Source organism: Pleuronectes platessa, chromosome 3 (genome assembly GCF_947347685.1).
Source record: "Pleuronectes platessa chromosome 3, fPlePla1.1, whole genome shotgun sequence".
Classification (NCBI taxonomy): domain Eukaryota; kingdom Metazoa; phylum Chordata; class Actinopteri; order Pleuronectiformes; family Pleuronectidae; genus Pleuronectes; species Pleuronectes platessa.
The window spans coordinates 25,099,328-25,243,506 of record NC_070628.1 but is presented as its reverse complement, the minus strand read 5'-3'; the positions used below and the strand labels follow the sequence as shown (position 1 = coordinate 25,243,506).

Sequence of the window (144,179 nt, the reverse complement as noted above, 5' to 3'; positions counted from 1 at the left end):
TTTTATTTGTTGCAACACGGTGGATGATTGAAGATGTAAAGGTAGGTGTTAAGGAGAATAGGGCTAGCTGCAGTTGGAAGAAGTTAGCTAACTAGAAGGTTAGCTCTTGGGGCTATGACTTTCTAAAAAAGGCTGTGGAGCAAATTACTCCTTAGATTAGGATACGAATAGGCCTACTGCAAGTGCAGGAAGGTATTACTAAGGAAGGAGTGAGTCTTTAAAAAGACTGTTTATAAAGCAATGAATATCTGAATAATAGAGGAAACAAGAGCAATCGCACAAACTCTGCAGGGTGTCGTCTCAGTGAGGGTGAGCGCTGACCATGCCTGCAGTTACTTTTATACTCGGAAGCTCACGTGCAACTCGGGTTCAAATGATAACACTCCTCTTTTGATTGGTGGATCAGGAACGAAACAGTTTTTGATTTGTTTGTGTCAGTCCAGCCCCTTGCATTTCGCCACTGAGGGAGCTTTCACTAACCAGTGACAGGTTGTCTGTCTTTTTTTTTAACTTTTTTTTTGTCTGTGACATTGCGCCCCCCCTGGAGAGTGTCCGCACCCCCCTCAGTGGTTCTCAAAGCCCCCTATATTGAGAACCACTGATTTAGACAACCGGACCGATTCCCTCACATCAGTGAATCCTTGCCTCCACTCTGGGATATTATTTGGAAAGTTTCTTTATTTCTTGTAAGTGATCTCCTGTGCGCTCTGTGCTCTGTGCGCTCTGTGCTCTGTGCAGATTGGAGATTGGAGATTTGATAAGTTCCTGTAGATTCATGCTGTACAACATCAGGAGAATACGCCCCCTTCTCAATCAGAAGGCGGTGCAGGTACTGGTCCAGGCTCTGGTCATCTCACGCCTAGACTATTGTAACTCCCTCCTGGCAGGTCTACCTGCTAGTGCCATCCGACCTCTGCAGCTTATTCAGAATGCAGCAGCTTGACTGGTTTTTAACCAACCTAAATTCACTCACACTACTCAGCTCCTCCGCTCCCTTCACCTGTTACCAGTGGCTGCCCGCATCCGTTTCAAAACATTGGTACTTACGTACCGTGCTGTGACGGATCAGGTCCAGGCCACATCCAAGACATGGTCAAACATTACACCCCAGACCGTTCACTCTGCTCTACTTCGGCTAATCGGCCTGTTGCTCCTTCACTGCGAGCTAAACACTCATCAAAATCATGACTGTTTGCTGTCCTGGCTCCTAAATGGTGGAATGAGCCTCATCGACATCCGGACATCAGAAAGTTTACACATCTGCCGCCGCAAACTAAAAACACACCTCTTCTGACTATACCTTGAATGAAATGTTGCAACTAACAATTTGGTAGCACTTAAATGTCACTTACTTATAGCACTTTGTATCTTGCTTTTTTTTGAAGAAATTGTTCTTTCTTGATTCTTGTTGTTCTGGGTTTGTACCCTCATGGTTGAATGCACCCATTTGCGTATAGTATTTCACTTTGGATAAAAGTGTCAGCTAAATGAAATGTAATAAAACTATTTGCATAAGTTTCTAAATACACAGTATATTACCATGTATGTGCATTTGTCTTACATTTTCGAATTTGAGCTCAGTGTTATAACTGATTAAATTAATTCTATGTAAATATAATTTTATATTTCAAAAAGAAGAGAAATTCCCCGAAGACGGTTAAAAGCAAAACCAGCACAGAAAACAATATTATAATTTAACTCCAAATTCTGTTTCTTAACTTTCCTTAGACTCACCTTCCTCCTGACTGCTCACATTATTTAAACCCTTCAGCTCAGGTTGCACATTAGGGATGTCAAAAGTTTCTGTGAAAAGTGCACTCAAGGGCAAAAACCTGATCTGGTGTTAAACAGTGTCACTTCAAAGAAGTAAATTATTTGAAAACGAATCTCACTTGCATAGTTTTGCCAATATTCAAAAAGCCCTGCAGTTTTTTTTGTTGTTGTAATGAGCAGCTTATATTCTGGTGTGGCTCTTCTTCAGATCTGAACTGACTGTGAGAAACAAGTGCTGGAATGAGATAAGGGAACAGTGTAAGGGATGATCAGCTCTGTCAGGACTCCTCACTTCCTATTACTCTGACATAAGATGACTTGCTCAGAGGTTACCAAGAGTTGTTGCTCTCAGCAGTAGTGGGAAAGTGTCATCCTCTGTCTTGTTACACTGTAGTTTGTATTTTATGTGGGGTGAAGACTGCATTTTGAGGATACAAAAACTAAACATGAATGTTTGCTGTGGAGGTGAGAGGGGGCTGGGACTTTCACCTGCATCACAGAGGATCAATCAGAACATGTGAGAGCTGTTAGCTGATTGGTCCTCACGCTTAGAAAGGCAGCAACTAAGCTGCCTCAGGTGACACGTTTGTTGAAGTGTGTTTGAGTTAATAAAATGTTAAAACCTGCTGTGGTGAGAGCCCAGTGGCATGATCAACTGCCACATTTGCATATTGAGACATCTATTACATTAACTTACTGCTATAACCAATAGTGAACCTCTTGTTTTTATCGTACTTGTTTCTGGAACTAAACATGAAATGTATGCTGCAGCGAAACTTGGAGTGATCTAAGTGAGGGCAATGAAAACTGCCTATTCAGCATATTTGTGCTATCTCAAATCTGTTCTTCCTTAAAACCTTTGTATGTTAATCATTTTGTGGAATCGGCAAACTGCTGCTTTTGTGTCGAGCTTTCATACAAGTGAGTTTCATTCCTTTATTACCCATGATCTCAAAGAAAGTGTTTCCCAATAACCAGAGGTGTAAAGTAACGAATTACATTTACTCACGTTACTGTAATTGAGTCGTTTTTTGTGTACTTTGTAATTTTTTAAGTATTTTTTAAATGGGTTATTTTACTTTTACTTAAGTAGATTTTGACTGAAGTATTGTACTTCGCTACATTGGAAATTACATCCGTTACTGAGTAAAAAAAAAACATAGTTCACGGTGCAAGGCAATTCTCACTGCAGTGGTAGATGCTGCATAGAGTGGATGAGGTTCCCTCACGTGCAAGCTCAACATATGAAAACTGATCGTAAAGTTCACTGCTCGCGAAAAATATGCGCGACATGCACAACACTGCACAGGGAGCCACTGCAGAGCGGGTTGCCGACCCCTTGCTCCGGCGAAAGAGCGATTTGTTTACTGCTCCGCTGTTAAAGAGATCCGGACGTCAAAACATTAGTTCGGCTAATGCGGCTATAATGTTAGTTCCGCCTCGCATTTTCCCCTCCCGGTCGCACGCACCACCTGTTAAGGGCACACCACACAGTTTGAGAATCACTGCGCTACACAGGGCCGGCCCTAACACATTTGGCGCTCTATGCAAGCTTCACTCCTGGCGCCCCCTGAAACTCAACACTGGCCTACCTGCCTCGACGCCTACGAGCAACTCTTCAGCTGTGTTGCTGTTCACTGCAAAGCGAGCCCGGATGAGCTCTACTCACCTTGAAAATCAGCTGCTGCTCAAACTCAACAAGAAGTTTGTAGACTAGTGCTCAAAAGGTCGACCAAAGTTTAACCAAAAGTTTAAATATACAGTGGGACAGCGGCATTTAAACTTTTTCTTTTAGCTGTCATGTGGTTCATGTCTGGACATGTCCTCCCAAAAGTTCTTCAATGTTGTGTTGATTTTTTATGTTTGACATGTTTAATGTCATTGCACTTATATTTGTAAAGATTCTACTTTAATTAAAAATAACTGTTTTTGGATTGGATTTATGACCCCTTGTCCTTTTTTGCACTGTATAGGAGCGGCCCCCATCAAGTTGTTGGAAGTAACTAAGTAACTTTTACTTAAAGTACATTTTAAATGATCTACTTTTTACTTTTACTTGAGTAGATTTTTAGATGGGTACTTTTACTTGTACTTAAGTCAAATTTCATCAAAGTAAAGGTACTTTTACTTGAGTACAATATTTCAGTACTTTTTACACCTCTGCCAATAACCTACGTGCCACTGCGGCCTTAAAAGCGGCCTGTGTTTATTCCCTCGCAAGTTTTATTCCAATTAATCAAACAGAGAAATCAGATTTCGCAAAATCGGCATTAACTAAGTTGTGAGGTTCTCGCTCCGCCTTTTAACCAGCCCTTAATTTCTGTGAAGGGGAACACATGCAGTTTTATAAAGTGCAGTGCGAAGTTACACGAAAGCAGAAGGTTTGGTTTTAGTTTTTGAGACTTCTCAAAACCAAATTACTCAACTTTACAATTCTTTGACTGTTATCATCTCTCCAAACACAGGTGAGTTTTATTTGTTTCTTTTATAGTCTTGAAGTGTCATTTAAATATTATCCTACTTTTTCTAGAATCAAGAAATGGAAATGTAAACTCACTGGAGGCCACAATATAGAAAATAAATGAAGGGACGCTTCTTTTATAGGAATAATGCTGAAAACTGAGCGATTTCAGAATCTAACGCAACTCTTTATTTTTTCTGGTAAGACTCCGTTGCAAAGATGAGTGTCCAGTACCATGCTTCGACTGGTACAAACATGGACATTGAAGAAAGTCAAATTGGCTCTAAGCAGTTTCTCTGGGATGGCAGCAGCTGGCACAATTCAGGTAATGAAATAAGAGCTTTTTTTTTTTACCAACATGATGATGTATACCACGATCGAGTCAAATTGAATGTATTCTTTTTTGCAATTTTAAAATCCTTTCAAACCTCTGCTAAATTTGCATAATAGAAAGTAATATATCTTTTGTTGTATTAGGTTAATGGGCAGTATTGCAAATCACAGAGCAGCATTTATAGAATAGTTTCATTCATGGAATTAAGTGTTATGTGTTTTCTGATATTTAACTTCCAGGACTAACCACTCCTGTCTACTTATTTACTTATTCAATTTCAGAATCATTCAAAATAAAAAAAATATAAAATATTTTGCCTATGAGAAATGATTCAATCACCCAGCTCAAGTTATAGCCATTATTCTCTTGACAGATCATCTACTTGTCTTCATGTTGTACAAATTATACAGTATAAAGGTATTATGTCAATATAATATTGTGTTTGTAGATTAATTCGATCAATTATCAATAATGACATATTATGATGTCTTTTTCTTAAATAATATTTTACTTACAACGATTTTGTTTATGAATTTAGCTGGAAATGTGTTTTATGGACAGTATTTTGCAATCCCAGTCAGATTCAAACCAGATGAAACACAAAACCAAAAGTTCCCTAGATCACTTAAATTCAAGTTTCTGTTTCCGCTCTCACTCAGACATTGTGTTGAGGAACAGTTCCTACAGGGTGGCCACAGTTTGCCTCGGGCTCCTCTGTGTTCTCATGCTGGCCGGTATCATAGGTCAGAGCATCCAATGTGAGTACACATTTTTGTGTATGTTTAAAAAGTTGCCAAAATGTGTTGGTGAATCTACTGTATGGATTGACAACATACAATCTCTCCTCTCTGGCAGATCAAAAAGTCGAAAAAGAAAACCAAGACAATGTAAAAGTCATCGACAAAGAGAAAGAGAACCTGCAGGACAGCCTGAAGTCAGTGCAAAAAGAGAAAGAGGATATTGAAGCTAAACGGATTCAGTTACAGAGAGATACCAATGTTTTATCTCAAAAGAGAGACCAAATACAGACAAACAACAATTTGCTGAGCGAAGAAATGGACAAACTAAAGCTCAGCCAAAGCCAGTTAGAGACCACTAACAAGGCTTTGAACAAAAACATTGAACAGCTGAGAGCCAGTAAAAGCCGATTGGATACGAATTACAATGTCTTGTCTGCAGCCAAAGAGCTGTTACAAATACAATATGACACAGTGGTCAAACGTAAAGATGAGTTACAGGGCAGTCATGACTCGGTGACCAGGGAAAGGGACAATTTACATAACCAATTCAATAATGTCACCAGATCTAAAGAGAAACTGCAGATGAGTTACAATGACTTGATTAAAGACATAGAACATTTACAGGAGAGATACAACGCATCTACCGGTGAAAAGGACACGCTAGCAAACACTCACCAAAACCTAACGACAGAAATAAACACTCTTCAGGAAAATTTCAACTCTCTAAAAAAAGCAGCAGACACATTGCGGGTTAATTACGTGTCGTTGGCTCGGGAAAAAAAAGAGCTTCAAAGCAACTTAAATAATGTGACTGCAGAGGGAGAACTGCTGATGGTGAAAATCCGCAACCTGACTGCCGAGAGAGATAATCTCCAGGGTCTAGTTGACAAAATGAACAAGACAATGCAAGGTACGTAGAAAGAACTGACCAAAAATCCTATATGTTGAAGTTTCATCTCAGCGCTTTTACACTTTTGTCTAACTGCTTGACTATTGTTGAATCAATATCTCACATGTACAGATAGGATTTGTGTCACTGGCTGGCAGAAGTTCGAGTGCAGCTGCTACTACACTTCCTATGGCAACAGAACCTGGCAGAAAAGCAGAGAATACTGTCAAAGCAAAGGAGCAGACCTGGCAATCATCACAAGCCAAAATGAAATGGTGCGTTTTTCCGTGAGCGTCAGCGATCAATCAATCAAATTTAATTTGTATAGTCCATATTCACAAATCTGTTTGCCTCATAGGATTTAACTAGATGCAACATCACCTTCCCTTAAAAGTTCAGCGTGTAGAATTTAGTGACATCTACTGGTGAAGTTTCATGTTGCAGCTGAATACCCTTCACCTCACCCTCCCCTTCCAAACATGAAAGAGAACCTATGGTAGAATTCAGTTATCATAAAACTCAGTGTTTAGTTTGTCCAGTTTGGGCTACTGAAAAAAAATGGCGGCCTCCATAGAGAGGACCTGCTCCAGGTGTAAATAAAAAGTAATGAAATATAAAATTCTAGGGTAGGGAAAACAACAATTCCTACAATTTAGATGCAACATCACCAGAATTATTTTACAGTCAATTTCTGACAAAGTTAGGAGAGACTACAAAAAATGACCCATTCTTTTACATCATATATCTGACAGAGGAAGGGAACAGGAATGACTATTGGAATGATGGAGGGATTGTCATATCACTTTTTTTTTTAAATATTTTATTTTCAGTTTTATATGTAATGTGTACAAACAAACATATCAGTATACAAACAGTATAGAGACATAACAAAGGACAACAAAGGACAAAGTGCCCCCGCCCCCCTTAAAAAAAAAAAAAAAGTCAGTGTTCAAGGTCAATACAAACAACTACATTAAGTCATTAAGTATTTGGTGTAAGAGATGTACCAATATGGTCTAAATATGGCTGCCAAATTTTTAAAAAGGTGTAATATCGTTTTCTGAGACAATAAGTGATTTTTTCCAGGGGGATGCAACTATTCATCTCAACAGACCACCTGTCAATAAGAAGAGGGGAGTCAGATTTCCATGACAGGGCAATGCACTTCTTAGCCACAGATAGAGCAACTTCAATGAATTTGAGTTGTGCATTGGTTAGAGAACGGCGAATACTTGTTAAGTTCCCCAATAAACAAAGTTCAGGGTCCACTGGAATATTTACTCCCGTGATCCTGTTTAAAGTGGAGCAGATATCATGCCAGAAAGGCCTAACTTTCATACACAGCCAGGTACAATGCAAAAAGGAACCAACTTCAGTATCACATCTAAAGCACATTTCTGACAGGTTAGATTTGAATGAGTGTAATTTTTCTGGGGTAAAATATAATTGATGTAGAATATTATAGTTAATCAATCTGTAACGGGCATTGATAATAGTTGACAAGCTGTTTTGACATAGTTCTGTCCAAAGTTGTTCGTCAATTGTAACATTGAGATCTGACTCCCACTTCATTCTAGACTTATGCACACCTGGTTTTGGGCCTTCATTCAACAATAGGCGATACATTTTAGAAATAAATTTATGTGTGTTCCCATCACAAAGAAATCTTTCAACATCATTCATAACAGGCAGAGTAATTTCAGGACCCAAATTAGCCCTCAAAAAGGATCTTAATTGGAGATAACAGAAAAAGGTCTGATTGGACAAACTATATTTCCTCTTCAGGTGTTCAAATGGCATGAAAAGTCTTTTGTCGAAGCAATCTTCCCAGTGTTGGATTCCCTTATGGTGCCATCTGTCCAGAATCGTATTATCAAGAGTCATGGGTATAAGTTCATTTTGCTTTAAAGGTGTTTTAGGTGACAGCCCCACCCTCAATCCAAGACCTTTGTGAACCTCATACCACATTTTTATCAGATGCCTCAATATAGGGTTATCTGTTGTTTACAGTTCTAGAATTGTGCTTATAAAAGAAGTCACTGCGGACCTTTTCATTCAGGGGGTGCAATCCGATTTGTGTCCAAGAAGGGCACCTCAGTTGAGCTGCCAGGTAGTAGTTTTTAAAACTTGGCAGTCGAAGTCCCCCCGAGCCATAGTCCCATGTTAGCTTCTCCATAGATATCCGGGGTGTTTTACAATTCCATAAAAATTGCCTGACGTATCTATTGAGAGCTTTGAAGAATGATTTTGGCAATGGAATGGGTAGGGATTGAAACAGATTTTGCAATCTCGGTTGTACATTCATTTTAATACAATTCACTCTTCCAATCAAAGTGAGAGGCAAGCCCATCCATCTACGTAAATCATCTTCAATCCTACTGAGCAGTGGGAGGTAATTCAGTTTGTACAGGTTTTTGAGGTTGTTGTCTACAAATATACCAAGGTATTTTATACCATCCATAGGCCATCTAAATTGACTTGTTCGCTGGAGTTCGGAGTGATCAAAATTTGTCAATGGAATAATTTCACTTTTTTCCAAATTCACCTTATAGTCTGAAACACTACTATAAGTATTTAATACAGTTTGTAATTTGGAAAGAGAGTTATCAGGGTCTTTTAAGTACAGAATAACATAATCTGCAAACAAATTAATTTTATGAACTGCCTGACCCACCCGAAAGCCTTTTATATCAGGATCTTCTCTAATTGCTTCAGCCAAAGGCTCAATTGCTAAGACAAAAAGTGCTGGAGACAAAGGGCATCCCTGTCGACTTGATCTGCTTAAAGGGAATGTAGATGAAATCTGTCCATTGGTGCTGATTTTTGCCTGGGGTTTATGATATAGAGTTTGAACCCAGCTAATAAATAATTGACCGAACCCAAACTTGGCCAACACTTTAAATAAGTATGGCCACTCTAGCCTATCAAAGGCCTTCTCAGCATCTAAAGCCACAGCTATACTGGGTTCCTTTTCAGATTTTGTTAAGTGAATAATATTAAAAAGCCTACACAGGTTATTAGCTGAGGAACGCTTTGAAATAAAGCCACACTGGTCTGGATTTATTAGTTGTGGCAGGTATTTGCCGAGTCTGTTAGCCAGGGCCTTGGAAATTAATTTATAATCTGTATTTAACAATGAAATCGGCCGATATGAAGAGCATTTCAAAGGATCTCTATTTTTTTTGTGAATAACAGTAATTATGGCTGTAGAGAATGACTCAGGGAGTGTTCGAGTCTTAGAGGCCAAGTTGATGACATCCATGAGAAGTGGGAGGAGTAAGTCCTTAAATTCCCTGTAAAATTCTGGAGGGAACCCATCTTCTCCTGGCGATTTGTTTGCTTGTAATGAGCCCAGAGCTTTTTCAATTTCTTTTTGTGTAAAGGGCAGGTCAAGACTATTTTTATCTTCTTGGCCAAGTTTGGGCAGCTCAATCATGGACAAAAATGTATCAATGTTACACAGATTCTCTGGTGGTTCTGATGTGTATAAATGTGTGTAAAATTGTTTGAATGCATCATTAATTTCAGTCGGATTATGTGATACAGTACCTGTTTCAGTTTGGATTGAATTAATCGTCCTAGAGGTTTCTTCTTTTTTCAGTTGCAAAGACAGAATTTTGTGCGCCTTCTCTCCCAATTCATAGTATCTCTGCTTGCTTCTTAGAATGTTTTTTTCAATTTTGTAAGTATCCAAAGTATTGTATCTAAGCTTTTTATTTACCAAAGACTGGTGTACATCTTTAGATCTTGATTGTTGAAACTCTTTTTCCAGTTTCAAAATGTCTGCTTCCAATTCTTCTATTTCTGCCATGTATTTCTTTTTGATACCTTTGGTGTAAGAGATTATTTGTCCCCTTAAAAAGGCTTTTAGTGTGTCCCATAATATAAAACTATTGGGAGAAGAAGCACAATTTGTCTCACAGAATAGCCCAATCTGATCTCTTATAAATTTGCAGAAATCTGGCTTTTGAAGGAGAGTAGGGTTCAGACGCCACCTATACACATTAGTAGTTTTCTCAGGCATATAAATGGACAGGGTCAGAGGTGAGTGATCTGATAATGTTCTAGACAAGTACTCAGATTCTACTGCTCTGTGAATCATATGTGTCAACAACAGGAAAAGATCAATCCGAGTAAAAGAGTTGTGGCGACCAGAGTAAAAAGAATAATCTCGGGTTTGAGGGTGCATTTGTCTCCACACATCAGTTAAGTTTAGTTCCTTCATGAATTCTACTGTGATTTTGGCTGCTTTAGATTTGGATACCGATAGAGCTGACTTATCTAGAACAGGATCCAGGTAGAAATTAAAGTCACCCCCTATTAGAATGTTTTGCCGTCCTGCCGACACCTTCAGGAATATATCCTGTACAAATGACTCATCGTCATAATTGGGTGCATAAAAATTTAAGAGGTTCCAGGGTTCTGAGTAGATCTGACAATTCACTAAAACATATCTCCCCAATGTATCAACAATGGTTTCTCCTATTGTTACAGGTGTGTTCTTATTTATCAAGATGGCCACTCTCCTGGCTTTAGAGTTGAAGGATGATGATATTACATGCCCTATCCAATCCCTTTTCAATTTTCTATGTTCCAGGGGCGTCAGATGGGTTTCCTGTATAAAGGCAATGTCTTTTTTCAAATGTGTTAGTACCCTCTTCCGTTTAATAGGTGCGTTTAACCCATTCACATTGAAGCTCACAAATTTCACCACCCTGTTCAACAATAGCAAATGGTTCTACAGGGATATTGCCCCTTACATAAGACAAATGTGTCCCCTACGACTAAATAGTGTAAAGTAAAGCACTGACCATATGAAAAACAGTAAAAGACAAAAAAAAAGAGAACGGTAACATCCCAAACCCTCCCGCCCCGCCTTGTGCCTCCCCGAACCTGGCACATAGCATCCCGTGTTCATCTCAAAGGGAGCTACTGGGCAAGTAACTAGAATATGTTACCACTAGCCCCCTCCCCGCGACAATATAGTAACATTAATTATATGATACCGCGATATAAAGCAATTAAAGCCGTGAACGTATAAACAGTATCAGCACCTCAAGTTGTGCAAACATGGCAGCAGTTCAAAGTGGACCATTGCAGTATAGTGTATGACAATATGCAAAAAGTCCCAATGCTGTGAGCAGCTGGTCAGCTGCTTTGAACAAATAGTCGCCTCACCTCGGCGCAACTTTGAATTAAATGAAGAATGTCAGTGTATGGATCTACTCCCCTTCTCATACATTATTCCTTTCCAGGGACTTCGCCGCCTCCTTCGGGTCCGCGAAGATCTTGGGCGCTCCGCCATCCCGGGGGTAAACATAAAGCTTGGCCGGGTATCGCAGAGTGTGTTTTATTCCATCGTTGCGCAGAACCTGTTGCACTTCTCTGAAGGCGCGGCGCTGAGCCATGACCTCGCTGGTGTAATTCGGGAAGACAAGGATCTTGTCTCCCTTGTACTCCATGGACTGTTGTCTGCCGAGGCGAAGAATCAACTCCTTCTCCTGAAAGTGATGGATGCGCGCTACGATGGTACGCGGTCTGGCGCCGGCAGCCGGCTTCGGTTGGAGGGAGCGGTGCGCCCGGTCGACTTTTACTGGATGCGGAAAGTGTTCGGCGCCGAGTAGTTTAGGGATTAATCTGGAGACAAATTCCGTGGGTCTACCATCCTCCTCACCCTCTTGGATCCCCACAATTTTGATGCTGTGCCTCCGAGAGCGGGCCTCCAGGTCAAGCACCTTGGTGTGAAGCTGAGTATTGCGTCCCGTCAGCTCAGTGCATTTAGCCTCAAGTGCTAGCATGCGGATGTCAAGGTCGCTAGTAGCCTGCTCCTGGCTAGCTACACATGCTTGCAGTTCGGCCTGCGAGGCTGCGAGTGACTGAGACTTAGCCTCAAAGGCATCGAAACGTTCATTAATGCAGCGCAGGACTGACTCTGATACTTCTTTGCACAGCTCCTTACACATTTCATAAATTTTATCTGGAGGCATGTCCGACCTGGTGGGAGAATCGCCAGCAAGGTTGCAGCTATCGGCGGCCCTAGCTCCAGCTCCGGCAGCTTGACTGCAGGTGGATTTGGCTTTGCTGGAGATGTTTGGCTTCGGCATTTTGGATTTTCAGTTTGATAGAGTTCTTAGGGAGATATACACACACACACACTTGTGGTCTATGGGTAAAAAAGACACGGTATAAAGATGATTTTGTAAGTCGCGGAGTGGAGCGCAAACTAAACACGTCTACATCCTTTGCATGCGCACTAGCGCCCCCTCATATCACATTGACAGTAACATATAAATGTGCATATTGTATGTCAAAGCAATCTAGTTGTTATCATAATCCATGATGTGGATCGTCTGCACTGCCACGTGCTAAAATGTCTCCATATTCATTTAAGAGTATTTTACATTGTTACAGCTCATTTTCAAATGGGAGTATGTAAAAGAGTTTGCTCATACGATGAATCCACAGGTAGCATATACCTCCTGAGTACCACAGTCCAACCACATTTCACACAATTTTGGTTATCAATCCCCTTAATGTGAATTAATCATTTTAATTCTATAGTAATTGAATATTTGACACTATTTTCCACACAATAGTACAATATTATCTAAGCTTTACATTTGATAGAAAATAACCTGTTTAGTTATTTACTTCCGTAATAGGTTTAATTTGATCAGCTGATAGAATGGAATACGAGACAAACTTGGGGCTGCTCTGCATAACTTAATGAATGGCATGATAGTAAAATATTGTCTGTTTTTTTTTTATATTGGTGGATCTTCATTTGTGGAATAAATAAAGACGTCAATAACTTTTAATTGCACGATGTTTCCCACATAGAACTTCATCAATGGCTTGTTTGAAGAGGAAAAACAAAGCTGGATTGGATTGACTGATGAAGGAGTAGAGGGCGTGTGGAAATGGGTGGACGGGACACCACTGACCTTAGCGTAAGGAAGTCAATGCACATCTCTTAATATACAAAACTAAAAGTAGGTAATGTTGACTTCTTGTAGCCAATGACAGGGCAGCATTAATTATTTTTGTGGATGTCTCCCCTTGTCCTACAGGTTCTGGGCTGCAGACCAGCCTAACAGCTATAAAGGGACGGACCAGGACTGTGTGGATTTCTGGCACCGTGCGCCAGGGAAAGGCGTATGGAATGACCAGATCTGTACTGCAGAACAAAACTTTATCTGTGAAATGTAGTGTTTTTTCCTGTATGGGCAGTGCTTTGGTTACTGTTGGCTACGTGCCTGACACTAATAACTATAATCTTGATAATCACTCTGTTTAGTGTTGATAGATTAAACATTGGGGACTGCTGTCAGTACATTGTAAATAATGACAATATTAATCACAGCGACTAAATTTACATGGACACCAATATTCCAAATATTGAATTTATTCAGTATAAGACAATCATTCGATTATGGTGTTTAGATGAGTTGCCTTAAGAATATCAATACTACGTCATACATCTGACTTTCCGCAACCTTTTTGAATATATCCCCATTGCATTTGCAATCCAAACCCTTGATAATATCCATTCCTCTTAAAATGCATAGCATACTACTTTCTCCCTCCCTCTTCATAGTGGCAGCCATCCTGTGAACAGGACATGCATCTTCAAGCACCTGATAACTGTTGTATGTTAATTTCACAAAATGCTGGGAAACTCCTATTCATGTCTACATGATGTGACTAAGGTTGGAATCTACTCTCAATTTGACTGATGCTATGTCCTTTTGAACGACTTTATTCCAGAGTAATCAGAAAATGTTATTTACACGGCATTGTTTGAGTTAGACTGCTGTAATAATAAGGTTAATGTTGGAAATTGTATTCCCATGTAAACAAAGTCAGTGTTTGCCTAGAAATCTATATCGTGTGACCATCTTACACAAAGGTAAACAGCATTACTCACAGCTAAATCTTGAAATGGAGTGATGCGAAGTGAGTAATGTATTATTAAGTTGGATATAGCAGACCCAGCTGAGAAAAGTGGAGCAGACACAGGTTGATGTAAATTGTTTGGAACAGCTTCTTTAAAGGGGGACTGAGGTTTCCACAGATATGTACACACTGTGGAAACTGTTTCATAGTAATGAAGGGTAACAAGTATAGGGATGCACCGATATGGACATTTTTGGCCAATACCGACGTTTAAAACAACAATCTAGCCGATATCGATACAGATATTTGTTTATTTTGTTTTTGTTGTTATTCATTCACCATTTTGTAGCAGGAAAATAATTAAAATCATTAAATTTTTTCAGGCCTTTATCACTCTTATCTTTTAATGAGCACAAATTCATTCAGATTTATGAAACAAGCTTTAGTTTAACTAAACTTTATTTAAAGGAGACATATTATGCCCATTTTACCACAAGTTGATATGTTTCCTTGGGGTCTAAATGAAATGTCTGCATATTTTGGTCAAATTACCACAAGGATAATTTAAAACAGCCCTCTTTTTACCCTGTCTAAAACGGCCCTCCTCAGATTGACCTGTTTTGAGTGCCGTTTTACCTGCGACAGCACCATCGCCCCGGAGCAGTGGGAGCTGGCGCAGCAACCCTGATCGCACCGTGTCACCGCCTCTTCCCCCACCGCTGTTTCCGCGTGTTAACTCGCTGCTTACCTTTCATGTGCAATTCCTTGTTGCATTGGCATGTGGCCTTCTTGGTGTGTGAGTGCACCACCACCTAAAGATATAATCTGTATGCCAGATTGGCAGGCTGTTGAAAACATACCAATGAACATCGGCCAATGCCATCGGTGAAAGTCAAGTTTATTACCGATGCTCCAATGGCAGTAAACAAGGCGCATATCGGCCGCTACCGATGTACAGCCGATACATCGGTGCACAACTAGTAACAAGTAATTTATATCTCTGATGATTCGATATATAGTAAAATGATTCAATGCATGATGATTGATAGTTTACAGTTATCCATTTATAGAAAAATAAACTTCAGATTATATCAAGTTGATTTGATTGACATAATGCACTTATTGTAATCACCTGACTCTATGACTAATGAATGCATTTCCCATGTGCTGTACTCTTAAAGTGTTACTTCACTGATGTTGGCTATTTTGTACTCAGTTTTTGTTGCTTCTTGTGTGACCACTAGCACAAACTGCACATGTGGATAACACAGATTCAGGGACAAAAGCCTTAGTCATAAACGTAGACTATACTACTACTACTGCATCATTAGTATCCATTGAATTGGTGCTTTTACTATTGAGATGTACATGTGAAAAAAAGTCTGTGCTGTGCTTTCAATTCCTTCAGTAAACCATTTTGCATTCCAAATAAAAAATGGTTTGTACTTGTTTGTAGGAGGGTTTCCTCTGGCTTCCCCCCACAGCAGCAAGACATGCAGATTGGGGTGAGGTAAATTGAAAACTTAAATTGACGATAGGTATCAATTTGAGTGTTAAAAAGTTATTTGTCTATGTATGTCAGCCTTGCGATACACTAGTGACCTGTCCAGGATGAACCGACCGCCTGGAAGAGGGAGTCTATCGCACACACACACACACATGCATGTATGCATGCATGCACACATACAGGTACTTTCTTTCTATCTAGAATCTTCACTACCCTACCCAATCAAACAGGTAGGTGGAGAGATCTTAGTTTGGCCCACAGCCGCCATGGAGCAACTCACTCTTCACAAATGAAAGGCGCCCGGCATTACAGATACATCTTTGTGATTAATTAATTGCATGTGCAGTTTGTCCTTTAGGCCTGGCCCGTGTCCCGGCCAGTAACGTAGAGGAGGTGGGGTTTATGACCTATACCAGCCACCAGGGGGTGATCCAGATGATTTGGCTTCAGTTTTGGGGAGCAGTTATGTTGCCCATCTTTTATATACAGTAAATGGCTTATCACCTCTCAAATGACTCTCTCAAATTTGAGCTCTACAAACATTCATTCACCAGGTAAATCTTCCAGGCCAGAAATCTTTTATTATCATGACATTTTCATATTTCTCTCTGAGCCCTGACAATTTTGAATCAATACTTTATACAGTTTATTAGACTGATACTTAATACCAGCCAAACAATACAGGTTGTCTTTATATGCTGTGTTCGGGCCACAATTAAATTTGCCCAGTCCAAAACATTTTCCCAGTTGAAATTGTTCAATAGTGTATTTTTTCCCCAAAGGGAACACCATTCGTGTGCTCTACAAGTTCTAGTCAATCTTGTTACATGTTAATGGGAATATTGCAAAACCACAGATTATGTCCAATAACTGATCCTGTTATTGATCTTGAAAAATGTTGTCAGCAGCTGGAAGAACGTTCAAGAGATCCAGCTGTCTACAGAAGCGTTTTATTGATGCTCGTAAACACTTAATGTAGATCATAATCAAATCTGCTGGATCTTGATAAACTACTTTGCAGACCTGCACTTCAGCTCTGTACCTTTTCCAACACATTTCAGGCTGAATGTGAAGAGTCTTGTGCCTAAACTTCATGACAAAGATTCAACAGAAAAGTATTTTGGCCTTAAGGAGAAGATCAAAAGGTAAGAAAACATTCAAGGTCTTCAAGTGCAAAGATATTTACCATTTACCTGATCAAGAATTTTCTTTAAAGACAGGTGCATTTGAGATGATTCTATTATAAATTAAATTTTATTTTGCAGAACAAAGGTCAAATCTATCAAATGTGAGTTGTGCAGTATTGTACACTGCTGATATTACATATGGATACTTCCTTTTCACTATTTATCCTTTATTCTCTAGCATCTGCAGACCTTGACTGAACTGCCAAACCAGTCATTATTTATGACTGGAGATTTACTGGAGATTGATTTGAAACATCCCCAGGTTTCTCTTCAGCACTGTAGCCAGGCTGACAGAGATGTACACCTCCAGCGAACCCAGTATTCCTCGATCCCTAAATAACAATATCTTTATGACCTTTTTTAATGATAAAATTCTAACTATTAGAAATAAAATCAACCATCTCCTGCCCTCAATTGGCACTAATACCCTCCCAGCAACAGAGATCTAAGAAACGGCTGAGAATCCTTCCCATTACTTTGACAGCTTCTCTCTGATCACCCGTGATCAGTTTACCAAAAATAATCTCAGGTTCTAAACCAACAACCTTTAACTTAGATCCCATTCCTACAAAATTACTTAAAGAAATTCTGCCACTTATTGATAGTTAGTTACTTAACACAATCAATCTGTCATTATCATCAGGTTATGTACCACAGTCTTTTAAAATAGCAGTAATCAAACCCCTACTCAAAAAAACAACCCTAGACCCAGAGGTTTTAGCCAATTACAGACCAATATCTAATTTCCCCTTCATGTCTAAAATCTTAGAACAAGTTGTAGCCAATCAGCTGTGTGAGTTTCTCCAGGAAAATAATATATATGTAGACTTTCAGTTGGGGTTTAGAGCCAATCACAGTACAGAGACAGCCTTGGCAAAAGTCACTAATGACTTTCTAATAGCCTCCGATCAGGGATATGAGTCTGTCCTCGTTCTGTTAGATCTCATTGCAGCATTCGACACAATTGACCATCACATTTTATTACAAAGACTTAAACAGTTAATTAACATTAATGGAGCTGCCTTTAACTGGTTTAAATCCTTTTTTTCTGATCGCTCCCAATTCGTGCAAATTAATGATGAGTCATCTGTGCGCACCAAAGTTAACCATGTTGTTCTACAGGGCTCTGTGCTCGGCCAAATTTTATTCTCATTATATATGCTTCCACTAGGAAACATTATCAGGACACACTCGGTAAATTTCCACTGCTATCCGGATGTCACCCAGTTATACTTGTCAATAAAACCTGAACAAAGTAATCAATTAACTAAACTTCGAGCATGTCTCAAGGACATAAAAACCTGGATGACCTGCAATTTTCTCTTATTAAACTCAGATAAAACAGAGGTTATAATACTTGGCCCCAAACACCTTAGAGATACATTATCTAATGATATACACTACCGTTCAAGAGTTTGGGGTCACTTAGAAATTTCCTTATTTTTCAATGAAAAGCACTGTTTTTTTCAATGAAAATAACATTAAATTAATCAGAAATACACTCTATACATTGTTTATGTGGTTTATGACTATTCTAGGTGGAAACGTCTGGTTTTTAATGAAATATCTACATAGGTGTGTAGAGGCCCATTTCCAGCAACTATCACTCCAGTGTTCTAATGGTACATTGTGTTTGCTAATCGCCTTAGAAGACTAATAGATGATTAGAAAACCTTTGAAAACCCTTGTGCAGTTATGTTAGCAGAGCTGAAAACTGTTTAGCTGCTGAGAGAAGCTATAACACTGGCCTTCCTTTGAGCTAGTTGAGTAAATGGAGCATCACATTTGTGCGTTCGATTATACTCTCAAAATGGCCAAAAAATGAGAACTTTCATGTGAAACTTGCCAGTCTATTCTTGTTCTTAGAAATGAAGGCTATTCAATGCGAGAAATTGCGAAGAAACTGAACATTTTATAGAACGGTGTGTACTACTCCCTTCAGAGAACAGCACAAACGGGCTCTAAACAGAGTAGAAAGAGAAGTGGGAGGCCCCGGTGCACAACTCAGCAAGAAGACAAGTATATTAGGGTCCTAGTTTGAGAAATAGACACCTCACAGGTCCTCAACTGGCAGCTTCTTTCAATGGTACCTGCAAAACGCCAGTGTCAACAACTACAGTGAAGAGGCGACTCCGGGATGCTGGCCTTCTAGGCAGAGTGGCAAAGAATAAGCCATATCTGAGACTGGCCAATAAAAATAAAAGATTGATATGGTCAAGGAACACAGACATTGGACAGAGGAAGATTGGAAAAAAGTGTTATTGTAACCTTGTAGACAATTGGGCCCTGTTTATTATAATTATTATTTATAATCATTTACTATCATTATTTTATTTCCATATAATATATACCTTTTTCTCGATTTCCCCTTTCTGTACCATTCCCTGCATTCACATATCGTTTACCTCTTGGTTAATTAAGCTGTCCATTAGTGATTGAGTATACTGGAGTCTAATTGGCTGTATCTAAGGATGCAGACCTACGATTGGGTAGAGGGAAGTAAGCCCCGCCTTGTCACGTAGCTGTCGTCGATGCGCAGCCACACACGAGCAGACGAGAGACAAGCAGAGAAAACTAGTAGAAGTCGTAAAACTAGTATAACTGTAGAAACTGTGTTTATAAAACTATATAAAGCAGTGGAAGTGGAAGTTGAAGGAAACGGAACCGAAGTGAGACCGAATTGATGAGCGTCGGGAGTTTTATTATTTTCGGCGGAGTCTTGGTGAGTTCACAGCGCTAATGCTAACGCTAATCGCTAACCATGCCATGTCTTAACACGAGGCACTGTAGGAAGCATGTGAACCTGACTGTTGTGTATTTTACTTTTGTGGTGTTTTTTTTGTTTATCATTTGAGCATGTATGTTCTGTATGCACTTAATTTAATGTTCAGGTGTAGCCTGTAATATGTGTTTTATGTTAACAAATGGTTAAGAAGTGAAGTAATGAATAACTAAATATATAACTCATATTTAGTCAAACGATTACATTTAGAATACATTTAATATGGAAAAAAGCTGTGCAGTTAAAGAAGATAATTAATTCATATTACTACTATGTTTCGATATCTATAATGGCCATGAGAGTAATAGCCTGTTCTCATATAGGCTAGGTTTTTTGGAATCCCTTGAAACCGTTGAGAGATTGGATTGAATTCCCCTTGACGAAGGGGTGGCGAGCTAGTGATGAAAACACCTCCTTATCCCAAGGAGTGGATCGGATGACCTGTATGAGAAGCATCACCTCCCATCAGGTGAACAGGTTCTGAAGCGCACACGTGACCATTGACTAACTTTTTGACTTACGACCTGACATTTTGACTTGAAGTACATTGAACCAAAGAACACTTGCAAGGATTTTATTTTGTTTTTATTTTATTTTTCCTTATGGACATTCCGCAGCCATTTATTGGTGTTTAAAATAAATTGTTTTGAATTGTTCTAATGTTACCGGATATTGATTATTATTGAAAATTGAATATTACTGATTGCACTTGAATCTATTTTATTATTTTTCTAAAAGCCAATACAATTCATCTAAACGTAATCAGTGGCTCCAGTTGATCATTGTGTGTGTCCTTTTATTCTTCCCTCCGTACGAACCTGGTAACTAGCCCACATCTGAATATATTCTATTGCCCATTGGGTCTACAAAACTTGGCGAGCTAGCCAGGAGGGATTTATTTGTGACAACTGCACATTTGCAACCTTGACAATTAAGGTGAACCACATTTGAACAACTGGAGCAACCTAAGGTTAATTTGCCATTCATTTAATTTGAGTTTCACTTTTATTTTGGTGCATTATTCTTACAAAATGGAAGTTGTGAAATCACAAAATGTTAAGGTTCTGAACGCTGTTTTAGTCAGTGGACTTACTCACATCGAGACAGACAATGAAGTTTTTGACTTCCTGAAACAGTTTGGTCCTGTAGCTAGGCTGATTGATGTGCCTTCAGTTGGTAGAGAAGTAACTGTTATCGTTGAGTTCCAACATGAGGCTACAGTCAAAGAGCTTGAGAAACTGTATTTACCTCTTGACCGACCTTGCATTGCACACCCAGAAGTTGTGCACCGTGTTCAAAGCCTATCAAGTGTCTATAGTAGTGAAGTAAGTTCCTCAGTAACCGAAACCTACCTGTCCGAGTTGAGGGATTTAGCAAAAAGGAGTAGCAGGTCTTTTGAAGACATTTTGCGGGTGGAGTTGGGTAGGATCGGAGAGTCTGTGGGGAGGGAGGTCCCAGTAACTGTTGCTGAAACCCCTGTAGAACAAGAGCCATTTCCCCTTACAGATGAGCCCCAAACCACACCACCTTTCTCCCCTGCTAGTGAACATGTACTCCCAGTAAGTGTCACCCCTCAGCCTAGTGAGACTGGCCCAGAAACCTTTCAAAATCAAGGTAAGACAATTCAAACCTCCCAGATCCCGTCCAACCTACTCAGCACGCCTGAGGTGCAACGTGTCATTGTAGAGCACATTGTAAAAAGCAGTGAGGTAGCATCTCATTCCAACTCTGCTTATAGACTGAAGTCCTTCTCTGGGAGAGTTCTGCGCCCTGCTTTCGAAATTGACTATGAGGCATGGCGCAACAGTGTGGAATTCTGCTTGAATGATCCCACAATTTCAGAAACCCAGACTGTAAGAAAAATAGTTGAAAGTCTTTCACCTCCAGCCTCAAACATCGTGAAATCACTTGGTCCAAAAGCAACTTCTAATGCTTATCTCACACTGCTTGATTCAGCCTATTCCACAGTGGAGGATGGTGATGAGCTCTTTGCTCGCTTCTTGAACACCAACCAGAATGTTGGTGAAAAAGCTTCTGACTACTTGCAGAGACTTCACACTGCTTTTAGCTTAGTTATCAAAAGGAAAGGAATTGCTTCGGGTGAGGCTAACAAGCACCTTCTCCGTCAATTCTGTCGTGGTTGCTGGGATAGCTCACTGATAACCAATCTCCAGCTTGAACAACGCAAAGGTGAGCCTCCATCTTTCGCTGAACTCCTGCTTCTAGTACGTACTGAAGAGGATAAGCAGTCAAATAAAGCAACAAGGATGAAACAACACCTTGGGATCACTAAGACAAAAGCTCTTTCCCATCTCCAGACCACCTGCATGCCCAGCATTGGCAGTCTTGATCCTGTCTCAGAGGATATTTCCTCTGCTACTACTAACAACCTCAGAAAGCAGATTGCAGATCTTCAGGCTCAAGTAGCGCAACTCAAAGTTAACAGCACAGAGAAACATGCAAAAAAGGCATCAAAAGAAATCAACAAATGGCAAAAGACAAAGAGTGAACCAGAAACACAAGAACTCAAACAGATCACAGCAAGGTTGCCAAAACCTTGGTATTGTTTCAGATGCGGTGAAGATGCTCACATTGCCTCTGCTTGCAGTAATGACCCAAACCCAGCGTTAGTAGAGGCAAAGAAGAAAGCCCTAAGAGAGAAACAGCGTGTGTGGGAAAGCCATCACAACACCCCTGATTTAAACTAATTGGAGCTTCTGTTGAAGGGCAAACGGGAGCTAAAAATGAGCATCGTCCTATCGTTACAAAGACTAAGAAAGCTGTGAGCCTAAAGGCTGGTGTTTGCCGCAACAACAAACTTCTGCACCGACTTGTGGGAAGAAAATGTACAGCCAGAGTAGCAGTTGATGGAGTGGACTGCTGTTGTCTACTCGACACTGGCTCACAAGTCACAACCATAGCCATGGCCTTCTACCAAGAACATTTATCTAAGCATCAAATCAAGCCGATAGCCGACCTTCTTGAGGTCGAAGGAGCCAATGGCCAGACTGTCCCATATCTCGGATATGTGGAAATCGAAATAAAGTTCCCAAAAGACTTCTTTGAAACTGAACCTTAAATATCCACCTTAGCTGTTATTGTGCCTGATATTCGTTCAAACAGTGACACCCCACTGCTGATTGGCACAAACACTCTTGACCCCTTGTATGAGCTGCTGTGCGAATCGCCCTTGCCAAATCATCAATTTTCTTCCTATGGCTATCAGCAGGTGCTAAAAACACTTGAGGTCAGGAAAAAACAAGCCGATAGTGGCAAGATAGGTTTGGTGACCCTCAAGGGTCGGACCCAGGAAGTTCTTCCTGCAAACCAGAAACTGCTGCTTGAGGGATTTGTGGGTGCTAATCAGGCAAAGTCTGAGCTGTGGGCACTACTCGAACAACCAACTACCTCATCTCTGCCAGGTGGTGTCTTTGTCGATTGTTGCCTGATCACCCTGCCAACGCATGGTCCTTACAAAGTGCCAGTGCTACTCAGAAACGTGACTGATCATGACATCATCTTGCCTACCACCTGTGTTATTGCTGAGTTAATTGCTCCTGGTAGTGTCCTTCCAAATCCTGTACCAGATCAAAATAACCAAAAAGTCTCTGCTACATGTCCCCACCAGCAGCAGACTACAGACACAAAACCTACTTTGAGTTTTGACTTTGGTACTTCACCTCTTTCTGAAGAGTAGAAGCAGAGAATCACTCAAAAGTTGAATACTTTTTCTGATGTGTTTTCTCACCATGACCTCGATTTTGGTCATGCAACTAAGACCCAACATCACATTAAGCTTAAAGACGAGACCCCATTCAAACAGAGATCCCGACCGATTCATCCTCATGATTACGAAGCAGTCAAAAAGCATCTGCAAGCTCTTTTAGATGCTGGCGTCATCAAAGAGTCAGAGTCTCCATTCTCGTCGCCCATTGTAGTAGTTCGGAAAAAGAATGGTGACGTGAGGTTATGCGTGGATTATAGGAAACTAAATCTGCAAACCATCCGTGATGCATATGCACTGCCAAATCTTGAGGAGTCCTTTTCAGCTCTTGCTGGATCACAATGGTTTTCTGTCAAGGACCTCAAATCTGGGTATTACCAGTTAGAAATGAACGAAGCAGACAAGCCAAAGACAGCTTTTGTGTGCCCCTTCGGGTTCTATGAATTTAACCGTATGCCCCAAGGAATCACAAACGCTCCAAGCACTTTTCAAAGGCTCATGGAGAAGTGCATGAAAGACCTCAATCTGAAAGAAGTTCTTGTCTTCCTTGACGATTTGATCGTGTTTTCCAGTACACTTGAGGAGCATGAGACCAGGCTCATTCATGTCCTTGAACGCCTGAAAGAATACGGACTCAAGCTTTCACCTGAAAAGTGTAAGTTCTTTCAGACCTCCGTTCGCTATCTAGGACACATAGTGTCCAGAGATGGAGTGAAAACTGATCCCGATAAGACAGAGGCTTTAAAAACCTGGCCAAGACCACAAACCTTGAAAGAACTCCAGTCATTCCTGGGATTTACCGGTTACTACCGGAGGTTCGTGAAGGACTATTCAAAGATAGTTAAACCACTTACCTCTCTCACCGCAGGCTACCCACCTCTTCGGAAAGGCTGTAAATCCAGTCCGGGTGACGGTAAATACCTAAATCCCAAGGAACCGCTTGGAGAACGTTGGCGTGATGCATGTCAGCAAGCCTTTGAAAGCATTATCGAAAAACTTACTTCTTCACCTGTGCTAGGCTATGCTGATCCAAAACTTCAGTATTTCCTTCATACAGATGCAAGCACCATCGGTCTTGGAGCTGCTCTGTACCAAGAACGGAATGGAGTGACACGTGTAATTGCCTACGCAAGCCGAGGTTTATCACGCAGTGAGTCCAGATACCCTGCTCACAAATTAGAATTTTTGGCCCTTAAATGGGCCATAACAGACAAATTTCACGACTATTTGTATGGTAACACATTCACTGTTATCACAGATAACAATCCTTTAACCTACCTTCTCACCACGGCGAAGCTTGATGCCGCTAGCTACCGCTGGCTGGCAGCATTGTCCACATTCAATTTCGACATCAAATATAGACCCGGAAAACACAATCTCGATGCAGATGGTCTGTCCCGAAGGCAACATGGTGTGGTGGAAGATGACATGAGTTTTGAGGAGGAGGGTCGTATCCAAGAGTTCAGATCCCGTCTCATGTCATCTTTCAAGGATGTAGGGCCACAAATCCTACATTATGGACAGACAAATCAAAGTTTGAGGTGTTTGGATCAAACAGAAGAACATTTGTGAGACGCAGAACAGGTGAAAAGATGCTGGAAGAGTCCTGACGCCATCTGTCCAGCATGGTGGAGGTAATGTGATGGTCTGTGGCTGCTTTGGTGCTGGTAAAGTGGGAGATTTGTACAAGGTAAAAGGGATTTTAAATAAGGAAGGCTATCACTCCATTTTGCAACGCCATGCCATACCCTGTGGACAGTGCTTGATTGGAGCCAATTTCCTCCTACAACAAGACAATGACCCAAAGCACACCTCCACATGATGCAAGAACTATTTAGGGAAGAAGCAGGCAGCTGGTAAGCTGTCTGTAATGGAGTGGCCAGCGCAGTCACCAGATCTCAACCCCATTGAGCTGTTGTGGGAGCAGCTTGACCGTATGGTACACAAGAAGTGCTCATCAAGCCAATCCAACTTGTGGGAGGTGCTTCAGGAAGGGTGGGGTGAATTTTCTACAGATTACCTCAACAAAAAAGCAGCTAGAATGCCAAAGGTCTGCAATGCTGTGATTGCTGCAAATGGAGCGTTCTTTGACGAAAGCAAAGTTTGAATTACAAAATTAATATTTCAAATAAAAATCATTATTTCTAACCTTGTCAATGTTTTGACTATATTTTCTATTCATATTGCAACTCATTTGATACATCAAAGTGTGAGTTTTCATGGAAAACACAAAATTGTCTGGGTGACCCCAAACTTTTGAACGATAGTGTAGCTGCGCTAGACGACATTGCCCTTGCATCCAATGAAACAGTCAGGAACTTGGGACTGATCTTCGATCCTGATTTATCATTTAATAGTCACTTAAAACAAATTTCTAGGACCGCCTTTCTCCACTTGCATAATATCTCAAAAATCTGACATGTCCTTTCGCAAAAAGATGCAGAAAAACTAGTCCACGCCTTTGTTACATCGAGACTGGACTATTGTAATTCATTACTATCAGGCTCCAGCAGTAAGTCGTTAAAGACTCTACAGCTTGTCCAAAATGCCGCAGAACGTGTCCTGACGAGAACCAAGAAAAGAGAGCACATTTCTCCAGTACTAGCATCGCTACACTGGCTTCCAGTTAAATCTAGAATATAAATAAAAAATCTCCTCCTCACCTTCAAGGCCCTTAATAATATAGCGCCTTTTCACCTTAAAGAGCTGTTAGTACCTTATCAACCCACTAGAGCACTCCGCTCCCAGAATTCAGGCCTACTTGTCGTCCTTAAAGTCTCTAAAAGTAGAGTAGGAGCCAGAGCTTTTAGCCATCAAGCTCCTCTGCTGTGGAATAATCTACCACCTTCAGTTCGGGAGGCAGACACCATCTGTTCATTTAAGAGTAGGCTCAAAATCTTCCTTTTTGATAAAGCTTATAGTTAGAGCTAATTAGTGCCATCAGAACGTAACTTGTTCTATTTTCTAAAATAGGAAGCGTTTAGTCTAAAAAGGCATAGCGTTATTGATGGCTGATCTACTGAGTGGGTGACATGGTTTTCATCATACTACCATACAAACCATTAGCCAGTCAGATTTACCTTGAGCCTCAGTGTAGCCTCAAGTTCGGCCTGTATCATTGTATCATTGATTACAAGGCAAAAAACCCTGATGACGCTAAGACGCAAAGGGAATTTATGACACATGACACACGGAGCTTCTCTTTCCAGCTTCTCCTTCCTCTTCTCCATCCCAACACATTGAAGTAAGTCATATCTCATCAGTACATGTTAACTGTCTTGACCCTGTGATAGAAATTTTACTATTAGGGCAATGATTGATATGAGGAACTACTTTGATGTTTCGAAAGATAACAAATGCTGCCAGAGAGGTCAGGGTTGCACTCAAACCTGTTATATGACGTCCTCACTGACAGGGTCACCAAACAAAGACTTAACAGAACGGGGGATTTGTGGTTGTAAACATTGGGAAAGGGATCTTGAAAAACAGATGTTACATTCCAAGGGTCTGGGAAAGAGTAGGTGACAGGATATTGGTCACCTATTGCTTAACATGAAAGAGGTTGACCGATAACATTTATTTCCTCTCTAGGAGGGGCTTGGAGATGTATAAAGTGCTGCTTTTCTTGTATGTCATTGCTCATTGTATGAAATCTATTCCATGGTCTTGTACATTGATGCCCATCTGCAGATGTAGAATAAACTTCCAGAAAGACATTGTAATGACTTGTGCTTGACTATTGAGAAATTCCCATGACAATCTGGCGTTGTTGGCAGGATCACTGATGTGAGGGGACATTCTGGATCTCAAAGCTGAAGGTAATAGTGCACAAAAGAGTCTAAAAGACTCTTACCTCAACCTCCCTAAACAGTTTGGAGAAGTGGGGACTGGATGCTGAAGAGAAGGAGAGCCCTCTCACTGAAGTGATCAAGCGAACCGAGTACGACAAGCTACAGTTTTCTTTCTGGTAAGTAAAATTCTTGTTTTAGATCTTTAGAAAAAGGTCAAGGGTAAAGAGATCCACTCATTTAGTGAGGAACAGACGTGTTTGCATGGCAAGGTTTTGAGTTACAAAATCGGTGCAGGATCCAGGGGCGCTCCAGGTTGGAACCTTTCAGGAAAAAGGGAAAAAAAAAGAGGTCCAAATGTTAACGGGTTTAACAAGGTATTTGTAAATGTATGGAGTGTTTATTTATTTAAACACACCTTTAAGTGAAAGCTCTGACGTCGAGTTCATGATAAAATAACTGTTATCATAAAATAAGTAATAGCATTTCCAAGTATTTAATACCTAGAGGCGTATTACTAGAGAGAAGAGTGTGTCTAGAGATTTGAATGATATTTCTCTAAAAGTATTATGATGCACTAAGGGTATTTAAAAAAAAAAAAAAAAAAAAAAAGGGGAAAAGAGGTTTTCTAAAACCTCCTATTTAGGAAAAGTAACTAAATACGAGATATAATTGGGTTTATTAAAGCTAAAAAGGAAAAGAAAATAATCTCAAATCAAAATTCAAATTAAAAAATAGATAAATATAGATAAAATAAATAAAATAGGAATTAGGAAAAATTTTATTTTTTTCTCCCGTATAAGTACATCTTTTGGTCTGCAAAAATGGGTTTAAAAAGCAGTAAAGAAGGAAAGAGGAAGGTTTCTGTAAATGCACCTCAGCCTTCATCTCCTAATTTTCAGTACATGGAAACGAATTACGGCAAATGTTGTACTGAACAATTTAGTGAATGGGTTGGGGATTGTGGCTTTCCAAGCACAGGAAGTTTGAGTTTGAACCAGTTACAGCAGCTCAAAATTAAACTACTAGTTAAAGAAGAACGGAGTAAAGAAAATAAACAAAAAAAGGAAAAAGAATGAAAGAGTATTTGTACCGAACTGGCCCGCATATGAATGTTGGGTAACAGAGGCAAATATCAGAGATAAAAAACAGAAGGTAGGGACTGATATTATTTCCAAGTCTCAGTTTCTCCGCTTAGATCCGGATCTCGACTCAGCTCCGCCACGGGGACGACCACAGCCGGCAGCTGGATGGTGCAAACAAGCTGCATCGCTTGGGAGTCTGCAACTCTCGAGAAGGTCGAGTTGCATGCCACCCATGCCGAAAAAACTCTTGAACAGTAAGACAAAGAAAAAGACTTCTGAGTTTACAGAGAAGCTACAGATGGCACAGCTGGCGGCTTATCAAACACAAGTCCGCGGGAGAGGGAGAGGTCGATGGAGGGGAAGAGGACGAGGAAGAGCTGAGGCTTGCTTTAATTGCGGAAAAATGGGGCATTGGTCGAGAGAGTGTCCTATGAATCAGCGCACACAGTGCGATTGACTGGCGGCGGAGCTGGGGACAGATACGGATCCAGGTGTGGCAAACGTGGAGAGGGAGTTTCATCCCTCACAGCAGTATCGTAAGAACACTGACACACACACAAACCATGTAAATTAATGTTGTACACAGAGCAGATGATTAGGAAGGCTATTAATCATTGTGAGATTAAACAGGAGATGGATAAAGGGGGGCTCATTGAGCTTTATGCTAAATATTCACACGATGCATATAAACAAATGCCAGAACATACGATTGTAGTGAGTGGTAAAGACATCACATTTTTGGTAGATTCAGGGGCCACAGAATCAGTCATTAAATGTGAAGAGTTTGATATTACTCCTAAAATGAGTGCAAGATATCTCAGAACGATGGGAGCAACTGGTACTACAGTGACAGAGAGATATACTGTACCATTGTCTTGCCATGATGAGGTTGAAGGGAGTTTTAAACATTCATTCTTGCTGTCACCACGGTGTCCAGTAAATCTTATGGGTAGAGATTTGATGTGTTCATTGGGCATTATGTTAATCTCAACATCACAAGGAATAGTCGTAACTAGAGTTCCGCAAACATCAGTGTTTGTGAAGTATGGCAAAGAGGATTTGATATATGCATATCAATGCTATATTCCAGACTCTGCTTTTACTGCTTTAAATAACACTCTTCTGCAACAGGCAGAGTCACTTAGTACAGACGTATTAACAGATGTTATGACAGCACAAAGCTTACATTGTAGAGCACACATCTCTGTTGAAGCAGATCATTTGTTTGAGAAATACTGGTTCAGAGAAGGCCAGGGTAAAGACAAACTTAGGTTGGATTGGCTGTACTGGAACAATAATCATTGTGTTGTATCAGTAGCCCTGACTGATTCACTCAAACAAGATTTGTTTAAAATGCCAAATTCTTATCCCCATGTGCCACTAATCAAACCCAGACAGAAAGAATGGAAGGATTTGGAGACTTGGACCAAAAGGTGTAATGCAGCTACTGGATGGGAGAAAACATCTGATCCTAACATTGAGTTTCACAGAGGTTTGAAGGTGAATCGTAAGAGATTTCCTGCAGTGATTAATGCAATCAGGAGTGTTGAACTCATTTCTGATATAGAATTTGTCAATGATAAACATGCACAGCAAATAGGAAAACCTTGTTTACCGAAATATCTGTTTCCTCATTATGTTAAGTTGATACACGGAGATATAGAGAAGCAGATATACAGAAGTATTGGATTACAAAAGGATTTTCAAACTACTCAAAAAAATTCTGTCAGAAATGTGTGATTTGTGCTACAAACAACATAGGTAGAGGTATCCAGATTGCACAGAGTGCACATCCAGCACCGGACGAACCATTTGATCATTTACAGATGGATTTTATCAAGCTAACACAAAGCGAGGGAAAGAAGTACTGTCTTGTTGTGGTTGACATGTTTTCCAAATGGGTGGAGGCTTTCCCCACATCGAAACAGAATTCTTCAGCAGTGGCAAAGGCGCTGCTCGGGGAACTCATCCTCGGTGGGGAATTCCAAGAAAGATATCCAGTGATAATGGCACACCATTTCTAAGCGCAGCTTTAAAGAGTGTTGGTGAGTATTTGGGTATCGATATGAGACAACATTGTGCCTACCATTCAGCCAGTGGAGGGGCAGTCGAAAGAGAAAACGGCACATTGAAAAACAAACTGGTAAAGTGCTGTGAGGAAACAGGGCTGACTTGGACAAAAGCGTTGCCTATTGTTTTAATGTACATGAGATCCAGGGTGAGAAGTAAGAATGGTTTGAGTCCATATGAGATTCTCTTTGCGCGTCCAATGGAGACAGGAATCGGTCCTGTTAAAAGGCAGCTTCCTCAGACCAGTCAATGTGAAGATGAAATGTTGCGATATTGTGTAAATCTTTCCTCTGTTCTCTTTGATATCCACAGACAGGTGAAAGACGCCCTACCAAAATCCATAGACGCCGAACTGCATGATCTTAAACCAGGAGATTGGATTGTGGTGAAGGACCTAAGGAGGAAGAACTGGAGAGCACGAAGGTGGAACGGGCCATATCAAGTTCTTCTCACCACACAGACGGCAGTGAAGGTTGCGGAGAGGGCGACCTGGATACATGCAAGCCATTGCAAGAGGGTACCCGAGCCAGGGGAGGATTCTTCAGGACAGAACGTGCGTTGATGTCAGCAGGTGATTTTTCAGCCTTCGATTGTTTCGTGCCCGCAAGTAAAGGGGCGTGGAAATCATCGGAGCTACACGTCTCTAAAATTCAAAGAGAGGCGACACACTGATTAAGAAGTTGACAAGCAGAACACTGCTAATATTCAATGGCGCCGATGGACAAACAGTGGCATCTGATGGGACGGCTGGTGCGCGGTTGGAGGGAAGGGAAGTGCTCCCTGTTCTTGCTGACTGTCATCTTCGTCCTACCACTGCTGCTGTGAAGAACAAGGACTCTCAAATTCCTGGAGGATGGGATTGGGAGTCATGGTTAACTGTAACAGGTTGGAAAAATGTATTGTTTAAATTTTTTATGCCTATTTTGATTTCATTTTGTGTATTAGTGTTGTTGGCATGTTTTATTGTTCCTTGTGTTAAGACTATGGTTACATCCCTAATTAAGTCTATGATTGGACAATATGTTCAACTTCCTGAAACTCATCCATCTTGGACACTTCCCTTTCAGGATGATGAGATGATTTGAAGATGTTTAGAGGATGTTGAGCCCTTAAGGCTCAAGGGGAGGATTGTGATAGAAATTTTACTATTAGGGCAATGATTGATATGAGGAACTACTTTGATGTTTCGAAAGATAACAAATGTTGCCTGAGAGGTCAGGGTTGCACTCAAACCTGTTATATGACGTCCTCACTGACAGGGTCACCAAACAAAGACTTAACAGAACGGGGGATTTGTGGTTGTAAACATTGGGAAAGGGATCTTGAAAAACAGATGTTACATTCCAAGGGTCTGGGAAAGAGTAGGTGACAGGATATTGGTCACCTATTGCTTAACATGAAAGAGGTTGACCGATAACATTTATCTCCTCTCTAGGAGGGGCTTGGAGATGTATAAAGTGCTGCTTTTCTTGTATGTCATTGCTCATTGTATGAAATCTATTCCATGGTCTTGTACATTGATGCCCATCTGCAGATGTAGAATAAACTTCCAGAAAGACATTGTAATGACTTGTGCTTGACTATTGAGAAATTCCCATGACAACCCCTTCCCCGGAATCCCTTTGCTTTATCGCCCGCATATCCGGGCCCGCTGTGGCCGCACCATGGATTATGATTTGTGGATCGCGCATCAGAGGTCGCAATGGTGGATCCAGTATGGCGGATTCTATATCGTGTGGGCTGATCATAGTGGTAATGGCGGATAATGTGTCGTGGTGGATCAGGGCCGCAGCAGCGGCTCATGATGGATCCTAATAAGCGGCAGTGGACAATGACTGTGGACTAAAGTGGCATCTGGACTGGATGGTGGATCATGATCCTGCTGGTTGCTGACCATAGACTATGATTGCAGCTGGACTGCTTGATATATCATATTGAAGTTATCCTTCAAAATGTTTACCCTCATCAATGCTGCTAAAAACTTCAATCTTGATGATGTTTTCATACACGTGGCATCTATTGCACCATGTGCGTCCTGGGAGAGGGATCCCTCACATGTGGCTCTCTCTGAGGTTTCTACGTATTTTTACCCTGTTAAAAGGGTTTTTAGTAGTTTTTCCTTAGTCTAGTTGAGGGTTAAGGACAGAGGATGTCACACCATGTTAAAGCCCTATGAGACGAATAGTGATTTGTGAATATGGGCTATACAAATAAAATTTGATTGATTGATTGATTGATTGATTTGCTAAACAACTATTTACAAAACTGTTTCTAAAGGAATCTTTCGTTCTCAAAATGAGAAACACATACTAGCATAATAAAACAATAATTCTAAGAAATGAACTGAACTCAAGTTTGGATATACCCACACCGATTATTTGGGAAATTGAGGACTTCATTGGGAGTGAGGCCAGAGATATGAGAGTTCGTACAATAAATAAATGTGTTTCTTACCTTGACCATGTTTGGTCATTGGGTCTAAACTGACTGCTCAAGTGGCACAAAGGATTTTTTCTGGTGTCTTATGTTTGCCAGTGGTGCCCCCTCCTGGTGAGATTGAGTTCCTGTCAGTGTATCCAAACTGTAGTCCTAAACTGGGTTGCCCAAAAGGACTGGAGAGGCGAGCTTCCAGCTGAAGTGGAGCTCCTGTGCGAAGGTGGAAGGTTGCTTGGTCATCAACTATTTTGATGAATTGAAAAACATTTTAATAAACAACCTTGTGTGGCCCCAGAGGAAGAGGTAGGCAATTTAAGTGAACGGATCACTGCGATTGCTGTCTTGCAGCCGTGACGTCCCCTCGACACAAGGACATTCAGAGGCCACAGCTCTGTCCCTTAAATGGACCAAAGGAGACAACATGGAGGGAGCTCTACATCAGTCTCTTATCACTGTCAGAAGTCCAATGAAAGACTGCTTCACATGGCAACAGATGCTCCTGTCGAGCGTTGTGAGCAGGAACAAGCTGTGAAGCGGGTCTATCACCTTGTCAGTACAATATTCACACTCACAGGCAACAATATTTTGAGAATAATGATACTGGCCTGGGCTTTCATTGATCGGTTCGAATTCAAGGACATTTTTACTGAAAGGACATTTTTTAAGAGAGGAAAAAGACCAATATTGAACAGTTATGATCAGATGACTGTACTTCATGTACCATCTTTTTCTCATTTACAAAGCAATTAGAAGTCTGCACGTGTAATCATCACTCCATTTACAGAACAGGGCATGCGTGAACATATTATTGATAAACCTTATTGCAGGAAAATTAAATTCTAGTCAGGGAAGGCTTTAAGGGGTTGTTCTCCCTCGAGGACGGTCCGCATGTGATGTCCTTGGCAGTCAAATGTGCATTAGTGATTCACAAAGAAACTGCACAGCGCTAATCTCTTGGCTGTGGATGTTAGTCCCCCTTGTTGGGCTTTATTTAAATTCCATCAAAAAACATATGGTTTGATACAATAAATATTTGTCCTCTAGTCAGGAGAATGTATCCACAAAGGGAAAAGAGAACCATAAATCACCCCATCCCCAAACACAGCGTTAGTACGACACTCAACCCCAAAATCTATTTAAGCAGATGTTGCACAACAGCAGAAGCCGACGACCAAAGTCTCAAACACCGAACTTCATTAATTTCATTAGTTTGGTCCATTCCTCTGAGGGGAAAAGATCGCACCGCATTGATTAGCGCTAATTAATATAGATTGGGATTAATCTAGCAGAACAAGGCTAACATGTGAGTGCTTAGGGGATGTCCCTCACAGGGATTTCTGAAATACCTGCAGTCACTCATTTATGTGACGATGTCAGAGGTAAACTGAACAGCAGTTCAAAGCGTCTTTTACTAGAGTTGTAAACTAATTGAACACAATCAAATTCATTTTATAGCCTTTGCTATAAGTACACTGAGGTGGAGTCAGTGGATTCACACAAATCAAACAACTAAAAACAACTAAAAAGATCATTTAGAAATTAACTAGTACAAACATATGTATTATAAGGTCTTGTAAACATTAAGAACTGAATGGAAATACAGATCCTCACGTTGTAGTAATGTATGCATGTATGTTAGATTGAAAGACAATAATACATTTCTTTACAGTAACATAGCCAAACCCTACTTTTATTTTAATTATGACACAGAAATAACCACAGCATGATGTTAACATGTAACTTCCTAATTTGATAGAGAAATAGTGTGAATAGGGTTTGAGCTGCAGGGATCAATATTCAAATTCTGCCCCAGAACAAAACTTTACAAGCAACAAGAATTCAGTTAAAACTCTGTGGGTCAGGAGGTTTGTCCCCGAAGAGAGGGTCCGAGTTTCAGTCTCTGCCTCTTCAAGTCTCCCTGTCAAATAACCTGAAACCAAATTGTGTCCTCCAGTCTCCTGCATAAATGTTTTGCAATACAGACCCTTACTGTTTTTTGTTATATGTGGTAGACAACCTCCTGCATTGACATTCCAGGTCCATGCCGCTGTGTGTTTCTTAATTGAGTAGACCTTTCTGTTAATTTCTTTTTTTAAATTATATTTCATGATATTTCATTGTTTCTAAAGAAACATATAACTTTGTTTTGAAAAATGCGACTACACTTTATTCTGTGGGGTGTTGTAGAAAAGCAATGACAATGACCTTATGCATGACGCCGAGCCCCAAGTTGCTGTGCGAGTGTTACACAATGCACTATATGAATGTACATGTATGTTTGAATGATGACCTGTACTGTAAACACTTTATAGATCAGATGGGTGCAGTTCATTAACATGTGTTAAAACTTTAATAAGAAGAATCACAGCATTGTGAAGTTTGAATTTTTTTTATTCTATGCAAATTATGTGTAAACTACGGAGGCCCCCAGGGGACACGAAAAAAAAAAAAAGCTCTCGGAAAAAAAAAGAAGAAAGGACGGAGTTTTGCGAGATCTCGCAAAACTTTTGCGAGATCCCGAGATAGTTTGGCGAGATCCCGAGAAACTTTTGCGAGATCCCGCAAACAAAGTATTCTGGACCAGACCGGTGTTTCGTTGATGAAAGAAGAGGAGCAATGGAGGACGACTTGGAGAGCGGCGGTCACGGACCCGCTCCTCCGGTACCGGAGCGGCGGGACTCGCTGCTCCTCCGTGACAGCAGCAGCTGGTCCGTGACCGGAGCAGCGGGGGCCCCCGCCTCAGTGCTCGTATAATAAATGACCATTTCAAATCATCCAAACTGTCATGATTCATTATTTTAATGCAGGAATTTCATGCAGGAATTTCTCTTCTTCACCTGAACTCGTTTCTTGCTCCTGAACTTGTTTCTTTGGATTTACCTTGAAGACAACTACGTTTTATTTGATCTTGGTTCTTTCACCTGAACTCGTTTCTTGCACCGGAACTTGTTTCTTTGGATTTGCCTTGAAGACAACTACGATTGATTTGAATCAACATGATCCCAAAACAAAAGAAAAGCTTGGAATTAACTTCCAAGCCAGCTCTTCTTGCGCTGGGAGAGAAGAAGCCATGGAACCCAGCTGATCGGAGGGAAGGGAAGAGGGGACGCATTCCATCCGATTCCGTGGTCTTTCTCGGCGCTGCCTCCTACGAGGATCAGCCGCAGGTGGACATCACCTTGGGCGCTCCCTCCATCCAGACTGGAGCCAGTCAGGGACGTGAGGGTCATTGACCGGCTGAGGCAAGAGCTAAACCTTCGGATCAGTTCCTCAATACGCTCAGGTTTATTTGGGAGCTGTTCCTCTCCAAGGTGCTGTCTGAGAAAGCCATGCACTGCTGCATTAAGAGGCTGTTGCAAAAAGGAGATGGGTCATCTCTTGAGGGCCTCTGTCAGTTCCTCCAGCTGATCCAGCAGGACCTAGAGGTGGTGACATCAAAGGAAGTGATGGACTCCTACTACAACCAGCTGGACTTTATCGCTGAGAAAGGGAAGAGGGCACCAAGGCTCTCCCTTTTGTTGAAGCACACAGCTGACTCAAGGAAGTGAGCAGGCTCCACCCCCACTAAGATTTAATTAATATTTTGCCGCGCCAATTTCCAAATACTCCAGAATACATACATTTTCACACATTTATAATTTACTGCAAATTTTTCTAGGAATTTGAACATGTTAAATCCCTCAAAAAGCCAATTCATTTGCCTGAATAATAATAATAATAATCATTACAATTTCAATAGGGCCTCCCACTGAACTCTCTTGACATATTCGTCAGTGTCTTCTACGTGTGTGGCTCCACTTTTTCACACTGAGATATTTTCTTTATTTTCATTTTTTTTGTCAGCCATATAAGTGTCTCTTAAAGGCAATTATACATTAAGCTTAATGCTACATGCTAATATGCTGGTTGTTGTAAAACCACAGCAAAATAAGTAATATGCAATAGTCATCTAAATATCGAGATGAAGATTCACATTTCCCCTGAGAGGCACAAAAGGGTGGAGAAATGTTCAAACACTTCTTTTCTAACCTCCACATTGACGGCAATTCACTGTGTTCAGTAGGTTAGTCAGACTGTTGGTTTTCACAGAGTTACCGAAACAAAAATAATTTGACAAACAATCTTGATTTAGATTCTATCTTAATGTTTACCGTGATGACCTTTTCAGATTAGTGTTTTGCGTGCTAATACGAGCACTCACCACAATGCACCGCTGAGACTAATGTTGTTGACTTTGTAGATAGATACTAGCGCATTAATCTCTTTGCATTATTTCATCCTGAGGCGTAAAGAGACGTCTTAAGCAAATATAATGAGGTAAAGCTGTCAAGACAGTTCAGCCAAAACCTCAAATTTAGAATCATTAACATGGGAACGTTGTTGTAGATGTTTTCTGAGTTGCCATTGCATCTTGAATCAACCAACAGAATAGCTATGATTTGAAATAAATAAAACCACAATACAAAGAAATGTCCACTCAGTTTTTCTACAGGTGCTCAGTGCAAAAGATTCAAAATAAAAAACCCTAAGCCAAGATAACTGTCATGTTATTATTAAGTATCATCCCAGTATTGACAAGAGCTTCTCAGTTCCACAGAAAACATTATATTATACAGTAACAAATACTACAGTGTAAGTTTTGACGGGCGGATCAGTACTCTGTGCAGCATCCTGTCCATTAATTGGTCTCTGGTTGATTCACAGAGCCATGTCTCAGGGAAGTGCTGTCATGATTAGACTTGAAGACCAATATAGAAACAAGCTTGCAGTTAGCATATCCTAGAATATAATAAAAATTATGCTTTAGAAAACAAACCTAAAAAGGCAAAGTCACTCTCACAGGCCTTTTTGCTGAGACTTATGATGTTGAATTTTTTGCACATATAATTCCAATTCTTTTTTCACATTGGAAATCACTAAAGCATTTATTTATTTTAGTGATATTTAAAAAAAATTGTAATGTTTAAAAAGAAAATACTGCAATTTTGTCTCTTTTGTCGTCTTTTTTCTGTGAAATGTGAAATGCCCTTGAGATACAACCGTGTGATACAACAATTTCCCAAATATGGATTGATAAAGGACATCTATCTATCTATCTATCTATCTATCTAATAATCATCCAATTGCTATAGGTCAACAAAAATATGAGGGAGGAATTGGGCTGTGACTGCATCATGACCATTGACACAGAGGGACGGAAAACTGATGGTTCAAGACACTCACTACCACGAACGTGACAAAGGAGTAGCGACACTCACTGAAGAGCTACTTCTTGAGGGGAGACAAATTTTGGAAGGCTGTATGAGAAATGTAAGAAAAACTAATGGGAACAACTTTATAGTAGCTGCTTCATTCACCAAATGGAATCCAGTTAATGTGAAAAAAGAAAAAAAGACAGGGTATCTAGACAATAAAAGTAATTTATTAACACTGTTATTCACCTTTTATATTTACAGTGCATTTTAAAGATCTGACCTGTAGAACACTGTATAGATAAAATATTAAATGTACATGTTTTTGCATAAAGTAACGTGTACTTGGAGACAGCCTCTGTCAATGATTCCCACCTGAATAAGAAAACAGGAATATGGAATGAACCTGATATGCGCAAATGTGTAGCAGACATCAAAAATGATTCTGTTAGAATAATCTTATTTCTTCATCGGTTTAATTATACCAAAAATCAGAGTCTAGCCTAATGCCGAAAGTAATTGATATGCTCTGTGTGTATGTGGTTAGTGGATATACAAGTTTATAGATATATAATGTATTTTGCTGTATTTAAAGCCAAAATTGATTGTCACTATCTATACTACAATGATGTATCAAAGTCACAGTCAAACAGTTAGATTCAAGTTTGAATTAAAGACTTTAAACGTGATATTATTCAAATTCTGATAATAAACCCACATCCTTACATCTTATTTCGGATTCAAGTGTCATAAATTGCATATTTATTTAAATTACAAAAATAAATAAATAGATAAATCTTACTATACATATTATTTGTTATATTTAACTGGGTTTTTAAAGTTATATATTTTTCTATGTTATGAACACAACAAACTAAATTCCATCTGTTTCTAACAGTGGAGACAGAAATCTCAGACATGGCAACTAAAGCTCAAGCTAGGGATAGGGTAAGGGACAACTAGCAGCAAGTTGGGGAAGGTGATATACTTTTAAAATATTGTGTGAACTGATGCACTAAGTTCCTTATGTAATCTAACAAATAGAAATAGTGTTGCTGCATGGGATTCTCAGTTGAAATGCAGTATATTCAAATGTAAATAAGCCCTACAGCTTTGGTTAAACCATTTCTTTGCTGACTCAACACTCTATAATCTCTCATTACATATTAAAATACATATTACTATCATACAACAGTTAACACATTGAAGGGATTCTCTTATATTTGAGAGATGATGGAGGTAACTGATAAAGATACAGACATCAAGAAGTTTTCACATCAAGAATTACAAGAACATAAAGTGTGCAGGCTGGTCCATGTTGACTTCAGTGCAGCATAGTGATGTTTCGGGAAGAGTCAGCGAGACATCATCCGCACAAACTCTGTAAAGAAAAACATATGTGGCTGTCTTCAGAGATGGAAAAGAGAAGGATGATTTGACCTTTACCTGTATTTGTCCCTCTTCTTCCTTTGCTTTGCATCAACATTCTTTTAAAATCTCTACCACCTCTGTATAATGCAAGAAATTTGACCTTAAATCCATATCTGGTACCTGTCTTTGCAGACATTTTCCCCCATTCCTTTACTTTATTCCCTCTATATTTTGGTTCTTGTTGCTTTCTTGCCCAAAGTTTATAACTCACCTTCGAAGTCCACCTGTCCGTCCCCATTGAGGTCCACATCTCGCAGGATCTCGTCGATCTCTCGGTGGTTGAGCTGCTCCCCCATCAGCTTCTTCATGGCTTCTCTGAGCTCCCCAAGGCTGATCTGTCCATCGCCATCGGAGTCAAACTAAGAAAGTGAAAAAAAAAAAAAAAGCTGAATGCATGGAAGGTGAAAGTGGAGGATATCCACGGAACTGTAATGCAGAACACATTAATATTGCAGACCTCTTTGAAGGCGTCCCTCAGCTCCTTGACTCCAATCATATCAGCAGTCTCTGCCAGCATCTTTGGACCCATCAGTTCCACAAAGTCCTCAAAGTCCACTCTGCCACCACCTGCAGGGCAATAACATAAATACACAATTACAGACATATCTTTGTCTTGTTAACAAGCAAGGAAAATAAAGACCACATCAATTAGTTCGGAACTAAAGTGTTGCATGACACAATTTGTAACATACAGTGGGTGTCTATGGGGGTTATATTATGGGCGTTGATGCCACAGCTCTACGAACTCTGCATTATGGTAACCCTGCGAGCATTTAACATCATCAGCACCAATTAAATAGCACCAGGCTGTCCTGCACAAACAAGCTTAACCTCCTAGTTACTGCCTGGGGAGAGCCACATTCTTGGATAAAACTTGGTGACATCATTGGCTAAATTCATTCAGATTCTTAATCAATGATTAATTGTTGAGCAATAGTTAAAAATTAGGATACCATATTCCGATGAGACCAATGATACCTTGTAACATTTTAAGTTGTAATAAAAGTTGTTAAAGTCATAGATTCACTAAAAGTTTATTTAATACATTTAAATAAAATAATGTTTTATCCAGTTTCTCTTTCGTCAAGGTCCTTGGTCAGTGAGTCATTTGTCTTGTCCCTCTGACACTCCCTTTGTGAATGTATGGCTTTATACATAATGTGTAACAGCATACTTACAATCTCTACATAGTAATAAGTATACAAATAAGTCAAATCAATAGCAGTAATCCTGTTAATATCATTACTAATACTAATAATGTAAATATAACAGCAGGTACAGGGACAAGCAGATATTTTGGGCCCTGTATCAACAACTCAATTACAACTTCCAAACAATCGATATCTCGGATTGTGCACATGTGTATGTGTTCATGCAGGACTTACAGATCTGCTGGCTGAGTTCGATCAGTTCCATCTCTGTCGGCATGTATCCCATTGTCCTCATGCACTCCCCAAGGTCCTTACAGCTGATGAAGCCATCCCTGTCTTTGTCAAACTCCCTGAAGGCTTCACGCAGCTCTGGGGATGTGTGTGTGTGTGTGTGTGTGTGTGTGTGTGTGTGTGTGTGTGTGTGTGTGTGTGTGTGTGTGTGTGTGTGTGTGTGTGTGTGTGTGTGTGTGTGTGTGTGTGTGTGTGTGTGTGTGTGTGAGAGAGTGTGTGTGCAAATAAGAGTGAATAAGTGAGAAAACAAGGGCAGTATTGATGTTCTAAATGTAAACTGTACACATCTTATACAACTCACGCATACTGTCACCTTTTTATGTGAATATAAACTAATTCAGTTTGTAGTAACACGAGACATGAAAATGGGTCTTATGTGTTCTATTCAGTGCCTCTCAACTGGATCCGCGAATGTGAGTGTGGAGGGAGAATAGGGGTCTGCCACAATGATCCCAAGCAATGCTCTGAATGTATTCGTCCGGAGCCATGTTCAGAGATGCAGAGGTGTGAAGAGAGGTGCAAAGGTGGGGGATTCATTAAAATAGGACAACTCAAAGCACGTTGGTGGTATTTTAGCAGAAAATGTGTCTTGGACTCTGCAATAACAAATGTCTCACTAACATGTCTGTTACTGATGCAGTGTCAACCTGTTTTATTAGGGATTTTATCAACAGCTCCTTATCAGTTATCTACTTCTAACTGTTATGGATGAAAGAGCTGATTTTAAAATCTCATTATGATTTATTCGGTCTAGGTAGTTGAAAAACAGAAACTAGAGAGGGAAGGAAAGATCTGTGGGTGTGGATGATTGTGATTGAATGAAATTGACTTTAATATTAAATTGTGGCAGCACTTTTAAAGTACATTTGTTAATCTTTTAATCAGGCAACCCCAAATCTATAAAGCATTGGTAAACAATATACCTTCAATAAACCATATCAATTATGAACCCTTTATTGTATAATTCAAAACTTCTTGTAGGGGAGTTAAAATCACATATGACGGTAGCAATTTCTTCTGTTGTGTGCTCTGAATGTGAAAGTGTGATAAAAATAATCCTTCACTTTGATTTTAGTGAATTCAAGTGGGAGAAAAATAACTTGGTGCACACTGACATTCAGGGAGAGGATGAATAAAGATGTTTTTTCTGCCATGTGCAGCTCAACAATTTGTCACGGTCAAAAACACAGGTTGGGAAAAAAGCAGTTCATGAAGAAAGCAGGGGAGAGATGATGAAGGGGGGATTTGGATTAAGATTTGGATTTTTCTGTACCTTCCATTTCCTCTGGTCTCAGATCTCTGTCCTGAGATGGTGCGGATAGAAGACACAACATAAATGGAGAGAAATGGACATCCAGTCAGGCAGGTGACACACAAACAGTTTCAGGCTAGAAACATTTTTAGAACATCAGCTTAAAGTGTTTCCTTCACTCCTTTTCTGTGAAGCATTTGTCGTTCCATGTTCATCTGCCCAAGCGGAGATTCTATTACAGGATTATATGGTTTTTGATCTGACTGACCCTAATATCATTTTAGACCTGCTACACAGTCTCGTGTCCAATCTCATTTTGGAGAAGCTTTAAGAGTCTGCTGAGCATACGATATGTGTTACACAAAATCTTGCAGATGCATGATGACAATACAAAGAGTTTCCTTTTAGCCTCTTTCTCCCCTTTACAACCACAGCCAAATAAGGCACACGAATGCATGAGCGGAAAAAAGCTGAGGAAATGATTTATATGTTGGCAAATTGCTGAGAAACCAAAGAAAGCCAACACCGCTTAACATCAGTACATTCATTAAATCAAATTGTACAAAGGGAGTTAAAAGACAAAAAACTTTCCCCCGCAGCCCCTGTTTATGGTTGAAGTTGAATCGGCTTCACAAAGTGTTGGCATCAACAAAAGGTGATACCAGGCTAAGTAAGTTCACGGCATGTTCTGCAGGGCTGTGACATCAGCAGCAGAAAAAATACATGCCTGGATTAAGAGATGTGAGGGAGAGAACAGTGGCAGGGAGATTACAGCGGTAAATTGTATTATAAATCACTGAGGCTCATCACTATTTAGTTTCCCTATCTACTGCCGACTTTTTTTCATCTGCATCTGCAACTACAAATACAGCCTGACCTGCGCTTGTTGAAACAACACCTGCACCGGCTGAACATGCAGTAACACACATCGGCCATTTTTAGCTGGATCTCACTTTTGCTACCATTTATAACTGTCAATCTCAATTGACCCTCCCTTCTTGTAAAGTTAAAACCATCCATGAATGCACAGTGTCTCTTGCTAGCTTCTTGAAGCAGGGCTTGGAAATCCTGGAAAAACCCATTTCACCCTTTGGCCCTACCCCTTGTTTTCGAGGGTCATCTTGCCCCCTGAAACGGCCATTCAAGAAGCCGTTACATCATCAGTGGTCGATGCAAAAATACGGGATTATCATACAAAAAAACATCGCTAATGCCAGAATGCTAATGCTAGCATGCGAACACTAGCGCGATCGCAATCTTTTTTTTTAAGGTTGCTGTGAAAATATCATAATACATAGAAATGATATTAAGATATTAAAATCATCATCATCATTTTTGAATCCTTATAATGGAGAAAATACTACATTTGTGGGTCTCTCTCCCAGCTTGCCGGTGATTCACAGGTCATTCTGGTTACCCCTCCGCTTGAAGTGAGGGTCTGAAAAATCTCTGATTGGAGGGGTATAGAGCCCTACCCCTCGGCCCTGCCCCTCCGTCCCAACAGGTATTGGGACAGCCTACCCCTACACGTGAACGCACAAAACGGAGGGGTAGGGTCAAGGGGTGAAATGGGATTGGGCCTTACACTAAGCAGAGTACAACGATAGATCCCACCCCCTGCCTTCAGCCCTCTCATCAAAGCTATGGCCCCAAAACACGTGAAAGTGCACTGACTGTCAACTGCTAGAAGCCATGACTCGCTCCCTAGCTTTTGGTTATCGATTCTACTTCAGTGGTGTTTGTCGCTCTGGCTTGTGAGGACTCTGGTCATGTGCAGTGTGCGCACAGGCAGGGAGCTAATGGCTAATGGCTGACCAATCATTTCTTTCAGTCAGAATTAAATTAATGGCTATGTTTAATACAGTCCTGCGAGGGACACAGACCTGTTTTTCTGACTTTTTTTTCACAACTCTAGTAAAGGCTATGGCTATTTATTTTTTGTTGCATATCAGGACGTGAAGAGGATTTCCAGAAATATGATAAAAAACTGTTTCAAGAATAATTTACCAACCCGAAGACCTGTATAGCTTTGTGAGAAATTGGAATAATGGTAGGTTACCCTCTTACTACATGCCTTATTATAGTTGAATTAAGTTTCTCAGCTGCTGCTTTTGTGTTAATACTTTGCACTCTTGATGCCAGTGTGTCCAATTAGGAGAGAGCGGGGTAATGTGGGACATTTGCCCCCCCCCCCAGGCGAGCTAAAATGATACTAATGGAACTGGTCAGCTAGTTGTTTCAAGTGTTTGGCAAGCTCCTCCTCCATCTCATCTGTGAAAATATTCTCTTTGCCTCAGCTGCTGCCACCCAGGCCAGGGCTGCTACACCCCAGGCAAAGTGAGACAGTGTCCCACTTTACCCCATAGCCACCGTTTTAGAAAAAACATCTCTTAGCAATTCAGGCTAATATTCAGCTAGCATCAGTCACATGGTTTTATATGTTGGAAGTTCACCAAAATGTATGATATATGTTTTTCTACCTGATTCTATTTGTTTTGACACAAGAGTTCTTTAAGTTCAAAGCAAGAAATTTTACTTTTACATGCAAAAAACACATTTTTGTGAAAAAACATACTTTCCACTAGCCTGGATGCCAGACGAACTTAGCCCCGCCCACAACATTTTTGGTCGGGCAGTTCGGTCTGGAGTCGCTCCATTGGGAAAAAATTATGGGGCGTGTTTCAACTGACCAGGAAGTAAAATTCCTCTTCGCTCAATTGGATAGACCTACAACCAATCAGAGCAACGTAGTATGTGACGTATGCTAAGCAACGCTTCAGCGCAGCGCCAAGCCTTAAATAACAGCTGGCTCCCATCCACTCCCATGTTAAAACTTTGTGCCGGTCACACCGGAGGCTGAAGCACCGCGAGGCAGCCTTGGCGCAGCGCGGTGCTTCAGCCTCCGGTGTGACTGGCACAAAGCCGTGCAGCGATCTACTGGATCAACGGGTGATATTATTAGCGCTGCCCGGCGGTTCAGCGTCGCTTCAGTGTCCGTTGTGAACAGCCAAGCGCCGGGGCGATAGGGATTAGCGCGGTGCTTTGGCATCGCCTCCACGTTCTGTGTTCCTCTTTCAAAATGAATGCGCTGTCGATGTCTTCTAAAACAGACTCAATGGCAGCATCTACACATCTCAGCTCGCCAGCGGCAGGCAAGTTTGTTGAAAACGAATTCAACCCGAGGGCACTTTGATGACGTGGTTGATTACGTCACCGTTGATCATCTGTCAATCATCGTATAAAGCCCGCCCTGACAATCTGATTGGCCCGGTCGGGCCATAATTTTTTCCCAATGGAGCGACTCCAGACCGAACTGCCCGACCAAAAATGTTGTGGGCGGGGCTAAGTTCGTCTGGCATCCAGGCTAACTTTCCACAGCACCAGCACCAACTTCTCCTTCATGGCAAGGTGGGAATGGGAAGGGCTTGAAAACATAATGGTCACATGACCACAAATGTGTTCCGTTGCCTAGATACAGGGGGTGTCTCACATTACCCGATGTAGCATTGAAAATATGGGAGCATATCGTTTCTTGCCAAGAATTACATGAGTTACGACTCCTACATCCGTACTCCTACAAGCAGGAGGTGGATAATTTGCCAGCCTGAATCTGTCTACATAATTATATCTTCTTTGCTAAAATCTCTTGAACAGGGTTTGGGCCATATGGAAATTATATAAGGGAAAAAATATCTTTCTGACTTTTTCGACAGAATTCTGAAATTTGCAGCAAGGTAAGGCTATCTTTTAGACTCATATTTATCGTACAGACATGAAATCTCTCTGAAGAAAACAAAAGCAGAATTTCTCAAATCATTTGAGAAATTTCTCATCTACGAAAATAGCATCAGGAAAAAACTACACTGACCAAGACCAAAAGACTGATACACTTTTATTTTCATTAGAATTAGATTTATTTAAAAAAGATCAATTAGAGATATGTCACAAATTGTTTGTCACCATTCTCCTCTGGACTCAGCTCAAGGACTTCTTAACCCTCAGGAGCCTATAGCTCAGTAAATGACCTGTGATCAGTGACTACACCACCACCTTAATGGCTGTCTTCAATTAGCCCTGTGTGCAGCTCAGTCAGGAAATCACTCTGTTATCGCTCTCGGACATCTCTACCTTCTCTGCATGACGCATTAATGTGGAATAAGAGGCGCATGTGATATCTCAAGCACTCTTGGAAGGTTGGATTTATGATCTTTATTATACAAACTGAGGTCAGTCCCTCAGTCATTAGAGAGAAATCTTATATATTACCAACTATTTTCCTTACAGCTCAGGACTCATGTAGGATGAATCGTATGAGCAGGTGATCCTTCTTTCTTTCTCTCTTCTCTCTTTCTTCGTTCCTTCTTTTAAAAATGATTATACAGCATTGATCTTGGACTGCCGTTGTGGATGGTGAATGTGGTGGAATGAAAGGGGTCGAGGGTGGTCGGAAGAGGTGGAAGAGGATGAGGTGGTTGCTATTACCAGAGGGAAACTCTGATTGGTGGAGATTGGAGGGGAAGGGTGATTAAGGGATATTGAGCCTTCACCTTGCTTAGGACAGTCAGGGCATGATCACATTAGACGAGTTAAAACTGATTTATGGGAGATTTGAGATATAATGACTCTGTGGGGTGTGTGTGTGTGTGTGTGTGTGTGTGTGTGTGTGTGTGTGTGTGTGTGTGTGTGTGTCATACATACAAGCTGGCTCTGTGAGAAGCCCTGTCTAAGGAAGATACAAGCAGGCCCCACTATGTTGTGCAGCACGTTGCAGTTCTTAACCAGAGCGCACAGGGGCTCATTAAACTCCCGCTCGCTGCCTTCTTCGTCCTCGTCGTCTGTGTCGAACTCATCGGCACCACCCAGGTCCCCCAACATGGCGGCAGCCAATGGGGAGCTGCTGCTTTCTACGGGTGACACCCCCTTAGATGAGGGGAACCAGATAAAGTTACTTCTTAATCCACTGACAGTTATTACGTTTATAATTCAAACCTCAAGCTCTTACAGTTAAAGCAGCCAGATGTAAGTATCGAGTTATTTACTGTATAATCTATATAATAAACCAGATCCATTTGACAGGCTGTTGTGTCCATTTGATATATGACTAACTTTCAAATAAGATGTTTAGAGTTTCTATGCTGACATCAACAGAACACAACTTCAATATCTTAATCAATTCAAACAAACTCGAACAATTTACTCTGCTAAAATCAGCTGAATTGTGTCTTACCTTCTTCCTTTTACTGTTCTTTTTAGACGCCTTGTTGATGTTTCCCATCACCCTGCCTTCTCTCTCTCAATGTCTCCCCCCCCTCCCCTTGCTCCTTGTTTGTCCCCACACTTCTCTTCACGTTGAAAGCTCACATAAAAGTCCAAACTCCACTCTACATCCTTTGCATCTCATCGGCCTTTCACACCCAGGGAGGCAGAGGAAAGCGACTCCACTTGACACCACTACCACGAAAAGTGTCTCCTCTCGGTGCGCGTGCTACAATCCAAGATCCTATTGGTCCAGTGACAGACAAGGTATGGGCCTATGATGTTGCATCCAATCCTGAACTGCTGTAGGTCGCCAGAGGCTGTCATGATGAGCTTTGAGATGTGTAGTGGGATATTAGGGAAAACAGCGGCAGGGTGCAGGGGATTGGCGGGGCGGGTGGGGTGGTTCATATCTGCACTGAACCAACCTGCTGCTGCCAGAATCTGATTGCATGACTCAACCATTTTTTCTCTCCCTATTTCTCTCCCGCTGCCTCTCTCTCTCACTTATGCAAAACACATACTACACACACGCATGCACACACACACACACAGTTGTGTCTCCAGTGAAAAATTTCCATTTGAAGTCATGCCGGAAAGTGACAACTGGCCAAAATGTCCTCAATCTGTAAGTTCAAATAGTCAAGCCGGTCCTCACAAAGCTGGAAGCACAAGTGCATACACACACGCACACACGCAGTTCTGGCAGGCTAGTCATTTGGAGACCTTAAGCACGACGTCAGACAGGCGGAGAGGAGATGGTAGGTGGGATGGATTAGATAAAGTTGGTCCAAATTCAAGGGATCACTCGTGGTGAGAGGGGAGTAACATAAACAGAAAATATGTGTTTGTGTGCGTGACAGAGAGAGAGCGAGAGAGGAGTAGGCGATGGTAGATTTATGGATGGAGAGTTGGCTGCCTGTTTAATCCCTGGCATTTCAGATTAGAGAGTTATGCTGTCAGGCCATGGGAATGTGCGATTGAAGCAGGAGAAGTCGAGAAAGGACATTTCAATTAGATCATATTAGACTGTAAAAAAAAGGGAACTGGTGACACTGGAAACAAGTTGCAAATAGAGAGGGTACTCAACTAAAAATAAAATAAATATAATATTAAAAAATAAAATAAAAGTATGTGCTTAATTCCAGCTACAGGACATGGTTTCAGAAATACTAACATCATAACTTCAAATAAATTTTAAAGAAACTTTTTTAGTATCCCTAGAAACCAAACTCTTGTACTAGAGTATTTAAACGTATTTATTGCTTTTATCAATCTGTTTATTTATATATTATTCCATCTCTATAGATTAATATGGTGCAAAGGTATTTGATTCCTAAAATATAAAATAATTTTATTATTTTCCATGTGCAGTTACATTTCATATCAATCTCATACGCATCTAACTTTCAATTTATTTCAATTTAATAAAAATCACAAATAAAAAATTTTCTTTAGTTATTCATCTCTTTAGTCATGTATCCTGTTACTATAATCTTGGTCTCTTCTTGTAGAAATAGCTACACTAAATTTTTCGACTTAGCCTTCAAAATTGAACATATTTAATATATGTGTAATTGTATAATGTAAAGTATAATGTACTTATCTTTGTATCTGGTCAAATTCAGCACTATATGTAACTGAATGATATCTATAACTGTCCTTCTGTGTTAGCAGGAAATATTGTCTTTGATGGGTCCACATTCACATTTCTGTCCACCACAGTGTCTGTGTCTAATAAACAGAAGGCTGGTTGTCACTTGCCACAATAAGGGAGCTGCATTATATCAGTTACTTCTGCCAATGAGGTTAGCTTTTCATTGCATCTGTTGCTTGTTTGTATGTTTGTTAGCAGGATTAAGAAAACTGCTAAAGAGATTTCCACAAATCTTGGTGGGAGGATGGGACAGAGGCCAAGAAGAGAACCCATTTCATTTTGCTGTGGATTCTGGACAAACTGAAATTATTTGATCAATGTCTGAAACATTGTAAACGTTTTTCAATGAGTTTGCAATTCCATGCAGATCCAACAAAAAAGGTTTGTATATGACTCCAGCCGTGCCGTACAGTTGATGTTGTGTATACCCATTTACACGGTATATATTATTGCTATTTTATATTTCGCTAATGTTTGTATTGTATTTTTACTTAGTGCTATTCCTACTGATGTCTATATTATAGGAAGTATAGAACTAATAAAGGACAATTGTATCTCATTTGTCTAGCTCCTTTTTTTTTAAACACAAAAAATTGACCTTTTGATATTGATTGGATTATTCCTTGATCAAATAGTTTAGGATAATTTCCACAGCTGTCTGCACAATTTAATACAACACATCAAACATACCCATTCTAAATGCTTGTGTGTGTGTGTTGCTGCCTGTTGTATGTTGCTTGTCGTGTGGTACAGCGTGTGTGTGTGTGTGTGTGTGTGTGTGTGTGTGTCAGAGATTAGTGCAGTATGTGTAAGGCCAGTGCTCTGAGCGCCTGCAGCCCTAATCCTCCACAGACAGTTTACAAAAACTATCATGTTTTCTCCCTCTTCATTTCTTCACATGTGTGCGTGTGAACATTCATCTGTTTTCAATGAGTTTCTCTGCTTTTATTGTTTCATGCATATTACTATTTCTTAGTTGATATTACAACCTCATTTTTATTGCAGATCTTTCCACATTGCTGCTCTTATTCTGATTTCTTTCTTCTGGTTTCATAAAGGGCCTGGCTGTTACACACGCACATGCCAAATGTTGGAAATGAGAACACACAAGCCAAACCTTTATATAATATCTCTCATTCTTGTGGTACGTTTACAGGAATTAATACTGACCCGCAAGCTTCCCTCTGCTTTACTCTGTGATTATATCACCAGCAGAGGGGAGTCAAATTCAGATTGCTGCTGGTAAAAATGACCGCTTGTGCTTAGCTGTAATATCCACGATCAACCAACAGATGTCATCCTAATGCTTTAGTGTTATAGCCTACCGCCCATTATTGTATTTTCATATTAAATATTTCATCAAGCGAAGCAGAATATATCAAAGATGTGTAGCAATGAATCTGACGTTGTTAAAGTGGAAAGCCCTGATTTTAAGACACAACTCTCCACCTGACCCTGCAGTCTGAACCCTCTACGCACTTGAAAATAAAAAAATAAAAGAAGTTCCATGGAGAATCGGTTAAGTAGAGGGGATAGAGAGTGATTATATGACTTGCGACAAAGGATTTGAATTCCACAGTGTCTCAGTTATATAATGGTATGTGCCTTATCCCACTATTCCAGCTGGACACCTACAGATTAGCGAGTGGAAGCTTCAGTCCTGGATTTTTTTCTCCCTCTCCCTTGCTCCCTATGATATATATCATGCACATACACATGCTATTACAGATGGCTTTAGGTGATATAAACTGGAGACCTCCTGCACAAATACATAGTTACTCGTAAAACATACTCAACACCTGCACCTGCATAAAAAAGCCCATGCACACGAAGAGAGAGAGAGAGAGAGAGAGAGAGAGAAAAAAGCCGAGCAGAGCGTTGACGCCCTGCTTTGATAAACAGCCTGGTGTGAACTCAAAGCTTTGTGACTATGAAACCAAAAACAGTTGGGCGCGAACTCATGCTCCGTCCCTTGACAACAACAAGCACACCAGATGCCTAAAAGACAAGGATGGAGGAGAGGCCAACAGAAAATCTGGAGCCAGTAAACAACCCCATGGACTCGGTCCAAAAATCTGGATTATTGTGTGACACACCACACTTACAGCCCTGTCAGGTACCGTCAAATATTTTGGATGTGATGGGGGTGTGTACATGTAGTATATGAAGCCTATCTGACATCACACAGAAATATAACATGCTCAGCCCTTCATTAAGGATGCAGTGTACATCCATACATCGAACAATGCCTTCTGACCTTAAATGTCCGCTGATCTCTGGAATCTATATGTCCTAGCTGCTAAGAAATGTCTGTAAGATCATCTGTAGGTAAGTGGATCAAGTCGAGGTGAATCAAGCTGAACCCAGCTGAGAGGAGTTGTGACGCGAACACGGCCCACCGCACACAGCTGAAATCCCCCGCCAGAGCCACACATATATGTCAAAACACTTTCAACAAAGGTCACTGACGGTGCCATCCATTTATTATCTGTGCCGCTTATCATCTGAAGGTCACAGGAGGAGTAACCACAAAGCCACTCTCTCTAACAATGATTGGAAATAAAATAAGAAACAAGCACATGCTCCACTCTCAATGTAAGCTCTTCGCATATTTCTTTCCTATGTTCTACATTGGAATTTATACGAGCACAAACATGTGTGTGATCCTCAACTGACAAAAGTACAGCATTTCGAAACAGAATGACTCAATGGTATGCAACGACGAATCTATGAGTTACTCATAAAGTTTTGTAAAGTTTTAAAGATGTCACAATGATAAAAATACCCTTCCTTTAAGACTCACAATTCACTCATTGTACTTATAGTAGATTTTTTTTGATTTAATGCATCTTTGCGTCTTTCAACCAGTTATATTGATTTCTCGTCCACAACTTTGTTGTGGACTTTCTTTTCACTCTATCTATATTGCAACTTATTCCAGATGTGGCTGTCTTAAGCAAAAACAAAAAGAAAGCTCTGTGATCATCTGCACACAACCTGCCCAAGAGTTAGGTCAACACACAAACACAATTAGTAAGTAGAAATAGGAGAGCAATTAGCAATCAGCTCCAAATCAACTCTAATATCGATCTATATTGTGTTATAAGCAGCTGTTCTCTATAATAAGCTATAGGAGGTAATACATTTGATTAATCAATATTTTCTCTTGACTCTTCAGTTCCCCTCAGTTATCTGTCAAATCTTTGCTTTTGCCATTCATAACCTGCACTTTGTTTGTTCTTTTTTTTGTCCCTTATCAATCTAGTTTACAGAAACGCCAAGTACCTGAGTTCAGTGAATACGCTCTATAAATTCACAGACTCCCGCTGGTAGTAGTAGGAATGCATTTAGCAGCTAAAGAGCCACATGTGCTTTAAAAACAGAGGAAGATCTCAACTAAACATCTGTTTAGACATAAATCAGGCACATTTTCTATTTGAGAGGCGGATGCACTATTTAGCATCACTTTAGAAAACAGATGGGTGAGCATGAGCCAGAAAAAAGATTCCGTATCATCATGTATGCGCTATTATTTCATGAAAGCTGTGTTGGCCGAGAGGTAATATGAGGAAAAAGGACTGAATCAGTCAGTTTAATGTGAAATCGTTGAACACATGACCACATATGGTCGTCTGGACTGTCCCACATTCCCTGCTCTCATTCTCATCCACTTACCCATTCACAAAAGGAAGCTAATGCCTTTTGCACCTGTCCAGATTTTGTTCATGCATTTTCATGTGACCTAAACATTAGATTTGAGTTTCCTCTGAGGTCCTAGAGGTCCTGTGGATTAGAGATTCTCTGTGATAAGTAGGATGAAGGGATAGAAAGTCACAGAAATGTTGGGACTGCGTGTTCTCTATTTTCCTACATGAGTATGGGAAACAACTGTTTGTGCTCCGACTGCCCCAGTGGTAATAGTCCATCAACAAACCCACTTTTTAATCTGTCCACTAAATCTGCTCCTGTTTTTTTTAATGTTGCCCCGTGTGCATTGTCTCCAAACACTGAGGTTTAACAATAATAATTCTCCTCAAGGCAATGTAACTTTCTCGTGACTGCATCATTGCTAAATATTTTAATGAACGTATTCATTATTTAAAAGGTTCAATATTGGGGACCATTCTAATTCATATGCTTATGTTAAGATAAAATGAAACATAAAAATGTAGGTACATTTTAAATTGATTGATCTAAGTTTGAATGAAAGATAAAGAGAGATAGTGAATTACGACAACAAAGTCAGTCTACCTTAGAAAGACTGGTAATCCATCTGTAGGCTGTGTCATAGGGCTGTCACTTCTTATTCCAAATTCAAAAATTCTCTCCAATGTTTGTGTGTGTGTGTGTGTGTGTGTGTGTGTGTAAGTGGATTTGTGTGTGTGTGTGTGTGTGTGTGTGTGGATGTTTGGAGTCGTATTGAAATTTATAAAATTATGCAGCCTAGAATTGCATCAGGCCGTCTGAAGTAGTTTGCCGTATAATCCAGCAGAGGGCATTCACTGCCACCTTGACCTATTGCATGCCCTCTTGACCTATTGGTAAAGTAAGTCAGTAATGTTACGTTGTTTTGGTACAAAAATGGAGGAAGAAAGCAAGATAAGCCATGGGGCTGTTGCACTGTTGCTATTGCGCAATGCATCACTCGGTGGCCTCACCTGTTTTCGTTATCAAGCCAACCGAGGCAGTTGAGGAGAGACCACAGTCATGTGAGGCTGTGACATGAATGGGCAGGTATTCAGACTGTTGTGTTATCGAAGTCGTTTGAACTTGAATTGAGGTGACATTTAGTAGCCTGTGTGTGCTGTGACATGCAAGTGCCTGAGGCTCAAAGCATAGAGAGAGAGAGAGAGAGAGAGAGAGAGAGAGAGAGAGAGAGAGAGAGAGAGAGAGAGAGAGAGATTTTTAAGGATTTAATAATATAATTCTGTCAGATTGGGTTAGTGGTTTCGAATGTAATATTAGTTTTGTGTCTATTATAGGTAATTAGTAATGATGATGCACAATTTTATACACAGTTGCTGTCAAAACTTTTGATTACCACAACTTACTATTATCAAGAGATTTCACAATATTTTCTCATGAAATATGTTGGGACAGATTTTTTTCACATACAAATCTGGCAGGATGATTTAAAGGTATATTTATACTTGTTTCGCACTGATGACTAACAACAACAGACATCTTTGTCATTGTGTCCAACATGATACAACATGTCCATGTCATGCTCCATTTCTTGACCTAATTAATTACAAAGAACTGCTCCGGTTATTACATTCACCAGCATATGGATTATATACTGCTGGAGTTATTGAGGTGAGGAGGAGACGGCAGAAAGAAGACGGTGAGAACGTGTATCGTCACACCAGACACAGCGCTGACCCGCGGCCTGAGTGTCAAGCCTGAGCGCTCGTGCCGCAGACGACACAGCTCTCACCTCTTGCGCAATATTGGTCAGAGGCCTCTCTTCCATCGGCCCTTCACCTGTTCTATTTGCAATATTTTTCCTTTTGTTCTTCTTCTCTTGTCCTGCGAGCTTCTCTTTATTTGATCGGTTGCACTTTTTGTTTTACCCACAGTATTAACTCTCTTGCAATACTCTCCCACATTGCGTTTCTTTGAATTATATTAATATTTCTTTGCTGGAGCTCAACAACATTCAACTAACACCTCCAATTCCATAGCATTAAATTCCGCTTTGCGCCTGTGGTCACTCTCCTCTCAATTTTACTCCATGGTGGAAAACAGTATCGCACGCAAAGCACAAATTTACATACTACTGCCTCTGCAATGTTTGCACCTATTATCATTTAAGAAATCATTTTGAGTAGATCACCCATAAAACGCCCATTAACCAAACATGCAAGTAAGAGAAAGAATCCCAGACAGAAAAGGAGAGAGGAGAAGATGGTGGAACAGGTGAAAACACTCAAAATATGCATTATTCACAGGGACAGTATCCTTTGGTATCATCCAACAATGAAGCTTTTCCTATAACCTATGTGCCTCACGTTTGCAATAAAAAAGTGTAGTTTGTTCACAATGTTTATCCGCTTAATAGCAACTAGCTTGTTGCTGTGAATAAACTGACTATTAAGCCATGTTTTGTGTTTAAAAGTAAGAAAAACGTCAGAGTAATTATAAGCGTATAAATCGTGGATTAGCCAGCAGGTCACTGTGCTGCATGAGTCTTTACTTTAAAACAGAATAAATCTCTCACTGACACTGAATCATTCATGAACACTTTTTTAATATATTAGAAATATAATCATGTTTTTCCCAGTTAAGATTCGACAGCATTTTAATTCGTCCCTCAAGTTTCTTCTGCAGGACAAATGATGATTTTCGTCCTCTTGAGCTGTAATCTCCTCTTACACCGCAATCAATCTCTTCTCTATTTCTTGATGATATCCAGCCGCCCACTGCTATGCTGCCCTCATCCCAGCCCTCCCTCCTTCAGTTTCTCATCATTCTCTCCATCTGCTGCTCACTGCGTGGATGACTCATCTGGGCAATGACAACAGGAGGTTAGAAAAAAAAAAGACAACAGAGTGGGGCCTCTTTTTCTTTTCAGTGGACACTTTATGAATCCAGCGTAACTGTGGACAAACAAATATAACACATGTGCCATCAATTAACGGTTATTTTGACCTTGCTCCCTTCGTTAGTTTTTGCTTTCTTTGTCAGGCTTTTCATCTTGCATGGCAGATATTGCTGTTTATAAGGCACAGTCCCTTTATGAAACCACATTTAATATTTACTAGATCTGCACCGAATTGCACGCACTCATTTCTTCATCAAGACCCACGAATGATTCTCAGAGACGTCAACAAAATATTATGCAATATTAAAGAAAGTGAGAAAGAAAAATCCTTGCTCCACCCCCTGACCCCAAGCAGCACCCCTCAGCAAAATGTCATGGGAATTGGTTGAGTAGTTTTTGCGTAATCCTGCAAACTAACAAACAAACGGGGAAAACATTACCTCTTTAGCAGAGGTAATGATAACCAAGTCAAGTTTACCACTCCAATTCTCATACATCTTTGACCTACAACAGTTTTATTTTAATGAGATATCACAGGTTCAGGCAGGACTTGTCAAACCAGCAGCACAAAAACTACCCTATGAATAACTTTTATGTTAAGTAGGCTGTGATAGTGCACCTCTCTGTCCTTTTCTCATAAACACACATGTTTCTACTCATATCTTAGTGAGGACACTTATTGACATAATACATTCCCTTGCCCCTTACCCTAATCTTAATCAACCAAACTAAATGCCTAGGCCTAACCTAAACCTAATCTAGCCCGAACCCAAAAACCAAGTCTTAACCCTCAAACAGTCCATTGAAAAAGTGAGGACAGATCAAAGTGTTCTCCCTTTCCAAAGATGTCTTCACTCTGTAGGGTATATGCTTAAAATGGTACAGGAAAACACACATACACACGTGTGAGGGTACAGATCCCTATATGCCCTGGCTCAGTTATGTGCATTACAGAACACCAGGCACACATCTCTCTGCACCAGGACTACAATGTCTAGAGGGCAAAAATGTGGTCCTACACATGTTGACAACAATATTGAAATAAAGTGTTTACGTATGTGTGTGTGTGTGATAAGAAACAATGAAAGATCTATGTAAGATTTTTTCATTTTGACATAAACATTGCGAGGTTATAATAAGGTCATCATATTAATAGAATAAGTTCATAATAACATCACACCAAAGTTAGTTTAAGGTACCTGACATTTTAGATGAGAGAGACTTTAATGAGTCAACCTGAAATAGTAGTTAATGAAGTAACTTTGCCTTTTGCGAAACCTGACTGTGAACCGCTTGAGGCCAAATTTAATGCAAACACCTTTGGGATGAATCAGGGACAGCCGATCTTGGGCAACTTTTAAATATTTCATATAGATTGAGAAACAGTGAGACAGGACATTTTTGGGGCACCACTCATGTTTCCTTCAAGCTGCTGCATGCCAACCGGGACCACAGATCAAGTTCTGACAGGGACCATACACAACCCTCAATCAAACCTTTTACACTACTTCATAGTTACACACCTTTACAGTTACGCACACAGAGACCAGTTATACAGCTCAACAGTACGGTTCCGGACGTAAAAATCCCATTATCTGAACAGAGATTTTGATCATCAGCCATAATATTTGAACCATCCATGGTAGACTTAAACACAAGCTACAAGATTGTGAAACGATATTAAATTCTCCTGTAGAGGCCACAAGTCTGTATGATATCAACTGTGTCCGAAGGAAAACATTTTCAATAGGCGATGTCAAGGAAGAGAACTACGAAAACCACAATCCTCAGGTGTAATAGCGACAGCTGTGAATGGCCGAGCTTGCTGTTCGTAGGGAAATATTTTCCACACCAGCGAAAAACTGGTTGGCTACTATCAGTTAATCTAGTGTTACATTACGTTTACCACAGAACAAACATGATTTCACTATCTAACATGTTTTTTTTGGAGATGAGGAAAAGATAACAAAAGGTGAAATTCACTACATAACCAGCACTGGCAGTCGCTGGATAGGGATCAATTGTGAGGGTTTATTCGTTACACAGTCTTGTTCCTTTGCCTTTTTTCTATTGTTCAATATTCTGTTTCTCCATATCTAATGTTTATGGTCATGATTCTCGTAGCTTGGTTCCTGGCTTAAAACCCTTATATAAGGATTTTCTTAAACATCAATGGAGAAATTAAAATGTACTCCTGGAATCAGCGGCGTTCTGAAAGTGGGCATTTGCTGTCACTCTATACTCAACACAATCTGAAGCATGTCGTCCACAGAATACTGATTCAAATCTACTTATACTATAGATGATATTGACTCCTCATCCAAACGTATGTTCTTTGAAAGAGAAAAAAACAGCATTCTTTCACAGTTATCCAATCTGTTTGCTCTGGTTTGCATTTTGAGCACACTCAACATGTTCCTACAGACAGAGACAGACTGTGTAAAGCTTATGTGTCATATAGAAGGTCACAGATTGGAGTTTGAGAGGCTGCTGCTCTGATGATCTACTCACAGAGTGATTATTCTTTATGCATGTTTCACTCTGACTCATTCAAAATGAACTTCCCCCGTTCTGCTCTTTCGGTCTCTGAGTAGCCGTTTGCCGGCTTTTGGACTACACTGTGACTTGTAGTGCTGCTCTGGCCTGTGGTGTCTCAGGTGATTGAGGCCGAGACCTCAGAGAAAGGTTGGCTTTTTGAAAATCGAACGAGGTGTTCATCTTCATGTGTTTCATGTGATCTTGATTTGTATTGGAATTCTAAAATGTTCACATGTTTGCAAACACGGGCACAGGAATGTTGTCATAATTTATTTTGTTCTTTGCAATGCTATTATATTCTCATATTTAGTTGTCTCATATAAGCATAGTTCTCAAGAAGACATCAGAAAAAAGTTATATAAAGGAAATTGTAACAATTTTTTGGTCATGTTTAAAGGTGCCCTGCGGAGATTTCTTCTTAGCAAACACTCAACATTCTTTATTAATTTCACATGTGAAACCGATAGTCGATGATATTTCTTTAATTCACAACCCTATCTGCATATTTATTACAGTAACCATGATTACACAGGTCCAGTCAGGGGCACTGCTGGAAATGTTGGCACTATGAAAGAATACAAAATCCATTTGATGACTCGTAGTTTAATAATTTATAGACTAGAAGCTCTAGTGTTGGGTAGGGCTAGTTTCCTAATACTAACTACTAATAGTGTTATTTTATCAGTTGTAATTAAAATTTTGGTCAATATGTTTCTAAAGTCTATCAAACACCAGTAATGCCCTGCTGGCTCTAAACACCTCTGTAAAAGACATAGACCTCATCAGACCCTGCTTTTATTTTTCACCTCTGCTTGTCTCTCTCTGGCTGCATGGCTTGAAGAGGGCTGTGGCTCTTAGGTATCCATAAGGTACATAAAGCACAATCTGTCCTTTAATAGTAGTGACATGATAATAAAGTTATCATAATACACTTACAATCTGCTGACTGGAATGAGCTGGTCTACTTCATCAGTAGCAGTGGTTGATTGGAAAATATAACAAATCATAAAAAGTGGCAACACCCATTTACACCAGATGAGCTGTATTTCCTTTTAATAGTCCTGTGTACTCAAATAGAAGTAAATAAGGAAGTTGCGAAGCTGTGCGTCTTCCACTCCTGAAAACATTTCACAATAAAACCCTTTGAGAAATGGGAACCAAGGGTATTGCAAACATCGTTTGTTAATATATATTTATCAGCTAAACATAGAAACTGTGCTAAAAGATAATTTTCACTGTCTATGACCGCGCACAGGCAACATGTAAAATCTACCTGTTCTAAGTCGCTCATTTACTGCAAAGCAAGCAGCATGATTCAGTGTATCTAAGCAAGACTGAGCCATGCAATGAACAGAGAAAGGAGATTAATGAAAAGGCTGTTCTAATAATTTTGCCAAAAATGGAGAAAAAAACCCACAAGTTAAACCTTTTTAATTGATTTGATCAAATTTTAATTACATTAACAGCTGATAATGATAACACTGATAATAATACAAATAATAATAGAGTTTAAACGATTCCCCCTTCCTTTCCAGCAATGTTGCGAATTATGTTTTTTTCCTCCCTTTATTCAAGAGTGTGGGCTTTCAGTTTGAAACTACCACTGTAGTTGTCAACAACTCCACATTCAATCAAGCAAGGATTCAACTTTTGTTCACAGGCAAACCCTCAAATGTGCTGATAAGTTCACCGTCACAGTGAGACTCTCTCATTCCGTCATTCCTTCATAAGCACTTGATTGTGGTGGAGTTTGCTAGAAGTACATTTGTCAAACAGTGTCTGTGTGTGTGTGTGTGTGTGTGTGTGTGTGTGTGTCTGCCTGTCAATCTGTCTGTGTGTCCGTCTGTGTGTGTGTGTGTGTGTGTGTGTGTGTGTGTGTTTGTGTGTGTGTGTGTGTGTGTGTGTGTGTGTGTGTGTGTGTGTCTTAGCCAATTAGTACATGCTAAAGATGGCATACATGTCATTTTAAGTGCACTTACACAAACCTCCCCGGGCTGTGATGCCCTGCTCAGTAACCTACCTGCCCAAAGACAGAGTCCACGATGGGTCGCAGCCTACTCCTGTCTCCCTCTTGCAGCCAGAGGTCGTCAGGATTTCCCACCGGGGAGGACAGACTCATGGTCTTGGTCTTTTGCTTCGGAGGCCTCTTTATACTGGCTGAACTCCATCGCCGGAACGAGTCGATCTTCTTCTTGATGGAGCCCTGGAACACGCAGGATGAAGATTCGGCAGAAGTTGAAATGCAGGTGAAGAAAAGTTATTTCACACAAAATAGTGGTTGGACAGAATAATGAAAGAACAGAAAGAAGAAAGGAAACTAAGTGACTGATGATTATTCATGCAGCAGGTTTTATGATGAACTGAAATGTATTTAACTCACTGCACTCTGCAACATAATTTGAAATCAAGGATTTGGTTAAACAGTTGAGGTAAGATATAAACGTCTTGTGTTCAAATAGCATTGACACAAGAAATATTTAACATTTCATCTAAGTATCATAATGTAACAACTCAGACAGGATCCTGCATTGTGGTTATAACAAGTTGTCAGAAAAAGATTGTAACTGATCTGTTCTTGCACCCGAATAATCCACTAAAATTGACACTGTGTTAATATGAATACAACTTAACACAACAATTTGTTTTTGAAGGTATGTCCATACCAGTCAGGCCTCAGATGACAAACCATGTGTTGCTACACAACAACATGTTGAGTATGTAACTGGAACAGTGGCAGGATTTAACACAATTCAGTTCATTTGTGTGGTACACATCTACTGACCTTCTTCATTAACTTCCCATCTTGCGGTTCCACGGACGATACGCTTTTCACATCAGTCATCTTTGCAGCCCAGCTTGCATGCACGTCCTCTCTCTCGCTCTCTCTCTCTTTCTCGCTCTCTCCCTCCTGTCACACTCTGGTCCACTCGTCCTCTTTATCTGTCCCTAGAGCATCTGACACTGGTTGATAATCTGAGGCATATCTCCCACTGTTGTTGCTCCTCCTCATTTGACTCTCTATCTCTTCATCCCTCCTCCTGCATCTGTATCCATCATTCACTTTTTCATCTGCCGGCTTGTTGCCGTCTCTTATCTCCATGAAGACACAACTGGGAATCGATCTTGATTCGATCTTTTTAACATCTTTGGATTTCATTAATATATCACCACATGTGTGTGTGTGTGTGGCTGTGTGTGTTTTCTAGCTATTAGTCATGTCGTGTTGACCTAAATCTCTTCTCACAGTCACAGTATTGGGACTTGTCGTCCTTATGGGAACCAAAAGCAACTCCCCATAATGTCAATCATTACATTTAAGGTGAAGACATGTTTTAATGTTAGGTTTAGGATTAGGTAAATGTTTGGGTTACAGTTACGTCTCCAGGAAATCAATATGAGTCAATGTGATGTCCTCTTAAGTTATGGAAAAACAAATGTGTGTGTGCGTGTTTCACAATTTCCCATTGAAAAATCTTCCAATTGATGAAAAGTCAGGTCAAGTGTTGAAAATGATGACAGTTGTGCACACACTCTGTTTCTTTTGGAGCTTGACACTATTTTCTGTCTATGTATATGACATCTCCCGTAATCCTCTATTCATTTTCTCTCTCTCTCTCTCTCTCTCTCTCTCTCTCTCTCTCTCTCTCTCTCTCTCTCTCTCTCTCTCTCTCTCTCTCTCTCTCTCTCTCTCTCTCTCTCTCTCTCTCTCTCTGATCTCGTCTGTTCTGATGCTGATGTACTCTCGGCCTCAATCCTCTGCACTTTATAGTGTTTCCAATTGTTTATTACATCCACCATATGGCCCTTGTGCAGTGCGCGTACTAACACACAGACTAAGCACACATCGCTGCACGTACAGCATGATGTATGAGGTGTTTAATAATACTCCTGCTTTGGTGTGACGGGACATCTGTGTCTGACATGCTTTTTCCTAAATGAGAACAGGTAGGGCAGGAACTGTGGGAGTAAATTAATAGCACAGGAGGGTTAAATAAGGAGCCGAACAAGAGTCAACATGTAGCCCTGAAGAATGTGAAGTGTGAGATGGGGTCGCTGGGCCACTGGAAAAGTACACGTACAAGTTGTCCCTATAACAGAATCCAAGTTTAAGGACTCGGTTATTCAAACTCTAATCTAAATGCATCTGTTTAAATGAGTTAAATTAGCTCACTTCAATCGTCCAGACCGAGCCCCACTATCTTACATTATACTTCTGTGGTATGTCTGTGACGTGACGTTGCTCCTATAATTTGCTGACATAAAATCATACTGTTGTTGTATAAATTGTGCTTTGTAAGGGTAGCAGTCATCTTTAAAAGAATGCAACCTAGTGGTCTTGGTTGAGAGATTGTGAATGTAATGATGGTTTATAAATTAAGCTGAACTTTATTAATCTCACACTGGTGCAGTTTTATTGGATAAGTGATGTTTAATTCGTTTTTATAAGTGGCATGCTTTCACTATGTTCAAGTGCAAATAAACTTTACTAACAAAAACTTTTTTAAATGCCACAGTTGTGTTGTCTTGTTATCGGTAAAGTCATTGTGGCATGAAATGAGGCAATAATTTGCCAACTGATCTGTTGAAACTATTAAATGCTGCCAAGCAACGTTATAGTATAGGCTGCAACACATACAGCAGTACTTAAATACTGCGACTAATGCTTTAATGAGAGTAAAAACAGTGTAGGCCAATCCACAGGTCACTTTCTCCTTTGGATCATGCCCACATTGAAACCATCCAAATTAATATGTCTGACAACGCTACTGGTTCCCTGTCACGAGAAAATTAGCACATTCACTCCCACTTCCTTTACACCAAGTATTTACTTGCACAGCAGCACAGACAATTCACACACAGTTGCATGTGCTGTAACTAAGAAGAGTAACCGTCTCTGCCTGCACTGACACAGAAACCGATAAGCAGTTGAAGTCATCATCTAAGATATCCCCACTTTTTATAATCTGACAGCAAACAACATATTTTTTATCGAAATTTCTTCACAAACCTGAATCAAGAACAGGACCTGGTCTGACCTGAGAGCTCTGGGGTGAGTAGAACACTGAGATTCACAAGTTGACTTATTCATTTCTGCTGCTTTCACTAAAATAGTATCTGTGCATTTCATATGAAGACGGTTACTTTCTTCAGCTAAGTTATCTCCTTTTAACAGAATCAGGAATTATGAAACTCTTTGAGTGTTGATGGTGTAGTGTTGAATCTAGCTTTATATGTAAAGTATAAAGTATTAACCTGTTTGTTAAATATTGGACCTTAAGTCACAAATGCAAAACAAGAAAATACATATAGTCATAAACAAGAGAACTAACTATTTTATATGAGCAAATCTGTATTTACACAATTTAATTTACATACTTTGCTGTAGGTTCTCTGGCAGTTATTTATAGGACTGTCTGTGTAGGGAAAGATGTGTGTGGTCCGACCGATGTAAACTAAGTTCCCATACAATAACATATTAATGACGACAGACTACTCGTGTCATATTGCAGTAATGACTACAGAGTACTCATGGGCGTGTCATCATGTTAACGGTTAACCGTTGTGTTTCACTCAGTTTGCATTGACGCAACAAACGCAGCAGCTGTGGAAGAAGTCATCAAATCCTTTTTTAAGAAAGTTTATTACATCAAAGAACTCATACCTTCCATTATAAATTCTGCATTTAAAAATAAATCAGAAATAAGTAACAGGGCAGTAAAGCGCACTTTACTTGTGTCGCCTACAAAGAGCTACACTAGTAAAGTGTGTAAGAAACAATACTAAGATCTGCAACACAAATCTGTTTTCATGAAAAAAAGTAAATTATCTATATTTGTGTAGCACCTTTCTAGTCTTGATGACCACTCAAAGTGCTTTGAAGTACAGTTTTGCTATCACCTATTCACACACACATTCATACAGTTCAACTATGTGCAACCCTTTCTCCATCAAACAGCACTCACACACACACACACACACACACACACTACTGGCACAGCCATCATGGGACATTTGGGGTTCAGTGTTTCGCCTTAGGTCAATTCACCACTTCAAAACATGCAAGGGGATTGAACCACCGACCTTCTGGTTGGTGAACGATTCACTCTACCTCCTGCAGCCACAGCCGTTCACAATCTTGTCGCTGTTTATATTGAAATATTAAGGAGTCACAAAGTCCAGAGGTTGAAAACCACAGCGTTCATTGCTCAACAATGTGTTTTTTGTTTCTTTAAATTTAAAAGCTCAAGATTTCTCTAATGATAATTTGGAAGAACCTAAACTGTGATGATGAAAATGAGTCACTCTCTACCTCTGTTATGCAGAAGAAAACTTTTTATCAACAACACCTGATCTTCTTCATATTAGGAAAATCGCTGACGTGTAACTCGGCTTTAAATCTCCAGCTAGCATCTGTCAGCTATAAGTACGCAGTGCATTAAACCAAGCAATACTCCACACCACTTCCTCCCCCCTCCCTCCACCTATTCCTTATCTCTCATCTGTACAAACTGTTTTTTCGCAGAGTAGTTAATCTCTGTGAATCTATCGTTTGTGATCTCACTTTTCTCAGAAATAACCTCTGTTTACTTGTATCTTTACATATATGGAGACGTTTTCTGAATGACACCATGACATTTTAAGATTTATTTAATTTAGTTCACTGGCACTGGTTTGTTAGTTTTGTCTCAGAGACATATCCCCTGATTCCTCTGACCCCCTGTATGATAATTGTTGGGGTAGTCAGGGCGGGCTTGATCTTGTTTTGTCTTTTTTACAAAAGTATGACCCTCTCCAGCTTTAATATTATTCTACCTTAGGTCCTCAACGTGGCATAGAAACGTACAAAAAAACAAACAAACCCTAACACGTTAAAATACAGTATCTGAGTGGTTTAGTTTATTATCAACACATTCTTAAAAACAAGGGAAAAGGAATCGATGAAATCTTATCTGACCGTGCAATGGTATTCAAACCATATCCGGATGTTCATTTTGTCATAGACAACAAACTTCAGATGAGATGTACAATTTGCCAAATTCGTGGAAGATCTAAAAAAAAATTTGGACAAAGAGCTGATAAATGACCACTTAGTACTGGGCACGACATGCTGAACTTGAGTTATACTTTTATTATAAAATTGTGCAGATGATTGAGATGATGTTCAACCATGTAACATGCAGTTTATTCTTTGTATATCAAAACTGGCAAATTGACCAATGAGCCACCAGCAGATTCTGTGCCTCTACATACATTTTCAGTATAGTCTTGTTCTGCAATTAACAGGTTTCACATCTTCTAGGCCTAATTATAGTCCTGCGACTGCAACCGCGGAAGGCCACGCAGCTGCATCGACGGACTCGTTTTGGTTTATGCTTCACTCACGTGTTGCGCATGTTGCAACGCAATTCACCGCCAGAACACTAGGCGGAGTAACGTTTTGTTTCGAAAACAAAACACACAAAGAAGAGACGTCTTCTTCTTCGTCGAATCTTTATTTACATCGCCACTCCGTCTCCTAATCATAGATATATGCTCCTAATAGCCTATTTCTGGCGGACAAATCCTCCAGTCAGTGACGGGTTATACAAGTGGTCATACTTTCGGATCTCTTCTGCCAAGTGCTCTTCTATTTGTTCCATATTCGTTCTTCTAAATCTTCCGTGATTTCCGCGTATTGTGGGGCATGAAACCGGAAACTAGACTTGCCAAGCCTTGCGGCGTGAGGCTCGCGTCGTTTTGTCGTGTAGTTAGAAAAATTGGCGGACGCACGCAAGCCCGCAGAAGGCACGAAAGGGGCGTGTTGCGTGTCTTGCGTGCATGCGTGCGTCCGTGCAACACGAGTATAATTCGGCCTTAACACATTTCAAACACATTCATTAAATGTATGTTATTTTTCAGTTTTTTTCTCCTCCCCATTCTATGGTGTTTGCTGTCAAGCAAAAAAGACACAGTGCAGACAAAAATGTATGAAAAGAGAGCGAGAGACAGAGAAAGATAATCTGCTGGAACTGAATGATTGAGAGGGAAGTTGAACTTTCTATGTCAGTCTGACCCGTTTAGGTTTAATCCTGCACTGTTTTTATATTCTGTATCTTCCCTCCGATATTCTCACCAAATTACAACTACCTCCATGGCAATCCTGTTGCTGCTCTGGCCTAAATTACACCTCGGCCTGTGTGACCACGTGTTTTCAATTGAGTCTGATGGAACCAGACGATTGTGGCGGCGGCAGTGAGACAGTCAATCAAAATAAATATCAGACATGATGAAATCCAATCACTCAGAAAGGTGGCCTGACGTTAGGCTGTTCAGATTTAAAAGCTCCTGGATTACAGGACCTGAAAAGCATAATCCTACTATATAATTTCAATGTCTGTGTACGCAATCAGGGCTGTACTGCTCTCTGATGGCCAGAATGGGCATAGCATGGGCACTCAATCTATAACAGCAGATTTTCCATAAGCACTGGGTACTGGTGTCCCCAGAGTTTCCAACCTTACCACTGAATTTTTTTTTCTCATTTCAATTGAGAACTCTAAAGGGGCCAGAAGAGGTTAAACTACATAAGAATTTGCATTAAAAAAATATCAGAAACTAATAAACATAATTTCTTTGGAATGCTTGTATCTAATTTCACATGATTTTTTTCACAGATTAAAAGATATTTCAACAGAACCATCAGTGTCATCCTATGGAGCCCGTCAGGTGACATATGGGAATAAAATATGTGTCCACGAAATTATAACGCTTACGAACAGATAAATAAGTCACAACCACAAGTTATTTAGGTGTGGGGAAAATTTAAATAACTATGAATCTGTTCTTTACTAACAAGCCCTGGCTGATTAAGCTGAAGAAGCCTCTTGGATGCATCTTATCACATGATGTAGCCTCTATAAGAGGCTCTTTTATGCCTTGGATGACTTATTATCTCATCCCCATGCATGCCTAATTATTTTGTGGCCACGTCATATTTTTTCTTTCTCAAATGGCACCAGACATACCAAGATTATGGTTGCCAAGGATTCTTCCCCTCAGCAGCACAAATGGCTGTGCAAAACTTCACAGGAATCCTGTAGTTGGTCAGATATTTAGACTGGACCCAGATCGACAATGCAATCTGTAGATGTAGAAACAAACCTTCCTGCTGACTCCTTTCCTGAGAACATTTTGCGGCAGCCTCAGTTTTTTTGCAATATGTCCAAGTCCTTCGACTGAATAAGGTCAACATGTAAACTAAGACAAATTTGTTTTGAATTAAGATACATCATATCATTAACACAAATATAAACCAAAAACCAAATGGGATCTCAGCTTTGCGCCATCATTATTTTTGAATCTTGTCCTGTTTTATCAATTTGATGATCTTCAAGGTTTTAAGAGTCCAAAGGCTGAGGGAAGGCATGTCGGATGACAGGCGATGTACAGGGTGATGATGACCCTGGTGTTGCAGGGCTCACATCTCGACTGCTTTTCCGCCTAATCTGAGCTCTTATGCTCTTCCCTTGAGCGACTAGGAACCCTCCGTCCTCTTCTACCAGTCCGTCAAACACTGCTCCCAGACTCTGTCGTATCTTCACGCAGAAGTGTGGACAGCTGAAGGCGTACAGAATGGGGTTCAACACCGGATTCAAGAATGCGATGGTTGTAGCGAGGGGAAGCCCCAACTCCACCACTTTGAGATTCTTCCTCCAGTAATGTGCCGTCAGCTCGATGATGCAGAAGATGTGATAGGGAGCCCAGCACAGTACAAATGCAGTGATCACAAATGTCACCATTTTGATGAAGCTCTGGGACAGCTGGCCCCGATTGGTCTGATTAGAGATGGTGGTGGACATGGAGGCTGGCGTCGAAGCTAAAGTTGGACTGGAGGACGGAGGCTTGAGGATGATGTTAGTTGTTGTGTCTGTAGCTCCTGATGCCATGCCTTTGTTTGACATGATCAGGGCATCAGTTAGTCTGGTGGTGCTCTGCTTCCTCCTCCTGCTCCTGCTCCTCAGGCTGAGACCTATTTGGACATAACTCCCTGCAATCACCACCAAGGGAAAGAGGAATGCCAGCAGCAACTTGGAGACGGCTGTGGCTGCCTGTCTCACTTCGCAGTCTCTCTCCAAAGTGGCTTGAGAGGATGAAATCAGAGCAAAGTTATGATAGCACAAATTCCCCTCACCCTGTTTCTCAATTACTGAGCGGAACACTGTGTAAGGTATTGTGTTCAGTGCAGCCCATAACCAACCTAATCCACACACCTTCCATGCTCCTGACACTGCCCGATGATTCTGGCTCCACACTGGCTTGACTACGAGAAGCAAGCGATCGAGTGAAATTGCGGCCAGCAGGAAGGCTGACACAAACATGTTTATGAAGAAGATGGAAGCCTGTGTCTTGCAGAGTGCGTTGCCGAGCTCCCAGCTGTGGAGGTGGTAGTAGTAAGAAGCGAAGAGGGGGAGGCTCAGGGTGGCTAGGAAGTCAGACAGGGCTAGGTTTAGCACCCAGATGGAGGTGACGGTGTGGTGCTGAAGGCGGAAGCCAAGCACCCAGAGGATCAGAGCGTTCTCCAGAAGCCCGAGGCAGGAGACCAGACCGTGGAAGCAAACCACCACCATATTGACCTGGCTGTTGTTGTTGAGGCTGTGATTCCGCATGTCTTGCAGCAGGGGGCAGAAGAGCCCTCCGCTTGTTGCGTTTGGCATCTGTGCTCTGAAAGAAAAAATAGAGACAAGGAGACCCATTTATGGAGAACTGATCCAAAGCTGGTGCTCATAAGTCAGATAAACAACCCCTCCCTTTTTCCAGACTATGGTTAAATTAGAAGATCATGATTATAAATGCATTTTGCTGCCGAGGAAACTGTAGGGAAAACTGCACTAAGAGGATGGCAAATGAAAAACAATCTTCTATTTGTGAAAAGAACATGCTGACGCCTGTTGCCACCAACCACATACCAGCTCCTGAGTAACTACACATACTTAGGCGAGCCATTCAGTCTCATAGCTTAGATATCAGCTTGCTGTTTGGAGCATTTAAGTATTATCTGTGGTAAGATTTATCAATCTACCATTTTTGTCAGGTATTTATATTTAACAAATATGATTGTTGTTTTTTATCAGTCACCCTGCAAATTTCGTCAAGTTTTATTTGACTGCAAGCCCGGGAATAATCGTATAGCAGTCAAAGAAAACTAAAACATAACTACTTAAGTCTACTTTTATTCCATCAAAAACTTTTGATATATTTTTACACTCTACTTTAACTGATGAAACCCACTGCAGGCTGGATGAAAGAGAATGAGGCTTTGCAGATGTCCATGGTCCGGAGGTTTGATGGCATCATTCAATGAACACATTCAGGCATGGAATGAAAATGATTTTCGGATTTGAAAATGTATCTTAAACCAATCAAGAACATGGGATTTGATACTTCCCGAAAACAGAAAGTTTTGAAGTCACTTAAGTTGCCAAGGTTTGTGGTCTGATTTTTTAACCAGCTATTCAATGGTAACATCGCTTCGCCTCTGGTAAAGAGGTAAAGATCTATTTTTTTTCTCCGGCTCCCTGGGAAGAGAATAGGTTCAAACTCCAACTTGTTTCTTCCTCTAAACCCCTATTGCTTTCATTGTTAAGTATTAGAAAGTGAGTGCCGGTACATATTGTGGCCTGATGGTAAGGTTTTTTTATTTCAAATTACATTATTCTTGTGAAAAACATCGAATGTTGATAAAGTCCCAGTGTTTAAAGATAATCGTCTCCTCTTAGACATGTAAAAAAAGGTCATTGATATATGTAATATATTTCATCATAATAATATTTTAGATATTAACACTTAGGTCTGTTCAGAGTAAAATATAATTGCCCTATCACCCACTGGAAAGCCCCTCAGAGTGTTCCCACAGCTCAGGGGATGTAACTGAACTCTGTCTGTCACCAAGAAAAGAATTAGTCAGGAACAAAACAATAAACTAATAAAAACTAAACAGCCCAAAATATCCAGGATATGAACGCTGCCATCTTGCACATTTGAAGACAATCTGTGCAGTAGCAAATGGGGGCAAGGAATGCACAGTGATGAGGTCCATTGATACACACACTCGACCAATCATTAGTCAGTCGCAGCTGTCAATCAAGACGTTTCACCCATTTAATAACTACTTCAAATCAAACATAGTTGAACTTGGACATACATCAGTGTGATAACTACGTAAAATTAGAGAAACAATAATCTGTCTACGTCCCATCAACCTACATGGAGACAGCAGGATTTGTGACCTATACTGCATCAGGCCACCAGGTGGCGATTAAGACGCCATGGCTTCATTTTGGGGGAGCATGTCGTCCACCTTTATATAGGTCGATTAGCATAATGGGCATTAGCTTTGAAACAAGCATAGCTGTGAGTCCTGACCTACTGAGATTCTTAGTTGTAAATGTATGTCACACTGTTAACTGAAAAAGTTCTAACTGGGAAAAAGGTGTCAAAGCGGAGAACCAGTTTCTATGCTAAAGGTCTAATATGTACAAGTGAACTTGAGTGATAGAGCTAGTTTAGAAGATAAACGTGTGTATGTGAGACTGTCCTCCCATTATAACCCACCGTTACGTAGTATCGTAAGGTATCCAAACGGTGACTGTTCCACAACCTCAGCTGCCTCTTCGAGTGTGTTAACATCACAACAAGTGCATGTCACTGCTATACTCCCATTGGTCGCATCTGAGGGTATATATGCCCTCGATGGTTGTTTGGGTTGGAGGATATGTTGGTATTTCCTGACAGTGGCATTAACAGTAACTTTAGCTGATTGAATAAGGTGTTAAATGCATGTTGTTCTTAACTGACACACAGAGCACTTTATGATACAATAGCATTAAAAACAAGTTGTACTCTATTTGTGCAGTTTTCTACTTCAGAGTCAAATAAAAGAAAAACCATCTAGTTATCACTAAGTAGCGCTGACAAAAATTTGACTCTCAAATTGAATGTTATCATTAAATGCTGATAGTACACAGCCATCGCCTTGGTAACTTAGTCACATCCCCACACATACTGTCTGGATGAGGTAAACACTGCACCGTGTATGCACATGAATGCAGACATGTGAGTAAAGATATCCGTGACACAATGCTGACGTGACTCAACTGTTCACTGCAGTGAATAGTTGTAGATCTGTTTCCTGTACCAGGCACAGGAAACAGATCTACCGGTCGATCTCGCAGTCTTCACTGTCGATCCAAAGTTGCATAACTGCCTTTCTTTGTATTTATTTATGCTCGTACATTCAGCTTTTAACACAGAAATTGCACAAAAAAAAAAAAAATATGACCCTCCTAAGTGGGTTTCTTGGCAGATAACAGGGTGGTAGATCTCGGTTTATGTTTGGAATGAAAAATTTATCTTGGGCTCGAAAAGGTTGGTGGCAACTGATATAGAGTGTCATTAAAAGCCAACAACGTAACAAACACTTAAAGAATTTGATCAAAACCAAGAAAAGTCAGCATCATTATCAGATGCAATAGCAATGCCGAGGAAGCGTATTGCTGCCATGCCAGAAAAATGTATTGGTATTGCATTATGAAAATTGGGTTGTCAATAAATTACAAAATATGTCTCTCATGATAAAACAAGAACCTTTTCCTGTTATTTATCTTGTTATACGCTGAAACATTACAAGTTTATAATATGATAACTCGTTGTTATAACCCCCAAAATTATGTTATAATATGTAACAAGGAAGTCAGGAATATGTCTCAGTTACACAATGTTTTTTAGACTATTTGTACATTTCTGGCTTGGTAACAAAACACTCCTGTAGGATAATAAATAGCTTGTGTCATCACAACCCCATTCAATCATCACGATCCTGTAAACTTCATTAAATTAGGAGGTTTAGATTACACTCACCTAGATGTGGTGACACTCACAGTCGAGGGAGAAAAGTGAGAATCTTTCAAATGATTCCTGTTCACATACGCACCTCCTTGTTGCTCCACCCCGCCCACTGATTAGATTTCTTACGAGTGGATGAGCGTGAAGATGGATGCAGTGTTCCTGGATGTTTCAGTTCAGACAGGCACAGGAAACAGAGCGAGACACAGCAAAATGTCATAGCAAAAGAAAGAGATAAGGAAGTCGAGGAGACTGAAATATGATATGTGTGACACAACCTTGTCTGCTCTACATCAACATACCAGGGATGGACTTGTGTGAACTAGTTCCTGTGACTTTTCAGACTGTGTTGTAATATCCACGATGTCAGACTGTACAGACACTGTATCTCAGAGCAAAGGTTTCTTGGTAAAAAAAAAAAATTCTCTTTCACCATCCGGTTGACTTCACTTAAAACAATAGTCCGATTGATATACCTGATTGCGTGCTTAAACCATAGTCTGCGTTTAAACCTGGACAACATGACGGCTCCCCAAAAAACGAACAAACAGTAGCAAGGCAAAGTTCACGTCAAAAACATTTATATCTCAAAGATGGTTTCTGTCATTTAGGTCGTTCTTATCCCACTTTCTATTGCTCTAAAATGGGGTGAAACATCATGATTGACAGCTGACACTGGCTCTGGATTGGTTGAGCGTGTGTATTGGCACCCCCTCTATACCATATCTCCATCCCCTGATCACTCTGGCTCCAAATATGCAAGATGGCAGTGCTCATATATCCGGGATACTTTAGTCTAATCTCTAGATAGTGGCAGGAAGTGGAGACGTGTCATTGATCTTAACATACAGTCTCTGGCTTTAAAGGACACGTGCATGTTTTAGATAATAGTGGAACAGTTGAAACTAGATTTGTTTTAAATATACTGAAATACGACCTACAATGACTTCTGGAGACATTTTTGTGGAAGAATTTTGGTTCCGCATCTGAAGACTATAAACCGGAAGTGACGCCATCTTTCTTAAACACAACCACTCAGACTCATTTTCAGCTAATTAACTGGATTTTGGAATATAGCGCAATGTGGAAAAACACAAGCAAACGTGGTTTGTTTGTGCTTGAGCGAGATTACAGAAAAACCTACTGGTAGAATCACCATGAAACTTGGATGGAGGAAGGATGTGGTTTCTGTCCGGGAAGAATACATTCAATGTTGGTATGTATCTGAATCAGGGTGCGGATCCAGAATTTGTATCCCTTTCCCTTCCTTGTGAGATTTTTGTCAAATAAATAATTAATGACCCTTGATGAGTGTGTGAACATTTTAGCAGATTGATTGAGTTTAAAAGGAATGTAAGGCCTTGGGGAGGTATGCACTTTCTAGAATGTACTGTAATCTCAACTGGTTGAAGTCATACGTTCCAGAGTGTTAGTCAACAACTATCACATTGAGATGAGGGCAATTTTATATGAACACTCATGTGTAATGCTGTGGAGGCAATGCACTCAAATAAAAGTTTACATAGGCGCTGTCAAAGAGATGTCTGTATAATTTTTCTTGGGGTTCGATGATGGAGAGAGAAGGAAAACACTGTTATTTTGAATTTGATTGTATATTGTTTGTCAATGCATACTTGAGAGTAAGTCTTCAGCAATAAAGTTAAGGACAGAGTAGATCTGAGGAAAATGTCAAACTCTGACCTCAGAACAGTTAAGACTGTAATTCATCCCAGGTCCCAGCAAGCTTTGACTAAGTCCTGTATATCCTGTATATCCTGGATATTCTTGTCTAGTGACAAGAATAAACAGCAAGGTTCCTTTATAGGAAACACAGTTTATCACATATATATTAAATTAAATTACAGTTACAAATAATGACAAATATAGTGATACTGTACATATGCAGCTGTAGACAGATGGCGAGGCCGCCATTCTCTGAAGATATCATAATTGTATTTCAAACTTGATTTTTGTTTACTCCAGTCAACAACTTACAATATTTAAAAAAAATCTGTTAAAAAATCTAATATTATGATATTTACAATATATTTCTGGAATCTCTGCACTTAGTGTCGGGTTAAGAAATAATCTCATAGTGGCTCAAATAGAAAATGTAATTATTCAGTGAAAAGCACCAGGTTGTTGGAAGAATGCAGACAGACATAGCTCCTCCAAATCACCATTACCAGTATGCTGTATGTATAAACTGGTTTCTCACCTTCCTTACATATTTTTTATTGTGGCTAACAACTAAAAGTTTTCCTCAATGATTTTTTTCCTGAGTATTTTCATAATCATCATGTTATATTTCCCGTAAACCGGACTGTTGCAGAATCTAAACACTCTGTTTTTTATGCCTCTGTGCCGGTGAGAGCGAGTGGCCGGGGGCATAATATCTTTTTCAGGTTGTTTGTCCGTCCCATTCTCGTGAACGCAATATCTCAAGCAAGCCTTGAGAGAATTTCTTCAAAATTGGTGTAAATATTCACTTGGATCTGATTAGAATTTGGTAAATGGTCTGCATGTATATAGCGCTTTTCTAGTCTTGATGATCACTCAAAGCGCTTTACAGTACAGTTTTGACATTCATCCATTGACACACACGTGTCTCTGGAACGCCAACCACAAACACTTTCAGAGTTAGCAAAAATACTCATTTGAACTCAAGGATTAAATCCCTTGATTTTGGTACAAAAATAAAAGATCAAGGTCATGGTGGCCTCACACAGTATTTTTTTTGAACATGATGTCTTAAAATCAGTTTGAGGGAATGCCTTCAAATTTGGACTCAAAGATGGATAGATTTGATTTTGGTGACTGGAGGTCAAATGTCAAGGTCACAGTGACCTCATGTAACTTTCAATGTGATACATTAGGACTGCCTGTGGGGAATTTCATATAATCTGGCACAAATCTCTTGGATCCGCTGATTAACTGATTTGATTTCGGTGGTCAAGTTCACGGTGGATTCAAAAAACATCTTTTCATCAGTGAAAAATAAATTGCTTACATTACAGTGGTCACAGGTCCCCTTATAAGTGACCTTATATGAATCTGGAAAAAAAAGTATGTAGAAATTTGAAAACGGAACGGCACTGCTTGGCAGAGGTATACAATCAGTGCCTCTGCCAAGTGTGGTAATTTTAGTTTATACATGGCTTAATTTAACAAAACGACAATAACATTTCTTTTGCAGCAATTGTCATTGACTGATCATGTCTGATTATGACCTTCTCTGATTGCAGATTAATCATGAGGTCAGTGCTTCGAGTAGCACTGCTCGGCTTGGCCCTGTTAGCAAGGACCACTGTGGCCTTTCTCTCCGGCGGGAGTGGGATATCCTCTCATGTCAACATTACTGGAACGGCTCTGTTGCAAGAAGTGACCAAGGCTTGTCGGATAGTAATCGAGGAAGCCGGACACAAGTTCCAACCCACGGTAGGATGGAAGATAAAACTAGTCACGACGTGCACAACCATGAACTCTCAGACAAACACTAATACACATACAGACATTAAACCACATTTCAATATACTTGTTTGGTATGTCAAATTAAAAGGTCAAATTAACCGTATAAAGCAAAAAGGGGATGTAACAATGTCTCTGTGTTACCGTGAGTTCCTCGTCAGGGAAACAAGGGGAAGCAGGTAGGTGTCTTTCAAAAGCGTTGTTTATTCGCTCACACATGCATCTCAACAAACATAAACTCATCACAAACATACAGCGACTAGCTTTAAGCCTAGTGTTAACGGAGTCCGGGAGTGATCTGGCTCCTGGCGATCGCCCCAGCCTGCTACTGCTGATAAAGAGGAGAGAGTCATTAGCTGAACTGGAACACCTGTGAACAATAAGACTTTCTCCCTGGCACCGATCCCAGAACCCCATCCCCACTCCCTCCCTCCTGCAGCCGAAGCTTACCATCCCCCAGTACCAAAGGGTAATAGGGCACTGGACATATTTTATGTTGTGGTTTGTCCCATTTCATATTTTGGAAGGAACCAACCAAAAGCATAGCTACACATAGCATGAAGATCTTGTGACCTATGGAAAAAGCCAGGATAATAGCTGCTGGTTGTAGCTTCTCACAAAATTCATGAAAGCAAGGAATGTAGCTCAGGCTTATGGGCTTCATATTTTGCACAAGTGATTGGCTCCATTGGCCAATTTTCCAACAATTTTACCATACCCTCTGCTCGGCTGCATTGATGGAACGAATGGTCTTTTCTGCCTCCAGGGTTCCTCTGCTGAAGAGCTGGTTCAGGCCTGTCTCGGACCAACAGCGACAGGAGAAGTGTCAGGAGCCAAGTTTCGCTCTGCGCTTCAAGAAATCTACACCCAGAATGGACTGATAGACCGTGACTTTGTCAACAGGTAAATAAACAGTTATCGAGAATGATAAAATAATGCAACAGCGTGTGTGAGAAAGCTTCCAATGTGTTATTTCTTGTAAAAACAATATTTCCAGTGCTCCACACCACTTCAACTCAGAGGCGTTCCTAGAGGGACGTGGCCTAATCACGGAGGGCATGGTGGCCATTAAGGCGAACATTCGCAAGGAGAACTTCCAGGCTGCCAGAGAAACACTGGGACGCATCCTTCACACACTACAGGTGGGAGAGAAATGACGCATAAAGAAGTTGAGAGACAAAATGGGAGGCAGAAAAAAAGAGAATATAGAAACTACAAGAAAGAAAAGATCTTACTGTTAATTTGACTGTGTGTATAAATACTGAATATGAAACCTGCCTATATGTACAAACGGGTTAATGTGTGTGTTTATTTTCCAGGACTTTTACAGCCACAGTAACTGGGTGGAGCTGGGACACAACGAGCCGTACATCAACCTCATACGTCCAGATCTGCCACTTGAAAACCTGGCAGGTCTGTGTACAAGCTTGTGAACTTATTATACTCACAGGGGAACTGTATCTAGGCTCAATATGGGCTTGTGAAGTAGGTAATAGTCATTTAATTGAAAAACTGGTGGAACTCCATCTGAAAGCATATCAATAGACTTAAGTGTTTGTGTTTTTATTTTTTGGATAAGCAGTGACACAGTTACAAGACAAATGTTATGCTTATTATTATAGCTTATTCTGTTAAAAAATTCTAAAATCATCAAAATGATCGGGTGGGGGAGACCTTATTGACTTCAAGCTGCCAGTTGCCAACCACTGCGGTAGTTTATCAGCGGCCATAGATGAAGACACGTTCAGCTCGTCACACTGCCCCTCCCACTAAATGCTACAGGGCACTGATACCTGTTTATTAATATAAAATTTATCATGACTTCAAATCGCACCAAACTTCCCTGGGCCATTGACAAAACCCATATCAATTGCGAAGGCAATGACATGTTCGCATTATATATATAAATGCATTCCACATACAGAAAGACAATCGTGGAAGTACTAGGTATAAGTCAATTATTAGCCGGGTAATTATTTTATTGCTACCTGGATGTTTGAGTTATTTCATTTGAAAAAATTATGTCACGCTTGACAAACAAAAGGAATTACAATCATTTCACTGTTCAAATACAGACAGTAGCAGAAGAGGAATAATCAACATGAGGAATAATCAACTGCCAATCACAGCTTTTTGTGAATTATCCCAGAACATACTTTTTGTGAAAAAAAGATGTGAGCGAGTTATTAAATGAGGCAATGTCTATTTCCCTTGGTTGGAACTTAAACGCTTTTTATCGCTGATCTTATTTGCACTTTGCTTGTGTAGATGTCTACACGGCGACCTGCAGTGACTGTGAAAAGGGAAATTGCCCCAACCCCTTCCTCCCCAGCATCCTACAAGAAAAGAAACTCACATCAGGCTACATGGGAGTCTTCTATGCATCCAAGCCTAAAGGTAACAGTGACAATCATATGTCTGAACCATATTCAAATACATTACTAATAATAAGAAACAGAAGTGAGAGTTCTATTGGGTACGTTTTAAGCATATTTGCTGGTTTAGTTTTCTTTTAGAATGATTTGATTAATAAAATTATACCATTTAAAACAAACATCCATACACTGGATTGAGCATTTTCCACTGAAGTGGGATTGTACTAGTTTCATGTTTAATTATGCAGAGAGTAGGAGTGATTTTAATGTTTTGGTCTAACTCGTTAAATACGTGTATTTCCTATAATGTTACCCTCTGTAGGTAATTAAGATATAATGGTTAACCTATACATCAACAAGCCTCCTGTGGACAGGTGTTGTAAACTAGCATTTATGCTAATACACTGTAAACAATGCATCTGGTTCGTCCAATGACATTGTCATGTCCATGTCCAAATAAAATCTACTACTACTACATTTGACATGTACTCCTGGAATTTAAGTTGCCCCAGTGTTTACTCATTATTTAAAATCTGGTTTGTCCTACTGAGAGAACAAGATAGACTAATTCAAATGTACAGAGTGGTAAAAGCTCCCTGCACAGGCCCACAAGTTCTAACTGTCCCTTCTGTCCTGTGCCAGGTAAATGTAGTCATGGAGGTGAAAGTGACCTGACCAGCAAGATAGTTCCCCGCGGTGGCATCAACAAATGTGAGCGACGCCTTGACAACGTGGGCCCCCACAATACTGCTGTGAATATAGCCACATCTGCAAGCGTCCAGCTACTGGAGAACCTCCGCTTAGCTGTCGGGGATAAAGAATTCCTTAGGTATATTGATGAGATATAAAAACATATCTACTTGTTGTACATTAATGAAAGAAAACGGTTGAAAATGTCTATAATATATTTTCTCTCTCACAGAATGATGGGCATTGCCCGCTCAGCTGTTGTATGCTTTGTTGTTGACACCACCGGCAGTATGTCTGATGACATCACTGAAGCCAGGGCGGTTGTCAACGAAATGATTGACAGCAAAAAAGGAACGCAGGATGAGCCCTCCGAGTACATCCTGGTGCCCTTCAATGACCCTGGTAAAATTTCGGATTCCCCACTGATAATGTTTAGTCTCCTATTAGTTGTATCAGACCCCTTTTCCATTGCTTGTTTTATATGGTATGACTGTATAGTTTTGATAATAGTTATATTTGGTGATTAATTAGCAGTCACAGTGTTTGTGTAGGATTAAGTTTAATTATATGTCTTCGATGTTTTCTTATGTAGATTTTGGACCCATGATTAGAACAACAGACCCTGAAAAGATGAAAGAAGAAATCGCGAAACTCAAACCACATGGAGGGGGCGATGTCCCTGAGATGTGTCTTTCAGGAATTCAGGTACTACAGCTCTTCTTTTGTCATACTGTAACATGGATTGTCATTGATTAGGGGTGAAATGTATTTGTATGCATGCCCAAAAGACTGTAGTGATTCAGAATACACTGAGTAGGTCCATTTATTTTCTACAGTTGGCTCTGACTGGCGCTCCATCCGGCTCCCACATCTATGTTTTCACTGATGCTGAAGCCAAAGACATCGAACTCAAGGACACAATTACTGCCCTCATCAGGCGCACCAAGTCAACGGTAAACTCTGACGAACCCCGGTCATGACAAACAGTCACATAGTGTGTTTACACAAACTGAACTTTAAAAGACAGCAGGCTTGATCTCTACATCAATCTCTACAGGTAACATTCTTCATGACTAGCTCTGGTCGAAGGCGCCGTCGCTCCACCGCAGCTGAAGCCTTCGAACAATACAAGAACCTGTCTCTGGCCTCTGGAGGCCAAGCCATCCTGGTGTCTAAGAAACAGCTGCCCCAGGCCACAAGCATCATCCGTGATACATCTACTTCAGCTCTGGTAGGACTCTGCTGTTCTACTGGTTCATCCTGAACAATCTTGATATGATGCTCATTTTGGCTTGAGATATTCGCTGGAATATTCCTATGCAGATTAAAGGATTTTTTAAGCAATGTGTATCCTTTAATTGTAAGAGAAAAGTAGCAGTAAAACATCCTATTCAGAAGTATATAGGTATATGGTGGAGATCATGAATTTTTGTCTGCTGGTCTTAGGTGACTATTCTTCAGAGAGCAGTGAACCCCGGCAAGAAGGAGACCTTCCTCTTCACGTTGGACGAATCTATTAAAAACGTCACCATCTACATCACAGAAGCTAATGTTTTCTCCCTGACCAACCCTGAAGGTAGCTCACCTGTCTCAATGTCATGTTTGAATCAGTCAGAGTCTCGGTTTTGAAGCTTGTTGTATGTGCTTCATTGAGAATGCTGTTGGAATAGATCTCTGTGACCAACTAGACATGCTAAACAAATGCAGGTGTGAGCCAGTCCAACTCGGAGGCCAGTGGTAAACTGGGGACAATTCAGACAGTTGGCAACCTGAGGAGGATTCGGCTCAATGATGACCATGGCGCAGGAACCTGGAAGGTCCTAATAGACAGCCTGCAACCATACACAGTTAAAATCACAGGTTAGATACTGCAACGTTGCTATACACATGCACTTTCAGTACAAAAGCTCTTTTGTGTCCTCTTGCACGTTTTTTTTTGCCATTAGTGGCCTATTTATTCGCTCTGCTATCGGTCAATGCAAAGTTTGATAAAGACTGATGTTTCTTCCAGAGTCTGAAAGTCACAGTTCGTAGATTCACTGATTTCTTGTTTCTGTGTCTGTATGTACTATGCTGTTCAGAATCAGATCAGAATCAGAAGGTATTTATTGCCATGTAGGTTTACACCTACCAGGAATTTGCTCTGGTTATTGGTGCATACAATGAACATAGAAACATAAAAACACAATAAATACAACACATATAAGAAAAGCAATAAAAAAAAAAAAATATATATATTTACTCACTATTTACTTACTTTACTTTTTGTAATATTTATACAAAGTAACATTTATTTAGACATAAACATATCTAAATAAAAATATATAAAAGATAAAAGATATAAAAAGTTAAGTAAAAAGTGAAATGCAAAATGCGAAACAGTGAACAGTGTCAAATTGCAATATGCAATGTAATGCAGAGTAATATAATATAATGTAATGTGTTAATTTAACAAATCCTTGAGGTGTGGGGGCGGAATAAAAGTCCGAAACATAATGCTGTTATTGTGTTTCCAGGTCAGAGTATCATCACGTTTATCTATGACTTTGTGGAGATGTTCAAGGGACCTCACCCAGGTTATGCAGTGCTGAGTGGGCGTCCACAAGCAGGTAAGATGCAATTAATCATATTTACTGTTTAACGACAGCATTAAAGTTGTACACCATCTACATGTATTTTGTAATCACAGAGCAGGTTTTGATGTTTAAACAATAAGACATATGCCAATTTTTATCTTGTGAGTTAAAACAAGCTTCAGTGTGGTTAATAGTGGAAAAGGTGTAATCTGTGGACAGTGCCCCCATTGTCCTGCAACAGCACCATCGAGTTTTGAAATGCAGTAATACAACGTCAATACAACGTGACTACATCCTGCTCATAAGGGACCAAAGAAGTCATGTTTGTTATAATAAATTGCATGTTACATAATAATATTTTAGTGCAAAGGACCGGCAAACATTTTGTAAACCTGACCTCACATTCCTGATCGAGATATGAAATTCAAGGCTTCCTTTCAACACCTGAGATTAAAAGGATCATGTTTATCCTGAAACCATCAACCACATTTAACCATAACAATACATTTTCTAACTATTCTCCCTACCTGCTTTCTCTGCCTGTTTTCTCTGGGAATCCAGGCCAGCCTTCCACCCTGCTGCTTTCAGTAGTGGGAAAGAAAGGACCTTCCTCCTTGACTGTGGGAAACATTGGCCTGGTAACTTTGTCTGGACTTGTGGCTGTGAACATCAGCAAAATGACAGACATGGGCAATGGAGACATCCTGGTGACTGTTGATGAGGTCCCAGAGGGGGAGTTTTTGGTCGTTCTGACTGGAAAAGACAAAGAGTCAAAAAGTGAATTCATGAGGCAGTCCACCACCGCGATGTCCGTGTCCAAAGTGAACATCCAGGTCGGTCTCTTCCTGGCAACCAGTGTAACCATTCATCATGCAGCTTTTGTTTGATAGATCGCAGCAACCATATGGGCTATCAAAACCATACTGTATCTAAAAACTGAAAAAAAAGTCCAATAAAAAAAAAAAAAGGAGCATGCATCAGGAATTGCATCACTTTTCTTCATCTTTTTCTTTCCCTTGTTCTTTCCTTCCTTTTTCTCTCTCTAGGCTGTGGTGTCCAGCAACGTGGAGCCAGGAAAATCGTTAGAGCTTCCATTCAATGTAATGACCCAGGGCGCTGGAGGTATCTTCTCCATCATTGCCAAGAATGACAGAGAATTCCCCATGACCTACCCAAAAAGGTGAGGGGAAGCAATTAAAAAATAAAATCCAATGTAAAAAATGTCCTGTCAACGATAGCAAAAGTTTCATACACTTTACTTTTCTTGAAAGTACAGTTATGTACAAGACTATTTTAGACATCAGCTAAGTCATAGGACAAACCTACTTAGAGGTTAATGTATTAAACTATGTCTGGTTATCCTTCTCTGATTCTAACAATCCACACCAGCTCCATGGGATCCTCTAAGAATGCTGATGTTATGTCTCAAAGGAATTGATTGGCCAGTGGGCTGTCCTTTCCTTTAATACAGGTTGATCTCTTCTCTCCAACTTAACCTGCCCCCGAGCAAGTTAGCAAAAATCCGGCTTTGTAGTACAGGGCCCAGTCCATAAATAACACCAACACTGGGTCACAACAACCCAGTGATGCTAGAACCTAGTTTAGCAGTAATGCATACTATATTGTGTATAGAGTGTTGGGGGAAAAAAAGTTAATTCCATGTAGAGTTCACCCCACCCGCATCAACTGTAGTAAAGGTAAGGGTGAGTCATGTATTATTACACCACGCAAAGGCATTACTTAGCCCCAAACTGCCTCTCACTCCCTAGCCTGAAAATGAAAAAAATGATTGCACACAATTACAGTTCCTGTAACCAAGGAGGGTTATTTTTCTCATTCTTCTCTTGACAGCCTCAGCTTGACAACCGGAGGAAACATCAATGATACGTTAACCATTACGCCACCCGCTCGCACACCATCAGGCACTGATGTCACTGTGACTATAGAGGCCAGATCATCCAATGGCGTAGACTCCAATTATGTTATTCTCAGATTGTCTGTCGTTAACAAGGTAACCAGATATATGTGTTTAAGTGTTTTATGTGAAAATATTCATATGAGATGCATTTAGTCAAAAATTAATATTCAATAGATCTCTCCCCTTAGCTGCCTTCCATGCATAAATGTATTTTTGTCTTCCCTGTCCAGATTACAGATTATGTTCCGCCTGTGTGTGAAGTGGTTGAGGTGCTGGCTAAAGACTGCCCTGAAGATGTGTCCGACTGTGGACCTTTCCAATGGGAGTACTCTGCCAACATTACTGACGGAAATGGCACTGGGATAGATAGCATATCCCTGCGACAGGGTAATGGAACCCTAACACATACTCCCCTGGAGAATACCATCATCCAAGCAAAATACAATGCCTCCTGCTGCTCACAGATCGTTGAGTTAATAGCTGTAGATGACGTTGGCAATGTGGGGAAGTGCTATCACTCCATTGCTCGTTCTGGTGGCCCGCCTGCTGCAACTTTCTCACTGTCACTGTGGTTTTGCCTGCTAGTGTCTGCCTTTATAGTGAGAACCTAAAGGCTTCAGTACAGGTGGCTCAGTGTTTTATGTTTGTTCGCTGCAGGTATCGGATGCAGTGGTTATCATTATCGTGTCATAGTGGGAAACTTTCGGCTGGTGATGGTCATCGTAAAATACTTAAATAAAACACGACAACTGATAAAGGAGGTATTTCAAAACCTCTTCTTGTTTACTTTGAGAAACACTTACTTGTACTGCCAAAATATTTTTTCCTGTTCCAGTTTTTGCAATAAAATGTTTCTGGCAAATGTTCGGTTGAAGTGTGGTCGGTGTAGTGAAGCCAAGCACTTAAGATTTACCCATTGAAATTTAAAAATTGCTTTCTTGAAACATATCTTGCAAAGTGCTCTAATAGATATCATACAGGGGAATTAGGATAAAATTCAGTTGATAATCTGACTTAGTATTAGCATCATTATAGCCGAATTTATCACGGAACAACATGGACCTACAGCAAATAATCTTCTATGGACACAATTGAATGTAATAAAACTTTGATTCATTGCCCAAAGGCAATAACGTTTTTCAAGGGCAAGCTGTTTAGTGCACATCGGAAAGTGTTGTTGTAAGACTTTTTTTCCTTACAAGAAAATTGTGATCTCATTGCCAAGAATGACAGAGACTGGTAACAGCAGGTATGGTAAGCTGCTTTCAGACAGGCACTGGACTCCACAGTTCCTCGAAATCTTTGAGGTGCATGTGTGAACGCAAATGTCCAAGGAAGACGCTCTGCAGTTTCTATGGACTTTATCCGCCTGAGCTATTAGGTCTGTAGAAATCCAGGAGAAGAGGATGTGTGAACACAGCAGGTGATTCTCTGTTGGGACAAGTGAGTGTGGGGGGGGGGGTTCAAAGTATTGTAGTAACTTTAAAACTACACACAAAAGGGGTCGTATCAGCTGTTCCGATTCTGACACATTGGACGCAATACAATATTCTACACTCATCTAAGTTTGGCATGTTTCATTAAAATCGGCTTTTAAAATTGGAGCTTAGTAAACACATCTTATAAACATCTTAATAAACATATCTTGAACAATGACTCGCAGAAATAGAACTACTCACTTCATATCTTTTTGAGTTACAAATGATCTGAAATCAAAATGGCAAATGAAGGTCAACCAACTTTCATAAAAACTAAATCAAATGTTTGTGATAAAAAAGTGCAAAGAAGGGATTAGTAGGACAACTATCCATTTATTACCCGTTTTGCGGGAAACAATAAATATACATTTCCTTATCAAGATCAAAACAACATCAACAGAATATTTACAATTTAGGGTTGAATAATAATAAAAAAAAAAGGTCCAACAATCTTCATTTAAGTCATAATTAAAAAATGGTAGACAAGGTTTAAACATCTTCAGATAAAACCAAGACTGAGCAATCACACCTACACTTTCATAACTACAAAAATAAACATTTTAATTCAAACTAGTCAGATTTTGAATTTGCTGACTGTTGAAGCTCTGCCTCACTGCTCCCATACTCAGCATGGCACAATATTCCCTTCTCTTAAGGTGTCTTTCAACCGAACCAGAGCATTTTTTCAAGCCAACATGAACTGAAACCAATGTGCACCTGCTCAAAGTAAAAATATCGCAATGTAAATCAGACTACTAGACATGACGACTCTAGTGTCACATTTGTTGGCATTAAATACAATTAAATAGATTCAGAATCATTAAAACAATTCAAACTATGAACATTTTTACAGTTTAACAACTACTTACAAGGTTTGTTTGGGGCTGTGCTAGTCAGGGAAAAGGTTTGGTAGAAAAATTGGAAAATAAACAAATTAATAAATGCAAATAATAATAAAACATGTTTCATTACCAATGGATCTGTAAATTGTTAGACAATAATTTCGTTTAGTACCTCGTAGAAAAAACAATATATGTTCAAAAATTTTAGATGGCTCCAATACTTAGGACTCTAAAGATCAAGTGTCCAAGAGAGCCCATGGCCATTTTTAGGGCCACGAGAGGTCGGATTAGCCTCAGCACTTTTCTATCACATTAACCCAAACAAGCCATCAAGTAAGAGATACAATGTTTCAAACCTCTGTTTTAAATAACCTCACAGTTCTTTTGATATCAGCTATCACACAAATAAAAAAAAAGGTTTATGAGTTCAAAGAAATCAAAGAAAGACAAATGAGTGTTGTGTTTTTCACGAATATTCCTGTAAATAAGTTTTACATTTTACTTTAAAAGCTTAATTTGACATTTTAGGAAATAGACCTCTGCTAAGTTGAATTAAATGAAATAAGTAAATGAAATATGGAGCTAGAACTGGGAGATGACCATGGTTAATTTGGCAGGAAGACAAACACATCATGCTGAACAATTCCCTGAAGCAATTTTTAAAACACAATAATTAGCACTATTCTCCGATAAACAACAGGCGAAAAAAGATGCATCTCTCCAATTATATTCGTTTTGCAAATGATGTTTGTCGAAGAAAAAACAAACAAAAATCTTTTCAACACCAGTTACAGTCACATCATCTTCTACGTCTCTCTATCAGGTGATTTTATGTATATTTTTCACGTGCTTTTTCAGGTGCCCTGACTGTGTGAAGTGTTTGGGGCAGTGAGGGCAGGAATGTGGTTTCTCTCCTGTGTGGATGAACTTGTGCCTTTTCAGGTTATTTTGATCTAAAAACGCTTTTCCACAGTACGAGCAACAGTGTCTCTTCTCGCCTCTGTGCCACCTCAGATGTACATCTAGTTCTACTTTTCGAGAGAATCTTTTTTCACAGAGGTCGCATTGGAATGGTTTCTCTCCAGTGTGGGTTTTTCGTATGTGGTCTTCCATATGTTGCTTTATGAAGAAGCGTTTGTTGCAGATCTGGCAGACAAAGGGTTTAATTTTCTCGTGCACCATCTGAACGTGTTTGGTGAGGGTAAAACTGTAGTCAAAACCCTTCTTGCAAATCTTGCAGATGTGGATCTTACCATTGCTGTGCACCTGGCTATGCCTGCTAAGACCCTTGGCGTCCGGGAAAGTTTTCTCACAAAGCGTGCAAGAGAAAGGTCTGCTTCCTCTATGAAGACTGACATGGCTCTCAAGTGCAGCACTGGAGCTGAGGATGCGGCCACACTCCCCACACTGATTGTTAATGACAGGTGTTTCACTGGCTGGTATTGTGGTAGGAGTCCACACAGCTGTGGTCTTATATGCTTTATCTGTTAACAGGCTTCTTTTTCCTGCATTCTGAAGTTTGGATTGATATGAATTTTTTATTTTGGCTGATCTTGTTGCTTTTGCTGCTTTAGCCAAATTGTTTGCATTCAAACCGCTTAAATTCTTTTCAGGCTTTGTAACTTCCTGAATCAATCTGGCTTTCTTAGCAGGAGTGGTTTCTACAGTTTTTCCAGGACTGACACCATCTTTAGCCAATTTAGGGCAACAAACACTTGAGGAGCCAGATTGACTCTTTGGTCCAGCAATATCTGTGGTTTTCCTCCAAAGAATTAAAGGACTGGATTCCTTTTTAAACTGTCTCGTGCTCGAACTGTGTTGGGTGACAGGAGACCATTGGCTGACAGCAGTCATTTCACTTGTAGACATTTTAACTTTTGCAACACTATCACATAAATCAGATTTCTGGGGAGAGGCAGCAGAGGATTCAGTCTTTTTAAGACTTGACTGTTGTCTGGTTGAAGGAGACCTTTTAGCCCTCACAGAAGAGGATTTAGTCTGTTTAAGGGTAGCACCACCTTTACTTGAACTGATCCTCCTGGTGGTGGGTTTTGTAATTTTAAGGGTAACACCGCCTTCCGTCTGTCTAGGGTTAGTCCCATCTTTAGTTGAACTAGGCCTTCCATGAGTAACAGAACTGCCTTTAACATTGTTAGAACATACACTAACTTTACCTGAGCTAGATCTCCTAACACGTTTAGGAGTGGTTTCACCATTAGGCTCTGACCTTCTGGTGGGTTCACTTACACTCCTCTTGGGTCTTGGGTCTCTACATAATCCAGTCCTTTTAGTCTGTTTAAGGGTAGCACCACCTTTACTTGAACTGATCCTCCTGGTGGTGGATTTTGTATTTTGAAGGGTAACACCGCCTTGCGTCTGTCTAGGGTTAGCCCCATCTTTAGTTGAGCTAGGCCTTCCATGAGTAACAGAACTGCCTTCAACATTGTTAGAACATACACTAACTTTACCTGAGCTAGATCTCCTACCACGTTTAGCAGTGGTTTCACTTTTAGGCTCTGACCTTCTGGTGGGTTCACTTACACTCCTCTTGGGTCTTGGGTCTCTACATAATCCAGTCCTTGGACTATTAGGAATGGAGTCATTAGCAGCCTTGTTTCGAGAGGCAACGTCTTCAACGAAACCTGACTCTTTAGGTTTCACAGAAATATGTTCAGTGGTTGTGTTTGTATTATTTGGATTGTCATTCTGTAATCTATGTTTCTTAGGACTCACGGTAGTGATTTCTGTTTCTGTGCATGGATATGGCTTTGTTTCGCTTCTTCTAGTAGGCAAGTGAGTTTTCAGGTGCCTTCGGAGTCGGGCCATCAGGGTGTTTTTGCCTTTGGTGCTGGTTTCTGCACTAGAAGCTGGTGTATCTGCAACATCATTGGAGGAGGCCTACAAAAAAAAAATGTTTCATTAGCCAATGAACAGAAAACTATTCAGCAACTCTTGATGCAAATTGTTTTCATCCTTTATCAAGGATTTGAAATGATAAATTCAATGGTTGTAGCTTGTAAAACTGGAAGATTTACACTGTTTCTCTTTGTCATTCATTCTTGCAAACACAAGACTTCTGTGTACCACCACATTGGGCTGTGGGAAGACGTATGGCATTTTTATCTGTTTTTTAAAGAAGTAAATGAAAAGGTAATAGTGACGATAATCCAAAATAAAAATCAATAGCTGCAACCCTTTTCTTCACGATGCCTAATTGAGGCTGCATGAATGTGTGGTTATCAGTGCAAATATTATTTTTGACAGGAACAATCATTTTACTTAAATTGTGATTGAGTGTTTACCTTTTGGGGGGCTTGAACCACAGGTAACACTGCCAGCTGCGCCAAGAATTGGGTTTGGCTCATTTGCAAATGAGGGTGAGATCCGTCCTTGGACGGGATGGAGATTAGCTGTATCAGGTTAGCTGATCTTTTCTCCGTTATTGGTGCGTCGTTAGAACGTGCACAGTCTTGCATTGCATTGCTGAATATTTCCTTCTCCAAGTTAGAAATAGGTTCAACAGCAGAAGGTTTGCTGATGGCTTCTGTTGATATGTCAAAGAGTGATGCTGACACCTTGGGTGGTGTCGGGGGCGGCACATACTTGCTGTGGTACATATCTTGATTGTTATTTTTCTCTTTTGTAAACTGAGAGGTATTGAAAGACACAGAATTTGCAGTTTCTTTTAAACTGGGACAAATGTTCGGGGATGTCACATGCATCTCTAATTGCCGTTCATGAAATCCATATGAGAGTAGTTTTGAGACCAACACAGATTCTTTCGTTGATACAGCAATTGGCAGCCTGAATAATCTGACCACTGCAGAAAGTTTTTGTTCCAGTGGAGATTGATGTGTCCCTGATGCCACATCTGACACCTGTCTTGGAAATTTTGTGAGGGGTAGAAAGCCTGACTTTGTGTCTGTTGAGGTGGCTGTCAAATTCAAAGGGACAACGGGAACTGATTTCATGGAGGCCTCGGTTTTCTCAGGGAGCGAGCAAGAGGAAGGTCTTTCTGTAGAAGATGAAAGTAAACTATTATTCTGTTTAGCAATAATTGACACAAGAGTAGGAGGCTGGGTTGGGGGCAGTGCAGCAAATTGGTAAGGCATCAATAAGCTTTCAGGTCTCTGCACCACAATTATATTGTTAGGATTGGCCTTACTCGGTTTACTTGTTATTACCCATCTTATCACAGGACGAGGAAATTGCTGCTGTGACTGCTCACTTGTTTGAGTTTCACAGGTTGATGAGGACAGTTGCTGTGTGGCAATATTGGATGCTGTGACCAAAGGATTTTGAATGACGATCTTAATTTGGGGCTTGGGTTTATTGGTTGAATGGGAATCTGTAACCTGAGGACTGGTGCTAAGTGTCTGTACTGTCGATTGTGTTGTGGACAGCAATGTTATGGCGGGACTGCCTGCAGCTTCACAAGTTTCAGAAGAAAGTGGCAGTGTCTGTGGCTTTGCTGGGACCTTGTCCATAGTTTGTAACGTATCCATATGAGGAACATACTGGGTTTGGGGGGATTCCCTCATTCCTTTGAAAGAGGATAACGAATGTTCCCCTGCTGACCGATTCATGGCTTCAACAAGTAACATTGCATCCTGAAGCGTAACAGAGGAGCAACGTTCTCTGCGCTCAACTGGTGATGCTTGTGGTGTCTCTGCTGGCGGAGAATTTAATGTTTCAGTTGCAGATGAATTTTCAGTGGGTGGAGCTTCCATTTCCATGGGACATTGTTGAGATCCAGATGTTTTTTCCCTGTAAGAGGAACATCCTCTAGTCAAAGATTCCACTGTAAAAGGTAAGGAACCTAATTCACTGTTCTCCACGTCTTCTACAGCAGACTCCATAGTTCTCTGCAGAGCTGATGGATTGATAATTTTCAATTTATTTGGAGTTACTGGAGCTGCAGATTCAGAGGTAACATGTTCCTCTGTACACTGCACATTTGCATACTGCTGCACAGTAGCATCAGTCTGTTCACTTATTGACATTTCACCCTCTCTGTGACATTGTTGTGGAACCCCTGATAGTTGCTCCTTTTGAAGTTCAACCATGGATTGTTGCTGAGCAGTCACAAATGTTTGTTCTTCAGACGTTACAAGTTGTCCCTCTGTCTTGTCCTGCATGTCACATTTTACTGTGAAAACTAGTGGAGGCTCTGGTTCAGATGGTTGGTTCTGGGCTCTTTCTAAATCATTATCCATTCCATGACAGCGTAGTTCCAAGGTGACTCTAGTCTCTTCATCATTTTCAAACATCTCTCCAGTTGAACACGTGTGGTCAATGTGAGGCCCTTCATTTTCATTTCCACAAGCAGTGGTTCGTTCTGAACCTAAGTACAGCAGTGATGAGGATACCATGGAGGATAAATAAAAAAGAAATAAGAAGTTATATTTTAACAAAACTTTACCAAATTCTGAAGGATGTATCAAATTCTACAAGTTATTCAACTGTAATTTGGGAGAAAAAAAAGGTAATTTTCTCGAACCTTCATTTGTGACTTTGCAGCAAGATGTGTTGGGCTCCTCGTCCTCTTGCTTTATGACTGGCAGCAAAGACGAACCATCATAAGATTCCTGTGGAGGAGTTAAACAAATGTCATTTTTGAGATGGCATATACAAAAGATAAAATACGTCTGCTAGGATACACTCGTACCTCCTCTTTGACAAGCGTAAGTGTCATTTGTGAATCAGCATTCCCATAGTTGTGATCCTGTAAACTGTTCTCCATCTCCCACTGACAGCATTGTTGCTGTTCGATTTGCAATGATGAATATTCCAATGATTGGCACTGTTCCACCAGCATGGTGCGTAAAGGGACAAGGTCTGTAAAAATAAACAAATATGATTAGTGGTTTTTAAAAGAGATCAGGAACATCACACTTGAACTTTGTAAGACTGATGGTTGAAATAAAATAGCTACAAGTTGCATGTTAGAAATGCTTTTCCTATAAAAAAAATTTTTTGAGCAGTGATTTAAATATAGGTAGTGAGTTGGCGAGCCTAATCTCATCAGGCAGTGAGTCCCAGACGCCTCGGAACCCTGACAAAGAAAGCCCGGTCACCTTGAGTAGCCAGGCTTGACCTAAGGACAGCCAATGATGTTAGGAAGTCAAGGGCTGCGATTATAGGAAGTCAAGAGCTGCGAAATGTATATGGGAGCCAAACCATGTTGAGCATTAAAAGTATTTAAAAGAATCTTGAAATCAAGGCTGAATTTAACTGGTAACCAGTGAAGGGACGCAAGAACTTGTGTGATATGAGCTTTAAGGTTTGTTTTTGTTAAAATATGAGCAGCAGTGTTATGAACAAGCTGCAAACGAGTTACTAAGGTTTGGCTGAGGCATTGTTTACAGGGTGTTGCAGTATTCCTGGCAGGAGTAAATTAAGACATGTATTAGCTCTTTTAAGTCAAGGAGACTTGACTGATTTGAGTTTAGAAATATTTCTAGATGGAAGCAACAGGATTTAATTATTTGATTAATATGTGTTTTGAAGTTCAGATGAGAATCAATGTGAGACCTAGATTTTTAGATGTAACAATATTGGCTACCAGGGGATCGAGATATGGGGTCTGCCTGCTAGCTGGTCGGGCCGCTTAAGAGACATCCATTCCTTAACGAGGGAAAGGCACTCTGCTAGGACACTCACGTGACTTACGTTGCCTGGCTTGAAGGACAAGTATATTTAGGTGTCATCGGAATAGGAAGGATATATATTCCATTGCAATGGCTGATGACATTTTCTAACGGGAGAATGTAGATCAAAAATAGGATGGGACCAAAAATGGAACCTTGTGGAACTCCGCACATCAGTGGAGCCAAGATGAGGTGTTATTTCCAATGGAAACGGAGATCTGTCTATCTGAGAGATGTGACTTGCACCATCTAAGGGCATTTACAGATCACCACCAACTGCAGACATTAATAACACATTAGTAACTTTAAGTAGAGCGGTTTCTGTGCTATAACATTTGCAGAATCCTGACTGGAATTTGTCAAAAATTTAATTATTCTCACACACATCAAACAGTTTGGTCAGAACCGCCTTTTCAAGAATTTTGGACATGAATGGGGATTTTGAAATGGGCTTTTAATTCTGTGGAAGTGATTGGTCAAGATTCTGCATTTTCAATAAAGGCTGAATGGTGACTTTCTTAAAATAATAAGAGACTTGGTCAGAAGAAAGGGAGCAATTAATAATTCTAAGAAGGTTAGGGCCATTAGTACTGATTACTTCTTTGAGGAGTGATGTGGTAGGATGCAGAGAGGGCTCGACGACGAATGCATGTGCGACACAGTGTCGATCAAATCAGGAAGTGAAACTTGCTGAAATTACTAATTAGAATGGGACGGGCAGGATGCTCTGCGGTATCTGGGTAGTCAGTGGTAGCTGACGTGATGTTTGTTCTGATGTCATGGATTGTTTTGCTAAAAGAAAGATAAACACCTTTCACAGTCAGCTTGAGAAAGAAGCAGGGTTTATAAGTCAATTGATGGTTTTAAAAAGGAATCTGGGAAAAGTGGGAGAGTAATTTGGGTAAGTAATTTGGAGAAAAGTTTGCTCTTGCCATTTTAATTTGTAGTTATTATGGGAGGTAAAAAGGTATTTTGTATAGGCAGTGGACATGCACAGCCTGTAGCTTCCAATTCACTGGATGCAAATGCTCACATCCTGACATCAGTGTTGGGATCTAACCCTTCTGCTAGCCAAGATAGCACAGTATGGTTTCCCTCCTGGTTTGGATCCCACACTTTAAGACTGTATGCTGAGCTCCACATAGTCAAATAGACAGGAGGTGCTATAATTATAGAGCATATAACACAAATACACTCAGTATTTAGCCTTAAAAGATCACGTGGCATCAGCAGCAGTCAATATGATAGTCCAAGCTGCCCTTTGTTAACTTTTCTCTGTCCCACACCCTAACTCACCACACTGTACAGCTGTGTCACGTCTCTCAGAGCATGGCTGCGGAGGAGCCGGGCCGACGGTCGACGGTCTTTCCTCAAACTGGCTGCATCTGGCCCGGAGGTCCTCGTTCTCCTTCTTGATTCCGGAGATCTCTGCCTTCAGCTCGTCGACGATAGTTTCGAAAAGTGTGGTGGTCTCCGCGATGGAACTCTTCAGCATGCTCTCCATGACGGAGGCGTACCGGGTCTGGAAATCGCCCGTGGACATCGTGGGGTTTGGAGGGTCGTCCCCCTGAGTTTCCTCTTCAGACATAGGATTTGCTTTGTAAAGCACTCAGGGTTATTAGTTGCTCCAATATGGCTCCTTCTCGTTGTGGGCCGAGATCACCGCTTTGTGTGACGGACACATAGAGGAGGCACACAGACTCCGAGGCGGAAGGGAGTCCCGCGCTACATCCTGTTGGTACACTTCAATCCTAATCTGTGTTTTCACCCATATACAGTCTATGGTTTTCACACATTTTCCCATGGCAAGAAAACACTATAAAATTCGAATTATTCTAGTTCATCTTCACCATTAACGCCCCACGTTTCGCCCTCAAGCAGAATACATAATTTAATAACAGGGACCCACTTTGCTAACATCTCAAGATTGTCCCACTTCCTGACCCGTACTTGTAAATCCCGGAAGTGCCATTGTTTACGGAATCAAGAGGAAACGTCAAAGCTCATCAGTGTGCGACGATAGATCAAAGCGAAACCATCCGGGTTATTTGTGCTAAAAGACAAACGCTACAGCGGACACAGACTCTACTCGTGCCAAATATGGCAGGTTAATGTTTTCATGTAGTGCGTTTCAGGAGGTGTTCGAATCTAATATAGCACAGCAGGCTAGTTAGCTAACATGGTCATCTCCAACGACTCAGCCGTTTGGTAAAATTCGCTAAAAACCTCCATAGGGTAAATGCAGACAGTCGAATATCGTTTTAAACACTGACAGGTTTGCGTTAAGTAACGTCAGTTTTAAGAGACGGTCCGTGGATGTGGTCAACACACGTCACTCACTCCACAGGAGCCTTTAACGTGCCTCTACCCAGTTTACTGGAAGTTATCGGCTGAGTTTGTCACACACTGTTCGTCACAATGGCTGAGACCATAGTAACGTTTCAGTCCCAGCTGTCCGGTGTGATGGAGACCGTGTTCAAGGCTGCCATGTACGAGATCACCCGGCTGGTGGAGGACAGCTTCCTGGAGGAGGTGACCCGGAGCAGGGAGCAGGTGGAGTCCCTGAAGAGGAGACTCCGGTGGTCCGAGAGTCGTCGCAAGGAGAGAGAGGGGGACCGGAGAGGGAGGTGTGAGGACTGCGGGAGAGTCGAGGGGAGACCCAGAGCTACAGGTGAGCCTGTGTTTCTCATCCATATTCAGCCAACACTCACCTGATCACACATGACTCTAAATGCTTCCCTAGCAGACCTTGATGAAAGGTTTTTTGAGTAGGAGCATTGGTAAATCATTGGTGAGGGGTGCTAAACATGAGATGAGATCATACTTATTAGTCAACGATTTTCTTTGTTGCCGCACCAAAGAGGACAGTCAAAAATAAACATCAGTAAAAGTAACAATGAGTAAACATACAGTATAAACACAAGGACATACAAATCATCTTTAGGAATTATACCAATATCCAAGGGCTGGCTGAAAAGTTGCACCAATCAATATTTTCCAGATTAATTGATCAAATTGCTTTTCATATCATGAGGTGTTGCTAAGAGTGACAAAGCTAATAGGCTCATTGCTTTAATTGTTACAGCTTCAGTGTTAGGTTTAGTCTAATCATGGCGACTGATCAAAAAAGCCATAATAAAACAGCTGTACCAAGTCAGACACCCAGGCAGAGCGCACAAACCGGGGGCACAGATGCTGGGACCCTGGCCAGTGGAGCTGTCCGGGTCCCAGAGTGCACACAGCCTGGTCACAGTGCTACCAAGCCCGGGGCAGACACCCAGGGAGCCTTGTACAGCTCCGCTAAGCCCGCCTGCAGTGATCGCTTGGGGTCTGTTCATATGTGTTTGGACAGTAAAAAAGTTGTGTTTTACAGTTTCACCTCAGAGAGAGAGAGAGAATCTGTAAACTATTTATCTCCCATCTCAAATAAATATATCAAATTTCATTGGATGAATCTACTTAAAGGTTAATGTATTAAACTCTAACAATCTCTTCTACTATCTACTATCCTCTAAGAATGCTGATGTTATGTCTCAAAGGAATTGATTGGCCAGTAGGCTGTCCTTTCCTTTTATACAAGTTGATCTCTTCTCTCCAACTTGACCTGCCCAGGAGCAAGTTGGCACAAATCCGGTTTTGTAGTACAGGGCCCAGTACATAAATAACACCAACACTGGGTCACAACAACCCAGTGATGCTAGAACCTAGTTTAGCAGTAATGCATACTATATTGATTCAACTCTGGGTTAAAATTTAACCCAATAAGTTGTAGAGTGTTGGGGAAAAAAAAGTTACTTCCATGTAGAGTTCACCCCACCCGCATCAACTGTAGTAAAGGTAAGGGTGAGTCATGTATTATTACACCACCCAAAGGCATTACTTAGCCCCAAACTGCCTCTCACTCCCTACAGCTTGAAAATGAAAAATAAAAATGTATTGCACACAATTACAGTACTTCCTGCTAGCCCCAAGTGACCAAAAACTAATCAGCGTTTCTTTAAATATCTTCATCTCCCCCATTTTGGCCATGGAATACTCCCCTCTTGTAGCTAAGAGCTCTAACATTCACACACCAAAGTGAAAGCATTGTATATATTGGCAACTTACCAGACAGTCCACCAGGTGTGCAGGCTTGCTGGATACATTTTTTTTTCTTTGAATGTTTTTGATATTTTGGGGGAATGCCACATCGGCCCTTTTTAAAATCCTCCAGATACAAAGCAGATCATTCATATTGTCGATTTTAAAAACATGTCCTTTTTCTGTTACAGAGAAAGGTTTGAAACAAGAGAGTATGCTGCAAGAAGAGATAAATTGCTCCCAGGGCGCTGATGTAGCAACACAAGACCATGACGTGGAAGACACAAAACCAGGGAACCACTGCGCTATGAGTGCAACACAGGTAGAGGACAATTTATTACACTAACTGAACTTCACTAATTTAGGTTAAAGCATTACTATATTTAGTAAAGTTGCCGTTAATTTCTTCTTTTAAAGCTATGCTACAAAATCTAATCCTTCTGTCGATTAAATGCCAAGCTTAAGGTTTCTCTTGAGGAGTGCCGAGTTACACTTCCTGTATTAATCCTGTCATTTTGTTTATCTGCCAGTCTCCAGATGTACAAGGTGAAAAGTTGGAAAGACTGCTAAAGGAGGAAGCCCTTCACATGCCGCCAGAAACCAACGAGTCCCAAGAGAGATGGGGAGTCAATCTGGATGGTCAGTGTGCAGATACTGAAAGAGTCTAACAAGCAATTTGTATTTTTAAAGGAATCTGTAATAGTATCAAATTGAGTCACGAGTAGGTTTTGTGGCTCACACACTCTTCCCGGGACAGAAATACAGCGTTATCCAGGAAAAACTAGGACAAATGAGAGACAAATACCCAATAATATTAATTATGTCTTTCATTTTATTCTTTCAGAAAAATACTACAATAATACAAACATGCATTAAACACACACTAAATCTTCACAGGATCTTTCATGAAGAAGAAGCACTGAAATATAAAAATATAAATGCTTTCACTTAATGTTAGGTTAAAGTAACCTCAAAGTAATATACAAAGCATTTAGCAAAATTAAATAGAAAACAAAATTCTTGTTTTAAAGATAATTTCAAAACTATTTTAGTGACTTAGAATATTTTACTCACAATAAAAGTCTCCTCTAATCTACACAGGGTTGAATAATTTACCTAAAGTAGCTTGACAAAAAATGCCCTGTTCATAACAACATACACACTAGAGAAGTATGGAGATATATCATTATTACAGCTACTGGTGTATTAGAAAAATATAAATGATATCATTCACATTTTCAATGTTGGATTTATCATGTTTGTTCCTGTACACCTATATTGTTTCTTTTCCTCCTTTCATTGGACAGAAACAGATACATCAGGTTTGCCAGGGCCAAGTAAACGCTTCAGTGACCAGAAGATCCCAAAGTGTCATGTGACCTGGGAGGCTGGCTTTGACCAGAGGCCAGACTCTGGCCAACATGGACACTCGGGCGACCCGTCCGGACCACTTTTCCCAAACAGGTATGACATGGAAGACTTGGCTGGCTTTGACAAGACGGGCTATGGCGATGCCAGCATGATTGAAATGGGCAACATAGATGGGTTACAAGTATCACCATCCCATCTAGGTAAGGATCTGAATTACATGGGGCACTATGAGGGGAATGTGGAAGCACCCGATAACAATGAGCATCAAGCGTACCAAACAGGAGTCCCACGGAACAAAAGGATCAGTTCACCTGCAGGCTCACCCTCAAGGACTAACATTAATGTAGGTGGAGGATTCAGCTGTTTATTAATTAATGAGGAAGGATATCTACAGGAACCGGGTATCTTGTACCCTGACCATGTGTCAGGGGATTCAGGTGGCAGATTCCGAACTGACCCCACTTTAGACAGCACAGAGGATATGTATGGGGCCTCAGATTCATACAGGGACACCTTAAACCTGGGAGAGAGGCTGCAGCATCAGGCAGCAGTGCGAGGAGTGAGGAGACACGTTTGTAACCTGTGCTCCATGTCATTCCCTGATTCTGCCTCTCTCAAAGCTCACAAGCAGACACATAAAGGCACAGGACCAGGGCCACCATACTCCTGCACCCAATGCGGAAAGACTTTCACTCAAGCCTGTAACCTCAAAGTCCACCAGAGGATTCATGCTGGTCAGGGGCTCCACCTCTGCAGCCATTGTGGAAAAGGTTTCCCTTCTTTCTCCGAACTAAAGACACATAAATGTGGCCAAACAGGCGACAAACCGTACTGCTGCACTGTGTGTGGAAACAAGTTCAGTCGACTCTGGAATCTGAAGCTGCACCGGAGAATTCACACACAGGAAAAACCTCACCGGTGCACCATGTGTGATAAGAGCTTCACACGGGCGGATATATTGAAGGTTCACCATCGCACCCACACGGGGGAAAGACCATACTGCTGCGCTGTGTGCGGCCTCAGCTTCAAACGCCTCGACCATCTGAAGTCACATCAGCGCAAACACATGTCAGACTTATGAAACAATGGGCGTTTGGGGGAGAGAGCATCAGATGATTTAAGAGTTTCTTTTGTAAGTCATGGTTGTTTTTCATGAACATAGCAAAAACTCAGTCGTATTTTCTGTTGGGATGTTCTTCTCGAGAAAAACATAAACTAAATTAACATCCAATACTTATTTTTTTGCTGTATATTTTGTTAAAGAAAAAAATACATAAGACTGAGGAAAATCCTCCTTGTTACTCCTTTACAGATTGAATAGGAATTTAATTACATTTTTCCCTCATTCCTTTATCCTGGGTTCGTTTTCTCTGTCTGTAAATGTTTTCTGTAAATAAAATCAATGTGGCCGAATACATAATCTCATTTCTATCACATCGTTGTTCAAACTGTTATGTTTTTTAAATCAAGGTCTTTATCTGAGAGTAGTTATCATAAAACCATAGTCTTGATCAGGAAGAACCTCTTCTTTTAGCTTGGAAGAATTGAATCTGAATGTCAATAAAACACACAAATTACATATACTAAGAAATAAATATTAAAATATAATTATAAATGCTTTATGTTTGTTTATTTTAGAATAATGAAAAAAGTTCTACAAAGTGAAGCTCGTGCGGCAGAAGGACAAGCAGTGGTTCTTGTAGATCATCTATAACAAGCTTGTATAGTAAGTCAAGGGCAGAAACTAGTGGTACATATTTTAATCCATTAAACGGGAATATTTTTGCAGAATTCATACATTATGCATATTGTTATTTTGATCAGATTTTGTACATTTTAGGGGAGCTTAAGTTTAAGAAGGAAGTGATGGTGGTGAAAATCATGATAAAGTGTTGGGAGAATACAAATAGTTGGAGGGTTCTATGAAATAATTTGTGCTCAAGGTTACAGGCTCTCTCTCAATAGAGGGTTGCTATGAAATCCACCTTCTCCTTGAAGGAAGATGGAGTGTGGTTCAGGAGATCATCTCTGAAGTCAGAAACCTTGAGATTTCTGAATGGTAAAAGGAGGATTGATGCATATTAAAAAGCATAATTCACCAAAACAACATTCATTAAAACAAAGTACTTGACAGGACAAACAATTCAAATCATTTGTTTCTTTATTAGTAAGTCACATTTATTGAGGAAAACAGTGTGCTCAAGCTCGGAGTCCACAATATTCCACAGTTCAATTTCATGTCTATATCGACAACATCAAAGCCTCCTTTAGGTGGACATAATTCAATTAGACGTGCACAATGTTCAGAAGGAACTTTTAATACCTGCTTTAGCTCGGCCATAATGTTATTGTCTGGTGTGAACCGCCCTTTTGAGGTCATCCTTTAATGTCTTTAATGAAGCATATCTGCAATATATTTACTCTGATGTTCAAATACATTGTCCTGCTGCAACAGCCAACTTCTAATGAGCTTCAGCTCGTGGTCAGCCACTCTTTCCCTGTAAGGAATGTGTGGTTTTATTTATTTTTTTAGAGCAATGGCTTCCTCTGTGGTGTCTTTCCATACACACCATACTCCATGGAGCATTGTGCAGTGATTTGAATTTTTTAAGACTCATTAACGGAGAGATTAACCAGCTCTAATGATTCCGTTAAGGCTATCACTGCTACTCTGGGGTTGATACTTTTAAAGCTCGGATCGGTCTGTTGCTTCTTTTGAGACACATTAGCTTGATGCCCACTTTTGAGAGTATTCACATGAGTAGATTGTCTCCATTTCAAATTTGTGTCACTTTGGAATGATGAATAACTCTTTGAGGTAACTTTCCAGCTTTACTAAAATAAACCTTTCTTGACCCTCTTCTCAGATCATGGTTCACATCAGCAGCTATTTCTTGTGAATACTAAACAAAAAAGCAAGTTGAGTGTTTAAAAAAGAAGGCTTTTCTTGAAATACACCATGAAGGATTGAGTGATATATTAGGTATGGACAAGAACATTATAATGTTGTGTCGGTCAGAGTGAAATAGTTTGTTCATAATAGTAAATGTGATGAAGAATAATGTGTATGTATATATATATAATTGCAAACAATTCAAAAGGGTTCCATTGTTTTTGGCCACTGTGAAGCCAGCTGAGGTATGTCTGTGTGGTGTTTGAATGCACCTCCATCATCCATTTTGACCTTCTCAGGAATGACTTTGCCTCATCAACAGGGTTACTATGGAAACTTCTCTTCTTAAACACCACAATGTCAAAGTGTGATTAATCAACATCTACATCTGATTCATTGGCAGAGCAAATTAACTGTTCCAGCTCTATGAAACATTTATCTTCTGCCCTATAAATAGAACAGTTATTCTTAAATTTCAGTTTCTTATGATGAAAGTAAAGACTAATTTAAAATGGGATTAATTGTGTTTAATGTTATAATAATGTGATTTATTGAGCTTTAAATACAAAAGAACCCTTCACTTTGCCTACAGTTCAAATAAAAATAATTACATAAAAATAGTGCTAACCTTTTTTCACTTAGTATAGATTAGCTACGATCTCTTGTCATGGCATATATATATATATATATACCGGTAATCTAAAAGAATCTGATACATTTCTCTAAGGAGGATAATAAAGTCTGAATTTAACATTTCTATATACTATATCAGGTAGACTAAAAGCAAAGTCTGTGACCAGTATCCCCTGATTTTACCTGCAGCTCATGTCTGAAAACAGCTCATGTGAATCCATACATTCAGAATCATAATCAGAATGTATTCATTGCCAAGTACAGTGCCTTGCATAAGTATTCACCCCCCTTGGACTTTTTCCCATTATGTACTGTTACTAACTGGAATTCAAATAGACTTAAATAAACTTTTTCCCGTTTGATCAACAAAACATGCATAGTACTTTGGAGGTGCAAAATAAATTTTATTGTGACACAAACAATAATGAGAACAAAAAAGTTGACATCTGTTGGGTGCATAAGTATTCACCCCCCTGTGTCAATACTTGGTAGAACCCCCTTTCGCTGCAATTACAGCTGCAAGTCTTTTGGGGTATGTCTCTACCAGCTTTGCACATCTAGAGATGGAAAGGTTTGTCCATTCTTCTTGGCAAAAAAGATGAAGCTCAGTCAGATTGGATGGAGACCGTCTGTGAACCGCAATCTTCAAGTCTTGCCATAGATTCTCTATTGGATTGAGGTCTGGGCTTTGACTGGGCCATTTTAAGACATTAACATTCTTTAATCCAAACCATTCCTTTGTAGCTCTGGCTGTATGTTTAGGGTCATTGTCCTGCTGGAAGATGAACCTCCGCCCCAGTCTCAAGTCTTTTGCAGACTGCATCAGATTTTCTTCAAGGATTTCCCTGTATTTGGCTCCATCCATCTTTCCCTCTATTCTGACCAGTTTCCCTGTACCTGCTGAAGAGAAGCATCCCCACAGCATGATGCTACCACCACCATGTTTCACTGTTGGGATGGTGTGCTCAGGGTGATGGGCAGTGTTGGGTTTTCGCCACACATAGCGTTTTGCATTGAGGCCAAAAAGTTCAATTTTGGTCTCATCTGACCAGAGCACCTTCTTCCACATGTTCGCTGTGTCTCCCACATGGCTTCTGGCAAACTCCAAACGGGATTTTTTATGGATCCCTTTCAACAATGGCTTTCTTCTTGCCACTCTTCCATAAAGGCCAGATTTGTGTAGTAGACGACTAATAGTTGTCCTGTGGATAGATTCACCCACCTCAGCTGTGGATCTCTTCAACTCCTCCAGAGTAACCATGGGCCTCCTGGTTGCTTCTCTGATTAATTTTCTCCTTGTCCGGCTCTTCAGTTTGGGTGGACGGCCTCCTCTTGGTAGGTTTGCGGTTGTGCCATATTCTTTCCATTTTCTTATGATGGATTTTATGGTGCTCAGAGAGATGTTCAAAGCTCTGGATATTTTTTTATAACCTAACCCTGCTTCATATTTCTCCACAACTTTATCCCTGACCTGTTTGGTGAGCTCCTTGGTCTTCATGATGCTGTTTGTTCAGTAATGATCTCCAACAAACTCTGAGTCCGTCACAGAACAGGTGTATTTATACTGAGATTAAATTGCAGACAGGTGGACCCTATTTACTAATTATGTGACTTGCAAATGTGACTTGTGAATGCAATTGGTCGCACCAGATCTTTGTTAGGGGTTTCACAGTAAAGGGGGTGAATACATATACACTCAACACTTTTCAGATTTTTATTTGTAAATAATTGTGAAATCCATGTAATATTTCCCCCCACTTCCAAATGATGCACTATTTTGTGTTGGTCCATTACATAAACTCACGATGAAATAAATTTTAATCTGTGGTTATACCATGACAAAATGTAGAAAAGTCCAAAGGGGGTGAATACTTATGCAAGGCACTGTAGGTTTACACCTACCTGGAATTTGCTCTGGTTGTTGGTGCATACAATGAACATAAACTTATAAAAACACAATAAATACAACACACATAAGAAAAAAAAACAATCTTTAAAATAAAAATAACTAAAAGATAAAGATATAAAAAGTAGAGTAAAAAAGTCAAAATGCAAAATTTAAAACAGGAGAGCAATGTCAATTTGCAATGTGCAATGTAATGCAATATAATACAATATGTGTTAATGTAACACATCCTTTCACGTCTGTGTGTTAATCATAGGCACAGGTTTAAAAAAATGCAACCCTCTTGTTTTGCCCTCTTTAGCAGATGTCATTGGAATACCCACACCTCTTTATCGACATGGTGCAACCCATGGGTTTCTCTTTTTAAAACGCGTTGTCTCATTCAGATATGTCATGGAAGGCCACCGTACCACGTCGTGTACATGACGTAGTAACGAGCAAAAACAACGAGCACCAGCGGTTCTTTATACAAATCGAGCTAGCTCGGCTTAATGACAAGCCAGGCACACGTGAATTTGTTTAGCTAAATAGCGGTTAGCTGTGGAAACTACTCACGCGCACCGACGTAGTTAAACACGTTCGTTTACACTATGGTTTGTGTCATTTGTGTTCGTTTTGTTCACCGTTTGATGCCGCGAACGGTGGTTAGCATACGAATGCTACAGCTAAGCTAAGGAGTGACATTAGCTTGCTAGCTGTCATGAAGGCAGTCAACAACAACAACAACATCATGTATCGCTGAACAGAGGCAGCTCTGCGACAATGGCGAGAAAAACCTAAACAACATGTGGTAGAATCTCCCAACAAGACAACTCTGTCTGTCTCGTTTATTTACCAAATCAGACGCGTCGTGTAACAGGGAGCCGGCACCGAGTCCGTCATGTCGGACCTGGACTCTCTCATAGTCACCTTTCAGACGCAGCTCTCGGATGTGATGGAGTCTGTGGTGAAGACGGCCATGTACGAGGTGACCAGGCTGGTGGAGGACGGGTTTCTGAAGGAGGTGGAGACCCTGAGGATGCAGCTGCACTGGACTGAGAAGAAGTTAAGTGACAGAGAGGGAGAGAAGAGAGGGAGGTGTGTGGACTGCGCCAAGAAGGACGTGGAGCTGTCCACAGACGCAGCAGGAGATAGGTGCGACCACCAGCAGCAGGACGGTAAGAGCAGGGACACACGAGTGCAGATGTATCTCAATGGATGTCTGATGTGTTTGTAATATACCGCAGTGGTTCTTTTCTCCAGATGGGCTGAGGGTCTGTGCTGTGAAGAAAGAGGGGAGTCCTGTGGAAAGATGGACACAAGGCCACAGACTAGGAGTCGTATCAGAGTTGCCTCAGGAGGCAGACAACGCTTCAGCTGTCCCCAGCCCAGAGAGGGAATCTCAGGTGGGCTGCTTCATGTGACTATGACACCTGGTATTAACGTGTGGTTTCTGTGATCTGATCACAAGCGGACAGCTCTGTTACAGGTTTGAACCACTACTCAGGTGACCACTTGTGATCTTGCTTCCCCTTCTCTACATGCAAATGACATTGTGCGTCATTTTTGTTCAAGAGGACCAAATTATATTGTTTTTACCCAGTTTACAGATGCGTCCGATGTAACAGTGTTAGTGTCTGTGTGTCTGAACGAGCGAGCTAGAAAGGAAGAGGTAGAGAAAGGAATGCCAGTCTGATTGAATCTTGTGCTGCTTTGTAGAAAGATTTGACCCATTTAATGAAAGTATTTGTACCCTAACTGTAGCGTATCAGAGACTTCAGCTGAGTGGGCGGTCCCTCATGTGCGGTCCAGGAAGCACTTGTGTTCACACAGTGAAAAGAATGTAGCCACATGGTCCCAGTCCACCTCTGAATGTGGTATGTGTGATCAGTGTTTGTGTTACCACATATCAACACTGATAATCAAAGAATGATTTCTTCACACTCAATTGCTCCTAAAAAAATAACAACATAACTTGTTGTGATTCTCCGCCAACACGAAGGACATACCTGTTTATTTTCATATAAAATGAAGTGAAGATCTCAAATGGTGACAGGAGACGCATCCAGGATGCACTTGAGTGCCAGCTGTGAACAGACATACGTAGTGCTGACGCCTTGTGAACAGATCTCTCTGGACAGATGTTAACTCCAGGTCTTAACAGGGCCTGTATGGCCTGCAGGCATAAGATCAGATTTGCTCTCACTTATTCATACATTGGATTTTTTAAACATAATAAATGATGCAAGTGTTGCGATTGTGCATGTGATATCAACTCTGGAAACCGATTGAAATCAATAAATTGTATGTCCTTATCCTCCTGTGCTCTTTTATTCTGGTTACTGTTCAGGCAGCAGAAGAAGAGGAAGTGGTGCCTGCTGTGGATGTGAAGGAAGAAGAAGGTACTAAGCCATCTTGCTCATCTGTGCATTTGGCAGAGTGGAGCGATACTCTTGATGGTCAGTGTGGTGTCATTTGAGTCCACTATGTTGTGCATAAGACATTATTTTTGGACCTTAGATTTGAGGTATTTGGGAGTTGAAACACTCCATTAACATGTATTAGAGATGTAGATCAGTGGGGTGCGGTAACTTTTACAGATGCTCAAGTGGAGCCAAACAACCAGCTACAATTCCACTATATCAGTGTTTGATTCAGCTGTGACTACACCAACCACAAAAATACAGTGACCTTATTGGGTCGGGGGACAAGGTCAGCAAGATTTAGGATGTTTTGAGGGTCTTGAGGAGACTGCACATGTTCAGTTTCTGAGCTGTACTTTTTTGTTCCTTATCAGTCAACACATGGATATACCTGCGGTAAACTAATGCTTAGTAGATGTATCATCCTAGACACTTGTATTTTCTGGCCCTATATATGGAACAATTATATAGTTAAGATCAGTTGTGCAGTAACAGAGTGGGGCTGTCACTTTACAAATTTGGGCTCACATGTTAGCAGCAGAGGGGGAGGTGCCACAGGCAAGCAGGGCAAGTTTTTAACCAACAAATTTTTGTATTTTTAATCTCCAGTACATAGTCAAATCATAATCTCTTATGATAGTGAACTCCCTCACCATCTATGTGAATACAACACACATATCTACTGTTTAAATGTGGAGAAGGGTACTACTAGTAAAACTAGCAAATAATCATTCAAAATGGGATAATGTAGTTTAATGATGATAATAATATTGTTTAATGGGCTTTGAATACGAAAGAACCTTTGACTTGCTTCAAGGTAACATGGACATAATTACATACAAATAATACTTATATAAATAAACCTTTTTTCCCCTCAGTATCCATTAACTACATTCTATTCTCATAGCATATATCTATTTCTTAGTTTCTAAAAGAGCTATAACAATAAATAATAATATAATTATGTCACACTTTAAAACATAGCTATAAAGTGCTTCACATGTAGGTTCAAATAAGCCTACATATAGGAATACATACAGAAAAGTATAACTACACACAGTCAAGCATTCTCCAATACACATAGCATCAATTAAACATTTAACCAAAATTTCCAATAACTTAAGGTAACGTAGAATGATAAAAAAAAAAAGGCTAATCCATAGAAATTAGTTTTTTGGAGCTTTATAAAGCAAACAACACATTCAATATATCTGATAGAAAGTGGAAGCCTATTCCAAAGTTTAGGTGTAACAGCCTCACAGTCACCTCTGGATTTTAAATAGGAATAGGAAACCGATAACAACAGGCCTTGAGCAGTTGATGAGAGTCCGAGCACTTGAATAAGGGCTCAACATCTTGGCTTCATCAACCCCATTTTCTCAGTCATTTCTACAAATAGGAACTAATTTTGGAGCAATTTCTTATTTATTCCTTGTATAAAATTCGCATTGTTCCTATTAATCTGTCCATGTGGGAACATTTTCACTTTTTCTCTGTAGCTGGTGGATTTCAGAATGCATCTGCTGCTGTGGCTCGTGGATAGAAAGGTTAATATCTTCACATGCAGGCAGTTTCTCAAATTTATGTGGCACCAATGCACTTAGCTTCTGTAATAAACAGAATTAGATCATCAATCCTCTTACATAGTTAGGCTTATTTAGTCCAAAACAATTTCAGTGGAGGACATATCATGTAGTCACATATTTATTATGCTGACCACGTAAGCATGACAACTACAGACTTACTTTTTTGGTAAGCTTCTACTTACTATAATATAACCCCCACTTCTATTCATTATCCAGGCAAAGCAGGACTGGAATCACAAAGCATATCTGAGAGGACTGAGGCACAACCAAAACCGACTCCAAAGAACAGTGAGGAGCTGTTGAGGGATATCATGACGCAAGGCTCACAGATATCTGCAGCATTTTGTTTTCCTGAAGAACTAGAAGAAACGCACATGGCTACAGATCCATCACATCTCCCAGCTTTGGAAATGGACTGTAGTTGGACTGGGCTTCTGCTGAATCACAGAGTTGGGCCTGAGAATGATCATGATTCAGCCAAAACGAGAGTTTCTTTAAAGCCTGCAGATCACGAGCTGCCTGAATCTGTAGCAGCAGACGTTCACGTTCAGGCTACCCAGAATGCAACGTCAGGATCCTCTGAAGCTAGACTACAAAACAGCAAAACATTGGGTGTGAAGATAAAGCAGGAAATAACTATTGATTCTGATGGCTGTGAGGAAAGTGAGAATCCGGAAAAGAAAGAAATTCCAAAGTCTGGAATGAAGTCTTTCTCATGCTCTTTGAAACAGCAAAGAGTGAGTTCAGAAGCACACAAACGGAACCACATTTACCATAAAGCAACTGTGCAGGAGGTTGTGAAGCTGCATTCCAAAGGCAGTACAGGTCTTAAATTGCAAGCAGCTATACATCACCTCAACAGACCATTGAAAAGAAACCCTCACACTCTCTCGAACAGCAGCACAGCAGCTTTGTCTATAGCTCATTCTCAGGTTGTGAACTCAAATTCCCTCAACAGAATCCCTTCCACATCCAAAGCCGCCCCACCCCCTCCTCTCTCGGCCCAGCGGGTTCACCTGGTAGACAAACAGGCAGCGCCGCTCAGCCGAACCGGTGCCCAGTGGGTCAGCGTCAGATCCCAGTCTGCCATCGCACATCACACCAGCCCTGTACCCCACACAGACTCTCACACTGGCCCCAGGAACATCCTGCGCTGCGGCCAGTGCGGAAAGTGCTTTCCACACCCCAGCAACCTGAAGGCTCATCTGCAGACTCACACAGGTGAGCGGCCTTTCTGCTGCTCGCTCTGCGGTCGCAGCTTCACCAAGCTGAGCAACCTCAAAGCCCACCGCCGGGTCCACACTGGGGAGAGGCCGTACTGCTGCATGGCTTGTGGCAAACGCTTCACCCAGAAATGTAACCTCAAACGGCACCAGAGGATCCACTTGGATGTATGAGGGTGGACAGAAAGTGACAATAATACACAATTGCTGTGTGTTTCTTTAAAATGCTACAGTGTTTCTTTTGCAGTGGTACTATGATGCATTGTGAAAGTCCTTTATGTGTACTTGTCCCTTGAAGTGATCGTCCCAAGTTCTTCTATGAAATCCAGAAAGACTCATGTAGTATGTTCTGGAGATGTGTTAATGTTATTTAAAGGACTTAAAGGCAGTGGGCTGTGAAATTATTATTATTGTGCACTAAAATAAGTCAATTGTCACTTTTGGTCAATAAAATAATATTTATTCTGTGAACACGAATATTCTTTCATGATATCAATTGTACAGTGCCTTTGAGCGAGTGACAAACACACCAATACAATTGTATGTACTATAGAATAATAGTTATTGTAGTCCTTCAGGATAAAAAAAAAAATTAAACAAAAAATGCAGATTAAATTTTTAAGCATGAACGATGGATGAAGCAAAAATAACAAACTACTAAAAACTACGGATTATTGCCCTGAGCATGTACAATTATTCTTGAGAACTCTTACACTTAACAGAATAATCGCAATCGAGGGTCCATGAGTATGATTTGTTTGTGTTTTGTAGAAAAATTACGAAGTCGTCACATTCTGATCAGCTGAAAATACTTAATCTTAGACAAGACGGATTTATATATCACTGATAATTATTTAAATACTTAATTTTTAGCAAAGAAAAAAACACCTGTCAAGTTCAACATTATGTTATAGTATCTAGAGTGACCACTTGGTGTCACCCTTTCACCACACTGCAATTATCGGGGCCTTCGCTAGATGAATTCTAAGCAGTGACTATCAATGAACAGAAGGGTAATCAAGAAGAAAACTACTCTGTTAGAGTAACAGTAATTCAGTCGACACTGTTTAAGGGCGTACATGTGTGTCTGAGCCTGTGTGTGTTATATATCTCATGTTCAGCTTAGCTCCATGTGTTTTATCTAGTTTGAGTCAGAGCAGGACGGCGCAGGGGGAACAACTGATAACACTTTAATCTTATTTTCAAGGTGAGAAAAAGAATGTCCTCTCTCTCTCTCTATCACACACACACACACACACACACACACACACACACACACAAACAGAATGTGGATTAAAGCAGTGCTCCTGTTCTAGATCATATCTTTTCTTCTTGATGTTTGAACCCAATAACAAGAAGTTGAAGAGCGATGGAGAAATACCTACTTAGCCGAATCTGCAGTGAGCATTACAGATAGTGGAGGCTGCCGTGTGAGCGGAATTGTAAAAGAAGCAGCCTCTTGGTTCTCAGTCAGAAGGGATGGAGTGCACAGATATGCTGTACATACACGTGAACACATCCCTGTATGTTGGCCAAGTGTTTCTAACCTGTGAGCCACAACATGAGCTGTAATCTATAATACATTAAGCTCATGTGAATCCTCAGCGTATCCTCTAATTGGACCACTGTGATGTAAGCATTTCCTTTGATGATGTTTAATTACTTTAAAGAAACTACCCACAAGCGCTTTTATTTCCTGTTCCCTCTGCGTCCTTAGCCCTCACATTTGGACACATTTTCTGTTCTCTCTTCAGAGGGCAGCCAGTCGCCCTGAGGCGGCAGAATTGTGATGAACAAGAGTCGGTGTTTCTATGTGAAGGGTGGGTCTGTTTGGCTCTCCTTTAGGCCATATCTAAAAGCTGCGCGCTGAGCTGCTGTTATATTGGATTTGGTTAGAAAAAAAAAGAAAGACCACACACTGGAAAAGGTAACACAAAGAAAGAGAGTAAATGGATCTGGGCAGCCATGGAGCACGTAGAGATATTGTTACAAGCTTGTACAAATTGGCAACTCCTATTGAAGTATCCCTGAGCAAGAAGGTGAACCCCAGCCTGCTTCCTCTGTGTCATGCTGCACATTACATCAACTAAGAAAATGATTGGCATAGGTAAGGGTGCAGAATATAATTGTTTTCGATGAATTGATCACTTATTTAAAAGCTGCAATAACCTCACCCATATATAAAGTTTGATATATATTTCTGTAAGGTAAACATGAGAAAATATAGGACAGAAATAGTTTTTTCACCAAGTTCCCCAAACAACAACAAAGCAGCACATGTTTAATGTTGAAGTGTATTATTAGTATTTTTATGATTATCATTATTAATATACATGATGAGGATGGCAATAAAAATGATAATAATAATACTAACAATAACAATAATAATAATAATAATAATATTAATAATATGTGGATGCAATGAATTACTTGTGGCCACCAGCACAAAATGAAACCTGACTACCACATCCACAGACACATCCATAAACTCAAACTGGCTAAATCACATAATTTGGGTTTTGCGAATATAAATGATGTGTATCTGATGTTTATCTGCATAGGACATGAGGTAAGTGAGATCCGATGACAGGTGGCCACAGGAGACACATTCGGGACACATGTTAACACCAGCTGTGAAAAGACGAACTTAGAGTAGCCCACATGGGGACCACTGAGCTGTGGCGGTAGAACGGGTTGTCCTCCAACCAGCAGGTTGGCGGTTTGATCCCAGACTCCCCCATTTTGCTTCCCGAAGTGACCTTGGGCAAGACTGAACCCTGAATGAATGATTTGTGATAGAGTAAGTGCTGCACGTAGATGTACTATATGAACGGGTGTGTGAATGGGTGGATAGTAAAACTGTCCTGTAGAAGCTTTGAGTGGTCATCAAGACTAGAAACGTGCTATATAAATGCAGACCATTTACTTGTGATCGGATCTCTCAAGAGGGATGTCATGGGCTTACCTCATGCCCTGTAATATGTAAGCTTGCAAACACTTGACACACACAAACAAGAGGCATACAGTTCTAATTTATTCCCTCTAGGAAAATTGTTGTTACCTGTCATGTGCTTTGTTCATACTATTTGTTGCACCACCTCTGGACCACATGTAGGCTAGTCCGGGGGGGTAACTGTAATCAGGGCCCGCAGGCAGCCTAAAGAGACCAATTCTCAGGGGTTGGTTAGGGCCCGAGCACTGACAGGCACTGACAGACGCGAGGCCCTATTGAAATTGTAAGGATTATTATAATTCAGGCAAATTAATTAACTTTTTGAGGGCTTTAACATGCTCAAATTCGTACCAAAATTTGCAGAAAGTTAGAAAGTGGTGAAAATGTACGTATTCTGGAGGAATTTTCAATGGGCGTCGCAAAATGGCTCAACGGTGCTCCCCGAGAGCCCCTGAACGTGTTCACATTGACCGATCTTCACAAAAATCGATACGCAGGTGCATGACCAGACGGAAAAAAAAGTCTTGGAAGCAATTAGAAAAACGCTACAGGAAGCCTGACTTTTTGTATTTTAGTGGCCTCAAAACGGACGCAACGCTTCGAATGCATGTGCCAGGGATCGCCCAGTGGTTTCAATGTATATTTATATATTAAATATTTCAAACAATTCTGCAGCTATATGATAAACTAGGACTACGTTGAGTCAAATTTACAACTTGGATGCAATATTATAATGTCTATTATCAAAAGCCAGATTAAAGAGATGTGTTTTAAAGTCATATGTATGATTTCCACACCTCCAGCAGCTCTCAGGTCCTCAGGCGGAGTGTTCCATTGGATCAGAGTCAAAAGCTGCCTCACCAAAACAAAAGTGTTTGTGTTTTGGAACAGTTCACTGACCAGTACCAGAGGAGACGAGGAGCCGTATTGGTTCTGTGAGCATATAAAACATGTCTGCATAGTCCATGAAGAGCTTTAAAAACAATTTTTTAAAACCTTAAAACCAGCAGGGACCAGTGCAGAGACACTTAGTTCCGGGCTGGTGTGAACTCTTTCCCTGATAATACTCGGGCTGCAGAGCTCTGAATCATCTGTAGATTATTTCTGACAGTTCAGGGTCGACCTCATATTTAAAATTGCACAAGTCAAACCTGCTCAAAATGAAAGAAAATACATTCCGTTGTTGAGTTCCAGTTAGAGAGAATTTCCTCAGGCAAGGTCCAAAACATCATAATGTCTAACATGCGTTGCTACAGAGAAGTGTTCCTTTTGTGTCTTCCACCTCCAACACAAATGTTTCGATTTCTTCTGTGAAATTCTTATTCCCTCTTCTCACTTAAACTTCAACTGTTCAGCCCGACGCTCCCTTCATGACAAACGGATGTCCTTATATGGAGAAATAGAGGCGTGGCAGTATGCTAATTGCATAGAGCGGACCCGCCCCTGTTGATTTAGAATGATTCTGATTCACAATCATATGCATGGTGGTGAGAACAAAGTCGGCTGGTGCGCCCTTGTCATCAATCTGGCGGTGATTTTGTGCAAGCACTTATTTCCTGTGGAGAGTAAGAACATTTCTGTGTTATACATATTAGTGAATATGTATAACACATATCTGTGAATGAGGCCTAATGTCTGTATGAAGTCAAAAACTAAAGAAAATAAGGAACAATTCCATAGTATTGCTTAAATGTTCATTAGTAAATATCACATGGAACTGGAGGGTTCTTTTCTCGTTTCAAGTAAACTAAGGTTTGTGTTTAAAAACAAAATAAAGATCTTAAAAATTTAAATTCTTAATTTCATTTTGTAGTTTAAGTTTCCCGTTTCTTATTTTTCTTTTTCTTTCTACGTTTTTGCACACATGAACAATCTCAACAAATATTAACAACTCAACAAGATATTATCTTATGTATTGTATCTATGCATATTATTTACAAATTCCCAAAGAGACACTGTGTCATCTCTACTTTGCTTTATTACCAGTAAAGGAAAGACCTATTTCTTTAATGTTTGTTTTAAGTCTTTGTATATTAAACATGTGAAAGTTTAAAGGGACACATCAGAGCGATTCCTTTGTTGTGACCCTTTAAGTTCTACAAGGTACTGCTGTGTTCTCCTCCTTAGGTCTAGTTAATCTCAACAATCTGCAGGAGATTCTTCAGTTACTTCCAGGATCATCAATCAAACGCAACGACAACTTCCTTGAAATGGAAATGAAGCACGAGGACATTGTCAAAAGCCTTAAGAATGAACTCCTGAGCGCTGAAGCAGAGATCAAGACTCTTAAAGAAGAGCTCAGGAAAAAGGAATGGCTCATAGAGATGGATAGAGAGAAAAGCCAAGCTCGAACCAACGCTTACCTCGATTGCCTGAGGGCCGTTACAGAGACGGAGAAGGAGATGAATATCTGCAAAGAGAAGGTGGAGGTTCTCAAAGAGGGTAATGCTGCTTTGAAGGAGATGTGGAACGTGCTGACCAGTGAAAAAAACAAGCTTGAAGATAAGGTCCAACAGAAGGACAAACTCATACAGAGGGAGAAAGAGAAAACCCAAGTTCGAACCTACGCCTACATAGCATGCCAGGGCACCCTCATGTTGAAGGAGAAGGAGCTAAAGAGCTGTAAGGCCCAGTGTGATGCACTGCAGGCAGGTCACCACCAGGAGCTGAGTCAGGTGGAAGAGACCTGCAGAAGGAAGCTGGAGGTTCTCCACGAGGAAAACGCTGCTCTGAACGAGACGGTGAACAGGCTTACTACTGTAAAAGCCAAGTCTGAAGATGAGGTCCAACAGAAGGACAAACTCATACAGAGGGAGACAGAGAAAATGCAAACTCGAACCAACACCTACATAGCATTCCGGGGCACCCTCAAGTTGAAGGAGAAGGAGCTGAAGAGCTGTAAGGCCCAGTGTGATGCACTGCAGGCATGTCACCACCAGGAGCTGAGTCAGGTGGAAGAGACCTGCAGAAAGAAGCTGGAGGTTCTCCACGAGGAAAACGCTGCTCTGACTGAGACAGTGAACAGGCTTACTACTGTAAATGCCAAGTCTGAAGATGAGGTCCAACAGAAGGACAAACTCATACAGAGGGAGAAAGAGAAAACCCAAGTTCGAACCAACGCCTACATAGCATGCCGGGGCACCCTCAAATTGAAGGAGAAGGAGCTGAAGAGCTGCAAGGCCAAGTGTGATGCACTGCAGGCAAGTCACCACCAGGAGCTGAGTCAGGTGGAAGAGACCTGCAGAAAGAACCTGGAGGTTCTCCACGAGGAAAACGCTGCTCTGACCGAGACGGTGAATAGGCTTACTACTCTAAAAGCCAATTCTGAAGATGAGGTCCAAAAGAGGGACGAACACATACAGAGGGAGACAGAGAAAATGCGAGCTCGATTCAACGCCTACATAGCATGCCTGGGCACCCTCACTGTGAAGGAGAAAGAGCTGAAGAGCTGTACGCCCATTGTGATGCACTGCAGGCATGTCACCACCTGGAGATGAGTCATGTGGAAGAGACCTGCAAAAAGAAGCTGGAGTACGTAGAAACCTCAGAGAGAGCCACATGTGAGGGATCCCTCTCCCAGGATGGACAGAAGTGCAATAGATGTCAGGTGTAGGAAAACATCATCAAGATTAAAGTTTTTAGCAGCACTGATGAGGGTAAACATCTTAAAGGATAACTTCAATACTATATATCAGGCAGTCCTTCTGCAATCATAGTCTATGGTCAGCAGCCAGCAAGATCATGATCCACCATCCAGATCGGATGCCACTATAGTCCACAGTCATTGTCCACTGCCGTTTATTAGGATCCATCATCAGCCGCCACCTCGGTCGTGGTCCACCACCATTATCTGATGCCAACGCGACAAAGGATCCGCCACTACCACTACGATCAGCCCGCACGATATAGAATCCTTCATACTGGATCCACCATTGCGACCTCTGATGCACGATCCACAGATCTTAATCCATGGTGCGGCCACAGCGGGCCCGGATCTGCGGGCGATAAAGCAAAGGGACTCGGGGAAGGGGTCAAGACAGTTAACATGTACTGATGAGATATGACTTACTTCAATGTGTTGGGATGGAGAAGAGGAAGGAGAAGCTGGAAAGAGAAGCTCTGTGTGTCATGTGTCATAAATTCCATTTGCGTCTTAGCGTCATCAGGGGTTTTTGCCTTGTGATCAATGATACAATGACACAGGCCGAACTTGAGGCTACACTGAGGCTCAAGTTAAATCTGACTGGCTAATGGTTTGTATGGTAGTATGATGAAAACCATGTGGCCCACTCAGTAGATCAGCCATCAATACCTCTATGCCTTTTAAAATAAACGCTTCCTATTTTAGAACATAGGAAAAGTTACGTTCTGCCGCACTAATTAGCTCTAACTATAAGCTTTATCAAAACGGAAAGTTTTGAGCCTACTCTTAAACGAACAGATGGTGTCTGCTTCCCGATCTGAAAGTGGTAGATTATTCCACAGGAGAGGGGCTTGATGGCTAAAAGCTCTGGCTCCTACTCTACTTTTAGAGACTTTAGGGACCACAAGTAAGCCTGAATTCTGGGAGCGGAGTGCTCTAGTGGGTTGATAAGGTACTAAGGTAAAAAGGCGTTATATTATTAAGGGCCTTGAAGGTGAGGAGGAGAATTTAAATTCTATTCTAGATTTAACCGAAAGCCAGTTTAGCGATGCTAATACTGGAGAAATGTGCTCTCTTCTCGTCGTTCTCGTCAGGACACGTGCTGCGGCATTTTGGACAAGTTGTAGAGTCTTTAACGACTTACTGCTCGAGCCTGATAGTAATGAATTACAATAGTCCAGTCTCGATGTAACAAAGGCGTGGACTAGTTTTTCTGCATCTTTTTGCGAAAGGCCATGTCTTTCTTTTTTAGATATTACGCAAGTTGAAGAAGGCGGTCCTAGAAATTTGTTTTAAGTGACTATTAAAGGACAAATCAGGATCGAAGATCACTCCCAAGTTCCTGACTGTTTCATTTGAAGCAAGAACAATGTCGCCTAGCGCAGCTATATCATTAGATAATGCATCTCTAAGGTGTTTAGGGCCAAGTATTGTAACCTCTGTTTTATCTGAGTTTAATGAGAGAAAATTGTGGGTCATCCAGGTTTTTATGTCCTTGAGACATGCTAGAAGTTTAGATTAAGTGTAACTGGGTGTCATCCGCATAGCAGTGGAAATTTACAGAGTGTGGCCTGATAATGTTTCCTAGTGGAAGCATACATAATGAGAATAAAATTGGGCCGAGCACAGAGCCCTATGGAACTGCATGCTTAACTTTGGTGCGCACAGATGACTCATCATTAATTTGCACGAATTGGGAGCGATCAGAAAAATAAGATTCAAATCAGTTGGGGCGGTTCCTTAAATGTTAATTAACTGTTTTAGTCTCTTTAATAAAATTTGATGGTCAATTGTGTTGATTACTGAAATGAGATCTAACAGAACGAGGACAGACTCACATCCCTGATCGGAGGCTATTAGAAAGTCATTAATGACTCTTCATATATATTATTTTCCTGGAGAAACTCACACAGATGATTGGCTACAACTTTTTCTAAGATTTTAGACATAAAGGGGAGATTAGATATTGGCCTGTAATAGGCTAAAACCTCTGGGTCGAGGGTTGTTTTTTGAGTAGGGGTTTGATTACTGCTATTTTAAAAGACTGTGGTACATAACATGATGATATTCGTTAAGGATCTTTTTTCCAAGACGAAGACGAGACGAAGACGTAACGAAAACGGATCTTTGAAAATAAAAACTATTACTAAATCTATTTTAACTTTCGTTGACGAGACGAGACAAGACGAAAATGTTGGTGGTTGACTAAGTCACATAATTTTTTAAAACATCATCGTATCAGGCCGTCATGAAGTATCAGGAGCGGGCGAGTGAGTGTGTCTCTATGTCTGTGTGTGTGTGTGTGTGTGTGTGCCCCAGATAGCCCACCGGTCCCGAGGCTCCGCCCCCCCGCCCCGCTCACTCGCTCAGAGACACAAGATCAGAGCTCGTTCACGTGAAGAAGCTGCTCAGTGTCAATTGTTTGTGTGATATTGTATGATTATAATTTGTGACATATTCTGCATTACTTTGTCATCTTCCCTATTCAGTTTTAGCCCCAGTTTATGTTGATTGTTATTGATCACCGTTACTTTAACGTTCTCTCAACATGTCAGCTACATGTCTGTACATTTAAGTCATGAACGTTATATATTGACGTACATATGGTTCTGAGATGCAGTACAACTACAAACTGCATTTTAATTTTGTTTTCAATTCTAAAGCACTGAAAATCAACCGTTTATTTGTTTTTTACACATTTTTTTAGATTTGTTTGAGGTTTTAAATAAAACAACATGGAAAACCAAATGTTAATACTTCCTTCTATCCACTTGCGCGCACGCACACACACCCACACACACCCACACACACACACACACACACACGTAGGCGCGCGCGCGGGGGCACATCAGTTGGCCGTGGATTACTTTCTAGTCAGAATGGTGGTCACTGGGACAAAACCAGTTGAAAACCCCTGCTCTATTATATAAAATGTATTGACTTTCATGAATACTTTTTGAAAAAAAAAATAAAGGGCTTGTCCAAGAACAAAGATTTTCAGTTTATTGTCCAAACATTTTCAGTTACAGCCTGAAAAAAAACAAGGAAAGCTGAATCACAAACTAATTTAGCAGCAACATCAGTCGTTTGAGCTGTACATTAATCTGAACTCCTCCTGGTAACATCTCAAAACATATTATCTGTATTTATTATCATGTCTTTGCTGCACTGGCCCAATTTCACCACAATGCTCATTAAAGTTAGATCCTATCTTAACTTTGAGCTGGTGTGAGGAGCGCTGTTAAATATTCACTCGGATGCTCGACATGTGAGTGTTGTTCAGGCTTTGCCCGGGTTTTCCTTCGGGGACATTAGGTCACCTGTGTTTTGAAGAAGCCTCTGGAGGGATGAGGATTAAAAAAAATATGATATCTGACACGTCTGTGAACTGCCATACTTTTTATAAACCCTTAACATCCAGCCTGAATCGGGGGTCGAGTCTTTAATCTTTATTCCGATAAAGGTCTTGTTTTTGAATGTGCAATGATTTCTCTCTCTAGGGGCCATTAGCATTCTCCTCAATGACACTCCAATGAGTATGTGTGTCTTGGTAGTGTGCTAATCTGCTCGTTCCTCTAGCCCAGTCTGTGTGTACAGTAAGGATGCTGTTTTAACATTGGTTTTATTGTTGTATTTAAGTGACTTAAGTTGTCTACCTTAATTTTTGTCCTCTTTTTTTTTTAAACTGCAAATTTGTACATCTGCACTTGCACTTGACTGGTGACAGAAATACAATGAAGCAGCAGGTGAAGATTTTGAGTCAGTTAAAAAAAAGGAAGCAGCTAACAAGTGTGTAAATGAGACTTCGGAGGTGTCGGGGACTTCAAACGTCATCGTGCCAGACATGAGAGTATTAAGTCGTATTTTACAGCCTCATTGTGTTTACACTTACTGTCTCTGTTCACAGGAAAGACATTTTAAAGAAAGTATGCTCATCAAATCCAATTGACTTCAAGGTGGTTTCAGCAGACATCTGTAAGCAAATACAAAAATCCCATTGCGTTTTGTCCAGGGAACTGGGACGCTAACTTGCATGTTGGTCTACAAAACCATGCCAACCCTGCAGCACTCTTTTATTTGTCATTTAATTGGAAGGAGTTGAGGGAAATTCTTCTCCAGCTGCTAAATAAACGGCCGTCAGTGAGTGGAGGCCACAGCTCTGTGCTGAAGGCCTTGTGTTCTGCAGTAGTTTTACCCCAGCGTGCTGTGGGTATATATTTAAGACGGAACTATTTGATCTAATTTTATTATTGTATGGTCTCTTAATGAGAAAAATATGTTAATTGTCAAGTGGAAACCCACCGTGACGTCACTCATTGGTTTGATGACTGCTGTTTTTAAGGACTGGAATTTGGCAATTTGCTCAGCACGTTATTTTTTGGAAACCAGAGTTGTATTTGGAGGAGCAGGGAGGGGGAGCCTGAATTAGGCCCCTTTTCAACTCGTCCAAAAAATAAGAACAGCCACAAGCCTTTTGTCTGCAAAGGGAATGGATACTATCAGCTTTCTCTCCCGGGTCAAATGACTCCGCAGTAGACACAGGTTTTAATCGGCTCCGGTCAGAAGTGATGGAAGCGTGACACCTGGCAAACGCATTACTTTGGCATTACAGCGAGGTGAGAGGGCGCCTCAGTTTGCAGTTTGACGTCAAACTTAAGGTGCAGGACAACAACGAAAAACTACCCAGAAAAAAACGTATTAACAGGGAAACAACTGTAGAAACCTCAGAGAGGGTTGTAAGTGAGGGATCCTCTCCCAGGACGGACAGAAGTGCAACAGACGCTGCGTGTAACATCAACACGATTTGGACGCTGCAGCGATCCTGGGTCTGAAAACGATAAAGCACATGCTCTCTGCAGGGATGAAGTTAAGTTAGTAACATGGATGATGAGACCTAAATGTGATGAGAAAGAGAAGCTTCATGATCCCCCAACAATCTAGGCTTAGAGCAGCATAACTAAGAGCTGGTCCAACCTGAGCCAGCTCTTACTATAAGCTTTATCAAAAAGGACATTTTTTAAGGCTACTCTTAAAGATAGAGTACAGAGTATGGCCTCCCGAACTGAAGCTGACTTCTTTATTCATTTGAGAGAATCCGGGTTTCAGCATTGGCTTTACTTTCCAGACCCAGGGTCAATGTCCATTTTTATACATTCTATGCCTCACACACAAAACCCCTTGCGTATTAGGGTTAGGGTTAGGGTTAGGGTTAGGAACATCGGTAGCGGCCGATATTCGCCTCGTTTACTGATATCGGCTTATCGGTAATAAACTTGACTTTCACCGATATCATTGGCCGATGTTCATATTTGTTGTAAAACCGCTGGGCACGTGCCGCAGCTGGGGGAGCAGTCGCTCCGTCGCCCTCCTCTCCGCGCCGCCGGAGGCTCAGTGTGCGGCACCGGGAGGTCCTCATCCGGTGGCGCCTATAACGGCTTCGCTGGTGCGGGGGCTTTCTTTCTCTTGGACCGCGGGGCGGTGTCCATCGCCGGCGCGGAAGGCGGGCCGCTGGAGGGGACCGGGTACGGCGGTCGGCGGCGGCGACTCTGGACGCGTGTCGGGCCCTTCTCGCGGATCACCTCAGCTACGGCGACCGCTGGGGGAACCCTCCGGCTGGCGCCTAGCAGCTGACTGAGAACTGGTGCGGACCAGGGGAATCCGACTGTTTAATTAAAACAAGCATCGCGAAGGGCCACGGTGGGTGTTGACGCGATGTGATTTCTGCCCGACACTCAAAACAGGTAAAACTGAGGAGGGCTTGTTAAGTTATCTTGACTCACGCAGTGTAACTTGGCGTAACAAGTATGAGCGTAGCGTCTGTTTAAGTACTTTATTCTCATGTGCATCGGCTCTATTCATCCGTCTCATGCACAGGTAACGAGGGAACTGACAACATACGTCATACACACAGAAGCCGTAACACCTCTAATAAACGGGCAATACTGCTACCGTAAATCAATGAGAAGAGCGTTCTCTATAATGATACTTTAACAGGGCTGTTTTAGACAGGGTAAAAAGGTGCTGTTTTAAATTATCCTTGTGGTATTTTGACCAAAATATGTTAGTCATTTCATTAAGATCCTAAGGAACCATTTCAACTTGCGGAAAAATGGTCATTATATGTCTCTGTTAAATAAAGTTTAGTTAAATCAAAGATTGTTTCATAAATCTGATTCAATTTGTGTCATTAAAAGATAAGAGTGATGAAGGGCTGAACATTTTTTAAATAGTGCTTTTTAAATAATGATTTAATTATTTTTCTGGCACAAAAGGGTGAATGAATAACAACAAAAAGAAAATAAACAAATATCGGTATCGGCTATCGGCCAGATTGTTATTTTAAATATCGGTATCGGTATGAATTTCCATATCGGTGCATCCCTAGATAGAAGCACTGTAGAAAACATGTTGACAAGAGGACATTAAAGTGAGAAGAAGAAGAAGAAGAAGAAGACGAAGACGAAGACGAAGAAGAAGTAGCCGCTGCTTTGACCAAGAAGACAGAGGTAAACCTCAGTTTTATCTTGAACCCCTGATGTTGTCACGTTATTGTCACTCTTTTCTTCCTGTTTTCTTTTTTCAAATTTACGAGGCAATCTGTGTTATTGGCAGAGCCGGGCTAGACTTGGAAATTAATGGCTCCACCTGCTTGAATTGATTGCTGTTCTTTAAAAGAAACTTCTTGTATTCTCCTCTGTGTCAAATAATTCCATTATTAAATTCAGTGCTTAACAGGCTACGGAGTGCATCGTGGATGATTTATGCCAAGTGTTGCAAGGGTAGTGTGCCTTATTCATAACACCTTCATATTTCATAAAAGCAGCTCAGGCTGTAGAAATTGAACTTTGATGTGTTCTCCTTTCTAACTCCTATTCCCATTTTTTGTATAAGTCCACTAAATCCATTAAGATGGGAACTTAAGTCATGGAGCTTCACCTTCTTCTTATTGTGTATCAAAGAATAAGCACAGCTATGAAGTTCACACTACTTCCTTTGTTTCTCCTCAGATATTATTAGCAAGGGTGGTCTTCACAAACATTCAGAGAACCTCTCAGAGAGCTCCTCACTCAGGCTTTCTGCTTCATGAAACTTTTCATAGGGACGTGGATCACAGAGGGGCTGGAGTTGATTCCGTTTCTATAAGTTGGCTACTGACTTAGATGTTCTGATTGGACAGTTGAAAAAGACAACAAAGTTTGATCTTTTAGAGAGATGTGGATGTTGAAAGATTGCATGTGATGTTGATATAGGTAATAAATAATAAATAACTGCAGATCTACAGTTTTCTTTTGATAACTATTTTGGCCTGTATGGTGCTGATGTAGAGGATAAAGGTCCAGTGTTATTACCTCTGTGAGAAAGGTTTGTTTTCACCCCCTTTTGTTTGTTTATTTGTTTGTTTGTTTGTTTATAAGCAGGATGACGCAATAATGACTGAATGGTTTTCCACAAAACTTAGTAGGACGTACGTATGTATGTATGTTAAGTTAAGTTAAGTTATAACTACCTGGCGAGCTTCATCCATTTTGATAATACATGGAAAATTGTCAACATCAATATCAGTGATCTCCCTGAAAGCAGATGCAGATTTATTTCTTAATGTATGGACTTTAAGAGACCATGCCTGACTAAAACCAGGAATATTCCTGGTCTGCTCACACACTGAGAGTTTATTCTAGCAGTATTAATTACATGTCTGATTTCTAATACACTCGTCCACAGAGAGCCTCCTGGCGTGGAGCAGAGCAGCACAGGGTCAGGCCAGATCCTTGTTAACAAGGCCTTTGAAATGAATCTGAGAGTCTGGAGTGTTTTCTCTAACTGATTCAATTTTGTCCTTGGATATATTAGTCCAGTAAAAATGTCTATTTAGTAAATTGTATGAATGTTAGTATATCATTGGGTACATGGCCAGTTTGATGTGTTATGAGGGCCCTGGGGCAAATGACTTGCTTACTCTCCGATCATCTCTCTGCATTATATAACCTGGTGCCGTCACACTGTGTCCAGCGCACGGCAGATTAAAACATTTGCCCAGAAACAAACAACCAGGAACTCACCAGTACACTGCTGGAATATCGACTCTCCCTATGTTTTCCTCTGTGAATTAGTCTGAGATATTTTAATTAAACGCAACAAAAAACAGGGGCTACAGAGAAGGCTGGTACTTTATATTTTATATTACTGTCAACAAATCCTATACTCTGATATGGCTTATTCCTCTAGAGCTCTTCCGTTGGACATGACCTATTGAAAAACACATAAACGAACCACACGGATGTACTGAGAGACATATTCCTTCATTATGATAGATATCATCACTTTAGTTTGAGACATTCCCACATACACAGTCCTGCTGTCACAATAATAGTTAATAGTACACCAAGTGTGTATTAATCCACAGATAACAAATGTGCTATTTGCTTATGCTTGAGAGCAAGAGTAACATTTTTAATGAAACTGAATTTGTGACATGTTTTTAGGATTAATATTTTCCATTGGTCGTATCAGCGAAGTACTTAAAAACATTAACATATTGTTGGCTTTGGTCTTTTCATAGCATTTCTTGACAATATTTTCTTATCTTATGAAGCTGCACTAATCAATATGTTTATGTTACTTACAGCGATGACCCCACAGAGACAGACTCTGCAGTGCCCTTCACTACTCCAGTGTTTAATCATCTCTCAGCTCCGTGTTTTGTCTCTCTTGCCCACAGAGTTACTGTTTTTATGGCTCAGTCTCACTCCCCTCATCAACTCTTGTTTCCAGCCAAAGCCCTGATGATTGTACACAACCTGCTCAGCACCGAACAGAAGACCCACAAACCTTCGACTAGCTGAGGAACACAATGTTTAAAGGTATGAAGACCAAAACTGATCTAAAAGGATGGATACTTGTGTCAGGTGGCCAGAAACATGACTCCAAATGTATGATAATGGATTATTGGATGTTGATTATGTGTGACAGTATCCATTTGGTCAAAACACAGCTGGAATTTTAAGTTCTTAAAACTAGATTTTGACACATGGCAAGAGAGCGCCACAGGATTTGATAATAAATCATGCAGGACCGTAGGTGTAGTGCTGCTGGTGCATGCCACAACAACACACTGCCAATGTTTTCTCCAAGTGAGGAAACAGAATAGTTTCAGGTCAATACTTAAATGGAAATTCACACTTTTTTTGTGTTCTTCTTCAAGTGTTTGAAGATCCAAACATCGCTATGCATATATGTCATGAAAGAAAGCCGATAAAAACGAAAGGATTTAGTCAAAGTGGTCATATTTATATTTAAAGGGTAAGTTCACTGATAAAACTAAAATTCCCTCATCACTATGCCGATGGAGGGGTGGCTGAAATGTTTGAGTCCACAAAGCACTTTAGGAGTCTCAGGAGCAAACAGTGCAGGAGCAAAATCCCAGACAAGGTCATTTACACCATGTTTTTACTCTAAAGTCCCTCTGAAGTCTTCCCCGGAGGTGCGTTAACCTACGCACGGACACACCGGAAAACCACACACTCTCGCCCAAGGGCACGCACAGGGTGTCCGTTCGCATCGCTACGTCTGCTAGCATCGGCACTTCCGGTTGCAGACTTTAAGGCTTGCGACTTTGGGTATATGATGCAGTTTCGAGTGGAATATGAATTTTTGGGCTTGTGGGCACTTTGATGATATCACACGAGCAGTATGGAGGCAAGTTATAAATTCTTTCTTATATATTTTATTACGTCTGAAGAAGGGGTCTATTTGGCTGCAACACTTTTTACCCCTGAGACTCCTAAAGTGTTTTGAGGACTCAAACACTTCACCCACCCTCCATCGGCGTTGTGGTGAGTAGATAATGTCATGCATGAGTAACATGCATGAAAATATTCAATTTGGCTTGTGCTACATCCATACAACTATGTTTTGGTTTTAAAACACCAACTGTACACAGGCACGCGAGTTCCGCTGGTCATGACGATTGTTGCTGATTGCTCAAAGAGTAGCTTGTCTCCTACACATGTAAGCGATTGTATTGTAGACTGGTTACTGAGGCTGATGCTGGTTGTTATCTTCTCGAAGGTGGTCATGTGACGGGAGCCTGAAGAATCAGCAAAGACTGCGTTTCAACCGGAAAGACTGAATCAGGAAAGGTTTGTGAGTGTCTACGTCATCGTTTCCAAATCTCTCTGTTTCTGCCCAACTTTCATAAAACACAGGCCCCTGGTATTCAAACTAAAACAGGGTCAGCAGCGTTTACAAACATCTCAGTTTAAGTGGCTCTGAAACTCTGAATTGGTGTGGATGCCAGGTTTATCTGTAGCAGAGTGGATGTGTTTTCAAGTGAAAACATAGTCGTCCAGATGTTCCCTTGGATACAATTAATTAACAAGTCACTGCTATCCCTTTTTTGTTAATGTGAATCTTTATGTTGACATTGACACAGTATTTGTGAATTTTAAAAAGTCCGAACAGTTCTTCTTCACTAAACAACAATGGTAACAAGTGAACATTGAACATAACTCTATTCATTTTCTGATATCGCTGTTGAGAATCTTATGGTGAACTAATGCTCATCACTGTTCAACCTATTGTAATTTGACTGTGTCAGTGCCTTGGTAAATGTGAGTCTATGTTTCACGTTGTGTTTTGTTGTTCGCCCATTTCATCTCTCGGCCTCTCTAGTCTTTCTCTCTGTGTTCATCTGTACAGTTCTCCCCCCCACGCCTCCTCTCCTGTCCACCTCCTTTGTACAACCTTTTTTCTGAGCTTCACCTCCCTGACCTCTCCTTTCTTAGTGTGGGTGTTAAAGAGCTGAGCATGTGGATCACTACATGTATTGTCACTGGGTTGCAATAGTGGCCCTTTGCTGTGGTGCAATTTCAGCAGCGTAGCATATACTGTTACTCATGTTGCCCTGGTAGAACACTGGCAAGTGCCAATTCAACTAGTTATTTCCCCTCGTATAGCTGTAGGCGCATACCCACCCACACTCCCAACACACACTGGCTCCTGTCACCACTGTCATCAGGCTGCACTTGTATTATTCTGTTTAACTAGCGGCTCTGTCTCCCTGTCAGGAAGCTGAAATGCTACTTCTTTGTTTCTGTATTTACAGATCACTTTGTGATTTTTTATATATTTGCACTTTGTAGGGAGCTCATTTAAGTCTTGCGCTTTACATGCTTTACCTTTGGACCAATTAAGTGTGTGTATAACTACACTATAAGTATGCATCTCTCAAAGGTTTTTTGTAATTTAACGATTTAAATCGAAAAGTATCTCTTTGTATTTCTTTTATTCCCTTCAGAACTGACAACAATACTTTTTCAAAATAACCACATAGTGAGATATCAATTAATGATAAATGTACACTTTCCATAATCTGCTTTCTTACTTACTGTTTACTTAGTAACATCATACACCTAAAATATAAGAGAGGCTGATTAGTTTTGCAGACTAATCAAATCAGGTGATGGCACGACCTGGCTTGAGGAAACTTTTTCCTGTCAAAGGCCATTTCGCGACAATGAGCTGAAGTTCAGAGCTTGAGCGACACTGGAGAGGCTTTGGGACGAGTCTCTGATGGTTTACAAGTAGCTGAAGCCCAGACTTGAACCCTAGAGACCATCCGTAGAGAGACTAGAAGATGTCTCCCCTCCAGTCTGATGCAGCTTGAGAGGATTTGCCAGTGAAGAGTGAGATAAACTGTTCAAATCTGGTCGCAAATCTTAAAGAGACTGACTCTTCCAAAGGGGCTACAACAAAGTGGTGAATTAAGGTTCTAAATACATTTGTAAATGACGGATTTCAGTTTTAGATTTTTAAAAACCCTTTCCATTTTGTCATTATCTCTTACTGGGATTATTAATGGTCAAAAGTGTAATCCTTATATCCGTTTTGTACAAATATAATATACAAAACAATAAAAAACACACACAAAAAGTTGAAGGGGATGTTGTAGCCCCAGTGTTTTATATAACAGGTAAATACTCCATCATTTAAGCCCTTTAAAGCAAACATGTTATTTGTGATTGACTCAATTGCTAGTGGAGAGGAAAAGTCAGGCGCTCACTAAAGTCTTTGAGGTTAATCTGCTGGACATCACAAATGTCTGTACAAACTTTTATAGTGATCAATCAAATAGATTTAGTTTAACTGAAAATAATAAGAAGAAGGTGGTGGCTTTAGATAGCAAATCACAGAAACAACAAAAATCACTAGCATTCTTCACTTGGGTACCACTAAGGTATCAAGTTGTTGTTGTCGTTGAATTATTTCAGTATGGACCAAAGTTTTGTGGAGTGGAGTTCAATTTTGCCATCCCTATAAGGACCCACCAGATAATTATTATAAAAGACATGAGATATTTTGGGATTCTAATTCATTTACAGGATTCTATTTTTGTCGCAACATACTTCAGCCAAGTGCTAAAGATGTCAGCTTGAATTCAGAATTTTATTATTAAAGAGATGTCACAAAGGTGTAGCCCTGCTTTTCAAAATCCCACCTTTGTTCCACTCACATCTCTTGCTGCTTTTTGAACCAAATTCTAAATATTGTCTTTTTAAATTTTGACCTGCCAAAGTCCAGATGAGAGAGGAGAAGAGCTTATGAAAATATTAATCTGAGTCCCTTTTACTTAGTAGATGAGTGACTGTAGACATTTTCACCCTGGGTTTGAGGCACATAAGCACCGACCTAGTTTGGTCTGGACCTTCTGATCTGTCTGTTTAGTCCAAACAACATTAACAGGTGTAAAAGGTGTCTTGGACCATGCTTTGGAACAACATTTTGTGTTCTTGTACCATGGGTCTTGTACCATGGACCAGTTCATTCGCAGTTTGAAAAAGGGTTTTGGAGAGTTTGGACTTTCGGCCCTATTGCAGGAAGTTGTGACAACAAAAAAAAATTTGAAGAAGAAAAAGAAGCAGAAGCGGCTCGAAGGACTGCTTGCTGTCTTCCCCTCTTATAATATCATGTTCGATCGATGAAGACGATCAATTGGCGCATTTAAACTATTAATACCATAATGATATTATACTGGCAATGAAATAAATGAAGTGAATCGATCATGCATTTTCGTCATTCAGTCTACTACTGCTCACCAAATTCACAACGTGGCAACATCACATGAACACGCCCAAGTTAGTGTACTTCCTAAAAACGCAATATAAAATCAAAACTAATCGTATCAAACGCAAAGAATTTAATTTTAGGTGTGATTTACGCAAGAGATTAGCATCAATTGAATTGGCAAAGTACAGTGGTCTTTGTGGAAAAGATGAAAGATATCCATATTTTATAACCATTATTATAGCTACATTAAAAAACTGAGAATTTAAGCAGGGTATGGCTTGTCGACTTTTCATTTGTACTGGTTTATCAGAAAACAAGTCTCTCTCATGCACAATTGGACAGACACACACACACACACACACACACACAAACACAAAAAGAAGCATTAGAGGTTCAATCAGCCGAGAGATTGCTGCTGAGTCCTCAAACTGCCATTTGAAAATGTCGTCAATGCTCTTTAAACTCGATGCAAGAAATACACCAGCTCGAACTCCTGAACAATCATTACTTTTGAAGAGAGTAGGAACGGAGGTCATTAAAAGTTTATGCTGCTGAAACCAAACATGATAAACGTGGCCTTCTCTCAGTGTTGGTGAAACTGAACAGAGCAGAGAACAAAAGAGAGGGAGACAGGAGAGTTCAATCTGCAAACACAATCACTCACATTCCCTGTGGTTGTTCATTAAAACCCGCTCCTTTATTGTGGAGTCATTGTGGTGCATTTGTAAGATTACAGCATCAGCTGCCAGTGTAATTATACTGGCTCGTTCTGATAGAAGGAGAGAAAGTGGAGATTTTTTGCGCATGAAAACACTCTACATCACACATCTGCTTTTCAGAACCAGACCTCGCTGTTAGTCTGTGTTTCTAGCAGCACTCAAAGCTTTGTTCTTCAAAACCTATTATTCCTTGAGTCTCTGCTTTCACAGGCTTGGTATGAAATGCTGTGATTAGGAGAATCCTACAGATACACACAGTATGTACAGTATATTTCAAGTACATTTAGAAAAGGGCTGCATTCAGTAGGGGTCAGTGTTGCACCGTGGAAATGCTGGAAACCACCAGCGTGTACTGATTGAGCTGTATGTGTGTGTGTGTGTGTGTGTCTATGAAGTACTCTTGTTTTGAGGAACTAAATCTCTTTATATAGGGAAATTATGGGGACTTACATCAAGTCATGTAAATTGTACATTTTAAGGTGAACACATTTTTGGGGGATGTGTATGAGTGCACGGTGTCATTTGGAGCACAACTTACTTAATCACACACGTACACACTCACACACGGACACACTCACATACATATTCTAAAAAGTTGCCATTGGTTTCGTCTCTGGCTCTCTTTTCTACATCAAGCAGATGACACATTATTCTTTACAGTCACTGCTTCCTCTCGCTTTGCTACTTTCTGACTTATTGGTCTTATCCTGTTTTGTCTGTTTTTTGAAGTGTTCTACCCTCTGGCCGCTTCACAAACACACCCACAGACACACACACACACACTGTAACAAACATAGACAGGATAGGAGAGCAAAGCAAGGGAGAGTAGGCGAGACAGACTGAGAGTGGGTGACAGTGTAGAAGGATGATGGCTATGGTGTGTGTTTTCCCCCTTTTTTTGTCTCGGTAAATTGAGCCACCCTGTGCAAAACACAAACTCACACTCACACACACACACACACACACACACACACACACACACACACACACACACACACACACACACACACACACACACACGCCTCAGTCTTTTTCCTTTCTTGCTCATGAGGGACCGGAGCAGATGGAATGAATCCCTACAAGGGGCAACAAGCAGCAAGAGTGGCTGAAGAAATGTCACACACGTCCCTGGGAGCTCTTCTCTACGTTTCATATTTGATGTGAATTCTTCACGGTTGTGCAGAATGAGTGTGTTTGTGTGTGTATCTATACAAATGGCAATTTGTAGAAGGCAACAGTACAACGAACGATTTCCCTGAGCAGAGTCTTCCAGGCAGATTCAGACTGTTACAGCTGTATAATATTCATCAGGGTTAAAGTTTCTCTTTCCGCCTCGGACCAAAAGCCTATTAGATGGCTTGTTGTGAAGGCCAAGACGGAAAAAAAATCCAGGGCTACATTTCCTCTCCCTGGCTAAGCCTGCTGCCACTATCTGGGCAAACTATTTACGGTCTCTGAGCCAGCAGACAGAGGTCTGTCTCTCAATGTACTGAGGGAGAAAGATAGAGAGAAGCAAGACAGGGTCTGGAGATGGATAAGGAGAGACAGATCGGATTAGCTCTATGAGCCACAGTTATTCCATTACCTCTCCGCGAGGCATACACGGGTGTCCATGTGCCCGCGCACAGACACATAACAGTGTTTGGCCAGAGACAGCAGATTTTCCTTTTTGAAAAACATAATGAAAAGGAGAGGGAGAGGAGGACAACAGTCAAATGGTGAGAAAACTGGTCGAGCAGCCGCTCCGTTAATTGCATTGAGCACGCTTTTTTCTGGAAGCTCTGTGATTTATGTGAGCGCTGGAATTAAAAGTATCCCGGGAGGTCCTCTGACGATTCTGTCTTTTGAGTAGCTTAGCAGCATAATATTTTATAACCCCTGAGTAAACACTGCGAGGAATTGCTCAATAAATAATTGAAGGGGAATTTATAAATAATTTCCCCTCTTAATCTACTCCAGTGCACTGAAGCCAGGTCCCCGAAGTGATGCTCATCCCTCTGGACAGTCGGCGGATCACGCTTTCCGCCTCATGGGGGCGCTCTTGTTATATGGAAGAAACCCCAACTACCTCAGGACAAACAAATGTAGAAAAAAAACTAAAAAAACTTGGTTATTCACCCAAAATTTGTAGATGCTTCTAAGAAACAGGCCCTAACCCTCTATTAAAATCCGGTTTTTGAGAACACTGCTTTTGTTATCAGCACTGTCTCCTGATTTCTGGGCGTTTTCAGGAAATGAGAGAGGTCCCGTGCACCCAGAGCGGCTGCACAGCTCCTCAACCTGCTCCTGGGTCTCCACCAAATGTCAGGGAGTACTCTGAGGCAGGCGTGTTTCACCGTGGACTCGGATTGAGGTGTCTATCATGTGCGCTAATCCAAAAATCACAATTAAGTCGGAATGTTGCAACCTTTGTGTTTTTCTGTGCTGCTTTGCTTGATCTCTCTCTCCTTTTTTTTGCTTCTAATTCTCCATCCTCTCTTCTATCCTCCTAATCCCCTCCCTGCTTCAGTTGGTAGCAGCCTCGTATACAATTAACAACTGTTTGCTAATGAGAATGAGTGGGGGCTCATTATTCATTACATCATTAACATTTAATTGCTCTGTGCTAATCCTAATAACCATCTCTCACGATTGAATCGGTTGTCATGACGTCTGTTGTGTGACATCCAGTCTCCCGTGTGGTCAGCGTTGGATTTACGCTCATGATGAAAGTTTGTAGGTTCCGGTTGTGACTTTAGAGATCATTAACATGGAGGATCATGGCATAAGCTGCTGATCACTGATACAGATTAAGTGGGGCGGTGTTTGGTCGGATCGGTTAAGCTGTCTCTTGCTTCCTCTTCAAATTAAAACTTTCGTACCTCTTAATTTGTCTCTCGCTCTCTTTCCCCACATGTCTGTTTGCGTCCCCGTCACCCCCCTCCTCCCACACCCTGGGCCATATCAAAGTGCATCGATAAATTATCCGGGGTCCACGACGGATACGGGGGATGCTGACACCCTGAGTGGCAGGGAGGAAGAGCTGATCCTCCCTCCATCACTCATCAGCAGGGAGACGAAGGGGCGGGGGGGGACTCGGACATGGATGTGTGAGGAGAACGGGACACAGAGAGAGAGATAGGAGGAGAGATAAAGGGGGAGAGACATTGTATGGGGAGGGGTGTGAAGGGAAAAGAAAGGGAGTGAGCAGCCACCCAACACAGTCATCAACTCCCTTCCATCCATCATCTGTCTCAGCCCAAAGGCTGCCACTGCTTCATCAGCATTACCTCCCTGCACATTATGTGCGTGAGTGTGTGTGTGTGTGTGTGTGTGTGTGTGTGTGTGTGTGTGTGTGTGTGTGTGCGCGTGTATGAATATTTGTTTGTAAAAAAAAGTGTGTGCAAGATTGATTGTGCACATACACATTTCATATGCACTTCAATTTCAGTTCAGTGCAAATGGTATGAGTAGGGCAAGTCTGCAGTCCATATTCCTCTCAACAGACTCTACACTGAATACAGTCTATGTGAAATTACAAAAGGCCCTAAAATCTGCATACGTATACACAAACTATACACAAGTTCACATTCATCAAGGCCTTCTCTCATTTCTGAATTTTAATAGAAGAGAAGAAGAGTCTTTAACCAGGAACTGATGTCAATGTTGGACCGTTTTGCAGGAAGATTTTATATCGAGCAAAAGAGAAGAGTTTCAGTGTTAAAAGGACACACAGCCTCACACACGCACAAACACACACATACAGTGAGAACCGCAGCTTATTCCAGAATGCACAGGGATCTCCACAAGTGCATGCAGTGTCCAGCTGGGTGAAAATAGTAGCCAGCTGCTTCACAAAATGAGAAGAAGCTGCTACTGCTGCTGCTCAGCAATGTGAGGTACAGTCGTCCATCATCACACACTTTTCTGTCTCCTTTTTTTTCATTACACATGGGGAAAAACTGGAACCCATTTACATGTTGCTAACTTGAAACTTTGCAGGTAATATTTGCCAACTTGTAATGTTTCATTACAAGTGGACAGAGTTGCTGTCTTCACTGTTAAATAACTCCAACTCTGTTTTATTGTTAAGTTCAGTGATCATCACTCAGGAAAGTTTTAGCCACAGACTACACAAATTATCCTTCTAGCTCTTTCCTCTGTTATTAGAAATGCTAAAGTGACTGGATCAAGCTTTTTCACTTGCTCTGTCGACTGTTTTCCCAGCTTGGTTCTCTGATGACTTAAAGCCTTCATCTGGTTAACGGTTATAGTTATACCATGAGAAAATGTGACGTTGATGTGACCAAAAGCAGCAAGAAAGTAGTTGGTTGGAAATGTTTTAATTAATTAGCTCGAATATCAAAATGGAGCACATAAAGACAGAAGCAGCCAGTGGTGAATACGTTCTCAGTGGCTATGCTGCTTGTAGAAAGTGCCCCAATGTATCAGCTTTTGATGACTGCAAGCTATAGGCACATTATGGGTCTGAGAACACAACTCAACCACCACAACGAGAGGACAAAGCACTGGAGAGTTTCATGTCTTTAAAATAGCCGCACTTAAAGTAAACCAAAGATCCTGAAGAAAACCCACATGAACCATCACAGAAAGGACCAACTCCCAGTCCCTGTGTCATATGTTACGTTTTCACCAAAACATGTGTTAGGCAACATTTTACCACTTACTTGTCTTCAGCTGAGCAGCTTATCATCAGAAATGTAACATCTCAATTTACTAGTTTAATGTATGATTTAACAACAACTAAAATCTAATTTCAGACGTAGATGCCCCCTATGTGTACTACATATATCAGGATATGGTACAGTCTGTAGCATGGTGGCTAACATCAACTCTATTTAATCATAGAATGGGTTCTCTGAGATAAGCCTTAACAAGTATATATAATTCACTGAAATACCCAGAATGCATATATTGTAGCATCCGATTCCACTGCCTTAAATACACATATTGGAAAACATGAGACTTGACACCAAACCTGCATTGTGAAGCTTTATTTAATTAAAAGCGTGCTGCAATTTAGGTTGAGTAAAGTAAGGAGTATTGTTGTGACCATCATCTTCATAATTAAGCTGCAGTAAACAATTCATTTTAAAGAAAGTATTAGAATGACAGAACGACGAAGCTCTTGCAGTTTGGAAAGCGAAGCCCACCCAGGGCAAATAAATGTTTTAAAAACATCCTGACAGTTCCATACACACTGTGCTCCACTGTACTTAACCTTTCGGCTTCTTTTTATCACCCCCCGCTCCACCACGTCTCTCCTTCTTCTCTCCCATTGTTCTATGGCACCACATTGTGCTTTAGGAGCAACATGTAATTGTGCAGAAAGAAATCTGGGATGGAGGAATTATCCCGAGCCCTTCAGTGCTTGTTTATTATTTAACCAAATGCCAGAACAAGTGGCTAATTCATTGCCTCGTTCACACCTCAAAGTCATTTTAAGGTCTGATGAACGGCTGCATATGCTGGGGTTTCAAATTCCTTATTCTCCTTTTGGCTGGAGGTGCCGTCAGATGTTTGTCAGTCAGCTTAACAAGGCCTCTCAGTTTTAACAGTGAGACATTTTCTCCACAAGCCTAGTAGTTCATACTTTGAATTCTGTAATCTCTACTTCATTATTTGGCTGCCTGCTCCAACCTCTTCTCCATCCTTTACAGACAGTCAACAAAGCCACACAGCAAAAACCTCCCATAACACTCTCCCAGCTCCATCACATCCGTCCTCCCTCTTCTGAAGGACGGGCGAATGAATGATGCTCACTGTATCGACACAAAAACTTGTTTTGCCTCTGCCTCCTCCCTCTCCTCCCTCTTTGCTAATGAGCAATGCTAGCTCTATTGACCTACTTGTGGACTTAAAGGAAATCCAATCACAAATGCCTCAGGTGGCTTTCTTCCCACTTGGGGAGATTAAAAGATTCAATCCTCCCTGCCCGTCCACAATCATCATCATCATTTCTCCTTCCTCTCCTTTCGTCTGTCTGCTCCGCTGTCTGCCCCTCCCCTGAACCCGCTCCCCGTCCCACCCGACCGTCGCGCTCTCTTTCCCCCCTTCTTCAGCCCTAACTAAGTTTTCAGGCTCTTTTACAAACTTGCTCTTTGTCTTTCCGAATCAGACGGAGCGTCGGAGCGGAGTCGAGGGGAGCAGCCATGCAGATAATTATCTGCGGGAGGCAAGGGTGTTATTGGGACACGACGGAGCTGGCGGACAGAGTCTGATGTAGTCGGCTGCAGAAGGACAGGGAATCATTGATCAGTGGCTGCAGCACATTAACAATGTGTACAGAGACGCACACGCCTTCGCATGTAATGTAATGTCAAAAATACCCATAAAAACAACAAATATCCCTCATTTTTGTACGCTCAATTTCACTCCCCTGTGATGCACAACATGTTTATTTCTCAACATCATCAAGTTACTGGAAAAAATGTCTGCTATCATCCATTATCCCGACCGCTCTAAACATACATACACAGCACGAACCCATACTGTGTCTGCAATGACAGCAGGGTGCTGAGCTGCTGTTAGTCTCGTCCAATTATCATGGTGTTTGTGGGGCGTCATTCTTACTGATAGAACACTGTGACCCAGGCTCTGATGGAGGTCTGCAAACAAACCCCACCATCATCTGAGTGTGTGATTCAACTGTTTATTACACTGGTGAGAAAACAGGACTGAACTACATCCTGCCTTAATATTAACAGCAGTAGGAGCCGATCTACCTCCAAGTCAGGGCCTGTTCTGTCTCGTGATTTTGTGCTGCCTGTCTATCCTGTACTATGTAGCAGCTGTAACACATGTACTGAGTCATCCAGCGGGGCTGAATATGAAAAAGCTAATATTCAAAATCAGTCGCTGCTGACTTTCTCCAGAGTTTCTCCTGCCAACACCCAATTAAGAACTCTGGACAATGTTCGAAAGAGCCCACGTGAGAATACAGAAGGAGACCCTCCAGTCCAGAGGATTCACCTCGAGTGCATGGGCACATCGATGGCGTTTAGAACATGGGACAGACCCAAAACAACATCTCAGGGTGAAAAAGAGGTGTCACACAGGTTAAATACAAAGATAAAGACTGGAGAGACTTGGAGAGACAGGATTCAAGAACTGTTGGTGGTTAGGGCCAATGCCTGTCTCGATGTGGTGTAAATGAAAATTCCTTGTCTCTGCAGTGCTATTAATATAATGTCCTGCCTGCTGGGCCATCCCTCACCTGGACGCTCCAGAGACATAGGTGTCGACAGTGAACCCTTCTGACTGAATCTCCTGCTGCCCCTCTTCATATGTACAGACATACAGACGAAGTACTGACCCCCATGCATCCATATATTATCTGTAGTTTAGGTCTCATGTAAGGACCAACAACATGAATACAAAGCAGAACAGAATTAGTTAAGCTTTTTTTGGATTCTAAATCCCTACAATAGAAGTGATGAGTAAAATATTATCATGGCAAACAGTCATTACTATTGAGATGTTAGCAGCAGGGTAATTAGACGTATTTTTATGTTTGTATCCTTCCGTTTAAGGAGGGAGATAAATATATCACAGCAAATATCATGTAGCCACGAGTTATTTATCTTGTTCCTATGCATTCATATTTTTCCACAAATGAGAAGGAGGGGGGGGGGGGGGGCTTTGTAAGAAAAAAAATGAAAAAACAGGACAAAGATAAAAAAAAAAGCTAAAAACATTCTGGAATGTTTTGCGGTTCTCTGACAGTGACACTGCAAAAGTGTCCAACTGCTACATTTTTTGTGAGTCAAACTTGGATGTGAAAGAGAGAGAAAGAATGAGACAGATATGAGAAACGATACAAGAAGGGCAAAGCTTTTCTGACTCTTTTTATTTGATCCTGCAGTTTTGTTTTTCTCCTCAACATTTGTCTGTCTGCTCAGGCACGACAGCTGCAATAGTGGATGAACACAAGACAAATGAAACTGCTCCGTCGATGAACAGCCACAAGAGCAACTGCGGCTGACGTGCATAAAAAGAGGATCAACCTTATCCTACAGGTATAAGCAACTCTCACATGGCGGCATAGACACAAACATACAAAGTTATTTTCACCTCACCTAACCCTCTCAATTTGCTAAGACTTGGGCACTGGGCCCACTTATTTTTATAGCTGGACTCAAAAGTGAATACCATCAATTGCCCGTGTCAGAGCCGGAGCTCCACGTCTCACCCTTTTGACAAGACTCCTTCCCTCGGCAAATTAGTGGCAGGAGACAGCAGAATATATTACATTTATGTGAAAACATCCCCCCATGTCTCGGCTCTCTCCTGCTCTCCATGTGAAAAGGAAAGAGTCATCTTCAGTTTTTTCTTCTCCCCCTGCAAGTGCATTTGTGCTCCCCGATGAAACTGCCTTTTCTCCACTGTGTCCTTTTAGTTTGTTCTCTTTCTCCTCCCCCTAACTTGCTTTTGTCTTCTGTTTTTATTATTTGATTGATACCTTGAAATTTACAACCTTCATCTACAAGGAGATTCTTAGTTTGAGTGTGTTTTTTCTGTACCGTTCTATAAAAGTAGACATAATGGTTCACCAATAGGTCCACACATGGGAGTTATTCCATTTTTACTAGTAAACAGAATCAATACCAGACAGTGCCTTAAATGCTTTTTTGTTCTAATGGCCTGTGTGAGTCTTAGAAAGTCTAGCCGCTCTTGGATGAGGTTGAAGGAGATGATTTAATGACTTTTCAACTGGAACAGTACTTTTTGCATCGATTCATGTGCATTAATGTCCTCTTCAGTAGGTACAGCTTAACGGCGTGTAACATAACTTCTTTTCCCCTCCAGAACAGCCTGAAATCCTCAAAGAAAAAGATGCAGACAACGCTACTCACACAGTTCCTCATTTTGATGATTTTTAAACATGCTGCGAGCTTCCCATTCTTCCCGATTCCTAAAATAACACACATTTGGGTACAGTAACACACAGCTAGAGTGAGATGATGGGACTCTCATTTTCCTGGAACCATTTGGTGATTAAATCTGCTTCAGGACCTATTATCCAGCAGGACATTTCAACTGTAGCCAAGATGTGCCCAATTAGCTTCATCTCCCTATATTTACTTGACAGTCAGCGAACCCACAATGATCTGCTAATGCTCTAGTCAATCAAACAGTAATGTGCTATCTCAGGGATTCTGTTTGTGACTGTCATGAAGAGTGTCTCAAAGTGCTGTCCATTTGTACAGAGTGTACAGATTGGTGGCGTTCATGATGTCCTCTCATGCTGATGTCGAACCTCTAGTCCACTTCTTTCCAAAAAGAACTACATGTCAGCCTAAGGATTTAGGGTCTCACTATCAAAAACCTGTGTTTTGTGTGACCACCATCCATTCACATATAAAGTGGAATAAGCAGCCCCATACTGCATTTATTGGGGCATTGATTATGGTAATTAAGAAATATCCCAAATGTGAATCCCCTTTTAGACTGCAATAAAGTTTACACAGTTAAGAGAGTTTGGTGAATTGGGAATTTGAAGATTTTAACACGAGTCAAAGTAAAAAATAAGAAACATTTTACAGAAACAGATTTGTTCTTGCATGAGCCCCATTGAGACTGATACAATAATTCATCAAAACTGCCTCTTCATCAGCAAAGGAATCTGGAGGAGGCCCTGACTAAAAGCAAGAATGAAATACAGCGCTATAAAGGGAACAGATATGACAACAGTACTCCAGTGTTTTCTGCATCATAAGAGCAACCAACAGGTTTCATTTCTTTGACCAATCCCAACTCTGTTGACTGCAACCACATCTGTTTCAGCAAAACAAGGCAAAAATTCAAAAGCACCACTAGCAGTTGCATTGGATCAAGTAATAACAACAAAGGTCAGCAGCAGGTAAGCAGCCAGATCTGACGCCAAATTCCAAAGGGGCATAAATGGGCCAAAATTCCCCCAAATTGGTAAGGGTTGAATTGCAAACATACAAGAAGCAAAGGATGGGAATGAATCGCTGGGATGGATGGATATAGAGTCAGGGAGAGATGAGATGATGGGGTTTTACTGTATGATGCTTAATAACTTTGCTCGCAAGATTTTTCATTCAAAATGGTTTGGACTGTATTCCAGATGAAGCCCAGGAATTAGACCTGTTTAAGTGGAATGTGTAGTTTATCATTAATGTTTGTTTTATAGACTATTTCATAACCATGTCGTCAACAAACTTATTCAAGAATTAACCTGGCAAGATTTCATTCTTAGCACAGGATGACATTTATTTTTTGCGATTATAGAATTATGCCATGGTGTTGCTTGTATCTTTCTTCCCCACTCTATCTCCTCATAACCTTCAGAACAATGTGAGCCAGAACTGCAAGACCTTTCATAGCTGTAATCAGCTTCCCTTCCATTTTCAGGCTGAGGTGGAAGAGCTTCTCCGAATTCATTTCTTTCTATTCTTGTTGTGAAAAAAGTTGCTGTGCAGAAAAGCGTGCTTGTCTATTGATGACCAGTGTCTCTGTCCATTAGCTGAGCTGAGTTCCTTGGTCACACACTTCATAGAGAAGGAGCCACAATTCAGTGACAAGTTGATTGTGTGTACGGTCCCTGTCTGCCTCATGCATGTCCGTCTGTCTAAAGTCTGCTGCTTGCCATTATTTTAATTGCCTCCCATGTGATGAAGTTTCACTGAACTAAACTGAAAGAAGATGAAGTGAACTGAAAATGCAATCCATTTCTGAGGGACAGTGAAAGCTTTCTCTCTTTTTTTTAAATTAAGGATTGGGAAACTCAAAAGAGCCTTGGTAAGTAAGTAAGATTCCCATTGTCCCATTTGAGACCTTGTTCTGTAATTGCAGCATGGCCCCCAATGCTGATGCAAGCTTCCCACAAAATGTAGTATTAAATCTTTGAGCTGGACACTCTTTCTCTCTCACTCTAACATACTGAACCTGGATTTAAAAAACGTTAACTTCACACTTTTATTTCGAGGTTCTCAAAAGGGTATGGATAATTTAATTAAACTGAACTGGATTGTCTTTGTTTCACTGGCCAAGAGGGATGATCATTAACTCTATGGAACCTGGAAAGAAGTTCCAAGCTCACAAACCCTTTCAGAATAAGATAATAGAAACTTTTTAGGCCACACTTGCATTAAGGGATGATAGTATTGGTCTGTTGGTTGGCCCAACATTCTGGACTAGGTCAAAACATCCCCCCAAAATGTGGATGGAATATTATAAAATGTTGTAGATATTTGTGTTCCACAGAAGATGAGGCTTTTATATTCTAGTCCTCACAAACATACTCAAGTGAAGAGTCAGTATTTATCAGACTTCACACAGCGCCCTCTAGAGGTTCCATACAACTTTTTCAGCTTTAGCGCTCCCCAACTGGTAAACAGACTTGAATGTGTCTCTATGAGAGTGATGGTTGGTGATTATGATGCCTTGTCTACACTACTGTCCACATGTTTTTGATCTGATACTTTCTCTGTCAACACGATCTTATTTCCACAAGATATCTGTCCAGACGAGAACACAAAAACGACTACATATGCTCAAACAAACCAGTAGGTGGCAATAATGTCTACATCAATGACCCGTCAAATACCAGTCCAATTAATATTGGTTGAGGCAGACCCCTGGTATTGCTGGTATTGTGGTGAGGTGATACTACATTTAGCAGCAAACTTGCTCAGTAACAGCGCTCACCAAATATAGACAAACCAGTATATTGCCACCATTGTTGTTGCTGTTGCTGGTACATTGTCATTACACAAATTAACAGGATAGTGTGAAGTAAACTGTGACATGATTATTTTCCAAACCCTCCATTTTACACGTATGCACAGATACGCAGATACCACCTGTTTTTAAAAAAAATTGCACTTTGGAAGGCTTTTGTTAAAATCTCAATTTTAAAGTTTTAAAACACTTTGCATGTGATCGAGGAAAGTTTGTTTTGCAAAATAACCACATAAGTGTCAAACAAAGAATATAGTTAAATCTAGCTGGTATTAGCATTTAGTAGCTGATAGCTCCTAGCTCCAAATTAAGTTGAAGCTCATAGGAAACATCTGATTATCATAGTATGCAGTTTCTGTATTCATGGTGCTATAATTTTTACAAAGTACCATGACTTAAACATAATGTGGAAACATGTCGCTTGAGAAACCTAATTTGCAAACAAGTACAACAGCAGGGAGAGGAAAAAACTGTTCGATCAGAGCTGAATTTGTACTTTACATCCTTACCTACAGGGGAAAGGGAAGAAAAATCAAAAGTGCTTTTAGATATATTCTGTAAAGAGCAAGGAAATTACCGATTCACTTCCGGTAGGTTTGTCCAAAAACTAGTAGTTCAAGCATGACTGCAGCAGTGATCACACTGCAGTTCTGACGGTTCATTTTACAGTCAACCGTGACACTGACATTCAAGCATTGCCTCTTAAAGCCGCCCAATCTTTTTTCATTGTGAGATAACAATCAGCTCCAGAGGAAAAACGGAGCTGAAATCACACCTCTCCATGCGTGAGAAAACCAGACATTTCACTATGATGGCAGGTTTCTGAATCAAAGCAGCAGGCGGTGACACAAGGCGTTTCCCTCCCTGTGATATCCTGTAATGCGGAATTTTGCTTTCATGCCAGGTGCCATTTAGATGTAAGTCAGGAAATATTTCAAATGCGAGATGAATCCATGTGGTGCAATAGTTCCAGTGCAGATGGCGAGGGAAGGACGAGAGAGGCAGAGGAAAACAGGGAGAGAACCGGGGGATTCTCAGATGCAGGTGTATTTATAGCTGAAAAAGAGTCTCTATTTCTCACTCAAACACATACACACACACACACACACACACACACACTGGAGGCTATCCTAGTCCTGCTGTTAAATAATGCAACTGCTTTGAGATCTGAGGGACTCCTATTATATTAAGCTTTTGTGTGTGTGTCTCTCTCTCTCTGTGTGTAAGGGGAAGTAATGCATGTGCACGTGTCATTGAAAGACAAAGAGCCTTCATCTCCCTGCTTTGGGGAAACATGTGTTTCTGAAGTATTCATTTCGTCCAAATTCATGACTCCATCATCGCTTTTCTTTATTTATAAGTGTGTTTGTGTGCGTGTGTGTTTGAAATCGTGTGTGTATTTATATGTGGCCTTTTTATCTGCCTCTCCGGCATGTGTTTATATTAGAAAAGTATTTTTGAAGTGTTCCGCCACCAAACTTGCGAGGCCTCTTGTGCCCAATTAGGCAGCTTGTTTGAGCGGCTGTCGTCACGTGGTTGGCTCTCCTGGCAGCTCTCTTCTCCTTCATCCCTACATCCCAGCGTCCCTTCATCTGTCCACCCTGCAGTCTGAGGGCAAGGAAGGGAAATAAATGAACGTCAGTCTCGCGGCGTCACATTTAATGTGCGTTTTGGTCCAGCTGATGAGGCGCCCTAAGCGTACAGTCGTGGATACTGTCAGATTTAAGGTGTAAGACGGCAGACAAGCGAATGCAGAGCCGACTGCCTACAAATGCATACGGTTTAGTCTGGTTGGTCTTTGCTCTGACATTTGAGAGAATGACAGGAGGACAAGAAGAGAATGAGTGATGGTGATGAGACAGAGAGACGAGAGGAGGACGACAAGAGGCGAGAGTGAGGGAGGGAGTCAGATTCTCTGCTTACCTTCTTAACTAGTCAGTGGATCTGTCTCCAGGAGAGGGGGTGACACTGATAGCAGGTTGGGCCCCTGCCAGCTGGCAAGGGTACACACACACACATACACACACACACACACACACACACACACACACACACACACACACACACACACACACACAGGCTCTTTCTCCCAGGGTGCACTGAGACATCCTGTGACCTTGGTAGGGGCAATATACTGTACAGCCCTAACAAGCAGACAAGCAGCATACACACACACACACACACACACACACACACAAGCCACCTGCTCTCATCTAAATGGTACTCCATGTTGTCATTGACCTCTTATGAATTCAGCCAGTTGGTTTGTCTGTGAGTGTGTGTTTGTAAAACGGAAACAGAACTCTATCATTTGAACTGTTCCTCTTCTCTGTAGTCTGTGTTTTTGAGTGTGTGTGAGTGTGTGTATGTGTGTGTAAAGGCAACAGGAATGTCTACAATGCTTACTAATGCTATGCTAAGAGAGGAAGAATGTTATGCAGAGATATTTCTGTAATTACCATTTGTAAGGATTTTTGGGGCTGGATTTGTTTCTTCAGGTTCACTTTACGGTCCTCCCAAAGATTCACACACGAAAACTGTTGATTGGACGCCCGGCTGCGTTAAGTGCGTGTTTCTGTTGGGGCATGAGCAGCAGAGAGAGGCAGAGATGGAGTGTGTGTGTGTGTGTGTGTGTGTGTGTGTGTGTGTGTGTGTGTGTGTGTGTGTGTGTGTGTGCTGAGTTTTCAGCCAAACAGATGTTCATCAGCATTTCAGACTGTTCCTGTGAAGCCATTAGACTACATTACCAAGAACACACTAATTATGTAGGTGCATGGGGGACTGAGGGGAAGCAGGCCACACACACACATACACACACACACACACACACACACACACATAAAAAAGAGGCTTACCAAGTACTCACAGTTTTTACATACCTATTTTAAGGTGAGTAAGTACACAAACAATGACGTCTACACGACAATGTCACAACACGAATGCAGTGACTAACACTTATGAGTCCACTTATGTCTTAAAGATATGAGGTTGTCTTCACTCGATTCACTTTACACACACCTATCTCCTAGAAAGCACAGTTTAGCGTCATGTTTCCACTGTGTGGGCTCATCGTCAGTGTAAAGATATTCATTGATACCAAACTTCTGACTGACGGACTCCAGAGTCCTGATGAGTTTGATGGCACACACACTGTGGAGTTTCAGCAGCTACACACGAGGGGGCAAACTTTTTCCGTGCAATTAATTTGCACGCCAATGTAAACTACTGTTTTTGTCATGGCTACTTTCACACAGATTTTGAAATTGTAATCATTTTTGGAAGATGGGCTGTTCCTCTGAGCTTGCACCGGGAATAAAGGCATCGACCAATCACTGTGCACTATAGTAGTTCAGGCTTTGTGGCAACGAACTTCAGAGAGACTGCCAGATGTTCACAAAAACACCCTCTTTCACAAAGTCACATGTCATCACTTATATAATTTGATCACAAACTTAATTACCACCGACACGGAGGATATGTTTTCACCCCTGCCTGTGTTGTTCTTTTTCCATGTGTTAGGTTGTTTTGTTGTCAGCAGGATTGCGCGAAAACTACTGAGCAGATTTCCAGGAAACTTTGTGGGAAGATAGCACATGGGTCGGATCCGGACGAAGGGAAGGAGCCAGGAGGTTATTTATGACTTTCTTCAACATTGAGACCATTTCTTTTGACGTTTTCATTGATTTTGCAAGTAATAATAAAAGGATCTCACAAAAAAAACATCATAAAGTATATGTGGACAAGAACCCCTGTTCTAATGTAAATACAATGTTAAACAAAGAGGTTTGTTAAAATTCATTTTCTGTTTTGCTTATCATAACTGACTGGATCCAGTTTGTTGAGCAGGAAAGTAGTTTTCGTTTAGCAAGGTTTCTTCTTGTTAGACATCCATTTATCATTTTAAACCAACATCATTTGGTTTAATACAGTTCTCGTGCTTGTGTCACCTTTCAACAAAACTAGGCCGATTATTTCTAACAATTGGTCCCAACAATGGAGATGAAAAAAAAAAAAACTGTAAACGGGGGGACTCTGGCTTTGTTGAAGGAATAATTCAAATTATTTCAAAATTGCTTGTTCAGTTTCGTGCAAAAAATTGGGTAATAAAACTAATTCCATTCAAATCTTTCCAGT

General features: G+C 40.8%; 7 protein-coding genes and 1 long non-coding RNA gene across 14 annotated transcripts; 5 read left to right on the top strand and 3 right to left on the bottom strand.

Moving 5' to 3' along the window:
* The first annotated feature begins 2,118 nt into the window (after positions 1–2,118).
* On the top strand, positions 2,119–14,471 carry LOC128433294 (C-type lectin domain family 4 member M). Of its 3 annotated transcripts, none has more exons than XM_053417770.1 (7): positions 2,119–2,290; positions 4,440–4,559; positions 5,228–5,326; positions 5,424–6,218; positions 6,330–6,472; positions 13,038–13,147; positions 13,268–14,471. In XM_053417770.1, the coding sequence occupies exons 1-7, from the start codon at positions 2,224–2,226 to the stop codon at positions 13,404–13,406; spliced, it is 1,473 nt and encodes a 490-aa protein (XP_053273745.1). In that variant the 5' UTR covers positions 2,119–2,223; the 3' UTR covers positions 13,407–14,471. The 3 variants fall into 3 exon arrangements, with proteins under 3 accessions (XP_053273745.1, XP_053273746.1, XP_053273747.1); XM_053417771.1 differs by lacking the exon at positions 2,119–2,290 and adding an exon at positions 2,555–2,694; XM_053417772.1 differs by lacking the exon at positions 2,119–2,290 and adding an exon at positions 4,077–4,238.
* Positions 14,472–19,285: 4,814 nt separating this feature from the next.
* On the top strand, positions 19,286–20,331 carry LOC128437031 (uncharacterized). The gene is made up of 2 exons (XR_008338155.1): positions 19,286–19,509; positions 19,893–20,331. It is a non-coding gene; the product is annotated as an uncharacterized LOC128437031 (long non-coding RNA).
* A 17,741-nt stretch (positions 20,332–38,072) lies between these two features.
* On the bottom strand, positions 38,073–61,168 carry cabp2a (calcium binding protein 2a). Of its 2 annotated transcripts, XM_053419684.1 has the most exons (8): positions 60,767–61,168; positions 60,005–60,187; positions 46,688–46,909; positions 42,011–42,041; positions 40,681–40,815; positions 39,753–39,862; positions 39,507–39,654; positions 38,073–39,245 (listed from the first exon to the last, which is right to left on the bottom strand). In XM_053419684.1, the coding sequence occupies exons 1-8, from the start codon at positions 60,824–60,826 to the stop codon at positions 39,220–39,222; spliced, it is 915 nt and encodes a 304-aa protein (XP_053275659.1). In that variant the 5' UTR covers positions 60,827–61,168; the 3' UTR covers positions 38,073–39,219. The 2 variants fall into 2 exon arrangements, with proteins under 2 accessions (XP_053275659.1, XP_053275660.1); XM_053419685.1 differs by lacking the exons at positions 60,005–60,187; positions 60,767–61,168 and adding an exon at positions 58,921–59,019.
* A 1,626-nt stretch (positions 61,169–62,794) lies between these two features.
* On the top strand, positions 62,795–83,756 carry vwa11 (von Willebrand factor A domain containing 11). The gene is made up of 18 exons (XM_053419284.1): positions 62,795–63,034; positions 75,111–75,303; positions 76,100–76,236; positions 76,331–76,475; positions 76,653–76,746; positions 77,602–77,730; positions 78,351–78,537; positions 78,631–78,800; positions 78,991–79,103; positions 79,235–79,351; positions 79,456–79,629; positions 79,845–79,974; positions 80,106–80,258; positions 80,915–81,007; positions 81,536–81,807; positions 82,021–82,154; positions 82,826–82,985; positions 83,123–83,756. The coding sequence occupies exons 2-18, from the start codon at positions 75,118–75,120 to the stop codon at positions 83,501–83,503; spliced, it is 2,775 nt and encodes a 924-aa protein (XP_053275259.1). The 5' UTR covers positions 62,795–63,034; positions 75,111–75,117; the 3' UTR covers positions 83,504–83,756.
* On the bottom strand, positions 64,860–72,046 carry LOC128437220 (prostaglandin D2 receptor 2). Of its 2 annotated transcripts, none has more exons than XM_053419285.1 (2): positions 71,881–72,046; positions 64,860–68,685 (listed from the first exon to the last, which is right to left on the bottom strand). In XM_053419285.1, exon 2 carries the CDS (start codon positions 68,676–68,678, stop codon positions 67,362–67,364), a length of 1,317 nt encoding a protein of 438 aa, XP_053275260.1. In that variant the 5' UTR covers positions 68,679–68,685; positions 71,881–72,046; the 3' UTR covers positions 64,860–67,361. The 2 variants fall into 2 exon arrangements, with proteins under 2 accessions (XP_053275260.1, XP_053275261.1); XM_053419286.1 differs by lacking the exon at positions 71,881–72,046 and adding an exon at positions 70,576–70,822.
* A 927-nt stretch (positions 83,757–84,683) lies between the features above and the next one.
* On the bottom strand, positions 84,684–93,800 carry LOC128437216 (uncharacterized). The gene is made up of 5 exons (XM_053419279.1): positions 93,159–93,800; positions 90,881–91,050; positions 90,713–90,800; positions 88,515–90,556; positions 84,684–88,110 (listed from the first exon to the last, which is right to left on the bottom strand). The coding sequence occupies exons 1-5, from the start codon at positions 93,448–93,450 to the stop codon at positions 86,032–86,034; spliced, it is 4,671 nt and encodes a 1,556-aa protein (XP_053275254.1). The 5' UTR covers positions 93,451–93,800; the 3' UTR covers positions 84,684–86,031.
* si:ch73-109d9.2 (uncharacterized protein LOC565042 homolog) lies at positions 93,479–98,747 on the top strand. 2 transcript variants are annotated; one of them, XM_053419283.1, is made up of 4 exons: positions 93,479–94,533; positions 96,134–96,264; positions 96,473–96,581; positions 97,256–98,747. In XM_053419283.1, exons 1-4 carry the CDS (start codon positions 94,281–94,283, stop codon positions 98,392–98,394), a joined length of 1,632 nt encoding a protein of 543 aa, XP_053275258.1. In that variant the 5' UTR covers positions 93,479–94,280; the 3' UTR covers positions 98,395–98,747. The 2 variants fall into 2 exon arrangements, with proteins under 2 accessions (XP_053275258.1, XP_053275257.1); XM_053419282.1 differs by having other exon boundaries at positions 93,484–94,533; positions 97,250–98,747.
* A 4,405-nt stretch (positions 98,748–103,152) lies between these two features.
* On the top strand, positions 103,153–108,427 carry LOC128437217 (zinc finger protein 37 homolog). Of its 2 annotated transcripts, none has more exons than XM_053419281.1 (4): positions 103,153–103,902; positions 103,988–104,130; positions 105,075–105,126; positions 106,950–108,427. In XM_053419281.1, exons 1-4 carry the CDS (start codon positions 103,626–103,628, stop codon positions 108,128–108,130), a joined length of 1,653 nt encoding a protein of 550 aa, XP_053275256.1. In that variant the 5' UTR covers positions 103,153–103,625; the 3' UTR covers positions 108,131–108,427. The 2 variants fall into 2 exon arrangements, with proteins under 2 accessions (XP_053275256.1, XP_053275255.1); XM_053419280.1 differs by having other exon boundaries at positions 105,075–105,183.
* Positions 108,428–144,179: the final 35,752 nt, after the last annotated feature.

What these genes read in the sequence shown, in the direction of transcription:
- si:ch73-109d9.2 (XM_053419282.1), top strand. Translation starts at nt 94,281, where the DNA reads ATGGCTGAGACCATAGTAACGTTTCAGTCCCAGCTGTCCGGTGTGATG. An exon ending in GGGGAGACCCAGAGCTACAG is followed by an intron (nt 94,534 to 96,133) that starts GTGAGCCTGTGT and finishes TTTCTGTTACAG; the next exon opens with AGAAAGGTTTGAAACAAGAG. An exon ending in GCGCTATGAGTGCAACACAG is followed by an intron (nt 96,265 to 96,472) that starts GTAGAGGACAAT and finishes TTTATCTGCCAG; the next exon opens with TCTCCAGATGTACAAGGTGA.
- vwa11 (XM_053419284.1), top strand. Translation starts at nt 75,118, where the DNA reads ATGAGGTCAGTGCTTCGAGTAGCACTGCTCGGCTTGGCCCTGTTAGCA. An exon ending in GCATCCTTCACACACTACAG is followed by an intron (nt 76,476 to 76,652) that starts GTGGGAGAGAAA and finishes TTTATTTTCCAG; the next exon opens with GACTTTTACAGCCACAGTAA. An exon ending in ATACACAGTTAAAATCACAG is followed by an intron (nt 80,259 to 80,914) that starts GTTAGATACTGC and finishes TTGTGTTTCCAG; the next exon opens with GTCAGAGTATCATCACGTTT.
- LOC128437216 (XM_053419279.1), bottom strand. Translation starts at nt 93,450, where the DNA reads ATGTCTGAAGAGGAAACTCAGGGGGACGACCCTCCAAACCCCACGATG. An exon ending in CTGCAAAGTCACAAATGAAG is followed by an intron (nt 90,557 to 90,712) that starts GTTCGAGAAAAT and finishes TGCTGTACTTAG; the next exon opens with GTTCAGAACGAACCACTGCT. An exon ending in TGGTTCAAGCCCCCCAAAAG is followed by an intron (nt 88,111 to 88,514) that starts GTAAACACTCAA and finishes TTTTTTTTGTAG; the next exon opens with GCCTCCTCCAATGATGTTGC.
- LOC128433294 (XM_053417770.1), top strand. Translation starts at nt 2,224, where the DNA reads ATGTTTGCTGTGGAGGTGAGAGGGGGCTGGGACTTTCACCTGCATCAC. An exon ending in CATAGGTCAGAGCATCCAAT is followed by an intron (nt 5,327 to 5,423) that starts GTGAGTACACAT and finishes CCTCTCTGGCAG; the next exon opens with ATCAAAAAGTCGAAAAAGAA. An exon ending in GGGACACCACTGACCTTAGC is followed by an intron (nt 13,148 to 13,267) that starts GTAAGGAAGTCA and finishes CTTGTCCTACAG; the next exon opens with GTTCTGGGCTGCAGACCAGC.
- LOC128437220 (XM_053419285.1), bottom strand. Translation starts at nt 68,678, where the DNA reads ATGCCAAACGCAACAAGCGGAGGGCTCTTCTGCCCCCTGCTGCAAGAC.
- cabp2a (XM_053419684.1), bottom strand. Translation starts at nt 60,826, where the DNA reads ATGACTGATGTGAAAAGCGTATCGTCCGTGGAACCGCAAGATGGGAAG. An exon ending in TGGACTCTGTCTTTGGGCAG is followed by an intron (nt 46,910 to 60,004) that starts GTAGGTTACTGA and finishes CCCTCATCTAAG; the next exon opens with GGGGTGTCACCCGTAGAAAG. An exon ending in TGAGGGACGCCTTCAAAGAG is followed by an intron (nt 39,655 to 39,752) that starts GTCTGCAATATT and finishes TCACTTTCTTAG; the next exon opens with TTTGACTCCGATGGCGATGG.
- LOC128437217 (XM_053419280.1), top strand. Translation starts at nt 103,626, where the DNA reads ATGTCGGACCTGGACTCTCTCATAGTCACCTTTCAGACGCAGCTCTCG. An exon ending in GCCCAGAGAGGGAATCTCAG is followed by an intron (nt 104,131 to 105,074) that starts GTGGGCTGCTTC and finishes GTTACTGTTCAG; the next exon opens with GCAGCAGAAGAAGAGGAAGT. An exon ending in GTGGAGCGATACTCTTGATG is followed by an intron (nt 105,184 to 106,949) that starts GTCAGTGTGGTG and finishes TTCATTATCCAG; the next exon opens with GCAAAGCAGGACTGGAATCA.